Raw genomic sequence first — 128,911 nt, forward strand, 5'->3', positions numbered from 1 at the left:
ACATTCCAATGTTGTTTTTCGCAGAAATAAAACCACAAAAGACCCCAAATAGCCAAAGCAATCTTGAACTAAAAGAATAGAGTTGTATGCATCACACTTTCTGCTTTCAAAATTATAACAAAGCTATTGTAGTTGTTGCCCTAGGACTAAATGAAACATCAGAAATGATATATTCAATTGCATAAACAATAATTTCCATGACAGTATAGAAATAACAAATACATCATTAATTACAATTAGCCTAAGAATGTAACTATTGGCCAGCGCCACAGTTCACTTGGCTAATCCTCCTCCAGCAGCGCCGGCACCCCAGGTTCTAGTCCCGGTTGCCCCTCTTCCAGTCCAGCTCTCTGCTGTGGCCTGGGAAGGCAGTGGAGGATGGCCCAAGTGCTTGGGCCCTGCACCCGCATGAGAGACCAGGAGGAGGCACCTGGCTTCTGGCTTCAGATCGGCGCAGCGCCATTTGGGGGGTGAATCAACCGAAGAAGACCTTTCTCTCTCTGTCTCTGTCTCTCTCTCTCTCACTAACTCTGCCTGTCAAAAAAAAAAAAAAAAAAAAGAATGTGACTATTAAAGGGTATACTTTACTGCTAGTTCTGGACCAAGAAGTAGTGTAAAGAGGCATTAAACTATGGTAAAGTGTAAGAGAACTCCAAAGAGTACCCTAGCTGAGGGAGAATACCCAAGGGAGGATATATGTGAAAGGTGAAATCTCTCAGACTGGGATCCAGGCCTTACAGAAAGTGGGGCTATATAGCCTCATTGGATAATGGGGAATTCTGGTGTTGTCAAGACCACTCAGAGCTGAAAAAGCAGGAAATAACTGTTCTGAACACAGTTGAGTTGCAATGATAGAGCTGAAGTAGAGGCACAAGCCTTGGAAAATACAGTGTCTGCAATGAGAGGGCCATGGGAAATAAACCATTTTGAAAGTGGGGAGCCGTGGCTGGCAGTCAGGCACCTGAGGCAGGGGTGGTGGGGGTATTGGGAGCTGCTGTAGGTCCATGGATGATAGCTAACGCTGCTTGCCCCGGAACAGCACAGGAAAGCAGTCAGTTGGGTTTGGCTAAGCTGTAATCATGAAAGGACTCCATGTCTCAATACACAGCTGGGGCAGAACACCACAAAGTGTTCTCAAATTTCCACGTTGCTAAAAGACCATGCAGGAGGAGAAAGACAAACAAAAAGGTTCTACAAGCTAGAACCTGTAAGAGAAGCCTCCTTTCTCCCACAATGTTCCACCTTTGTCCTCTGTTGAAAAGCTTAAAGTATGCCTGCAAAAAAGGAGAAAATGTTTTGAAGTTAGTCTGTTACAGCAGAGCAGGTACTGCATTTGGCACTGTGAAACAGTAAGTGGCACAATAATGGGTAAATATCCTCCAGTTTGTTGAGAATCTTGGATGTGTTCTCTCATGTCTTCATCACATTTGGGAAGTTTTGGCAATACTTTTTTTTCTCTCTGTTCTTCATGCTAGACCATTTCAATAGCCTTATTTTCAGGTCGAGTTTTCTGCCTGTTTAAAATCACCATTGATCTCCTTTAAGTGAATTACTTATTTCAGCTCTTGTTATTTCCAGTGCCTGAATTTCCTTTTAAGTTATATCAGTGACGGTATGCTTTGTAATTTTCATTGTGATGTAGACATTTTAATATAATGTTGTTAATTCCGTAATTAGGTTTTTCCCCTTCATCAAGGATTGCTGCTTGATGCTTATTGAGAATTGAAGCCACCAATTGCATAGTGACTTTCTAAATTATTTTTACAAAGTATGTATTTCTTGTTGTGTGTGGTCACTGAAGTTTCTGTTCCATTATCTCTGAGAACAAGGTGAAATATTAAGGCTTCAATTCATTAAGTAGACATCACAATTATAAGGATAGGTACTACTATAGTCAGTTTGAGGTGTCATAACTGAATATGATAGATTGGGTGGTTTAACAACTGAAATTTATTTTCTAGCAATTCTGGAAGGTTGAACTCTGAGATAAGGGTGCCAGCATGTTTTGCTTCTCATGAGGGTTTTCCCCCTTGTATTGCAAATGGCCACCTTGTCACATTGTGTTCACACAACCACTTCTTTGTGTAAGGACAGAGAAGGGGCTGGGGAGGGGGGAAAAGGGAGGGAGAAAGAGTTTATGTCTTGTTTCATAAGGGCACTTATTTTATAAGGGCACCCATCATGACCTCACCTAACCCTAGTTACCTCCCACAGGCACCTTTCTCCAAACACCATCATACTGAGGAGTAGGGCTTCAACATATGAGTTTTGGTGAGACATAGTCCATAAAATTCATCTAACAATAGATCCCCAAAATATATAATGCAAAAAAATGACATTAAATGAGAAATACAGTTTTAGAAGAGTAGTTGGAGACTTCAATACACTTTCAACAATGAATATGACAATGAGGCAGAAAATCAATAATCAAAGGACTTAAAAAATTGTAAGCCAATGGGAGCTAACAGAAATATATACAGCACTATACCCAAAAACATCAGAATACCCATTTTTTCCCTCAGTCTACCTGGATTTTATATTAGGCCACAAAATTATCAATAAATTAAAAAAATGAAAACATACCAAGTATTTTTACAAATCACAATAGAATGAAATTAGAAATTAAAATAGAAAATCTGGGATTATTAATAAAACACATTAAATCAGTGATTGTAAATGTTCTCCATTTTTATCATGAAATAGTTTAAGTACACAGAAAGGTACAACACATAACAGCCAATTCATAAAAGCACAATCAGCTTCATCAAATGGTAAGAATTGCTTATATTTGCTTATTTTCTTTATGTATTAAAATTTTTATTTATTTGAAAGGCAAAGTGACAGAGAGGGAAGGAGAGAGAGATCTTTCATGTGCCAATTCACTCCCCAAATGTCTGCAAAGATTTGAGGTTGGGCCAGGCTGAATCCAGGAGCCAGGAACTCTATCCAGTCCTCCCACATGGGCAGTAGTAACCCAAGTTCTCAGGCATTATCTACTACTTCCCAGGTACATTAGTGGGAAATTAAATTGGAAGTTGAGTCAGAGTTCAGACTTGATCCCAGACAGTCAGATATGAAATGTGGCATCCCAAGCAGTGGCTTACCCTGCTGCATCATAACACCTGCCTATATCTGCTTATTTTTTTAGAATAAAAAAGTAAGCATATTTCCATTTGCACCCTTACCCTGATCTCATTTTGTTCCTCCCCAGAGGTCACCACTGTTCTTAATCTGCTAATTATTTCCATGAATGCTTTCAGATTTTTCCTATACAGTATTTAGCAATGGAAACTGTAGACATTGATAATGTTTCCAAATCTTACGTGGCACTCTATTATACAAAGTAATCTTTAAAGTTATTTTCATTTTTATTTGAAAGGCAGAGACAGAGAGAAAGAGAGAAAAATATCTTTCAGCCACTGGTTCACTCCCCAAATGCCCATAATAGTTAGGGTGGGCCAGTCCTGGTCTCCCACGTAGTTAGCAGGATCCCAAGTCCTGAGCCATCATCTGCTGCCCCTTCAGGGTGTGTAATAGCAGGAAGCTGGTTTAGAAAGAGTAGCTGAGACTTGAACCAGACATTCTGATATGGAACGTGGGCATCCCAGTGTCTTTACAACTGTACCAAATGCTCACCCCCAAATACTCTTTAGTTCAATCCTAATCATACTATTTTTGAGACTTATCCACACTGATAGTACTATCTCCATTCATTTTAATTTACATTTTGACTTTTCATTGTCATAATGTTGTGGTGAATCTTCATGCACATCTCCCTCAAACATGAAAGACTGTAAATACTTATGGATGGAATTGCTGGGTCAAAGAGAGTCACATCTTCCAACTTCACTAGATCTTGCCAAATTATTATAAATACAACTACTTTTAGTAGCACTGTATGAATGTTCCTATAGTTCTACATCTTTTTGGTAATTGGACACTGTGATGCTTTTTCCAATATGATGATTTGAAAGTTTTTCATTTCCCTTTATAATTACTTATTCTAATACTTTCAAATCCACCTTTTCTGATGTAAACTATCAGTATCACATGCAGAATTTCTCTAAGTATATTAGATTCGCTCATGTTTTTATTCTTCAGAATTTACACTTCACAGTGGGTAAGACCTTGATACAGCGGTTAAGACACCACTTGGAATGTCCACATCCCATTTTGGAGTGCCTAGATTTGAGTTCAGGCTCTGCTCCCGACTCCAGCTTCCTGCTTATGTGTACCTGGTGATGACTCAAATGCTTGGGCCCCACCATCCACATGGGAAAGCCAGAGGAAGCTCCTGGTTTCAGTCTGGCCCAATGCTGGCTGTTGTAGCTATCTGGGTAGTGAACCAGAGGTTGGAAGCTCTCTGTGTCTCTATAACTTTCTTTCTTTTCTTTCTTTCTTTCTTTCTTTCTTTCTTTCTTTCTTTCTTTCTTTCTTTCTTTCTTTCTTTCTTTCTTTCTTTTCTTTCTTTCTTTCTTTCTTTCTTTCTTTTTCTTTCTTTCTTTCTTTTCTTTCTTTTCTTTCTTTTTCTTTCTTTCTTTCTTTCTCTTTCTTTCTTTCTTTCTTTCTTCTTTTTCTTTTTCTTTCTCTCTCTCTCTCTTTCTTTCTTTCTTTCTTTCTTTCTTTCTTTCTTTCTTTCTTTCTCTTTCTTTCTCTTTCTTTCTTTCTTCTTTTTCACAGTGAAAAACGAGGATATCCAGGGCTTTATTTCGTAATGCAGAGGCCACATCATATAACACTTTGAATTTAAATAAATCTTTACAGGGTAAAAATGTATGTGTATTTTCCTCCCTCAACCTCCTTGGATTTTAAATTTGCAACCACTGAATAAATAACTTCGAAATTGTATATTTTTTCTATGCTATGGGAGAATTTATATGATTTCAAAATTACCCAGACTCGGCCGGCGCCGCGGCTCACTAGGCTAATCCTCCGCCTAGTGGCACCATCACACCGGGTTCTAGTCCCGGTCGGGGCGCCGGATTCTGTCCTGGTTGCCCCTCTTCCAGGCCAGCTCTCTGCTGTGGCCAGGGAGTGCAGTGGAGGATGGCCCAGGTGCTTGGGCCCTGCACCCGCATGGGAGACCAGGAAAAGCACCTGGCTCCTGGCTCCTGCCATCGGATCAGTGCGGTGCGCCGGCCATTGGAGGGTGAACCAACGGCAAAGGAAGACCTTTCTCTCTGTCTCTCTCTCTCACTGTCCACTCTGCCTGTCAAAAAAAAAAAAAAAAAATTACCCAGACTTGCCTTTACAATTACTCAGGTCTGGCACCTTTTAATGGGACTGAATGAATTTCTCTTTGTTTCCTTTAGTCTTGTGATCATTGCTATTCTTTGATCTAAATCTAAGTTCTGCATTCCTTCCAATGAACACAATTTTCTTTCTTCTTAAAAAATATTTATTTATTTATTTGTAAGGCAAAATGAGAGAAAGAGGGAGAGAGAGATCTTCCATCTGCTGGTTCATCCTGCAAATGGCCATACCACAACATCTGGGGCTAGACCAGGCCTAAGTCAGGAGCCTAAACTACATCCGGGTCTCCCATGTGGGCGGCAGGGATTCAAGTACTTGAGTCATCATCTTCTGCTTCTCAGGTGCATAAGCAGGGAGCTTGACCAGAAGTGGATTGAGTACTTGAACCAGCAATTCAAAACAGGATGTGGGCTTCCTAAGCAGTAGCTTAACTCACTGTGCCACATTACCCACCCCTTATTTTTATTTAAACTTAGTTTATCCACTCATTCTCTTTGGAAACTTCCTAAAAGTGGTTATAAGCTTTATATTTTTACAACTTTATATTTCTGCAACTATTCACCTGGAGTGCAAAGATTTCCACTTACATTCTGAAATTTTTAGGTTTTTCCAATTCTGATCTGGTGCTTCCCATGGATTATGTTTTATTCATAAAGGAATTTTGTTTTAGTTGTGAGGAATAAATGAGTTAATATGTACTGGGTATGCAGAACATTGCCTGGTTCATAATATGCACTCAGTGTATGTTTGCTATTATTATTTATTGAATATTTACTATTTCTGACAGACTACATGAAGTACTTTACATGCAAATTTCTCATTTAACATGTATCAATTTACAACAGACACTATTTCACTTAATACATTTCTACAATATTTCATTTATTATTCCCATGTTAAGAATTAAAACCCTGAGGTTTATGTAAGTCTAGCAGGTCAAAGTCACACAATGTCATGTAGTGGTAGAACTGTGTTTTTCCAGAATGTAAGCTCTTATTCCTGGAAGCCCCTAGTGCCCAGAGAATGAGTCTGGAATAAAATAAGGCTGAATGGTATGTAAACCTAGATAATAGAGAGCCTCATAGACAATTTTAAAGGCTGTAGATATCAGTCTGACAACAGCAAGCCAAAAAAAAAAAGTTCTAACTCAGAAGAGTGACATGTATATTCTTGCATTTTTAAAGGTCAGTTTGGGTGTGCTGTAGGAAACAGATTTAAGGATAGCAAAAATGGACACACGGAGACTTTTTAGAAAGCTCTAAAGTAATCTAGGCGAGAGGAATCTCAGGCCAGGGTGACAACATTAAAGAGTATAAATTCCAAAAATATTTAGGGGATAGATTTATAGAACTTGGTGATTTGCTGGATTGGGTGGTGGGAGTGACTCCCCAGTATGAATTCTCTGATGATGAGCGAGGTGTGCATGCTGCCTGAAGGTTTTCTTGCACTCCTTACATTCATAAGGTCTCTCTCCAGTATGAATTCTCTGATGTTGGGCAAGGGATCCACAGTAGCTAAACGCCTTTCCACAAACATTACATTCATAAGGTTTCTCTCCAGTATGAACTCTCTGATGTTGAGTAAGGGATGAGTCATTGCTAAAAGCCTTCCCACATTTTATACATTCATAGGGTTTCTCTCCAGTATGAACTCTTTGATGTTGAGCAAGATAGGCAATCTGGCTGAAGGCCTTCCTACACTCTTGACATTTATAAGGTTTTTCTCCAGTATGAATTCTTTGATGTTGAGCAAGGTGTGAATTCTGGCTGAAGGCTTTCCCACATTCCTTACATTCATAGGGTCTCTCTCCGGTATGTATTCTCTGATGGACAGTAAGGTATGCACGAAGGCTAAATGCTTTCCCACAGACATTACATTCATAAGGCTTCTCGCCAGTATGAACTCTCTGGTGTTGAGCAATGGATGATCTATTGCTAAAGGCTTTCCCACATTCAATACACTCATAGGGTTTCTCTCCAGTGTGAACTCTCTGATGTTGAGCTAGGTAGGCAAACTGGCTAAAAGCTTTCCTACATACCTTACATTCATAGGGTTTTTCTCCCGTGTGAACTCTCAGATGTTGAACCAGATGTGCGTTCTGACTGAAGGCTTTCCGACATTCCTTACATTCGTAGGGTTTTTCTCCAGTATGAATCCTGTGATGCTGAACAAGGTTTGATCTCTGACTGAAGGCTTTCCCACATTCTACACATTTATAGGGCTTTTCTCCAGTATGAATTCTTTGATGAAGAGTAAGGGATGAGCTCTGGCTGAAGACTTTTTCACAGTCATTACACTTCAAAAGTTTCTTCTCGGCATAGACAGTCTTGGGCTTAATGGTCATCACAGTCTTTTTAAAGCTTTTCTTATGCGTGTTATATTTACGTACTTTCTCCTCTTTGGGGATTATTTGTTGTGTACGAAGCAGTGTGTTTTGAGGGAAACTTTCCCAAGATTTTTTATATTCCTGTTGTCTTGCATCAACAAGACCTTCTTCATAAGTGATTGTCTCTTCCTTTAAACCTGCCTTCTGGTTTCCTGATTGCCTCTCAAAGTGGTCCTTACATTTCAATTCTTCTCTCAAACTGGAGTACTCAAAGCCATAACTTGGAAGTTTATCCGTTATCTTCCTGGATGATTGTTCATCAGAAAGACCCTGCTTTGGGATTAATTCTTCAATCTCACACATAGACTCCCAGCCTGAAAAGTAATAATAAGACAAAAAAAAAGTCTCCTCATTGTATACAAGAAAAGTACATTTATGAAAGTACATTTGTAAAGTGAAGTCTGTGAATTTATAGGAAAAAAAGAGCCATAAAAACAACAGTGTTTTAGTTCTTAATGTGCCAAAATAGAAACTTGAAATAGGTCACACAGAAAATTGAAGAGGAATGATTAGAATTTGAGACAATCAGTAAAAGGAGATACCAGGACAAGAATAAATTAAGGATATGATTGGACTTGGTTATAATTTTGTGTGTATTATTAATACATATGCTGAAATTATCTCCATTCTTATAGCTACTTCATTAAAAATTATACACTGAACAAATATTTTCCTTGTACTAGTCACTATTCTATATGCTTTCAATATCATAAACAAAGATTCTTACCTTCATGGACTTTATTTTCTTAGAGAGAACTAAATGATAAGTAAATTTTATTGTATGTTGGAAGTTACTAAGTGCCACAGCAAAGAAAAAAAAAGTAAGGCAAGTAATATTAGGAATGCTGGTGAAGTCCAAGGGAGGAATCATTAATAAGTTAACATTTAAATACAGATTTGAAGAAAGTCAAGAATGCAGTCAGAGTTCTGGGAAGAGAGCATCTGGGTAGAAGCTGCTTTAAAGGCCCCAAAGTAGAAGGCGTGTCTGGTATGTTTGAGGAATAGTAAGAACAGTGTGGCTGGGGAGGACTGAGTGACAGGCGATGAAGACAGGTGGTAAAGGGTAAGCAGAGGATGTTTGTGGGCCCTTTAAGGAATTTCACTTTTGTGCTCAGTGTGATGGAGAAATACTGAAGTGTTTTAAGTAGAGGAGTGAGATCTGGTTGAAAATACTGGAAGGTGACAGCAAGCAGAGACTTAAGGACACCTGTTATTATAGTAATCCAAGTGAGAGACAACAGTGGTTTAGACCAGGGAGATATCAGCAGAGGTATAGTGAGGTAGACAGATCCAAGGTGTATTTTACAGGTAGACCCAAGATAGACTGGATATGGAATATGAAAGGAAGAGATGAAGCAATTGTGCCTTCAAGGTTTATGGTCTGAGCCATGGAAGAACAGAACAGCCATCAACAATGATAGGGAGAGGCCGGCGCTGTGGCGTAGAGGGTAGGGCCACCACCTGCAATGCTGGTATCCCATATGGGCAGCAGTTCGAGTTCCAGCTGCTCCACTTCTGATCCAGCTCTCTGCTATGGCCTGGGAAAGCAGTGGAGGATGGCCCAGGTCCTTGGGCCTCTGCACCCGTGTGGGAGACCCAAAGGAAGCTCCTGGCTCCTGCCTTCAGATCGGCACAGCTCCGGCCATTGCGGTCAATTGGGGAGTGAACCAGCGGATGGAAGACCTCTCTTTCTCTCTCTCAGCCTCTCCTTTTCTCTCTATGTAACTCGGACTTTCAAATAAAATAAACAATTATTTTAAAAAATGATAGGGAATGCCATGGGTACAGCAGGTTTGGACAAGAAGGCATGGAAGATATAGTTCAATTTCGATCATATTAAATTTAAGGTGTCCTCTCAAAACGGAGTCATTAATTAGGCAGCTAGGAAAAAGACACTGGAGTTTAAGAGACAGGTCAGGACTAGAGATTTAAAATTGGGAGCTGCCAGCACATAATTGCTATTTAAAGAAACTGTATTACAAAGGGAATGAGTGTAGATAAACAGAAGTTAAAGGAGCAAGATTTGAATATTAGAGCACTCCTATATTTGAGATACCTGGCAAAAAAGAAGAAACCAGTGAAAGAGATCTCGGAGCAAAGGGAAACAAAAAATAAGTCAGGGCTGAGAACATTAACACTACCAGATATTAAAGGTTATAATAAAATCCAACTAGTTTCATGATTATTATGAAAAAAGTAAAATATATTACTATGAAAACATAAAATATTGAAATATAATAGGCAAGAATGTCACCAAAATACAGCAGAGAGCTGGACTGGAAGAGGAGCAACCGGGACAGAATCCGGCGCCCCGACCCGGTACTAGAACCCGGTGTGCCGGCGCCGCTAGGTGGAGGATTAGCCTAGTGAGCCGCAGCACTGGCCAAGAGCGCCTTCTGTCCTGACTTGGAGAAAAGTCTGGGTCCCCTATGTGGGCACAGAGGCAAAAAGGACCTAGACCATCCTCTACTGCTTTCCCAGGCCATAGCAGAGAGCTGATAGGAAGAGGAGCAGCCAGGACTTGAACTGGCACCCATATGGGATGCTGGCACTGCAGGCTGGGGCTTTAACCCATTGTGCCACAGCACCAGTCCCTTCATCATGACTTTTAAAAGAATTATGCATATATCAGAGATAAATGTTTTTACTTGTACTATAAAAAATGTAATTTTGCTGTTAAAAAAAAAAAGAACTATGCAATAGTTTGACAGCCTTTGTCCTTAGTTCCCAGGAGATAGCCTGCATACCCTGGAGTGTCTGTTTTTCATAGTGGGCTACTCAGGCCACGCCTGGTAACTTATACTAATGGGGGCCCTAGTGATAGGCCCCTATATAGTTTTTGCTGATGAGATGACTGAGCCAAGCTAGAAAAATCAACCAACTAATTGAGGGGCTCAGAGTCTGAGTCACTGTGATAACAGATCAATGCATGGGAAAGGAAGGCGTGCTAGAGAATGAGCCATGTGGCTAAGGAGCCAATCATTGCTATATAACGCAACCTCAATAAAACCTCTGGGCACTGAAGTTCGGGAGAATGACCCTGAACTACATTTCTTTAGGTATTTTTTTAAAAGATTTATTTTTATTTATTTGAAAGACAGAGTTACAGAGAGGTAGAGGTAGAGACAGAGAGAGTGAGGTCTTCCATCCACTGGTTCACTCCCCATATGGCTGCAATGGCCAGAACTGCGCCAATCCGAAGCCAGGAGCCAGGAGCTTCTTCCGGGTCTCCCATGTGGGTTCAGGGGCGCAAGCCCTTGGGCCATCTTCTACGGCTTTCCCAGGCCATGGCAGAGAGCTGGATCAGAAGAGGAGCAGCCGAGACTAGAACCAGCGCCCATATGGGATGCCGGCGTTTCAGGCTAGGGCTTTAACCTGCTGCACCACAGTGCCAGCCCCATTTCTTTAGGTATTAATAATTCTTTATGTATTCTGATGACCAGAAGGCCCCTGAGAATAACAGAAGCTTTGTGGTTGTGACCGTCCCAGGCTTAGCCCTCAGTGTCTTTCTTTTCACGTGATTTTTTTGCTATACTATATATATATATACTATATATATATATATATATAGTATAGCAAAAAAATAGTATGTGTATATATATATATATATAAATATAACGTAATATAGTGCTTCTGTGAGATTTAGAAGGCAGTAATTCTAGTGAATCACCAAATCTGAGGGTAGGAAGAAGTGATGGGCACTCTGGGGACCCCAAATTTGTGGCTGGTATCTGAAGAAAGTGATTTGTGGAACACTGCTCTCTCAAATTTCAGTTTGGCAAAGTCATTGTAAGAATTATTTTTTAAATCTTGAAGTATATTAAAAATAAAAATGTTTCCATAGATACTTGTTAGGCCATAGAGTAACTATATGTGAGTCCTCACAAACAAATATTTAAAGTTTAGAAAGTTTGAAATCACATAATTATATAATAAGTATCTTGTTTGACCATAGTGAAATGAAACTGAAAAATCCACAAATATAATTAAATTAAATAACATAGGACCAATGGATAAAATAAATCACAGGGGAGATTGGCATTGTAGCATAATGGTTTAAGCCACTGCCTGCAATATCAGCATCCCATAAGAGAACTAGTTGAAGCCCCATTTGCTCTGCTTCCAAACCAGCTCCCTGCTGATGCATCTGGGAAAACATTGGAAGATGGCCTGAGTGCTTAGGCCCCCTGCCACCAATGTGGGAGACATGCATGGAGTTGCAGACACCTGGCTTACTTCTGGTCTAGTCCTGGCCCAGCCCTGGCAGCCATTTGGTGAGTGGACCAACAGACAGAAGATCTCTCTATTTCTCTCTCTCTCTCTCTCTGTAATTCTGCCTTTCAAATAAATAAATATTCTTTTAAGAAGGGAAATTAGAAAATATGTTAAAGTGAATGAAAATAAAAACACATCATATAAAACTTATGGGTGAGGTTTTTTTTTTGGGGGGGGGTGTACTGTTTAGCCTACTGGCTAAGATGTAGTTAAGATGCCCATGTTGGCTGGCGCCATGGCTCACTTGGATAATCCTCCACCTGAGGCGCCGGCATCCCCTATGGGCGCTGGGTTCGAGTCCCAGTTGCTCCTCTTCTAGTCCAGCTCTCTGCCGTGGCCCAAGAGGACAGTGGAGGATGGCCCAAGTGCTTGGGCCCCTGCACCCGCATGGGAGACCAGGAGGAAGCATCTGGCTCCTGGCTTCAGATCGGTGCAGCGCCAGCCATTGCAGCCATTTGGGGAGTGAACCAGCGGAGGGAGGACCTTTCTCTGTCTCCCTCTCTCACTGTCTATAACTCTACCTGTCAAAAAAAAAAAAAAAAAAAAATGCTCATGTCACCCACAATGAAGTGCCTGGGTTTGATTCTTGGTTCCAGCTCCTGACCCCAACTTCCTATTAATGAAGACCCTGGGTGGCAGCAGTGATGGATAAAGTCAATGGGTTCTTGCCACCCAAGTGGGAGACCTGGATTGAGTTCCCAGCTCCCGACATTAGCGTGGCTGAATCCTTGCTGTTGTGGGCATTTGGGTAGTGGAACAGTGGGTAGGAGCATGCATTCTTTCTCTTTAACTCTCAAATAATTTTTTAAAACACTTATGGGATGTAAAGAAAATTTATATTAAAAATCTCAAAGCAGAGGCCGGTGCTGTGGTGCAGCGGGTTAAAGCCCTGCCCTGCAGCGCTGGCATTCCACATGGTCACCAGTTCTACTCCTGGCTGCACCTCTTCTGATCCAGCTCTCTGCTATGGCCTGGAAAAACAGCAATGGACCAAGTCCTCGGGCCCCTGCACCCAAATGGGAGACCCAGAGGAAGCTCCTGGCTCCTAGCTTCAGATCAGCCCAGCTTTGCCAGTTGTGGCCATTTGGGGATTGAACAAGTGAATGGGAAGACCTTTCTGTCTCTTCTTCTCTCTGTCTGTAACCCTATCTCTCAAACAAATAAATAATATCATAAAAGAAAAAAAAATTAACAGGGGGCTGGCGCTGTGGCATAGCAGATTAAGCCACCACCTGCTGTGCTGGCATTCCCATATAGGCACCGGTTCGAGTCCCAGCTACTCCACTTCCAATCCAGCTCTCTGCTGTGGCCTGGGAAAGCAGAAGATGGCCCAAGTCCTTGGGCCCCTGCACCTGCATGGGAGACTTGAAAGAAGCTCCTGGCTCCTGGCTTCGGAAGGGCTCAGCTCCAGCCGTTGCAGCCATTTGGGAAGAGAACCAGTGGATAGAGACCTCTCTCTCTCTCTCTCTCGCTCTCTCTCTCTGCCTCTTCCTCTTTGTAACTCTACCTTTCAAATAAATAAATAAATCTTTAAAAAAAATTAAGATGGGGAAAAATAAAGAAACAAGAAAACATTTTTAAAAAGTACAATTTATAAAGGAAATAAGAGGGTAGAAATAAACCCAACTCTGTAATTTAACTGGCCACCATTATTTATTTAAAAGATAAATATTGCCGGTGCTGTGGCTCAATAGGCTAATCCTTCGCCTTGTGGCGCTGGCACATCAGGTTCTAGTCCTGGTCACCCCTCTTCCAGGCCAGCTCTCTGCTGTGGCCCAGGAGTGCAGTGGAGGATGACCCAAGTGCTTGGGCCCTGCACCCGCATGGGAGACCAGGAGAAGCACCTGGCTCCTGCCTTTGGGTCAGCACGATGTGCCGGCCGCAGCGCGCTGGTCGCGGCGGCCATTGGAGGGTGAACCAATGGCAAAAGGAAGACCTTTCTCTCTGTCTCTCTCTCTCTGTCCACTCTGCCTGTCAAAAAAAAAAAAAAAAAAAAAAAAAAAGGTAAAGATAAATATTATGGGACAAGATTCTGGCCACAAATAATGTGTAGATTGTAATAGTGATTACAATGCCTGTACCCCATACCAGAGTGCCTGGGTTCACTGGTTCTAGCTCTTGACTCCAGCTTCCTGCTAACGCAGATCCTGGGGAGACAACAGTGATAGCTCCCAGTTTCAGCCTGGCCCAGTTCCTGGCTGTTGCAGGCTTTTGGGGGAGTGAACCAGAGAACAGGAGTGCTAGTTCTCCCCTGTCCCACACTCAATAAAAATAAAGACTGGACTAACAACTGTTTGCCTATACGGTGTTTTTTTTTTTTTTTTTTAAGATTTATTTTTTTATTTGAAAGGCAGAGTTACAGAGAGGTAGAGGCAGAGAGAGAGAAAGAGAGGGAAAGAGAGAGAGAGAGGGAGAACCTTCCATTCGTTGGTTCACTCCCCAGATGGCCACGATGGCCACAATGGCAGGAGCTGCACCAATCTGAAGCCAAGAGCCAGGAGCTTCTTTGGGTCTCTCATGCAGGTGCAGGGGCCCAAGCACTTAGGTCATCTTGTACTGCTTTTCCAGGCCATAGCAGAGAGCTGGATCGGAAGTGGAGCAGCCAGGAACCAGCGCCCATATGGGATGCTAGCACTGCAGGCAATGGCTTTACTTACTACGCCATAGTGCCAGCCTGCCTATATAGTGTTTATAAGAGAAATACGCAAAGGTTAAGACTAAATGGGGGGCTGGTGCTGTGGCACAGTGGGTAATGCCCCCAGCCACCTGCATCCAATAGGCACTGGTTCAAGTCCTAGCAGCTCCACTTCCAATCCAGTTCCCTGCTAATGCGCCTGGGAAAACAGTGGAAGATGACCTAAGTGCTTGGGCCCTTGCACCCATTTGGGAGATCCAGCTTCAGATCTGCCCAGCTCTGGCCATTGTGACCATTTAGGGAGTGAAACAGTAGATGGAATATCTATCTCTCTCCCTCTCTCTCCAGCTGTCTTTTTCTAACTCTTCCTTTCAAATAAATAGATAAATCTTTAAAAGAAGACTAAATGGGTAGAAAAAACTATACCAAGTAAATATTAACAAAAGGCTGATTTAGTTTAAGAAATATTAAGCAATATCAAATAATCACTGGATAAGGATAACAATGTAAGAATTCACCAGAAAGATAAAACAATTCTAAAAATATGTCAAAATAAAATATCTTCAAATTATAAAGAGGTAGCCGTCAAAATTACAAGAATAAAATGTACATATTTACCATCAGGGTAATTTTTCCTATGTCTCTCAGTAACTGATTGTTCAGAGATTTTTTAAAAAAAATCAATAAGAGTAAAAATTTGACTAGTACATCTACAGCTTAATCCAATGAGCATATATCAGATATTGTACTTAACAACCATAAAAAAAATTATTTTCTTTTTTTTTTTTAATTTTTTTTATTTTTGACAGGCAGAGTGGACAGAGAGAGAGAGACAGAGAGAAAGGTCTTCCTTTTGCCGTTGGTGCACCCTCCAATGGCTGCCGTGGCCGGCACGCTGCAGCCGGCGCATTGCGCTGATCCGAAGCCAGGAGCCAGGTGCTTTTCCTGGTCTCCCATGTGGGTGCAGGGCCCAAAGACTTGGGCCATCCTCCACTGCACTCCTGGGCCACAGCAGGGAGCTGGCCTGGAAGAGGGGCAACCGGGACAGAATCCGGTGCCCCGACTGGGACTAGAACCCGGTGTGCCGACGCCGCTAGGCAGAAGATTAGCCTATTGAGCCACGGCGCCGGCCCAAAAACATATTATTTTCAAGGACACTTAGAATATTTACCAAAATTAGCCCCAAGACATACATAAATAAAGTCTAAAAGGTTTCAAAGAATGTACATTAAACAGACCAAATTCTCTATCCACAATCCAACTAAACTGATACCAAACAAAAAATCTTAAATTTAGAACTTCCAAATAATTCACAGATCAAGAATAAATCAATGCAAATTAGAAAATGCTTAGATATGCACAAAAACAAAAATGTCATATAACAAAATACCTGGGATATATTACTAATATAGCTCTAAATCTCTATTATAGAAATGAGAAGTCTCAAAAGCAAGGAACTGTTTAACTTTGACAGTTAAAAAAAGAAAGATTACGATAAAGAAATGTAAGTAGAATAAAACAATAAAGTGGATGAATACATGAAATTTTTAAAAAGATAAATTATAGATTAATGAAGTGTAAATGTCTGAAAACACACACACACAAACCAGATAACCTCTTGGAAAGACTTTTTCAGGGATGAAAAGGTCACAATGACCTATACTACCAACTTTGTTACTTATTCACTGGAGAGGCAGAAAGATGCAAAACAGATCAAGAGAGACAGAGAGCTCCTACCCACTGGTTCATTCCCCAAATGTCCACAGCAGCCAGGACTGCGCCAGATCCAAGTTGGGAAATGGGAACTCAGTTTGAGTCTACTACATGGGTGGCAGGAACCCAATTACCCAATTACTCGAGTCACCACCTGCTGCCTCCTTGGAGTACAGCATTAGCAGGAAGCTGGAACTGGAAACAGAGCCAGGACTTGAACTCAGGCACTCCAATACAGAGTATGGGCATCTTAATGGGTGTCCTAACTGCTAGACAAAACACACTCATCCCCTCCCAACTTCAGATGAAAGAAAATGATGGACAATTTCATCCAATAAATTTGAATACTTACATCAAAACTAATACTAATGGAAAAATTTTGAAAACTAATTATATTATACATAAAACTTGAATCAAAAGTCAACATCTCTTTGTTATTTATTAATAGAAATTGACAAGTTGGCCCTACACTTTATTTAGACAGCCAAAAGGCAAAAGGGAAATTCTGAAGAACATAAACAAAGTGTAGGAATTTTCCTTAACAGATATTCAGTTTTAAAGCATTTTTATTAGACAATGTAGCTGGCGCCGCGGCTCACTAGGCTAATCCTCCGCCTGCAGCGTTGGCACACCGGGTTCTAGCCCCGACTGGGGCGGCAGATTCTGTCCCGGTTGCTCCTCTTCCAGTCCAGCTCTCTGTTGTGGCCCAGGTCCTTGGGCCCTGCACCCACATGGGAGACCAGGAGGAGGCACCTGGCTCCTGGCTTTGGATCGGGATCGGATTGGGGGTGAACCAACGGAAGGAAGACCTTTCTCTCTGTCTCTCTGTCTCTCTCTCACTTTCTAACTCCGCCTGTCAAAAAAAAATAAATAAATAAAAAAAGACAATGTGGTTCTGATATAAGGAAATAGAGATCAATAGAACAGAATAAAGCTCAAAAGCAGACCTATAGAGACTAAAAATTAAGATACTAGGGGGTAACATTCAGAACAACAGGTAAAGAGAGATAATTTATTCAAGAAATACGTTTGACATTTTGTTTTTTACCTAAGGCACAAATTAAATTCTTATACCAAATAATTTTCAAAAATCCATTCCAATTGGACCTAAATACAGAAGGGAAATGTTTAGAAAAGGCTTTTGATCTCAGAACAAAGAAGTCTCAAAATATCAAAAATATAAATTAAAAAATATATATATATAAAAGACAACTTCTCCCAAATGAGAAAGACTCAACCAGGCATGTCTCAAAAGAAAAACTACAAGTGGTCACTATAAATATGAAAAGAATCTCTAGAGTAATCAAGGAAAATAATATACTAAAGTATATGCATATAATATTTCCCACCCACCAAGATGGCAAAAAAATTTGGTAATTTTTCAATTCCAGATGTGGAGCAATGGGAACTCTCACATACAGCTGTTAGAAATATGAATTAGTATAAGCGCTTTGGAAGCTTAAATAGCCCTATCCAGTAAATTCCTTGGTAATTTTTCTAACCGAGCACCAGCATATATTGTCGCTCCCCCTCTTCGTGGAGGAACGACACAGGACCCTGCGCTGTTCTTTCGTCTGCTCGGCCCTCCCCGGGTTTGCTGCTGGTTCTTCCCGGGTTGGCTACTGTCCCTTCCACCTCCGTGGAAGGGCAGTTCCCCCTGGCCACATTCCCCACTTCCGCAGGGGAGCGGCACACCGCCGGCCGGTTCTCTCGGGGGCTGCACAGGTGTTCCTTCAGCTAGATGTTCCCCTTAGATGTTCCTGGTGCATGCCGTCTCTCTCCTCCTTTATAGTCCTCCTCTACCAATCCTAACTCGGCTGCCCACACGCCGAGTACGCTGCTCTCCTCCAATCAGGAGCAAGTCCTACAGTTTATTAGCTGAACTGGAGGCAGCTGTGCGGAAGCTGTTTACTTCTCTCCCAGCGCCATATTGTGGGAGAGCAGATGCATAGAATAAGTCTTAATTCCAGTAACTCAGTCCAGTCCGGGCTGCTCCCCACAATATATGAACCAGCAGTCATGTATAATAAGGTTCACAGTGAAGACGCTGAGGTGTAGCAGGTTATGTCACACTTGGGATGCCTGCATCCCATATCAGAGTGCCTGGGATCAAGTCTTAACTCCAGCTTCCAATTCAGCTTACTACTAATGTACCTGGGAGGCAGCAGCTGATGGCCCAAGTACTTGGGTCCCTGCTATGTGGGAGACCTGGATGGAGGCCTAAGCTCCCGGCTTCAGTCTGGCCCACCCCTGGCTAGTGTTGGCATTTGGGGAGTCAACCAGCAGATGGAGGATCTCTCTCTCTCCCTCTCTATTGCACTTTCAAATAAACAAATCTTTAAAAAAAAGAGAGAGAGAGAGAGAGAGAGATGAAAAGAAAAGCCACAGATTAGGAGAAAATATATAAAATATCAAGATTCATAGCAGTAATATTTATAACAGCATAAACCTTAATTCAAATGATCATCAAAGGATAAATTGTAGTTTATACAATGGAAGATATTATATTTCACCAGTGAACCAGAACTATAGAAATCAGCATGGATGAAATCTCACCAATATAATTTTGAGTTGGGAAGAAAGTCACAGGACTACACATGCAATATATTTCCATACGTAAAAAGTTGAGGATACATGTACAGAAAAAGAACAGCTAAGAAGTGATAAGCAAAACTTCAGGGTAACAGATACCCCAATGAAGGGAGAGGATGAGCCATGGCAGGGGCATCAGATGTCATTAGGCAGGGGCCCTCAAACATCTGAAATGACATGGACAATTTTCTGTATCTACATGAAATTTTGTTCTATTATTACTTAAACTACATATATACGCTAATATATATTGATGGATATGATTTATTTAATAATAAATAATATATAAAACTTCATAATATATCCTTTGACACTAAAGTTCCACATCAAATTTTTTTCTGTGAAATCTGAACAAAGACAAAAAAGATTGGGCAGAGGTGGTGGGGGTAAGCTGGGGAGTTGTGTTAACAGAAATACATACAATTATCGGGTATCAGGCCTTCATTTACCTTTTTTTTTTAAAGATTTTATTTTTGGGGCTGGCGCTACAGCATAGTGAATAAAGCCGCTGCCTGCAGTGCTGGTATCCCATATGGGCATTGGTTGGAGTCCTGGCTGCTCTGCTTCTGATCCAACTTTCTGCTGATGCGCCTTGTAAGACAGCGGAGGATGGCCCAAGTCCTTGGTTCCCTGCACCCATGTGGGAGACCTGGGTGAAGCTCCTGGCTCCTGGCTTTGCCCTGGCCCAGCTCTGACCACTGTGGCCACTTGGGGAGTGAACCAGCAGATGGAAGATTCTCTGTCTGCCTCTGCCTCTACCTCTCTGTAACTCTTTCAAATAAATAATAATAATAATAATCTTATTTTTTATTTATTTGAAAAGAGGAGAGAGAGATCTTCCATCCTCTGGTTCACTCCCCAAATGGCTGCAATGGCCAGGGCTGGGCCAGGCCGAATTTAGGAACCAGGAACTTTTCCTGGGAGTCCCACGAGTATGCAAGGGCCCAAGGACTTGGGCCACCTTCTACTGCTTTCCCAGGCACATTAGCAAGGAGCTGGACTGGAAGTGGAGCAGCTGGGCCTCAAACCAGTGCCCATATGGGATGCCGGCATCACAGGTGGAAACTTAACTTGCTACACCACAATGCTGGACCCCTTCCATTTACCTTAATGCTTCCTGTATCAATGTAAAAATCCTTCCCACATCAAAAAGCCACACTCTTAATCTCTTTTTCCTCAGATTTTTTGTAGCTGCTGTTTAAAGACCATCATCCTCCAAGAAATCCTGCCTCTTAGCTTTTCCTGTGAGCTTCTTTTACATCAGCTTTCTCTTCAGATATACCATAGTACAGCTATGTCATATCCCTACTATTAGCCTATCAACTGTCTGATTAACTGTAAACTGTATGTAAAATACCCCAGCACCTTGCAAGTACGATGTTTAAATGGCAAATTTAGTAATGCTGTTTAAAGGAACGAATAAACTTGACCTTTCAGAGAAATAATGTGGCTTTTGGAAGCTTACTGTTTCTATAATTGCTGCTGTTGCTTTTACTACTACTAGCAGCTAACAGCGAGAGAGTTCTTAGCATGAGATGAGATGAAATTATTTAAAACACTCAAAGTATAACCTCACTTTACAGTGACAACACAGAACCACAGGGAAGTTAAGTAACTTTTCTGAAAGTCACTGCATGTAAATATCAGGCAAGGTTTGAGCCTAGTTCTTCATTTACAGCCTTCTATAGAGCTCAAAAGCTCATCAGATTAGGAAAAGATTTTTTAAAATGGGAAGAGGCTTATGAAACTGAGAGGAAACACAACTCAGAGAATAGATAAATGAGCTATTAGAATGGAGAGGACAAAGTATGAAAACTGAGACAATTAAAAATAGCAAATAGGAAAAAAATCCTAAAAGGTCAAGTTATTATTAAAACCTAGAACATTTGAGCAGAAATTCCACTAATGAAGAGTGAAAGGGCAATACCTTTGAGTCAAGCTGAGCTGTCACCTGCAAAGGTTTTGGCCTGCCTAGTTCCTCTTCACTCACCTGAGCACAAGCCTTTCGTCAGCTCTCTCTTCACCATCCAGGGCTCTTTTCCTTGTTCCAACAATAATATCACACTTGGCTTAGAAAAGCAAAGTCCTGCACGTATGAAAAGAAACACAACTGGATCATGCTATGGCTATCGTAGAACACACAATCGACCTACTGATCATGCAGGGAGTAGGGGTGGGGAGCTTACACTAAGTCAAAGGAAAATTTATCAGGGACATGTATTAGAAGGATGGGAAAGCTAATGTGTTAGGCATAATTCAATAACAGAACTGTCCATTACCAACTCCATAGTTACTAACCCATCTACTGGGCACAGAGAGCACACATTCAGCCAGGCATTGCAGATACTATCAAAAAATTCACACTAGTGTAGCAAGGAGTCCCTTATGAGGAGAAATTCAATTTTGCAAGGGGAAGCTATCCTTACCCAGAGATACCAAGACGCTGTAGTTCTCCAGCATCACATTACTGTATAGGTGCCTTTGAGAAGAATCTAGACAGTCCCACTCCTCTTGGGAAAAGTCTACAGCCACATCTCCAAAGGTCACCAACTCCTGAAATAAAATAAATGAAATAACCTCTGCTCTTACCATCCCACCTCATTTAGTCTACCCCACTACACTGGTTTCTCCCTAATATCTGCAAATATGTCAACCATTTTCTCACTCAGGGCCTTTGTACTCCTCAGATCATTCCATATGAAAACAGCAATGTTCCTACTCCGTTTCATGATTCCACTAATCCTGTTTTATCTTTCTCCACAGCTTTTTAATTATTTTGCTTATTTATTGTCTGTCTCCCCCCACTCCCAGTGAAAATGTAGGTGTGATGAGGGCAGAATACATTTTTGCTTTGGTCCTGCTATATCCCCAATTAAATAGTAATTGGCATGATCAGAAATGCAAATACTTGTTGAATAAACTGAATTAATGAATGAATGGTTTGAAAATTTCAAGAAGCTATAAGAGGATCAAAAATGCACTGTAGGGGCCGGTGCTATGGCACAGCGGGTAGATCTGCCACCTGCAGTGCCGGCATCCCACATGGGCGCCGGTTCTAGTCCCAGCTGCTCCTCTTCCCATCCAGCTCTCTGCTATGGCCTGGGAAAGCAGTAGAAGATGGCCCAAGTACTTGGGCCCCTGCACCTGTGTGGGAGACACAGAAGGAGCTCCTGGCTCCTGGCTTCAGATGGGCGCAGTTCCAGCTGTTATGGCCAATCGGGGAGTGAACCAACGGATGGAAGACCTCTCTCTCTCAGCCTAACTCTGACTTTCAAATAAATAAACCTTTTTTTAAAAAAATGCACTGTACCCACTTTAAAATGAGCAAGCAGAACACATTAACCAAAAATTTAAAAAGGTATATAATAGGGTTATCAGTCCCACTGACACATGTTACAAATAAAAGCACTCCTTAATAATTGTAACTGCCCTCCCACCCTCTACCAATGACACCAGAAATTGCTTGCTATACCTCTGAAAATTGTGCTAGACTAGGCAGAGCAAATATTCAATTTCATTAAACTTCAAAAACTTTAACAGAGAGCTACAGTGGCTTCTAGGTGCAAAGATTCCTTCCTCTGAAGCCCGGTCATTGGGTGTCGGGGGGAGGGTTGGGGGGAAGTCTTATTTCCCAAAATGTTTGTACCACAGCACCTGGAAGTGAGAGGTGAGGCAGGTAACCTCTTTGCTCCTCCTATCTGTTTCCAGACCATTTCCTCCCCCAACCTCACTAAAAACAACTAATTTTAAATCTTACGAAATCAGAGGAAATTTCTCCTTAGTTTAGTTATCTACAGTTAATCAAAGACAGGAATTCTGTCATGGCTTGAACACTTCAGCACCAGGCTACTGCCACTGTCTCCAGTGCTATTCCTATCATAATCTGATCACTTCCATATCCATATAAGAAACACCCCAACAACCTGGCCTCTCAATTCTCCGACACCCACTCTCCTCCAATAATCTTGTCCTCCACTCCTCCACGGTTAGGACGCAGACCTGGTCACTACCAGTAAGTTCCAAATTCTCCATAATCCCAGTTATTTCCACCTTTTTTATTTCAATTTTCTCTCTGATACTCTCAATCAGGAAAATTTTTTTGACCTTACAAGAACATAACGATTCACTGGTTTCACTGTTCCTCGTGCCCACATACCTTCACTTCCTAGCACAACCATTTGTTGTAAGTACCCCCCGCGTATGCCTCCAACTTCCCCACCCCCTCTCTCACGTAACTATAACCACCTCATTAAACTAAAGCCCTCTTTTAGTTTATTTTGTGACTATACCCTAAGAAGCTGAACTTTGCTAGAGAAAATCATACCCACCATGCTAATTAGTTTAAGTTAATGATCCTTACCCTCACGTGGGCCAAAATGCCACCAACATTTCCCTAGCCCATTCTTTCCCACTCTGCTCAAACCTTCCATACCTCCTTCCAGTCTATCACTCTCATCTGATGATCTTACTTTCATTCAAAGAGAATCTCCTCAAACTCTCACCACAACATTTATACTCTTATCTGCATCTGAGCCCACACTCCTGTACGCAAACTTGCCTCATTACCAGGGAATTTGGGAAGCGGTCCAGGCTGTATACAATCAGTAACTGTTGGCAGGGCCGACGCTGTGGCGCAGCAGGTTAACGCCCTGGCCTGAAGTGCCAGATTCCCATATGGGCACCGGTTCGAGACCTGGCCACTCCACTTCCAATCCAGCTCTCTTTGGGCCCCTGCACCCACATGGGAGACCAGGAAGAAGCTCCAGGCTTCTGCCTTCGGATCAGCGCAGCTCTAGCCATTGCAGACAACTGGGGAGCGAACCAGTGGATGGAAGACCTCTCTCTGCCTCTCCTCTCTCTGTGTAACTCTTTCAAACAAATAAATAAATCTTTAAAAAAAAAAAAAAAGTAACTGTTGGCACGTAAATGGTATTTGAAGCCATGAGACAAAGTAGTGAGTATAAGAAAAGAGGCTCAGGGACTAAGCTTTGGGACACCCAAATTAATAGGTACTTAAGTAGCATGTGGTGAATGAATGACGTTTGGGACAGAACTAGAATGAAGACGTTGACCTGTTTCTGTATCTGAAGGAACAGTTTTTCAGGCTGAGGGAACAGCAAGTACAAGGAGCTGCAATAAGAACATTCTCAACTAGTTACAAGGAAGCTGCTGTGGCTGGAACGGGGGGCTTGAGTTGGAAGATCAGGAGAGAGAAATTAGATCAGGTCAGAGGGATAGGAATGGACCAGATGACACAGGGCCCTGCTGGCCAAGACTCCCACACTGACCTATCTGAGACAGGAATTCCACTGGAGGGTTTTCAGAAGTGGCAAGACTGGTTACCCAGAAACGTTTCAGCAAAAGGAAAGTTAATGTGTTCTTGGTTTGAAAAACTGGAAGGTATTTCAGGAAAGAGAGCAAACACCAACTCACCTGGTACATGGCTTTAAGCAGCCCCACAGCCATTCTTTCTTCCTAATGGCTCTTCTCTTGAGAAATGGCAGTGTCCTCAGATGACTGAAACGGGGAAGAAAATACAAGCAGCGCGGCTGGTGTTGCAGCATCCAGAATCACCAGTCTGGGCTCTTTGGGCTTCTCTTCCCTCCTGCTGTCAACTTTCCTCCAATAAAGAGAGCATAAAGGAGACCTAGGAATTTTTTTTGCATAGAATTTCAATCTGTGCCTAAATTATTTCCTAATTTTTATTTTAATAATAGATTTTCTAGGTTTTACAAAACAAGACTCCAAGAAACTTCATCACTTACATAAAGTCACAAAACCAATAAATAATCACATCAATCACAGCGGTTGAGACAACTGATACGCTGGTTGGAATGGCCCATTCCACAAGGGAATGACTGCGTTCCAGCTGCAACTCTTCCTGATTCCAGTTTCCCGCTAATGCACACCCCTGGAATTCAGCAGGTAATGGCTCAAGTACTTGGGTCCCTGACACGCATGGGAGACCCAGATGGAGTTCTTAGCTCCTGGCTTCAACCTGGCCCAGCGCTGGCTGTTTCAGGCATTGGGGTGAGTGAACCTGTGGATGGAATCTCTCCCCCCTCTTCAAATAAAACTGAAACAGTAAATAAAAATGTGAAAACATCAAATACAAGGCTGCCTGAATCCACAGGGCTACTCTCCAATCAATCAGTGATTCTGACACTTGGTGGCATAATGACATCACTTGGGTGGCTTTAGCAGATACTGGTGTCACCCAGTTATCACTCAGTACCCTCACATATCCAGTCTTAGAAACTACAGTGCCAGCTGCTTGCCCCAGACGCCATGGGCATGGGCAGTTTCACACGGACACCTTCCCCCAGACCCCAAATCTCAGACACTACGGTATCACAACCGACGGTGTCATTCACACACCCCAGTCACAAAGAGGCCGCGGGTACCGGCACAACCGAGGGCAAGGAATGCCCACGCTCCCGCACTCACAGCCTGACGCTCTAGGGCACCCATCATCGACCCACACCCGCAGTCGCACAGGTAAGACAGGCAAGTGTGGTGACTGTCTCACACGGAGAGTCACGGCAAGGGGCCTGGGGTCGGCGTCAGGGTGACCCACAGGCCACTCCTCAGCCCGCTCCCTACCTGCAGAACTGAACTGCGGAAAGAGCCCGTTTCCGCTTGGAAATCTCCGGAAATCTCCACTAGGGCCTTACGCCCCGTCTAAGAGTTACGGGGAACCCAAATACTGCCGGCCCGGAAAGAAGCGCCTCAGCAGCCTAGGCCTCCGGAGGACACAAAGGGACCGACGGCCCAGTTCCCGCGGGGGCCACTGGGAAATGTAGTCCGCAGCGGAGTCCGCGTACCTCGGCTCAGAGCCGCTCAGGGTTGCTAGTACCACCCCCTCGGCACCGCATCCTCGCACTCCCTCAGGCCCCGGTCTTCCAGAAAAGAGTCCGAAAGTCCGTTTTCCTTTCAGCTCCGAGCTTGGGCCGGGCACAGGTACTGCGCCGGGTGTCACAGGGGACGGTGCACAGGCACAGGGCTCGACCTATTTCCGTTACCAACACACAGCCACAACCTAACTGCAGGGGGAGAGGTTTGGGCGCGCACACTGCACTACTACACAAGAGTGGGTGACTTCCTAGAATCCTACTGGAATGCCGGAAAAAAAAAGTGGAGTGCCGGGAGATAGAGTGCGCAAGCGCGTTATGCTTCCTTCCGCCCGGTCCTGCTTCCCGCCGCCCGCGCTATTGCTTTGGAGGTGGTTACTTGAATGCAGCTCCACCCCTACATTTCCACTTGGCATTTCCTAGCCACCCTGCTGTGGCTCCGCCCCTGTGACAGGTGTCTGCCTGGACCCCAAGTTTGAAACATCCTTTGCATTCGAGGTGGAGGCCCCCATGGCTGCTCTCTGAGACTAATGCTGGCGTCTGCAGCTTTCCCGGGTTTGCCTGCCATATTCCTTGGTGCGTGCCTGACATGGCTGGCACCTTTAGTTTTCTGAGATTTCTTCTGAAGCTCCACGCTTATTAGCTTCATTTTTGTACCACTCCATGCAGGCCCCCCAGTCCTGCAGCACGACTCTTTTCTGGCTTCAGAGGCTTACCTTTGAAAACTTGGTAGAAGCCACCGTGACCATAACTCTTGCATTCTGCACACCTGCAAAACCCGCTTCACCTCGACGACACCAAGGTTTGCCACCAACAGGAGCCACTCCTGGACCCTGTCGAGTCAGGACTGCAGTGGCCTCTGAGAACTCTGCCAACTGGCCAGAATCCTGTCTCTGGGATTTCCGGAAGCAGTTCTGGCCGGTAATGGGAGGGGCATTTAAGATCCCCGGAATGCCCTCAGAGTCTTTCTCTAATCGTCTTGATCATAAACACTTGGTTTCCTTTTCCTTGCACTAACCCGTTTAGAAAATGGTTTCTCTAACTCAATTTCTTATCCTAAACAAGTTTTTCTTCCTTCCTTCCCTGGACAGGCTGAAATTTTTCATGCTCTGCTCCCACTTGCTCCTGATTCCCACTGCAAAACTTACTAGCAGTAACAATAACAAGTAACACGCAGGCTGCGGCCAGAACACTTGGCTGCCTTGAGATGTCCTCCACCAAACACGGGGTCCACCATCTTAAGTTCAACCTCCATGAAGTCACACTCCAGATTCTCTGCCCCATGTAGCATGGGTGATCTTTTTTGTTTAAAGATTTATTTATTTATTTGAAAGTCAGAGTTACACAGAGAGAAAAGGAGAGGCAGAGAGAGAGAGAGAGAGATCTTCCATCCGCTGGTTCACTCCCCAACTGGCTGCAACGGCTGGAGCTGTGACCATCCGGGGCCAGGAGTTTCTTCCAGGTCTCCCATGAGGGTGCAGGGGCCCAAGGACTTAGGCCATCTTCCACTGCTTTCAGCTGAGACTCAAACCGGCACCTGTATGGGATGCCGTCCCTGCAGGTGGTGGCTTACTCCTCACGCCACAGCACAAGCCCCAGCATGGGTGATCTTTAGTCCAGTTCCTAACAGAATATTTAGTTCCATCTGAAAAACTCATCAGCATGGCCTTTACTGTCCACATTTCTAGCAGCATTCCAGTCTTTTAAGCCTCATCAGAATCACCAATGGCACTGTTTGTAGCATTCTAGACTTTCTCTAGTCTGCTTCTTCAAATTCTTCCAACCTCCACATATTCAGGTATATCCCACTTCTTGATACCAGTTTTCTGTATTAGCTTTCATTAATTTTACTGAAACACCTTAGTTGAGCTTCTTGGGAAGGAAGAGGTTTGTTTCAACTCAACACTTTGGAGGTTCACAGTTCAAAATCAGGTAGCTCCATTAGTGGGCCATCTGATGGAGGCTAGCAATGATGCAGCATGTGCAGAGGGAAGCTCACATGGTAAACCAAGAAGCAGAGAGGAGCTAGGCCAAACTCCACTTAAAAAGCCAACCCTTTCAAGAGAATTACCTTCCAAGGGCAAGCCCCCAGTGATACTACTAAATGCCTCCCACCAGCCCCACCTCTCGTCTGCCATCATCAGATGAAGTGTCCACCCTAATCCATCAACCATTAGCATTAATCCATTAACTGTTAATGCAAGATTTTGGGGCTTAAATATCTACATGAATTTTGGGGAGCCAAGTACTGTTTAATCCATAACACTTTCTATGCTCTTTAGCACAATTGACAGCCATGGTTGACGATGACTAATTGCTGATTTCAGAATAGCTAGTGGGATTTTGAATGTTTCCAATGTAAAAAAAAAGATAAATGTTTGAGATGATGAATATGCCAGTTACCTGTCATTATACACTGCATACATGTATTGAAATACCATACAGTAACCCATAAATATGTATAACTATTATACATCTGGGCTGGGCACCAATTTTTAAAAATTATAGAATGCCACTAACGCAGTATTCAGGGGGCATATGTAACACTAAATACCTACATTAGAAAGAAGGAAGGTCTCAAATCAATGACTTCATCTTCTACTTTAAAGAAACTAGAAAGAGGGGCTGGCACTGTGGCATAGTAGGTTAAGCCTCCACCTGGAGCACTGGCATCCCATATGGGCACTGGTTCAAGTCCTGACTGCTCCAATTCCAATCCAGCTCCTTGGTAATGGCCTGGGAAAGCAGTTGAGGATGACCCAACTGCTTGGGACCCTGTGCCTACATGGGAGACCCAGAAGTTCCTGGCTCCCAACTTCAGTCTGGCCCAGCGCAGGCTGTTGTGGCCATTTGGGGAGTGAACCAGTGGATGAAAGATCTCTCTCTCTTTCTTTCTGCAATTCTACCTTTCAAATAAATAAAATAAGTCTTTTTAAAAAAATAAAAAACCAGATGAAAAATTTTTGTGAAGATGGAAATATTTACATCTTGACTGTATAAATATAAATCTACAGGTTGTTATATATTTATGATTTTATAAGAGTTGTATTGAGGGAAGTTGGATAAAAAGTTTCATGTGATCTCTCTCAGTAATTTCTTAAACTACATGTGAATCTAGAATTCCTTCAAAAAGGAAGAAAATAAATACTAAGATGGTAGACCAAAGCTAAACTATACTAAATGTTAACTTACTAAATACGGAAAATGAGTAATACTGTAAAAAAAAAAAACTGTTAGTAAAAATGGTGCAGACTTGTCTGTGGCACCATCTACACATGGACGCCATCTTAGGTTCTGGCCCCCATGGCCACCTTGCATAGTAAGCTTCGATCAATCGATCAATCAGTGGTAAGCCCCATGGCCCAACTACAGGTGTGAGCTCCACCTCCACCCTAATGGGATTCGCTTCTCCTACTTCCCTGCCCAGCTCCCTCCCACCCCTGCAAATGTATAACAGGACCTGCTTCCAGCACACGTACTGTCTCTCCTGATCCCTCTCTCTCTTACTCTCTCTGCCTTTCCCCAGGTCCATCGGGCTTCCCCCACCCGACAATAAACCTTTCTCTTAATTCCGGTGTTCGGTGTGTTTTGTAGAAGCCTTACAAAAACCAATGCTGTCTAATAAAAGTCACGCTTTAAAAATAAAATACAAAATATAAGCATTAGAGGGAAGCGTGGGCATTCAGTGCAGTGGCTAAGGCGAAGCTGCTTGATGCCTGCATTCCCTGTCAGAGTGCCTGGGTTCACGTCCCAGTTTTAGCTTCCTGCTCACGTGCACTCTGGTAGGCAGCAGGTGGTGACTTGTGTGCTTGTGTTCCTCTCATCCACAGGAGAAACCTGGATGGAGCTCCAGGCTCCCGGATTCAGCCTGGCTCAGCCCCCGCTATTGCTATTGCCGGCATTGGAGGAATGAGCCAGCACATGGCAGATCGCTGTCAGTCTATCTGTTTCTCTTTGCCTTTCAAATAAAGATGAAAGTATGTTGGTTTTGTATTGCTGTTATCAGTGGTTCCAGAAATCAAAATAATACCTTTCTCTTTTAAATCCCCTGGTGTATCATTCGCACTTACCACACTCTATTTAGGCAGTATTTGTGTATATTTTTTTCTCATACTGGGTTATAATAAACTTTAGAATAGGAAATGTACTTTGTCCTTGAAAACCTTTAAAATTTCTCACACAGGCCCTGGCCTTACTGAATTTCTGATGTTTGAGCCAGGAAATTCACTTTTATAAATTAGACTGGGAAATAATTACACATATGCTGAAAGACATGTGTACAAAGAAGTTCTTTAAGGCATGAATTATAATGACAAAAAAGATAAAAAAGGAAACCTTGAAACATCATTCAAATTAGGTTATATATTTAACATGTTGATTTTTTACTTACCACTAATGGAAATATGTTCAAAATTTGTTATTATGCATGAAATGTAGAAAAATATGCATAAGTGATTCTTTCTAAAATATGCACTAAAATGAAAATAAGCATGGCAAAATGTTAATAATAATTATTCCAGGTTATTAGATTATTTGGATATATTTATTTATAGTTTCTGATCATCTTTTTTGTGTTTTTTTTTGGGGGAACAGACATGTTTTGATATTACTTTTATAAAGACTAAACAATTTATTTTCACTTTTTTTTAAAAAAAAGATTTATTTGTGTTTATTTGAAAGGTAGAGAGAGACACGGACACACAGAGAGACAGCTCTCCTATTCTCTGGTTCACTCCCAAATGACTGAAATGGCCTTAGCTGGACAAGGTTGAAGCCAGGAGCCAGGAACTCCATTTGGGTCCCCTATTTTGGTGGCAGGGGCCCAAGCACTTGGACCATCTTCCACTGCTTTCCCCGAGGCCATTAGCAGGGAGGTGGATAGGAAGTGGAGCAGGTGGGACTCAAACTGACACCCATATGGGATGCCGGTGCCGCAGGTGGAAACAACCAACTATGCCACAGTGCTGGCCCCCAGATACTAATTTTCTAAAATGAATGTTCCCACATTTCACTCTAGCTCGTTAACTTATATGTCATTAGGAATCCTTAGGAGTAGACTACAAAATAAGATGGTGTAGAATAATTTCCAGAATGAATGTGGTGAACTTTTGATGGAGGGGTGGAATCAATAATGGAAGACATATTCCCTAGGTCCCCATCACACATCAGGTATAGAAAGAATAAGCAGAGTAAGTGTGTAGCCTAGTGGTTAAGATGCCCACGTCACACACTGAAATATTTGGGTTCGACTTCCAGCTTTAGCTCCTGATTCTAGTTTTCTGTCAATGCAGACCCTGGGAGGCAGCGGTGATGGTTTAAGTAGCTGAGTTCCTGCCACCCACGTGGGAGGCCTGGATTAAGTTCTTGACTCCAGCCCTGGCTCAGCCCTACCTGTCATGGGCATTTTGGGAATCTACCAGTGAATGAGTGTGCTCTCTTTTCCTCTGAAAAACAAATACAAAAACAAAACATAAAACAAGAAACAGATTCTTAGATGTTACTACATACTAAAAATTTGAAAAGTCCCAGAAGTGTTCCTACTCCTAAAACAAGTGGGAGTTTATGGTACTAATAAAAGAGGAGAAGGGGTGGACACTAACACGGTGTAATGCCTTTTTGTATCCTCCTGTGATTCCTCTCTTGCAAGAAAGGTATGAGTAGAGCTGAGAGAGGAAGTAGGAATTATGATACAGCCCTGCCTTGTAATTACAGACTAAGCTGGGTAGTCGGCTCCACATCCAACCACCTACATGTAAGAGAAAGATTAATAACAATTGCGTACCTTTTTATGAAACAGAGAAGTCGGGGTCTCCATTTTGTGGAGCTAGATTCCTCCCCAAATTCACAGTAGCATCCTGTTACTGAAGCCAGTGTAGGTTCTAAGGTGTATTTGATGTACATAGAAGTCCCAGTGGACGATCTGGGTTTCAGGGAAATGGGACATTGCTGATACTTGAAGCTCGCTTCCTCTCAAAGAGTCTACGTCGGCAGCTGACTGACTAAACTTCTGCTCAAGTGGGTCTAAAAATCATGGTCTCAAACTGTCACAGTAGCAGAAACTGAGCGTTACCAGAATTTAATTAGTTTGAGGCCACAAAGCTGGTTAATGGCCCTATGTGTTTAGAATCCAGGTAGTCCGGCCACATTTCCCTGCCTGTCAGTCACGCTCCCAATCCCAGGTCATCTAGTTCATTAATGCTGTCTCAGACACATTCAAGAAGTCCACCAACACACTGTCACTGACGAAACTGCAGGACCAGAACAGGAGAATGCACGATTCGCGAGCACGGTCACACACACACACCTGCAAATTCACAGGACCGCAAAAGCCACGGGACCGTAGAGTCTCCCAGTCCCATAAACCCCAAATCCTAAATCCATGGTCGAATTTCCACACACACACAGTCCCAGGACATCACTGCTTCCTCTTCTGACTCCTGCTAGGAGCTTGAGGCTCAGGCAGACTTGTGATCTTTCCTTTCCACCCCGATGTAGCCCAGCCCAGAGTGGAGCCGCGACCAGGCGAAACTAAAGAGACTGAGCGACGCCTCCTTCGCCAACCTGACGCTCCCCACAGCTGTAAGGAGGAAACGCCTTTTTGCAGAAAAATCGTCTTATGCCGTGAAGGCCTCTGGGAAATGTAGTTCGGGACCGCGAAGTCGCGGCCCCATTCCGATTCTTCGCAGTACCTGGTTGCACTCCCTGAGGAGATCAAGGGAGGCTGCTCTCGCCAGACCCCCGGCTGGTGCTCCTGCGCAGGGCTGCGCACCTTTCAATGCCGCCGTTGGTTTTCTCACTAATGGCAAACGGGCAGGTTAGTCCCACCCGGGTGAGCCGCGGGGGCGTCTGGGAAGCGTTGCCCTGCGTCTAGCGGACCGAAGCATTTTGTGGCTCTCAGTCGCCGCCAGCTGTGACCTCAGGGGCGCCCCTATCCTAACCCGCGCCGAGAGTGCGGCCTGGGGCGTGGACTCGGGGCCTGAGTCCGCGCGCGGGCTCGGGGGTGAGTCCTCGGGGACTCTGCGCAGGGAGGGAGCGGGGCCTGCGGGGCCGGGGCCGGCCGTTCCCTGAGGCCGTGGGTGTGGCGTGAAGTGCCTGGAATTTGCTGGACATTTGGCTGGCTGAGTGTGGCCTTGGGATCGTGCCTGCAAACGCTTTTTGGGGATGTGCTTTTCCGTTTTATGTTTCAGTATGAACATGGGCGCCACCGTCCGTGACAGGAACGAGAAACTCCGTGAATGAAGGTAGGGTTGGGTTGTGTGTGTAAATGTGTGACACTGCATCGCTGTAGGCCCAACACTGCAATACCTACTTTTAATTGTATATTCTTATGTTAACAATGTCGTTTTGTGTGCGTATTCAATTTTCTCTCCTTGCTCCCCAATCCCTTGCCCAAAATCGCAAAACACGGAAAAGTTCAGAGAACAAAAATCGTTCATACGTCTACCAGCCATGGAGGCACTGTCACAATTTACTCATCTTTATTTTCGAATCTATATGCATGTATTCGTATGTTCTTATATAGGTGCGTAATGACGTAAAGTTGTAAATGCACTATACATACAGTTCTGCAATCTTTTTTAAATTTTTATAAAGATTTATTTATTTATTTGAAAGAGTTACACAGAGAGAGGAGAGGCAGAGAGAAAGAGAGAGACAGGTCTTCCATCCGTTGGTTCACTCCCCAATTGGCCACCATGGCCGGAGCTGCACGAATCGGAAGTCAGGAGCCAGGAGCTTCTTCCGGGTCTCCCACATAGGTGCAGGAGCCCAAGGACTAGGGCCATCTTGTACTGCTTTCCCAGGCCATAGCAGAGAACTGGATCAGAAGTGGAGCAGCCAGGTCTCGAACTGGCGCCCATATGGGATGCCTGCGCTTCAGGCCAGGGCATTAACCCACTGCACCACAACGCTGGCTCCCAGGCATTCTTTCTTTTTAACAATGTGTGATTAATAAGTTTTCATTTGAAAAATTACACATCTGTGTCATGGTTTAAAAGTTTTTTTGTAGTGTACATTTTAATGCATTTGCTCCTATTGATGGTAATTTGGGTCTGCCAGATTTCTTGCATTTATAAATGGGGGTTTAGCAGCAACTATTTGGTACATGCTACAATGTACTCTTTTCTTAAAAAAAGATTTATTTACTTGTGAGGCAGAGCTACAGAGAGGAAGAGGGAGAGACAGAGAGAGGGGGATCTTCCACCCACTGGTTCACACCCCAAGTGCCTGCAACAGCTGGAGCTGGGCCTATACGAAGCCAGGAGCCAGGAGCTTCCTTTGGGTCTCCCAGGTGGGTGCAGGGGCCCAAGCAGTTGGGCCATCTTCTGCTTTCCCGGGCCATAGCAGAGAGCTGGATTGGAAGTGGAACAGCTGGGACTAGAACTGGTGCCCGTATGGGATGCCAGTTCAGCAGGCAGATACTTAACACACTATGCCACAGCTGAAAGGAGAAATCAGCAAAGGAAACTGGAAAGGACTAGTTAAAAAGATTGAGGACAACTAGATGAGGGTGGTATCCAGGAATCCAAGGGAAGAAGGTGTTTTAATGAGAACTGTCAGGTGCTATTGATAGGCCAAGTAAATGAGGCCTGAGAATTTAGTCATTGATGTTCCGGAAAGCAGTTTCATTGGAGTATGAGGCTAAAGAGAAAACTGAAGAACAAAAATTGGAAATATCAAGTCCAGATAACTTTTACCCCCAAGATTTATTTATTTGAGAGAAAGAGGGGCCGGTGCCGTGGCGCAGTAGGTTAATCCTCCGCCTGGAGCGCCAGCATCCCATAAGGGCGCCGGTTTTAGTCCCGGCTGCTCCTCTTCCAATCCAGCTCTCTGCTACAGCCTGGGAAAGCAGTAGAAGATGGCCCAAGTCCTTTGGCCCCTGCACCCATGTGGGAGACCCGGAAGAAGCTCCTGGCTCCTGGCTTTGGAGCAGTGCAGCTCCGACTGTTGCGGCCATCGGGGAGTGAACCAATGGATGTAAGACCTTTCTGTCTCTCCCTCTCACCGTCTGTAACTCTCTCAAATAAATAAAATAAAATAAAAATTAAAAAAAAGAGAGAGGGACATGCACACACATTCTCTCTCTCGCTCTCTCACTCTCGCTCTCTCGCTCTCTCTCTCTCCCATCTACTGATTCACTCCCCAGATGATCACAACAGCTAGGTCTGGAGCAGGCCAAAGCCAGGAACCAGGAGCTCCATCTGGTCTTCCACATGGGTGGCAGAGGCCCAAGTACTTGAGCCATGAGTTGCTGCCTTTCCCTGCATGTTAGCAGGAAGCTGGATTGAAAGCTGGGCAGCTGGAACTTGAACCAGTTCTGTAATACAGGGTTGGAAGCAGTAGCTTAATGCACTGTACCACAGTTTAGATAATTCCTGAAGTATTTTTTCTTAAATGGAAGAAGTGAAAGGAGTGATAGTTGGAGTTAAGAGCTATATGTTCACTCTTTATATGTTAATTAAAATGATCTGATAGACAAATTTGATGATACAGCAAAGAAAAGAGAGTAATACCATAAACGTGTCTTTAAGTAGCCAGAGCAAACAGGATCTAATAATAGAGTTTGCCTTAGTTTGGAGCATGACCGTAATAGCAGCAGGAGAGAAAGAAGTACCTGGCTCAGATACAGGTAGATGGACTGATGTGTTAGTGAGAGCTTATAACACTTCTCTTCTGATTGCTTCAATTTTATATTGAAGTAGGAAGCAAGAGACTTGGCTGAGAGTGAGGTTGGTAGAGGAAGGTTGAGGGTTTGAGGAATGAGAAAAAAAAATCGCTTAAGAGAGTGTAACAGAACACAGAGAAATATGATTTTCAAGGAAGTAGTGAAGAACCACTTAACGTTAGTATTCATGAATTTAGAGTGAGCCTATTCCACATAGCTGTGTGATTTCTTTTCTGCGGTGTTCATCTGTATAATTGTACCCACAGGGGAGAAGTTGGACTTAGTGCGTGTATTGGTTTCATAAAGCAAATTAGAAAAATGTCAAACAGAGGCGAAAGTCGTCTGAGTTAGCAAGATTTGATTATGTTGTTTGCCCATGGATTTAAGAATTGGTTATGTTGTTTGACTATGGATTTTAGGACAGATAACTAGAAAAGAGAGGATAGCAAGGGGTCAGGGACAGTGAAAAATTGGTAGATTCAAGGAACGGAAGTTCCTGATGGGGTTGAAGGACTACTGATGGAGAGATAGAAGGGTATTTTTCTCTTTGGTTGTCAAATATTTTAAAAATAGAACAGGTCTTGCTATTATGTTTTTAGGAAACATGGATAATTATTAGCTAGACCCATTGTTTCATTGGAGTTATAAAGTAGTTGTATTTGAATTCTGTCATTTCTTCTTCATTAATGAGCTGAAATATTTGTCTAAAGAAAAAAAATTCCCATAAGTGTTTTGTTACCCAACCAGGGTACAATTTGTACAAGAAAGACAGAATAAATAGATCACTGTCCTTTAGAAGTTTTTGGACTTTTGAATCGTTCTCAACATCTCCTGATGAGTTATTATTAACCTTATATATTTACATATATATGATTTTAACATAGTTGATGTGTTTTTGGCTGGCGCCATGGCTCAATAGGCTAATCCTCCGCCTTGCGGCGCCGGCACACCAGGTTCTAGTCCCGGTCGGGGCACCAGATTCTGTTCCGGTTGCCCCTCTTCCAGTCCAGCTCTCTGCTATGGCCCCGGAGTGCAGTGGAGGATGGCCCAGGTCCTTGGGCCCTGCACCCGAATGGGAGACCAGGAGGAGCACCTGGCTCCTGGCTTCGGATCAGTGCGATGTGCCGGCTGCAGCGTGCTGGCCGCGGCAGCCATTGGAGGGTGAACCAACGGCAAAAGGAAGACCTTTCTCTCTCTCTCTCTCTCTCTCTCACTGTCTACTCTGCCTGTCAAAAAAAAAAAAAAAAACAAAAACAAAAACAAAAACAAAAAAAAAAACACATAGTTGATGTGTTTTAAACCATTGCAATTACTTTTCTTTTGAAGCCCAAATGTTCCCATCTTTGGCCACCTTTTTTTTTTTTTGAAAGGTAGAGTTAGAGAGAGAGAGAGAGAAAGGTCTTCCATCTGCTGGTTCACTCCCCAGGTGGCTTTAATGGCCAGAGTTGTGCCAATCCAAAGCCAGGAGCCAAGAGGTTCTTTCAGGTCTGCCACACGGGTGCAGGGGCCCTAGCACTTGGGCTATCTTCTATTGCTTTCCCAGGCAGTAGCAGAGAGCTGGATGGGAAGTGGAGCAGCCATGTCTTGAACTGGTGCCCATTTGCGATGATGGTGCTGCAGGCAGTGGCTTAACCCACTATGCCACAGTGCTGGCCCCTTGGCCACCTTTTTAAAATGGTTTCTGAATCCTTTTATCACATCCCTAGTAGTTTTTAATGGCATCCTACATTTCTGGTCTTACAAGAACTCCAAGTACCATTTTTTTTTTTTTGACAGGCAGAGTGGACAGTGAGAGAGAGAGACAGAGAGAAAGGTCTTCCTTTGTCGTTGGTTTACTCTCCAATGGCCGCTGCAGCCAGCGCGCTGCAGCCGGCACACCGCGCTGATCCGATAGCAGGAGCCAGGTACTTATCCTGGTCTCCCATGGGGTTCAGGGCCCAAGGACTTGGGCCATCCTCCGCTGCACTCCCTGGCCACAGCAGAGAGCTGGCCTGGAAGAGGGGCAACCGGGACAGAATCCGGCGCCCCGACCAGGACTAGAACCTGGTGTGCGGCGCCGCAAGGCAGAGGATTAGCCTAGTGAGCCACGGCGCCAGCCCCAAATACCATTTTGTACATGCCCTTGGCATGAGATCTGTCCTTTCAGTATGATACCCTGATTCCTTTAAGTGGGAAATGATATTTTGAAACCATAATTACGGTGCTTGCTCTTATTGTGATCACTGTTTTATTGTTTCTATAGGGTATGTGTGTGTGTGTGTGTGTGCATAAAGAACTAGAAAATATTTTATTAACAGATTCACTAAGATTTAATTCATATACAATGCATTTAATCCACTTAAAGTATACAGTTCTGGGCCAGTGCTGTGGCACAGTGGGTTAAAACCCCAGCGTGCAGTGCCAGCATCCTATATGGGTGCAGGTTCAAGTCCCGGCTGCTCCTCTTCCGATCCAGCTCTCTGCTATGGCCTGGGAAAGCAATGAAAGATGGCTTTAAGTGCTTGGGCACTTAAATAATATGTAGGCTTTTTGTGTGTATGATTTTTTGAAAGATTTATTTATTTGAAAGGCAGAGTAGGGGGAGATGGGGGGGTCTTCCATCCACTGGTTCACTTCCCAAATGGCTGTAATGGCTGGAGAAACCAGGAGCCTAGAGTTTCTTTCGTGTCTCCCACATGAGTGGAGGGGCCCAAGGATTGGGGCCATCTTCTGCCACTTTCCCACGCACATTAGAAGGGAGCTGGATTGGAAGTGGAGCAGCTGGGGCTTGAACCAGAGCCCATATAGGATGCCAGCCCTGCAGGCATTGGTTTTACCTGCTACACCACAGTGCTGGCCTCAATATGTAGACTCTTAACTCACTTCTTTCACTTTGCATGTTTTCTTTTTCTTTTACTTTTTTTTTTTTTTTTTTTTTTTGACAGGCAGAGTGGACAGTGAAAGAGAGAGACAGAGAGAAAGGTCTTCCCTTTTGTCATTGGTTCACCCTCCAATGGCCGCCGTGGCCGGCACGCTGCGGCCGGTGCACCACAGCCGGCACACCATGCTGATCTGAAGGCAGGAGCCAGGTGCTTCTCCTGGTCTCCCATGGGGTGCAGGGCCCAAGCACTTGGGCCATCCTCCACTGCCTTCCTGGGCCACAGCAGAGAGCTGGCCTGGAAGAGGGGCAACCGGGACAGAACCCGGCACCCCAACTGGGACTAGAACCCGGTGTGCTGGCACCGCAAGGCGGAGGATTAGCCTAGTGAGCCGCGGCACTGGCTGCATGTTTTCAAGGTTAATTCATATTATAGTAGCAAATGCATTCTTAACAAAGTAGTAATCACGAGTTCATACTGCTATGTCCAAAGTTAAAAATGTGGAATTACAGGATTTTAATCTTTGTTTTTATTTTTGTATCTTTTATTTGCTCATCTATCCATCCATCTATGTATCTACACATAAATAAAATAGTTTCAAAGTAACATTCTCGGGGCTGCCACTGCAGTTCACTTGGTTAATCCTCCGCCTGCGGTGCCGGCATCCCATATGGGTGCCGGGTTCTAGTCCCAGTTGCTCCTCTTCCAGGCCAGCTCTCTGCTGTGGCCTGGGAGTGCAGCGGAGGATGGCCCAAGTGCTTGGGCCCTGCACCCCATGGGAGACCAGGAGGAAGCACCTGGCTCCTGGCTTCGGATCGGCATAGTTCCGGCCATAGCGGCCATTTTGGGGGGTGAACCAATGGAAGAAAGACCTTTCTCTCTGTCTCCCTCTCTTTCACTGTCTAACTCTATCTGTCAAATAAAAATAAATAAATAAATAAAATTTAAAAAAAATAACATTCTCAGTACTTACAATCTTTCTACTATAAATATTTTAACATTTCTTTATAAATGTATTTGTTGCTAGGATATAATCCTTCTAGGAAAGTAAGGTTAAAAAAATCATTGTGTTTTGAAGTAGCTAGAAGGAATTCTCTCAGTATGGTTAAACCAGAAAGTTGATATATGCTTAGGTTCATTTGTGTTATTTTGCTTTTGATTTTTAGGCAGAGCTTTTAATAATTAATTGAATTTTATAATTATGTGAAACATTTACCTGGTTGGAAAATCAAATACACAAAACAAAGTACAGCAAATTATATGCAGAAAATGTATATAAAACATAGAGAAATCTTGTTTTCATCCCGTCTGCAGATTGTTCTAAAATTGTTAGTTTTTTCACGTTTCTTTCCTTTTTTAATATATGCAAATATATATAACATAGTAGCTTACTATCCATGTTTACTTAAACAATAATGAGGGCAGGCATTGTAGTGCAGTAGGTGGGCTGCTTGGGACACCCACATCCCATATCAGAGTGACTGGTTTGAATCACGGCTTCTCTGTACCATCCATGTTCTTTTTCTTCTTCTTTTTTATTTGACAGAGTTATAGACAGTGAGAGAGAGAAAGAGAAAGAGAGAAACGTCTTCCTTCCGTTGGTTCACTCCCCAAATGGCCGCTACGGCTGGCGCTGCACCGGTCTGAAGCCAGGAGCCAGGTGCTTCCTCCTGGTCTCCCATGTGGGCGCAGGGACCCAAGCACTTGGGCCATCCTCCACTGCCTTCCCGGGCCACAGCAGAGAGCTGGACTGGAAGAGGAGCAACCGGGACTGGAACCCGGTGCCCAAATGGGATGCCGGCGCCACAGGCGGAGGATTAACCAAGTGAGCCACGGCGCTGGCCCCTATCCATGCTCTTTGATTTTTTTCATTTCATTCTTTCCAGGTCTTTCATTTTAACTAGATTTGAGCGTTAGCTTGAGAACCTTTCAAACCTTGTGATTGGAATTTTATTAATTTCATAGATAACTTTGAGAAAACTTGCATCTTTAATTTGCTAACTTTTCCGATTTTTAAGTGTGACATTAACTTAGGATTCCTTTTATTAACTTTAATAAGTTGAGCAGATTTTCTTGATTAGGGTCTTATACAGTTTTTATTGGAATTATTCTGTGTGTTTTAGAGTTTTTTCACTTTTGTGAATTTTGAATGCATTAGGTAAAATGTCACACAGATCACCTGTCTGGTTTAAGTCATCCTTCCCCTGGTTAAGCATTTGATTACATCTCAGAGTTCCTGTAAGATTGATTTTTTTTTTTTTTTGACAGGCAGAGTGGACAGTGAGAGAGAGACAGAGAGAGAAAGGTCTTCCTTTGCCGTTGGTTCACCCTCCAATGGCCGCCGCGGCCGGCGCACCGCGCTGATCCGATGGCAGGAGCCAGGAGCCAGGTGCTTTTCCTGGTCTCCCATGGGGTGCAGGGCCCAAGCACCTGGGCCATCCTCCACTGCCTTCCCTGGCCACAGCAGAGGGCTGGCCTGGAAGAGGGGCAACCGGGACAGAATCCGGCGCCCCGACCGGGACTAGAACCCGGTGTGCCGGCGCCGCTAGGCGGAGGATTAGCCTACTGAGCCGCGGCGCCGGCCTGATTTTTTTTTTTTTTTTGAAAGGCAGAGTGGACAGTGAGAGAGAGAGACAGAGAGAAAGGTCTTCCTTTGCCGTTGGTTCACCCTCCAATGGCCGCCGCGGCCAGCGCGCTGCGGCCGGCGCACCGCGCTGATCCGATGGCAGGAGCCAGGAGCCAGGTGCTTTTCCTGGTCTCCCATGGGGTGCAGAGCCCAAGCACCTGGGCCATCCTCCACTGCACTCCCTGGCCACAGCAGAGGGCTGGCCTGGAAGAGGGGCAACCGGGACAGAATCCGGCGCCCCAACCGGGACTAGAACCCGGTGTGCCGGCGCCGCTAGGCGGAGGATTAGCCTAGTGAGCCGCGGCGCCGGCCCCTGTAAGATTGATTTTAACACATTTTTTTTTTGTTTGTTTCTAAGAACAGATCTCTAGAGTTCATTTTTCTGTTTTCTCTGGTGTTATCCTCATTCCTTACTTTTAACCTGAGTGTTTATGATAAAGTGCATTTCTTGTAGATATATATATAATTAAATATACTTTTTAAAATCCATTCTGAGCACAGTAGTTTAATTGGTATGTTTAGACCATTTACTCTTATTTATAGATAAATTAATATCTACCATACCATTCTCCTAACAAATATTTGTTTCCTTTGATCTTTTTTTTTTTTTGCCTTTGTCTGATTTTCTGGTTTTCATTGAACATTTTATCATTTTTTATTATCTCCTCTTTTGCTGTATCATTTATATTTCTTTAATTTTAGGGTTACCTGAAAGTTTTCAACATATTTTTAAAATGTGTTTATTTTACTTGAGAATAAGTTACAGTGAGACAGAGAGACCCCTCGTCCCCAAATCCCTGCAGTAGCTACGGCTGTCTCAGGCTGAAGCCAAGAGCCATGAAATCAATCCAGGCCTCCCACATGGGTGGCAAGGACTCAACTGCTTGAACCATCATCAGCTGCCAGTCCTTAACAGAAAGCTGGAATAGAGAATGGAGCTGGGAAACAAAGTCAGGCAGTCCAGTATGGGATGTGGGCATCCTGAGCAGAGGTTTAACCACTGCCCCAAACACCTTTCTCTTGAATATAGTATTTTTAGTCTAAGTTGACTTTCAAAAAATGCTATACTGCTTCACATGGAATATAGGGACCTTACAGCAGAGTGTTCTTAATTTCTCCCTCTTATCCCCTAGGACATTTCTGGCATTCATTTTACTTTACTCATGTGTGGTAATCACCCAATACATTGTTATCATCATTGCTTTAATTTTTTATAAAAATATTTATTTGAAAGGTAGAGTGGGAGCCAGCTGTGGCATAGTGGGTAAGGCCAATGCCTGCAGTGCTGGCATCCCATATGGGCGCCGGCTGGAGTCCCGGCTGCTCCACTTCTGATCCAACTCTCTGCTATGGCCTGGGAAAGCAGTAGAAGATGGCCCAAGTCCTTGGGCCCCTGCACCCATATGGGAGACCTGAAAGAAACTCCTGGCTCCTGGCTTCAGATAGGTGCAGCTGCAGCCGTTGGGGCCAACTGGGGAGTGAACCAGCAGATGGAAGACCTCTCTTTCTTTCTCTCTCTCACTCTCACTCTCTCTGCCTCTCTGTCACTCTGCCTTTCAAATAAATAAGTAAAATCTTAAAAGAAAGGCAGAGTGACAGAGAAAGATAGAAAAATTCTTCCATCCGCTAGTTTGCTCCCCAAATGCTTGCAACAGCTAGGACTAGGCTAGGCCAAGGCCAGAAGCCTGAACTCTGTCCAGGTCTCCCCTGTGGGTAGCAGGAACCTAAGTACTTGGGCCATCGTCTGTTATCTTCCAGGAGTATTGACAGGCAGCTGAATTAGAAGTACAGAGAAGCCATGACTCAAACCAGTCACTCCAATATGGGATGAGGGCATCCTAAGCAGCCTACCTACTACAGTAGAATGCCTGCCCTCATTATTGTTGAAGTAAACATTCATCTTTTAGATCAGTTAAGAATAAAAGAACCAAAAGACTTTACTTTCATTAGTCCTGCTCTGATGCTTCTACTTTATTTTCCTTCCAAGTTTCTACCTGCATCATTTTTTTTTTTCTCCTTAAAGAACCTTTTGACATTTCTTGCAAGGTAGTTCTGCTGGCGATAAATTTCCTTCAGTTTCAGTATGATGTCCTTTTTTTTTTTTTTTTTTTTTTTTAAAGGATTTATTTGAAAGTGAGTTACAAAGAGAGAGAAGGAGAGGCAGAGAGAGAGGAAGAGAGGTCTTCCATCCACTGGTTCACTCCCCAGTTGGCCACAACAGCCACAGCTGCGCTGATCTGAAGCCAGGCACCAGGAGCTTCTTCCAGGTCTCCCATATGGGTGCAGGGGCCCAAGGAGTTGGGCCATCTTCTACTGCTTTCCCAGGCCATAGCAGAGAGTTGGATCAGAAGTAGAGCAGGCCGGCGCCGCGGCTCACTAGGCTAATCCTCCGCCTAGCGGCGCCGGCACACCGGGTTCTAGTCCCGGTTGGGGCGCCGGATTCTGTCCCGGTTGCCCCTCTTCCAGGCCAGCTCTCTGCTGTGGCCAGGGAGTGCAGTGGAGGATGGCCCAGGTGCTTGGGCCCTGCAGCCCATGGGAGACCAGGAAAAGCACCTGGCTCCTGGCTCCTGCCATCGGATCAGCGCAGTGCGCCGGCCGCGCTGCGGCCATTGGAGGGTGAACCAACGGCAAAGGAAGACCTTTCTCTCTGTCTCTCTCTCTCTCACTGTCCACTCTGCCTGTCAAAAAGAAAAAAAAAAAAAGTAGAGCAGCTGGGACTCAAACCAGTGCCCCTATGGGATGCTGGTGCTGCAGGCAGCAGCTTTACCTGCTACGCCACAGCGCTGGCCTCGACAGTATCACTTTAAAAAAATTTTTTATTAATATAAAGAGAACAGATTTCATGCATTCCATAGATAGTGTTAATAGTATCTCTTATACATTCCTGGCAAGAATACAAAATGGTATAGCCACTTTGGAAAACAGTTTGGGTTTTTTTTTAAAAGCCAAATATGCACTAACCGTATTACTTAGCAATCCCAATTCTAAGTATTTATTCAAGTAAAGTGAAGACTTACATTCACACATCAATCTTTCCGAGAATGTTTATAGCTGCTTTTTAAAAGGACAACCAAATGTCTTTCAAAAAGTAAAGGAATTAACTCTGGTACATCTACAAAATTGAATTCTACGCAGTAGTAAAAAGATATGAACTATTGATTCATACAACATAGATAAAGCTTAAATAGTAATTTAAAAATTTTATTATATGAGGGAAGCTAGACCTAAAGCCTATATTTTTTTATTTTTTAAAAAAGATTTTATTTATTTATTTGAGAGATAGAGTTACAGACAGTGAGAGGGAGAGACAGAGAGAGAGGTCTTCCATCTGTGGTTCATTCCCCAAATGGCTGCAACAGCTGGAGCTGACCTGATCCAAAGCTGGGAGCCAGGAGCTTCCTCCAGGTCTCCCACGTGGGTACAGGGGCCCAAGAGTCTGGGCCATCTTCTTCTGCTTTCCCAGGCCATAGCAGAGAGCGGCATCAGAAGTGGAACAACCAGATCTTGAACCGGTGCCCGTATGGGATGCTGGTTGTCGCAGGTGGAGGATTAACCTACTGAGCCACAGCGCCGGCCCCTAAAGCCTACATATTATATGATTCCATTCACACAACACCCTGGAAAAGGAAAAACTCAGAGGAAAGAAAACATACCAGTAGTTTCCAGGGATTGTGTGTGGGGAATGCATTAAGTATAAAGGAGAAACACCCTAGAGGTTTAGGAGTGATGGAGATGCAGTTGTTTGACATTGCATTTGTCAAAACCATAAAATATTCCAAAACAAACAGTGAATTTTACTGTATGCAAGCTTTTAATAATTCACGCCAGGTAGAGGTGGAACCAGGATGGAATGTAGAACATGACAGATTGTACATACAATTATATGATAACATCACTGAAGGTGGTAGGGAGAAAAGGGGATGACCTAAGTATTTTGTAAAACAGTGTTTTGTTTTGTTTTTCTTTTTCAAATAGAAGGTTTTTATTGTGTCTTTAAAATATTTAAAAGGCCTTAGGGATCATCTGCCATCTAGTTTCTTAGGGATCATCTGTCCAAAGGTGGACAACTTTTTAATCTTTTCTACCAGCTTTACCAGCTCGCTGAACCATTCCTTTATTAGAGCCATAGATACTATCCAAAATATCCTGATGCATTTGTTTTTAACGGTTGTAGGTTGCTGAATCAAAGCAGCTGAAGTTCAATGTCATTTCTTTCAATAATTAATCTTTCTGGGCTTGGGGTACTGAATAAGCAAGGCCTGGATTCACCTGAACCCTGAGGATATGTTTTTCACCCAATGAACTTCAGATTTCAGCAGAAACTCATTCTCTTAAACAATGATGTTGATGGAGAGATGAGTATATCTAGATCTCTTCTTGTAACAGAAGTCCAGTATAATACCCTTGATCACATTCTACATATGACTACAGCAGTGTGAACCATATCCAGTTCCTTTCTATGTACCCACCATTTGTCATTTGTCAACGTGGAGCTGCTTTTTCTTTTCAGGGAGGCTGAGTTCTATGTTGACATGATTGAAGTCCCTCCATGGGGTTCTTCTGGGCCCCTTCACGGTAACTGCTTGTCCCTTCAGAATTGATGTTAACATTTTCTGGAGTTTTGACAATCTGCTTGCTAAGAATAGGATTCATTCATAAACAAATATTGATTTGTGTTTTTACATGAGATAGTGTGCCCCTGGTTTTATTTAATTAATTTTTGTTTTATTTGTGAGACAGAGACTGATAGCTTCCACCCGCTGGATCACTTCCCAAACGCCTGCAACATCTATGGCTGGGCCAGGCTGAAGCTAGGGGCCTGTAACTCAATCTAGATGTCTCACATGAGCGGCCAGGACCTGAATACTTGAACCAGCATCACCTGCTCTCCCACAGGTACACATTAGCAGCAAGCTGGAATCAAAAGAGGAGACAGGACTTGAACCCAGTCCTCCTGATAGGAGATCCCAAGTGGCCCTAGTCCCCTCACAAAATGCCCACCCCTGTGCCCTAGTTTTAGAAGAGTAGTGAACTTGTTCAGAGTTGAGGTAAAGTGGAGGAAGGGAGATGGATGAGAAGAAAATTAAAGGATATTGCAGTATAGCATTGGTGGGATCAAGAACCAACCTGAGAAAATTCATGTATCTCCCCTGGAATATGAAAACATGTCACCTCACTTTATTACTTCTCCCTGTTGAAACATTCAAATTTTAACACCAAACCTGTCTTGTACTTAGAATTATTATTAGTTTTGGCTGAATCTAATTGTGGCTTAAACAACCAAAGCTTTTATTGTTTCACTTAACAAGAGGACTAAAAGTAGATTCCAGACTATTTCAGTGCTTCCCTGTCATCAAAATGTGGTGCTTTCTGTCTTTCGAACCATCATCTTTTTTTTTTTTAAGATTTATTTATTTATTTATGTGAAAGGTAGAGTTACAAAGAGAGAGAATGAGATCTTCCGTCTGCTGGTTCCCTCCCCAGGTGACCACAATGAAAGGAGCTGGGCTGATCTGAAGCCAGGAGCAGGAGCTTCATCTGGGTCTCCCACATGGGTGCAGGGGCCCAAGGACTTGGGGCATCTTCTGATGCTTTCCCAGGCACTTAGCAGGGAGCTGGATCACTGGTTTGGAAGTGGAGCAGCCGGGACTCAGACCCATGCCCATATGGGATGCTGGGATTGCAGGCAGTGGTTTTACCTGCTATGTGACAGTGCCAGGCTCCTTGATCCATCCTCTTTAACTAATCACTATTTATTCATATAATTGTCACCTCAGGTTACAAAGTCAGTTGCTAAATATCCAGGCATTGTAGCCATATCTAAGTCAAGAAGAAGAAATTGAGCTTTATTCTAATGCCTATCATTTATTTTTAAACCAGAGAACAGAAATTTTTTATAACCTTTCCCCATAGTAGACATCTTATTGACTCCTATTGACCAGTATTCTGTCACAAAATAACTCTTAGCTGCAAAGAATACTGAGAAAGAAGCTGGAAAAGAGAATGAGATTCTCTTTATTGACAATCACAATTCACCCCACTTTGATACAACAGAGGTATATTGCCACTTGGATACAATAGAGGTTTCATTTTCAGTGAATAAGGTGGAAACAGTGGCTGTTTTAGTGTCTAATTAATAGTGTCTGCCATATCTGGTCTCTCAAACATGCTGGTTCTGCATCCTTAGCAAGATGTAAAATTTTTCTAGCAATTTCACAGTACTGCAGCAGCTGCTTAGAAACCATCGTGTCTGGCGCCACGGCTCAATAGGGTAATCCTCTGCCTGCGGCGCCAGCACACTGGGTTCTAGTCCCGGTCAGGGCACCGGATTCTGTCCCGGTTGCCCCTCTTCCAGGCCAGCTCTCTGCTGTGGCCAGGGAGTGCAGTGGAGGATGGCCCAGGTGCTTGGGCCCTGCACCCCATGGGAGACCAGGAGAAGCACCTGGCTCCTGGCTTCAGATCAGCGCGGTGCCCCTGCCGCAGCGGCCATTGTGGGCTGAACCAACAGAAAAGGAAGACCTTTCTCTCTGTCTTTCTCTCTCTCACTGTCCACTCTGCCTGTCAAAAACAAACAAACAAACAAACAAAAAACATCGTATGCCGCTGTCCTCTTAAAGGTTGCTGATGGCTCTGAGAAAGCAGAACTCTGGGAGGGGAGACAGTGTTTATTAGTGGCAGAGGGAGGATTAGAAGGCAAATCTCTTTGCTCCTAGCAAATCTCTACTTTTTCTCACTATAATTCATGTAGCCTAAAGTTTATTGTTTTTAAAAGATTTATTTATTTGAAAGTCAGAGTTACACAGAGAGAGAAGGAGAGGCAGAGAGAGAGAGAGAGAGAGAGAGAGAGAGAGGTGTCTTCCATCCGTTGGTTCACTCCCCAGGTGGCCACACACAGCTGGAGCTGTGCTGATCCAAATCCAGGAGCCAGGAGTTTCTTCTGGGTCTCCCAAGAGGTGCAGGGGCCCAAGGACCTGGGCCATCTTCTACTGCTTTCCCAGGCCATAACAGAGAGCTGGATTGGAAGTGGAGCAGCCGGGATTCAAACCAGCATCCATATGGGGTGCCGGCACTGCAGGCGGCATCTTTACCCACTATGCCACAGCACAGGCCCCTAAAGTTTTCTTTAAAAGACTCTTTAGGAGGAAACTTTAATGAATGACAAAATCAATGAAATGAATAGCAGCAATAACAAAAGGAGCTGGACATAAAATAAGAGGAAAACTTTCCCGAATCAAATTAAATCTGCGAAATAGGTTGCATGAGGGGAGACATCTGTGTTTGTCCTTCTACATTGTAGTATTACTTGAACCTATTGCAAGTATATATTTTTTAATTGAATTTGTATTTTTTGGCAAAACTATTTGAATTTTTAAAAAACTACTTAATTATTTGAAAGGCAGAGTTACCGAGAGGCAGAGGCAGAAAGAGAGAGAGAGAGAGAAAGTCTTCCATGCGCTGGTTCACTCCCTCGGTGGCCACAATGGCCAGAGTTAAACCAAACGAAAGCCAGAAGCCAGGAGTTTCTTCTGGGTCTCCTACGTGGGTTCAGGGGCCCAAGCACTTGGGCCGTCTTCTAATGCTTTCCTAGGCCATAACAGAGAGCTAGACGGGAAGTGGAGCAGCTGGGATTCGAACCGGCACCCATATGGGATACTGGCACTGCAGGCAGCAGCTTTACCTGCTATACCACAGTGTTGGCCCCTCCAATTTTCTAATAATGTGCTTATCCTACCATGATTTAGTACTTTTCAGTTTTAGGGTTTTTTTCTATTAAAAATAAAGAGTTCACTCTTTTACCATCACTGTCTCTGATACATATTACTAAGCACATACCAACTTTTCATTCCTTCCTCAAAATCTAATTATCAGACTTTTTGTTAAATTCCTGTTTAATTCCTACTTAATTATTCCTTTTTTAAATGTCTTAGTACACTATCTTACGTATTTTGTCAGTTTCCTAACTTTCTTGGGTATATGTTTTCATGAAGCAGTACACGTGTGTTCTCTGATACAGAGCTATTAATAGTTATGGGGCATCTCCCACGTACATGCTCCTGTCCTATCTGCCCTGTGGCTAAGTTCTGCATGATCACATCAGTCCTCTTCGCACTTACGAGGCCTTCTATGATGTGAATATTTGGTTGTCATCTTTTCACCATTTTAACAAAATACCCAAAGCAGGCTAATTTATAAAAAAAAAAAAAAAAGAGGTTTATCTTGGCCCATAGTTCTGAAGGCCAGGATTTGTTTGTTCAGCAGGCCCTGTTTGTTCAGCCTCTGATGATGGATTCTTTCTGGCAGTATCCCTAGATAGCACAGGGCATCACATGGCAAGAGACAGGAACACACATATCTGACTATATCTTTACTGTGTCTCTTTTTTTAATATTTATTTTATTTATTTGAAAGGCAGAATTACAGAGAGGAGGGGAGAGACAGAGTGAGAGATCTTCCATTTGCTGGCTCAGTCCTCAAATGGTCTCAACAACCAGGGCTAAGCCAGGCCTAAGCCAGGAGCCAGGAGCTTCTTCTGGGTTTCCCGCATGGGTGCAGGGGCCCAAGCACCTGGGACATACTCTGCTGCTTTCCCAGGTGCTTTAACACAGAGCTGGATCAGAAGTGGAACAGCTGAGACTTGAACTGGTGCCCATATGGCATGCTGGCGCTGCAGGCAGCAGCTTAACCCACTACACCACAGCACCAGCCCCTGACTATAGCTTTTTAAAAACAATTGTATGTATGTATGTGTTTACTTATGAAGGCAGAGAGAGAAGGGCAGAGAGAGAGAGAGAGGGACACACACACACACACACACACTTCCATCTGTTCACTGCTCAAATGGTCACAAAAAGCCGGGGCTGGGCCAGGTTGAAGCTAGGAGATGAGAACTCCATCTGGGTCTCCCACATGAATAATGAGAACTCGGGTTCTTGATCCATCATCCACTGCTTCCCAGGTGTGTTAGCAGGGAGGTGGATTGGAAGTAGAGTAGCTAGGATTCAAACTAGCAGCTCTGATAGGGGATGTGGGCCTCCCAAGCAGCAATTTAACCTGCTGTACCACAATGCCTACCCCTTGACTATGTCCATTTCTGTATTTCTTATAAAGCCACTAGGATTCAGTCTTGGGGACTCCTTTCCAATGCCTATTCCAAATTAATCACTTCCCATGGGTCCCACCTCTAAACATTGTACTTGGACTTAGTGCCATTAACATGAAACTTTGGAGATAACTCTTGAGTTCAAGAGGATAAAAGTTCAAACTATAGTGGTATTGGTATTTTTGGCCTTTCAGATGGATCCAAGTAACATTTTGCCACAAAGTGACCTTTAATCTACCTGTTGGTGCAGATTTCTGAAACCTGAAACCACAAGACAAACCCTTTCTAATGACTCACTCTCTTCCCCAGCTCTACCTCCCCAGGCTCTGTACTTTCCTGGAAAGAAGAGGAAATGACTGAATCCCAGGTAAATATGAAATAGTCTTTGGTTCTTATCTTATTCTATTATGCAACTTCAGGGCACTGCCGTGATCCATACAGTAATTAGACAGGCAGAGGAAGTAGAATTGGAAGATTAAAAAGTAGGAAGGAGTTAAAATGTAGTTTATGAAATACATCCATTTGGAGAAACTAAAATTGGACTTCAAATTTGAATTTCATTTTTTATGTAAGAAATTTATAGTTTTCATTGTATTTCAGTTTAAAAATAAACATTTTCTATCAGGAATAAGCTTATCATTGGCATCTAAAACAATTGAAATATTACAATGTAACTTCTTATAATTGTAAACCTGGATTTTTTTGTTGATTTCTTTTCATTAAGGATAAAACAAAGACTATCTGTCGAAATAGCCTAACATTGGAAAGAATGCAAATTAACATCAATAGAAAATTATCCCTTTTTTTAAAAAAATAATTATTTGAAAGGCAATTACAGAGAGGTAGAGAGAGAGAGAGAGAGAGAGAGAGAGAGAGAGGTCTTCCACCCACTGGTTCATGCCCCAAATGGCTGCAAGGCCAAGGATGGGCCAAGCCTGGGTCAAGCCAAAGCCCTGAGCCCACAGCTTCTTCTGGCTCACCCACGTGGGTATGGCAGGGGCCCAAGCACTTGGGCCATCTTCTGCTGCTTTCCCAGTCACATTAACAGAGAGCTGTATAGGAAGTGGAGCAGCTAGGACATGAAATGGCACTCATATGGGATGCCAGCATTGCAGGTGGTGACTCTACCTGCTACACCACAACACTAGTCCTTGACACTTTGCTGTTGTCTTCTGGATATGCTTGTTTCAAATACCATGATCTTCAGTGAGAAAGAATTCTGAGTTCCCATCAGTACAACAGCTCTATCTTAATTCTTTTTTTTTTTTTTTTTTTGAGAGGCAGAGTGGACAGTGAGAGAGAGAGAGACAGAGAGAAAGGTCTTCCTTTGCCGTTGGTTCACCCTCCAATGGCCACCACGGCCGGTGCGCTGTGGCCGGCGCACCGCGCTGATCCGATGGCAGGAGCCAGGTACTTATCCTGGTCTCCCATGGGGTGCAGGGCCCAAGCACCTGGGCCATTCTATTCTCCACTGCACTCCCTGGCCACAGCAGAGAGCTGGCCTGGAAGAGGGGCAACCAGGACAGAATCCGGTGCCCCGACCGGGACTAGAACCCAGTGTGCCGGCGCCGCAAGGCGGAGGATTAGCCTAGTGAGCCGCAGCGCTGACGAATTCTTTTTCTTAATGAGTGTTTATCCTCTTAGGACAGGGATGGGGAAACTTTTTTTTATAAGCAGAGAGAGGGGCTGGCACTGTGGTGCAGCAGGTTAACACCCTGACCTGAAGCGCCAGCATCCCATATGGGCACCAGTTCGAGACCTGGCTGCTCCACTTCCGATCCAGCTCTCTGCTATGGCCTGGGAAAGCAGTAGAAGATGGCCCAAGTCCTTGGGCCCTTTCACCCACGTGGGAAACCTGGAAGAAGCTCCTGGCTCCTGACTTTGGATCAGCGCAGCTCCGGCCGTTGCGGCCAATTGGGGAGTGAACCATCGGATGGAAGACCTCTCTCTCTGCCTCTCCTCTCTCTGTGTAACTCTGACTTTCAAATAAATAAATAAATCTTTAAAAAAAAAAAGAAGCAGAGATTTGGATATTTATAACATAATTCATGGGCCATATAAAATTATCATCTTAAAAATTAGCCTGCTACCGATTTATTGAATTTTGAGTCCTGCCTTTGGTTGCCTTGGTAGGGCCAGACCAAATGATTTTGCAGGCTTTATATGGTCTGTGGGCCAGATGTTTTCCACCTGTTTTAGGACCTAAAAATAAATTTTTAAAAATATTAGCTCTGAGTTATCTCTTAGAATCCTTCTATCTCATCTAATCTTCAGTAGAAATTGCCTAAAAGGTAGGAATTATGAATTGCTCCCTTTTTTTTCTGTTTTGTTGAAATTTTTTTTTCTTGTGTTCATATTCTTTGGGCCATTTCAGTTTTGAACTAGGAAAGGTACATTAGATTTATGTATTCAGTTTACATGGCTCCTTTCAGAAACTCATCCTATAGCTTTCTTCATGTTATTTTTTCATAGTTGCAGTTATAATAATATTTCTGATCATTGAAAAATAAATCTTTTTATCAGGACATCTTTTCTATCTGTGGCCCTCATTTTTAAGTATACATAAGCTCCTCAAGCAGTCTGATCCCATTTTTCATGGCTGCCGGCACATATTATAAAGGTTAATCAGCAAATCTTTATTTTCAACAGATTGCTCTTGATCTCATGACTATGTGTCCAACTGCTAAATCAGTGAATATCTCCAACTGGGTGACCTACTATACCTCATTTCACCTTTTATTCTCTTCTTGTTTTGGCCTCCATCCAAATCCTTCTTCAAATTTTTCCTGCCTTTGAAATCTAATGAGGGGCTGGCGCCATGGCTCACTAGGGTAATCCTCCACCTTGCAGCGCCGGCACACCGGGTTCTAGTCCTGGTCGGGGTGCCGGATTCTGTCCCGGTTGCCCCTCTTCCAGGCCAGCTCTCTGCTGTGGCCAGGGAGTGCAGTGGAGGATGGCCCAAGTACTTGGGCCCTGCACCCCATGGGAGACCAGGATAAGTACCTGGCTCCTGCCATAGGATCAGCGCGGTGCGCTGGCCGCAGTGCACCGGCCGTGGTGGCCATTGGAGGGTGAACCAACGGCAAAGGAAGACCTTTCTCTCTGTCTCTCTCTCTCTCTGTCCACTCTGCCTGTCAAAATAAATAAATAAATAAATAAAAATAAAAAAATGAAATCTAATGAGGCTCCAAATCAATTAACTTGAATATAATTTTATTTTTCCATTTCTTTTACACTCAATATAAATTGATACCCAAGATCTTTTCTTTATTTCGTGATAGTTATTCAAGATATGTGCTTTCTGAATCAGTGAATGAACATAAACTGACAGGGTGTTGCTAATATGGGGGGGGGTTCTTTCAGAAAATAATAAAGCCAGGTAAAGTTATTTTTAATATCTCCCTCAAATTCTATCAGAACAAGGTTCAACACGTTGTGTCCACATCACCCAAAATGAATGGCTTCAGATTGAGTAGGAGTGTGTTGTTACAGGGAACAGTGACATTCAAAGATGTGGCTATTGACTTCACCCAGGAGGAATGGAAGCAGCTGGATCCCACTCAGAGGAATCTCTACCGGAACGTGATGCTAGAGAACTATAACAACTTAATCACAGTGGGTAAGAGTGGTTTACTGTGTAACTCGAACTCTGTGTATAAAGTATCTCCTCCCTCACCCAGTGTTCTCAAAGCAATGGCACTTTTAACCGTTAGAGTGAGCTTGGCTTTGAGAACCCTGTGTTTGTGTCTGTCCGTGCTGCAGCTTTCCGAGCGAAAGGCCATCCTTAACTGGGTTTCAGGAAGCAGCATTCCCAGAAGCCACGTCTTCTTGTCCTTCGGAAAGCCCAGCTTCCCTGGGCCGGCTCGTTTCTTGGCTGCTTCTTTGTTTTTAGTATCTATGCCCACACGGATGCCATTTCCTTTTGACAGGCTACCCATTCACCAAACCTGATGTGATTTTCAAGTTGGAACAAGAAGAAGAACCATGGGTGGTAGAGGAAGAGGCGCTAAGGAGACACTGTCCAGGTTAGTGAGGCGGGGTCAGTACCATGACAGTGGTTAATCAATGAAATGTTCTAAAAGCATATTTAAAAAAAGTTCTATAGACTATTTGATTGAACTCTTCATAAACCTAAGGTGTCATTTCTAAATACCATTCCTAACTTCCTCAGGACTTAGAGGTCTGTTTGGCCTTCTTACTTGTATGTTAGGTACCAACCTTTCTGAATTAACTTTCAACCTTACTTTGATTATTATTCTGGTACTAGCATCTTCAGTATCTTTGCTGATTTTTACATATATAAAATAATCCTTTTCTTTTGCATACAGAAGTTAACAGGTTTGCAGTTGTACAAATAAACCTGTTGACGTTATAGTCCTTTCATTCTCTTCTTCCTTCCATTCTAAACCACTTAGCATCATATCTATACCCATACTATACTTTCCACTGCATTTTTAGCTTTTCTTCACATACTTTAGTAATGATTACCACCCTTTTACTTAAAGTTTTAAAGTCGGTGCTGATTTTGTTAGCATCTATCTTCAGCTATATTTATTATGTATGTGTGCATAGACATATGTATATGCCTGTGATGTGTGTATATTACATATGATTATACATATACATATATGAGGGTACTTAAAATTCATGAAAATGGAATTACAAGATTTTTTAAAAAGACTTATTTATTATTTATTTTAAAGGCAGAGTTACAGTGAGAGGGAGGGAGAGATAGATAGAAAGAATCTTCCATCTGCTGGTTCACTCCCCAAATGGCTGCAACAGTTGGGGCTGTGTCATACTGAAGCTAGGAGCCTGGAGCTTCTTCTGGGTCTCCCAGAAAGGTGCAGAGGCTCAAACACTTGGGCCATCTTCCACCGCCTTCTCAGACACATTAGGAAGGAGCTGGATTGGAAGTAGAGCAGCTGGTCTCGAACTGGCACCCATGATGGCATCACTGGCAGCAGCTTAACCTGGTATGCCATGATACTGGCCCCAAGATGTTTATTTGTATGAATAAAAATTTTGAAATCCATGCTTAATTTTTTATATATGCATTTTCCATTTTGGAAGATGTCTTGTATACATGGTTTGTCCTACATTGGTATTACTTTCTTAGGAAGATGATTTGCATGTGTTTCTAGTAAGTACTAAGAGGCACTATCAATTGAGAGCCTTCTTTGAAGACTCTGGCATTTTGTGGGAGCTTCAGTTGAGTTTTTCTTATTACTGGCCCAAAGCTTATACTTCCATCAGCAGGGCTTTTGTTTGCCAGGACACTCACTTCAGACCCATCCTCCAGCTTATTTCTAACTGTCTCTCCTAAATCTAGTTTTAGCTAGTAGTATTTCTTTTGTTCATTTTCTTCTGTGAGATTTATGCTACTTCTCGCAGCCTAGTGATGCACCAGGATGTCTATTTTATCCATAATATTGTTTTACAATGTAAAGAAACTGTCCCAAAATTCTAATTGTAAAAATATTTTTGTTTTAGAAGTCTGCTTATATAGTATTGTTCATTTTAGTGGTAGTTTTATTTTTCCCTTCTAATTATTTGCTTGGCTTTACTGAGTAAGTTTTTTTTTTTTTTTTTTATCTCTTTCTGTTTTCTTGTTTCTTCCTCATGCATTTATATTTTGAGCTCTTGATTCACAGGTAATTTTTTCATTAAAATTTTTTTAACTTAAGGTAACACATTTAGTCAAGATTATCATCTATATTAAAAATTTTAGTTTGTATTTTTGTGTATCATGTTTCTTTTTCTTTTGTGATAGTTTTCTATAGATTTGATTGCAGCTCATTCTATTTTTGATCAATAATAGTTTTTCTTTGCCTACTACTACAAGAAAGATAATGTTGGAGAAGGAAAATGAGTGCTCTGATCTAGTACTGGGGTCAGCAAATTATGCCATAGAGGCCTGCCACTGGTTTTGTAAAGTTTTATTGGAACACAGCTACACTCAATCATTTCTGTCTTTTATATATAACTGCTTTTACATTATAATACCAAAGTTAAATAGTTTTGACAAAGACCATATGGCTCACAAATCCTAAAATATTTACTGATACTTTTAAGAAAAGTTTTTCAACCCTTAATTTATAGAAAGGCATCCCTACTTCATGCTGAAGTCCTGTATTCTTCATGTGTTTAAGTAAGTTTAGGCTTTATTTCCTGCAGCTACAAGTCTGAATCTTACATCCCCTCTAAGATAACTCAACTCTAAATCTTACACCCATACCCTAACAGACTTCTTAAAAACATAGTATGTCAGAATGTGTTCTTGTTGTCTTGGCTTCTTTGATGTATCTCGTCATGAATTTACACTCTCAAATCTCAATATTGTACTTACAACACTGATTGGTTTGTTACTTCTGACCTTCAAGATGTGGTATTTATTTTGACACTCAACTGCTTTTGTTGGTCCAGTATCAGCATGAACTGTCTTCTTGGAATCCTTCTTCCCCATTTCATTCTCCACTATATGTGTCAATACCAACCCATTTACTATAATTGGAGTTACACCTGCCTTCTTGGATCATACTCCTTACTTGTAGAGAGGAAAATGTACTAGCAACTTTTTGTATTGCACCATCTTGAAACAGGGAGCCTTTCCTATCATATTTGCATTTTGGTCTTGCCCTTGGAATTCTCTTCCTCTTCTGCTTGGATAATACCATGATGATCTTACCTTCTCCCTCAACATCTTTTGCTTAATTCTGCTTCCCGCTTCCCCGGTAACTGAGGTGACCTAAGAGCTTCACATTCTGCTTTCTTTTCTACATTTATAACCTGCAAACAAATTTCTGCCTTTACGGGACAACTTCACAACTTCACGGGACGTTTTCCCTCACTTCATTCTCCGTCTGGCAGATAGGGAGAAAACATCTCCGTTTGCCATAGGAGGTAAGCAGCACCAGAGGACGGTCTTTCCCTTCAGTATGTAGACTTTATTTTTCCTACCCTACATTTGATCTAGTTTCTTTTCTTTTTTTTTTGACCGGCAGAGTTAGACAGTGAGAGAGAGACAGAGAAAGAGGTCTTCCTTCTGTTGATTTCACCCCCTAAATGGTCGCTACGGCTGGCACGTTTCGCCGATCCGAAGCCAGGAGGCCAGGTGCTTCCTCCTGGTCTCCCATGCAGGTGCAGGGCCCAAGCACTTGGGCCATCCTCCACTGTCCTCCTGGGCCACAGCAGAGAGCTGGCCTGGAAGAGAGCAAATGGGACAGAATCATGCGCTCCAACTGGGACTAGAACCCGGGGTGCCAGCGCCACAGGTGGAGGATTAGCCAAGTGAGCTGCGGCGACAGCCGAGCTAGTTTCTTTTCATTGTACTTCTGCGACTGGTGTCCCTGAATGCAGAGCTTCTCCGTCTTCCTTTCTTTAGAAGCAGAGAATGGTATCCTATCCTCGCTAGGGTAGAGGAGTGATAGGCACCTCAGTGTACAATGCAGCCATCTGTTTGCCCTGTAGGTCCAATCAGTCCTCTTGTTGTTAGCCCCTCAATTCATGCCCATCTTTCATGGCATATGCTTTCTCTTATTCTTGAACCTTTCTTTAGTTATATTGTAGGAATTGATTTTACCCTTTGACCTCTTCTTCTGAGGCACCTGGGTTTCATCTTTCTAAATTCTTCTGTCAGGATACTCCTTTTTCTATTTGCTAAAATTATCTTTGTGTGTCATCCATTGTTCTCTCTTGTGGTCTTTGTTGATACCATTCTGTTTATCTCATTTTAGTGTGGCTTTGGGTAGAATCAAGGATATACTCATATATTTACTATACCATATTTAACCTCAATTTTCAGTTTTCCTTTTCTGCTCATTGTATTTCTCCCTATTCAATCAGCTTAGGTGGGGTCCTCCAGTTTTATGTGCCAATCCTTTCATCAAATAACTACCTTCCCATAGTTTGTTCTCATCATACTGATTAATACAGTGTCTAATACACTTTTATTTAACTTTATGAATATACAACACATGTTCATAGTACAAATATTTTAAAGTACAAAATGATACTGGAAAGTAATTCTTCTCATTTCCTCTTTACTCATATGGTGGTAACCCACAGAACCATTTCCTTTGAGGTATTACTTATATTTTCAAAAATGTATATTTAAAACACTCTTTAAAAATTTATGTATTGGGGCTGGTGCCATGGCTCGCTAGGCTAATCCTCCGCCTTGCAGTGCCAGCACACCGGGTTCTAGTCTCGGTCGGGGCGCCGGATTCTGTCCTGGTTGCCCCTCTTGCAGGCCAGCTCTCTGCTGTGGCCAGGGAGTGCAGTGGAGGATGGCCCAGGTGCTTGGGCCCTGCACCCCATGGGAGACCAGGACAATTACCTGGCTCCTGCCATCGGATCAGCGTGGTACGCCAGCCGCAGCAGTCACTGGAGGGTGAACCAACGGCAAAGGAAGATCTCTCTCTCTCTCTCTCTCTCTCTCTCTCTCTCTCCACTCTGCCTGTCAAAAAAAAAATTTTACTCTGAGATTCTTATAATAAATTTAACCCATTTTTTGTGGTTGTGGTTGGTGTGTTCTAATTTCAGTCACTCTCTTCTAAGGTTTTGGCTTACGTTTCATGGCTACTTTCAGTGCTCTCCCTTTTGCATGAGGAGTTACACTCTTGTTTCTGACTGATTTGTAACATCACACGCTGTCTTTAATTCTACCAGCTACTCTTGCACTGAAAAGCACTTGAACAGATATTTCTCTATTATCTCAGGTATTTACTCTGTCCTCTCATGTTTTTTCCTATTCTTTCTAGCACTACCCCTATATGTGAGAATATAGTCTGGAATAATTGAACAAAAACCACGTTATTTTTATCTTTAAAAGGTTGTTTTTAACAAAACAGGTTAAATTTTAATTTTTAACATTTGCAATGTCTTGTTTAAAAAAGATTTATTTATTTATTTGAGAGTCGGAGTTACACAGAGAAGAAGCAGAGGCAGGGAGAGAGAGGTCTTCCATCTGCTGGTTCGCTCCCCAGTTGGCCGCAACAGCCAGAGCTGTGCCAATCTGAAGCCAGGAGCCAAGAGCTTCTTACCAGTCTCCTGTCGCTGCCCCTCTTTGTGGAGGAACGACACAGGACCCTGCGCTGTTCTTTTGTCTGCTCGGCCCTCCCCGGGTTTGCTGCTGGTTCTTCCCGGGTTGGCTACCGTCCCTTCCACCTCTGTGGAAGGGCAGTTCCCCCTGCCACCTTCCCCACTTCCGCGGGGGAGCGGCACACCGCCGGCCGGCTCTCTCGGGGGCTGCACAGGTGCTCCTTCAGATAGATGTTCCTGGTGCATGTTGTCTCTCTCCTCCTTCATAGTCCTTTTCCGCCAATCCCAACTCTGCTACCCACACGCCGAGTACGCTGCTCTCCTCCAATCAGGAGCAGGTCCTACAGTTTATTGGTTGAACTGGAGGCAGCTGCGTAGAAGCTGTTTCTCCCTTCTCAGCGCCATATTGTGGGAGAGCAGATGCATAGAATAAGTCTTAATTCCAGTAACAGTCTAGTCCGAGTTGCTCCCCACAGTCTCCCATGCGGTGCAGTTTCTCAAGGGCTTGGGCCATCTTCTGCTTTCCCAGGCCACAGCAGAGGTGCTGGTTCCAGTCCCGGCTGCTCCACTGCCAATCCAGCTCTCTGCATGTTTCCATGTGGGAAACCCGGAGGAAGCTCCTATCTCCTGGCTTCGGATTGGAATAGCTCATTCTGTTGCGGCCAGTTGGGGAGTAAACCAGCAGATGGAAGACCTCTCTCTCTTTCTCTCTCTCTCTCTCCTTATCTTTCTATATAACTCTTTCAAATAAATAAATAAATCTTTAAAAAAAAAAAAAAGAGAGGAGCTGGATTGGAACCAGTGCCCGTATGGGAGGCCGGCACTGCAGGCAGCGGGTTTACTCAATACGCCACAGTGCCAGCCCCTACAGTGTCTTTATCTAGAGCAATTATCCAGGCTGGCACCGCGGCTCACCAGGCTAATCCTCCACCTAGCGGTGCCGGCACACCGGGTTCTAGTCCCGGTTGGGGCACCGGATTCTGTCCCAGTTGCCCCTCTTCCAGGCCAGCTCTCTGCTGTGGCCCGGGAGTGCAGTGGAGGATGGCCCAAGTGCTTGGGCCCTGCACCCCACGGGAGACCAGGAGAAGCACCTGGCTCCTGCCATCGGATCAGCGTGGTGCGCCAGCCGCAGTGGCCATTGGAGAGTGAACCAACGGCAAAGGAAGACCTTTATCTCTCTCTCTCTCTTTCTCTCTCACTCTCACTGTCCACTCTGCCTGTCAAAGAAAAAAAAAAGAGTAATTTTGCAGACTCTCTCTCTCTCTCTCTTTCTCTTTCTATCTCTGCCTCTCTGTAACTACGCCTTTCAAATAAATAAATAAATAAATAAATAAATATTTAAAAAGGAAAACAAAAAAACCAATATGTGATAGTCACAGAAAGAATTCTCTGGATCATGGGCTCTGAAGATTCTCCTGCTCAAAATACTATAGATGAAAAAACAAACAAAAAAGAAATACTATAGGCTTCTAAAAATTAATCAGAATCAAATATTTTGAATGAGCAGTGCATGGTAGAAGTCCTGATAATAAGTGTCAAAGTCAATTAATTATAGGAAGTAAGTCTGGATAATTACTCTATTTTTTTTCTTTGACAGGCAGAGTGGACAGTGAGAGAGAGAGAGAGAGAGGTCTTCCATCCACTGATTCACTCCCCAGATGGCCGCAACAGGCAGAGCTGAGCCGATCTGAAGCAAGGAACCAGGAGCTTCTTCTGTGCCTTCCACACGGGTGCAGGGGCCCAAGGACTTGGGCCATCTTCTACTGCTTTCCCAGGCCATAGCAGAGAGCTAGATCATAAGAGGAGCAGCTGGGACTAGAACCGGTGCCCATATGGGACACCGGTCCCTAAGGCCAGGGCGTTAACCCACTGGGCCACTGCGCTGGCCCCAATAATTCCTTTTTAAACACAGTAAGCTGGGGCTGGTGCTGTGGCTCTGGCGTAGTGAGTTAAAGCCTCCTCCTGCAGTGCTGGCATCCCATATGGGAGCCAGCTTGAGTCCCAGCTGCTCCACTTCCCATCCAGCTCTCTGCTATGGCCTGGGAAGGCAGTAGAAGATAGCCCAAGTCCTTGGGCCCCTGCACCTGCGTGGGAGACCAGGAAGAAGCTCTGGCTCCTGGCTTCGGATCGGCACACCTGTGGCTATGGGGGCCAGTTGAGGAGTGAACCAGCAGATCGAAGACCTCTGTCTCTCTTTCTCTCTCTGCCTCTCCTCTCTGTGTGTAATTCTGACTTTCAAATAAATAAACGAATCTTAAAAAAAAAAAAAAACAGTACGCTTATTTCAGTGCAAAAATTTCGAAAGTCACATGACTTTTTCATAAAATGCAGCTTCCACTATGTTTTTGAAGGTCTTTTGTGAATGTGTAGATATTGCCTCACATTAATTTTTTTAAAAAAAAGACTTATTTTATTTATTTGAAAGACAGAGTTAGAGAGATAGAGAAAGAGAGAGAGAGAAATGTCTTCCATCTGCTGATTCACTCCCCAAATGACCAAAATGGCCGGAGCTGTGCTGATTAGAAGCCAGAAGCCAAGAGCTTCTTCTGGGTCCCCCACGCAGGTGCAGAGGCCCAAGGACTTGGGCCATCTTCTACTGCTTTCCCAGGCCATGGCAGGGAGCTGGATTGGAAGCAGAACAGCCAGACTTGGCCAGCATCCATATGGGATGCCAACACCACAGGCCTGGGCTTTAAACCCACTGAGCCACAAGCCAGCCCCTCACATTTTTAAAAGTGCAGGTTTTACATGTCACAATATGTCAAAATTAGGGTCCATGTTGTGGCTTAATGGGTAAAGCTGCTGCCTGCTGTGCCGGTATCCCATGTGGGCTCCAGTTCCAGTCCCGGCTGCTCCACTTCCCATCCAGCTCTCTGCTAATGGCCTGGGAAAGCAGTGGAAGATGACCCAAGTGCTTGGGCCCCTGCACCCAAATGGGAGACCCAGAGGAGGCCCAGCTGCCATTGCAGCCATTTGGGGAGTGAACCAACGGACTGAAATTCTTGCTCTCTCTCTCTCTCGCTCGCTCTCTCTCTCTCTGCCTCTCTGTGACTCTGCCTTCCAAGTGAATTCAAGATTAAGCACTTTTGTTTTGTTTTGGCTGGAGGCACTCTATCACCAACAATGACAGAATACGGTTTGCTGGGCATCAGAGCAGAAAAGACACACAATTATTTCGAGCCCAGGGAGAACCCTGTGCCAAACAGGATTCACATCCGGCAACTGCTTTTGGCAAAGAAGCACCCAGAGCTGAGTGCCAGCTGCCCGTTGTCCACCTGTCCTCGGGGCTGGGAGCTTTCTCAGCCTGTCCTGAGTTTTCTGACCTTGCCACTCTAGGGGAGGCCTGGCCAGGGATGACCCAATGTCCCCTACACTGTGCTCTCTTTGGAGTTTGGACTAGGGTTGAGGAGTTTGGAAAGAAAACCAAAGAAATCAGGTCCCTTCTTGTCACCTGGCATCCAGGTGCATGACAGCTGTGGCTGACCACGGGTTATCACCAGAGGACTGTCCACATCTGTCAGGGAGGGGCAGTAGCTCCCCCTGCTGGAGCGGAGTCAGCCATTGACTACTTAGGGTCTCTCTCAGGAGTATTTTGTCTCTTCTCCATCCGTCTGCTTATGCAGTCATCTGTTTGTATCAGGATGCACTCACATGTGGGGTTTTATTCATGGTTATAACCTGATATTAAGTTACTCGTCTTGCTGCTCACCGGGTTCCAGATAAGAGCACAAGCAGCTGTCTCGGGCTCGCTTCTGCTAGCGTTTCCATGGACACCCTCGTCTTGTTGGAGCCAACACACTGTGCTCCTGCATCGGAGGCTGGGGGAGCTCTCTGGAGGGTCTAGGCAGAGCAGCACCGCCCCTTGGTGACCCGGCGTGTGGGCCTGTAGGGCTGCAGCCTCAGGGGCTGGAAGGGCTCGGGACAACTCAGTCTGGGGAGATGCCTCTCTCCCGATACCACCTGCTGGTGCTGATGGAGGCACAGGGCCCTTTAAACCGCCCAGGGGGTTCAAGGCTCAAGTTCAGAAAAAAAACTCCATTGCTGTGCTTACGCTGGTTTGCAGGTCATACTTGCTGCTTGTTATGTGAGTTTCCCAAGGCAATGAAAAGGTCGATCATCTTATCTCCTGCAACTTGGCTGCCATCAGACACCTAGAACAAGCCCCTATTCTACACCAAAAACTTCATATGGCAGAAAGCAACACAAAATCACTTTTCCCGGAGCTAACAATGAGCCAATGCAAACACCTAGTGCACTCTTGCAAGAATTGTGCCCCCTCGCCCCGTCAGCCCCACTGCTACAAGCAGGAGTGAACCCGCGAGGACTTGCTCCTAAGAAGCTCTGGCAAGTGGACTTCACCCACATGAACTCCTTGGGTCAACTTAAGTTTGTCCAAGTGGTGGGAGATACTTATTCAAAGGCTGTATTTGCAGCAGCCCAATCCGGAGAAAAGGCTAGAAATGTGATAAAGGCGGTTAAGTCAGCCCTGCTGGTCCTCGGTGTCCCCTGGACAATAAAGCCTGATAACGGGCCAGCGTATACACCACAGGAATTTAATTCCTTCCTGAGGTCCTGGAACATACAGTGTGACACAGGTATCCCATACCTGTGAGAGACATGCGGGGTCAAGCCAGAGATGCTGCAGCCACGGCCGCCCAGGTCTAGGGGAGAGCACAGAGGTGACACAGGCCCTCCAACCACGGCTGTTCCTATTGTGCTGATCTGTCCCAGAGGTCACGGGCACTCACAGCTGCTGCTCTCCCACCCTGACCCAGTTCCCACAGGGCACAGCTGAATCTCAGGCATTGCCTGCAGGGTCCTGAGTGGGTCTCTGCCTGGGGCTGGGGGCTGTGGAGCTGCCTACGCTCTCCAGGAACACGGGGAAGCTTGCTGCCGCTGGGCACCGGGGTCACAAACTGGAGCAAACTCCTTTCCATGGAACAATTTAATACAGGCTCAGCACCACCTGAGGGTGGCGGTGGGGGAGGGGGCGGGGAGGAGAGTACAGTGGCTCCTGGCACGGCTGTTGTCTTCCAGTGTCAGGGTGTCCTGGCCCCAGGAAGAGCCTGGGCGGTGGGGGCTCAACCAAGTGCATAGGATGCCGTGAAGACACACGGAAGGCTGCTGCCCAGCCTGGGCAGGACAGATGCTGGACTCGGCCTCTCTTCTAGGAGGCACCCATCATCCAGGTGCCCCACAGAATAAGAGGTAAGGAGGCCTCTGGCCAGGGAGGGCACGCGGGCCTTGTCTCCCATCCCAGGGCTGGCTCTGGCCGGCTCCAGCCCGTGACTGTCCCCAGAGTGCATGGGGCTGCCATGCCAGTAGGGGGGAGTCTTCAGCTGTGGCCCCCAGGCGGGGACAGCCTGCATGGGCCCTGGTTCTGGGGGCTCCGAGGCCCGTGGAGGAGCCCACATCCACAGGCCCTCCCGGCTGCCAGCGTCGGAGGAGTCGTCCTCCCTGTGCTCTGGCCCGCTCAGGTTAGGGAGACTGGCGCACTGGCACAGGCCTCCCCACCTCGAGCACTTTGGAGACTCCGTGGGGCTGGCCGCAGCTGGAGACTCTGCGGTCCCCACAGGGGAGCCCAGGCCGAGGGGCTCTGGGCTGCCTTCCCAGCTCTCCTCCTCCTCCATGCCTTCCCTCTTGGTGATGCGGAGGCCAAAGCTTCCTGGAGGACGGATCATCACTGCACGGGTAGCGGGACCCCTGGTCTGCTCCCACACTGCCACTGTGTCCTGAATGGTGATTTTGGCCTTCGGAGCAGTGGGGGCAGGAACGTGCATCTGGGAGACGCGTGCCTGCCCCAGGGGCCTGCTGCACTGTTCGATGGCCTTGGCTGGAAGAAGAAGAGACGCGGTTTGCTTCTCCACAGCCCCCGTCTGGCCTGCAGGGTGCCTGCCCCGACCTCATCCTGGGGTCCCCATCACCACGTGTGACGCTGAGGACTCTTCCAGGCTGCTGGCCCCAGAGGGGAGGGTGTGTGCAGCCCGGGCAAGGGGAGCCCTGGGACACCACCGGCTCCTCCTGCACAGCCCCACAGGGTGGATGGCCCTGAACTCCTTGCCTCACTCTCATCTCTGGGGACCCAGGCACCAACTCAGGACCCCGTCACCTACCCCACCTGACCTGCTGCGCCCTAACAGTGCATTGGCTGATTTCCCGCATCTGAGTCCCTCCTACATGGCTGGAAAGGAACTGAGCCTAAGATGATGGGGGTGAGAGCTGGGGCTGTGGGGCAGACATGGAGTCCGGTTCAGGACTTGGGGACAGGGAATGCAGTTTCTAAAGAGGTGGCAGGGGTGCCCTGTGTCCTCTGCCCCTGGGCCACTGTCTCTTTCCTGGTGAGACTGGGCTGTCACCACTACTGTCCCAGGAGCACCCAAGGAGGCAGCACCTGGAGGCACAGTGGGGCCTCCCCAGTGCCTGGACAGCCTGCACCTGGGCCCCCACTTAGAGCCTCTAGAGCTGGGACAAGCCCATCTCTGCTCTGCATGGGGACCCAGGCGCTCAGGTCCATGATGGCAGCAGCAGCAGGGGATGAGCACGGGGACCCCTCCCCACTAGAGCCCAGAAGCCAGCGATGCTCCGGGTCCCGCTGCCTTCTGTTGGCCCGAGGCTAGGGCTGCAGAGCCCACACTCTTGTTTTCTGCCGCGGGGCCCCCAGCCCTGCCTCTGTGCCCAGCCCTGCTTGCAGGAGTGCACTCGGCCCCCACAACTGGGCTCAGGGCACCTGGGCCTTCCAGGGGTTCTCAGATGGCTGAAGGGGATCCAGTGCCGGTAGCCTTTACATCACTGCACAGGGTCTCCCACAGCCCCACCTCCCTCTAGCCCTGCCCACATGCAGGTGGGAGCCCCGCCCACCCCTGTCCTAGGAGGGTCCTGTGTGCAGACAGCTGTGGTCATCGGGCCAGGAGCCTGTGTGGGGTCAGTTGGGGAGGGGCCCCCTGGGCAGGCAGGGCCACTTCTCATCTTGCTGGAGTGGGGGTCCAGCTGTGCTCCAGGCTCCTGGGGGCACTGAGCCAGGGCACCTGCTCCAGACCTGGGCAGGGTAGCTCAAGGCGGGGCCTCCAATCCACTCCAGAGTGGGGGTCAGCCGAGGAGCCAGAGCCACAAATGTCCTGAGGACAGCTCCACGGCCCGGCCCCAGAGTGGTGGGGGGAGAGCCGGCACCCACAGGAGGATTCTGGGAAGCTGCCCGAGGCCCTGCCAGGCCATGCTGACAGAGCTTCAGAAAGCAGAACTGCTGAGCCCAGGGAGGACAAGGAGGACCAGGAAGAGGTGAGGCCCTGGGCGGGGATGTCAGGGCCTGGCACTCCCACTACTGACTCCCCCAAGGGAGCATGGGATGGGGCCGTGTGCTGGACTCACCTTCGGGAGGCAGGAGGCACTGGAGCTTCCCCAGCTCACGCATGGAGGCCCGCAGCTGCCTGATGACCGCGTCCTCGCTCAGAGACCAGGCCTGCTTCAGGGTCACCTGCAGGAACTCCCGGAGGTGGTCCCGGGGCATCTTCAGCAGGCGCTCTAGACATGGGGGTGGGTGTCAGGCTGGGAGGGGCCCTAGGGATGGCGCAGCCACCATGGCTGCTCCAAGCCCTGTCCCAGCACCAGACATGGGCTGCAGACACCCTTGGACACCCTTGGGTGTCACGCCAAGCACTAGAGGGACTGCTCAGGGGCCAATTTCCAGTGCGATGACCCTGGCCACTTCTCCTTGTGGTCTGTGGGGGCCTGGGATTGGGGATGCAACAGGGGGATTCTCAGTGCCCTCCTGAAGGGAACCCAGGCCTCCCCAACCCCCTCATCCCTCCCTCAAGCCCTGCTCACGAGGGACAGGCAGGGGACCCCCAGCTCCTCCGTCCCCAGCACCCGGGCCTCTGTGGGCCCTGAGGACTCACTGTTATGGATCTTGAGGGCCGTGTATGCCATGGCCGGGAGCACGTGCTCGCCCTCCAGGATGTATATATCCCATATTCTCAGAGCCAGGGGGAACGGCACCTGGGGACAGAGGCATTGGAGGACCCGCCCATCAGGGCCTCAGCAGGGCCCACAGGGGTGGGTGTGCAGTGTCACTCCCCTAGGACAGAGGGAGACTCCAGGAGGCTGATCACACAAGAAGGCCAGAGCTCCTCCTGGGAGGGGAGGGGAGGCCATGCCTCATGGCCACATCCCTGCCCACTCAGCGAACCAGACCCACAGAGGATGACCATGTCCTGTCCTGGACCCTGGGGGTCTGCACACTTTGGAAGCCACACTGGAGATGCCAGACACCCCAGGGACCTGGGGAGGGCTCAGCCCTTGGGCTGTGCTGCCACCAGCCTCTGCCTCGGGGGGTCTATGGATCTCCTGCCTCTCACTGTAGGGCTCTGGCCTTTGCCAGGCTCTCAGGATGGGTCCTGGTGGGACCTGTCCCCTCCTTGCTGGCTCTGAGGCTCAGCCTCAGCTTGGACCACCCTTAGCAGGGCTGGACAGGGCCTGCCTGGTCTGCACAGCAGGCTCCCTCCTGTGTCTGCTGGGGCTGGGGGAGCTCAGAGTCACAGGCCACCAGCACCAGAGAACCAGGCACTGGGGCAGGAGCTTCCCTGGGCAAGGGGTCCCCGGGGCACTTACCCCATCCAGGAAGCACTGGATGTACCAGTGGGCGGTGGAGTCCTCCAGGCACACACCCTCCTTCTCCTAAGAAGAGGCAGAGGCAGAGGGGGCTCAGGGCCCAGGGCCCAGGGCCCAGGCCTGACTCCCTCTAATCTGAGCCCTGGGGCAGAGCCCCTGGGTGCAGGAAGCCCAGCAGCAGGGGCATCCCCCCTCCCAGCCATGCAGGTTCCTGAAGGGACACAGGTCCCTCCTTCCACTCTGCTCTGGGGACAGCATCTCCCTTCAATCTACGCCAACTCTGGGGGACCAAGTGCTGGACAACAAACCAACACCCAAGCTGCCGTGGACCCCCGTAACCAAGGAAAGTTTTGGTGAGGACGTGGCCTCCCCTGGCTCAGGAAGCAGTCCCATGAGCCCAGAGCCCCCAAGAGGAGAAAGGAGATGCTTAACTTACCAGGTGTTTCTCCAGGGAGGGGAGCACGCGATGCACAATGAGCCCCAGGTGTTGCTGGAATCGCTCCAGTTTGGGGGTGTTTGGTTTGTAGAAACCTGAGTAGAATCAGCCACACCCCCACGTGAGAGCCTCCTCCTAGGAAGGCTGGAGAGCCCCAGGCCTGGGTGGGGTGCTTCTGAGCACTGAGGGTCAGGGGAGGCTGGACCAGGGGCAGGTGGGGATGAACGTGGCCAGGGCAGAGGATCTGCTTGGGAGGTGGGTGCAGGTGGGTGACTGTGTGCAGCCCAGGCCTGGCTGCCCCCTGGAGCCCGCTGGGGTGGGTGCAAGTCAGACTGGGTGCCTCCTGACCATTCCAAGACTCAGGAGCGAGGAGGGGTGACCCTACAGGGGATGCTGCCTTCCACAAGTTCCCTGGGTGTGGCTCTGTGCTTGAGAGTTGTGTACAGACGTGTGAGGCAGAAGAGTCAGAATCGACCTGAGTCACTGGACAAGGACAGGACCCCTTGTTCTGAAGGTTCTCACACCCAGGATGGCCATGGCCAAGCTGCAGGGCCTTTGGGTGGTGGTAAAAGAAGGGGGCTGGCTCAGTCTGGGAGGCCTCTGCCAGCCCTGGCTTCCTGGGAGCCCCCCCCACACTGTGACACTGTCCTGCACATTCAGGAGCCAGTGAGGGCCGTGCACGGACTTGCATGCACTGGGCCCCACACGCCATCCACCTACCGTGCATCGCGTGCTTCCTGCTTTCCATGAGCTGCACCAGGGCCCAGAAAGCGTCCTCCTCGGGCATATACATGAGCAACAGTGCCACCACATGGCTCAGACCCTGGCTGTAGCCCACCTCCTGCAAGATCCCAGAATACCTTTAGGAGACCTCCCCTGGCAAGAATGATATCCTAGGATGGCCCACCTCTCAGGCAGATCAGGGTCACCCACTGAAGGGTCCAGGAAGATTTAGGCACAGGGAGCCCCTGTGCCTGAATCCTGCCACTTGGTGTCAGCTGCCCAAGAATTGGAGCCCAGAGAAGTTCTCCAAGTTCCTGGAGGGAATCCTGCAGGGCCTGAGCTTAGGCAGCACAGGGGGAGAGCTCAAGTATGGACACCTGTTACCCCCAAGATGTCAGCATGGGCCAGGTTGCTGTGGGAATCCAGATCCATGCCCATGGAAGCTTCTGGACCCCTGAGCTCTGCAGGTGAGCCGGTGGCCCTTTCTCACATGAGGAAGAAGTAAGCCAGGAAGTGCTACCAGGACCGGAACAGGAGGTGAGCCTCTGGCATGGGTGCAGGCCTGGGCTTCCTGAATGCCAGGCACCCCTGGGAACCAGGGCACCAGGCAGGGTTGGCCAGTGGCAGGTCAGGGGGGTGGGGATGTCCAGGCCTTGCTGGGTCACCCATGGAGCCCTGCGCCTGCTCCACTCATGGGAAAGTCTGAGTGGGTGGTTGTGGCAGTGGCGCTGTACAGAGTGGGATTCAGGCCCATGGGTCCAACCACAGGGCTGGTGGGTGTAATGGCATCAGTGGGACCCAGAGCAAAGTCGTACACCTGATCTGCCCTGCCTTCGCCCCCCGCCCCACTGCGTGGAATGCTAGTCCTGGGAGGGGCATCCCAACATGGCCAAGCTCCTGGGGTCTGGAGACCAGCCCAGGAGAAGGCTGCCTTTCTCCTCCCAGAACTTGAGGTTGGGTCCAAGAGGCTCAGAGCCTGGCCTCCACTGCTCTTCCTCAGAGCTGTGGATGAGCGAGGCCCCCTCAACCCAGGCTGGGATCTCTGTGACCAGGGGTGCCCTGCAGGGACTGCCGGGATAGCACCTGCGCTATGATCCCAGAATACTCACGGGATTGTAGACGGAATAGGCCATCAGTATGTGGAATAAGGCCTGTTGGCTGGAAGAGAGAGGACAGAGGCCGTGTGTCTTGTGCTGCCGAGGCTCTCAGTGCAGCTCTGCCTAACAGAGCCTGACAGCCACACGCAGGGCCCGTGACACTCTGCTCATGTGCAGTGACGTCGTCAGGGCACCTGCGTGTTGTCCACCATGTGGGTGAGCGCCGCCTGCAGGGACACGCACACCTCCCAGGGCGCAGTCACGTGCACTTTCATTTCCCAGGTGGGTGTTCAGGGCACAGGTGAGCGTCCCACTGTGGGAGTGCAGTCCCGTGGGTCCAAGCTGTGGAGAGTCAGCCTCCCATGCACGTTCAGCCTTGTAGGGAGCAGCACCCGGCGTCCTCAGTGGTTCTATTTCCCCCATTCCCACAGCTGTGCGCTGGTGCCCCTTTGTGGTGTAGGGAATAAGCGTGTGTTCATGCGCTGAGGAGGTGAATTGTGTGTGCGTTCATGAAGGGTCCCCCCCGAGCCTGTGTTCCCGGGGTACTGGGGGGCTGCCCACTGCTTCCTTGTGACTGAGTTGAAGGGCTCCTTGAATATTCTGGAAACAACACCTTTATTAGATAGATTGCTACTATTGTCTCCCCTGGTGTTTCTTTTCATTTCAGTCTCTCCACAGTGTCTTGGGAAAGTTTGTGTACTATAGAAAAGGCAAGTTTGTTTTCTGTGCTCAATGAACTGTTTTAGGCTTGCACCCAATCTTCCCTAGGGACCCCATGTGCCCCAGGACCCTTGCTCCTCCCACCCGCGGGTCCTCCCCAGCCCAGAGGCCTCACTTCATTCCGTAACGTTCCCGGAACATGAGGTGGTTTCTGAAAGTCCATGCGATGGCGGAGTCGATGTGATGGAAGTGAGTGGCGCCCAGCCTGGCCAGCTCTTTCATCTCCTGCAGGGCAGGGACAAGGGGGGGGCAGCCTCAAGAACTGCACAAGCCCCATTGCCACACAAGGACCTCAAGTCCACGTCAGCTCTTCTGGCTGACAGGGAGTTCCCTGCAAGCGCTCATTCCTTTCTGGGTCCCACCTTGAGGGAGGGTCATGGGCTCCCTAACTTGCCTCAGTGCCCACGTAACCCTGACGGTCAGCAGCAGACAGGGGCTCTGAAAGGTCCCTGTGCACTCCCCCTGCCTGCCTCAGCTCTCAGCACGACGTGGTCTGCCCCCAGCCAGGCTTCTGAGCCTCCTCACTGGCATCTCATGCCCTGCCCTCCAGGAGTCAGCCACAGCCTGACCACTGCTCCATGCTGCCCCCTGCTGGAGGGGCCCATCTCCATCTCGACATTGCAAGCCGCCCTTGGCTTGGAGCTGAGCCTGGGCAATGACTGTCTCCAGGCCCAGCTCCCAGGGCCAGCCCCAGACTGCAGACTTGGGGGAGGCAGGGTGGGCCACACAGCTGGGCCCTGCTCCCTGATGGCAGCCAGGGGCCATGAGAGCCAGCTGCAGCTGACAGCCCTCTGCCCACACCAGTCCTCACTCCCTCCTTTCCCAGAAGCATTGAGAGCTGTGTGACCATTGGAGCGGCCTCTCCAGGCAAGGGCAATGCCAGGGGCTGCAAGTCCATGTGAAGGCAGGGCCAGCTGTGGGCAGGCCTAGGTGAGGGCCGGCCAGCTGCGGGCAGGCCATGTTAGCACAGAGCCTGTGGGGCTCCCTACCTCACACCATTGTGATCTCATCCTGGGAGACCCCCGCCCATCAGGGACCAGCAAGTCCTCTCTTCTGGCCGTATGCCAAGCTGCCCAGGTGAGCTCAGCAGAGAGCAGGTTAAAGCCTCTGGCACAAAACACACCTGTCCAGTCCCAGCTGGGTCTGAGGAGACGTGGAGGAGGCACTGACTAGGATCTAGGGAGAGGAAGGCAGGATGGGGAGGAGGCTCCCGAGGGCTCAGTGAGGGACGGTCCTCCACGGAGACTCAGGCTCCTGAGCAGGCCCGAGCAGGCCGGGCCCCCTTGGGCTGAGTGCAGAGCCGTACCGCGTATTTGCCCGGGTTCTGGGCCTTCCTCTTGTCCACCTCCAGCATCACGGCCCACACCTTCCCGCGCACCTGGGCAGGGATGCCTTTGTAGATTCTGCGCTGAAACTACAGGAAAGAGGAGGCTCTGGTGAGTGCTGAATGTGGCCACTCGTGGAGGCAGCGCAGGGTGAGACAGCAGAGGGAGAAGCCAGGGGCTCCCTGTGTATTGGCAGAGGGAGGATCTGCCCAGATGGGGGCCTTATGACCCACAGTGACTGGAGGGCCAAGGGCTCAGGGGCACCGGCTCTGCCGTGTACGGAGTGGCCGCTACAGGGCTCCTGGAACCACGCCTGCCCTGCATCTGGGATTGTCTTCAGCAGTGACTTCAGATTTTCTACCAGGACAGTGTCCTGTGTGTATGGGGAGGTGTGCCCATGACCTGTGTCTCTAGGGACTGGACAGTTGCCCCTGGGCATCTGAGAGGCAGGCGGTGCCTGGCACAGGAATGGGCACTGCTCAAACCCCAATTCAGCTCTCAGTGTTCCCGAGGGGCCCTCATCGCCACGGTACCTTGTCACTGCCGCGGTATTTACTATGGTTCTTGATCATCTTTATCCACTTCTGGATCCTTCTTACCTCCTGTTTACGCTGGAAAACGAGACAGGATGGCGTGAGCCCAGCTTGGGGCTCTGAGAGGGGCCCTCGGATGCAGCTCAGGAGCTCTGTGGGCGCTCAAATGGAAGGAGCCAGAAAAGGCACAGACCGTGAGCCCCAGATCTTCTGTCTGGGGGAGCATCGGTGGCCTGGCCTCTGACCCGAGCTGCCCCTTCGTCAAGGAGAGCCCCTGAGCTCCAGCCAGGTCACTCCCAACCATGCCAATGAGTCAGGGCGGCCGACAGCAGACACCCCTGAGCTGCGGCTCACTTCTGGGACAGGTGAGTGTGGTAAGATGTCAGCAGGTGCCGTATAAGTACCGCATCGCGGGACCTTATGGCGCTCCCACTCACCACTGCCGAGCCCCACGTGCCCCCTCTGCCCAGCTCTGCTTCCAGATGACTGGCCCATGGCCAAGGACTTGTCCTTACCTTTGCCCCCGGGGTGCTGTCTTGGGGCAGCTTCTGCTCACTGGAAAGCAAGGGAGGCGGAGAGGTGAGGACAGGACCACAACAGGCACCGCGACCTCCCTAGTGGGCCAGGGAAGGACCAGCTTCATCCTCTCAGCCCAGGGGACTGAGATGGGGAGGGAGGGGCTGGTGACCATGAGCACAGGGAGCCTAGGGCCAGGCAGGGGCCCTTGCTGCCAGTGGGGGGCTCCAGGCCTGTCAGAGGTCCACCTTCGTGGGTGTGTGGCAGCCCCCCACAGCGGTTGGGGGGTGGCTGTCCTGAGCAGGGCCAGACTGCCCAGGGCTGAGGCAGCTATATCCCCACATCAGCTCTGCCCAGGACGTCACCCTGGAACTGACCGAGTCCGAGTGACCTGCCTGAGAGATGCTCAGTGCTGTGAGTGTGCACCTGGGGCTCGAGGCACCTGGGACCCCTACACCCCTCAGGGTCCCCCACTGCCCACCCTCCCCCCTGTGCCCTGGCCTCCTGAGGTCATGTGCCCCACCTCACCCCTCCTCTGTCAGCCCGGACCCTGGCCATCTCTCCACCACTCTGCTCCTGCTTATTCTCCAGGTTCTGGCACAACATGGAGGCAGAAGCCCTTATCCCCGTGCTAAGGTGGGCTGCTGAGTCATGCCAGAGATGGCCCGAGATGGCTCCATCCCTCCAGGTCACCGGAGCCCACCCTCCAGCAACGGGGCCTCTCTCCCCGACATCTGTGGGAACAGCCTCCACGTCCGACTCCTGCCCCCAAATGCTGACCAGTGCCTGCCTGTGACCACAGCTGGGCTCAAGGTCGGGGCCGGGGACAGGTGTGCCGCCTCATGTTGGGGTTTCTGACCCCAGTCCCGCCCTGGGGTGAGCTGGGGTGTGGAGGACTCACTGCAGGAACCCAAGCCTGTCTGGGACGAGGCAGCCGCCCTCATCGTCCTCTTCTTCGGGCACCAACAGTGCCGCTCCTCGGCGTCCCTGCAGCCGAGAGGGGACCCGGATGAGAAGTCACTGGGGAAATGTCCACCTGCCCCCTCCCCCGTGTCCCCAGGGAGGCGGGGTCTGGCTCTCACAGGCACAGTCCTTGAGGCAGGGCCCCACCTCCTCCCCCAGCACCCTGGCCAGTACCTGCTCATATTTATTGATGAGCTCTGCTCGCTCCTGGGCCCTCCGGGACCTCAGGGCGTTCATATCCAATCTGTAAGACACACACGCACATGGGAGCCAGTACTGGGGAGCCCACAGGAATGCTGCTTTGAGGGCTGTCCCCCTGGTCAGAGGTGGGGCAGCCACACAGCCAGGCAGGCGGGCACCTGGTGGCCGGGTCCTTGGATTATGACTTGTGCAGAGCTCATTGACTACGGACGGTTGGGGAAGGACAGCCCCCACCTTGCCTCCCCTGCCCTTGGAAAGGATGCTCCTCCCCCAGGCTGGCAGCCACGTGTCCTCCAGGGGGCCCAAGTCCCAAGTCTACGGGGCTCCCTGGCCTGCTCCCAGCTCCCGCATCTCTGGGGCTCTCAGAGCCGGCCTCCCTGCCCACCTGATACCAGCTGACCCGACACCTAGTCTTGAACCCGTGTCCAGACACAGACTCACACCCAGGCCCATTCAACACTGGTGACCAGCAGAGCGGGAGGAATGAGACGACTGTGTACACGCTCTGCACACAGGGGCAGCACTCAGAGCTCCACCACATTGCCCATGGAATCCGGTGTGGGAGACCAGGGCCGCCCCCCCTGGCGGGACCTTCCCCACGCCACAGCTCATTAGAGCAAGTGCCACTCACCTCCATCGGGAATCCATGTGATTCTCTGAAATGCGCCTGCTGCCTACACTACCAACTGGTCAGTTGGGCAGTAGACGCACTACTGGCCTCTGGTCGCCTCCCAGCCCAGAGTGCGCATCTCAGTGACTGTGACATCACAGAAGCCTGCCAGCCAATCCCTAGTGGCTCTGCTGTGGCAGGGCTCAGGGTCCTCAGGCCTGGCTTCATTAAAGGTCACCACAAGTGGGGCCTGTGTTCTCCCCAGGGCCCAGGTGAAGAGGGCAGGGCTCTGGCAGAACTGCCCCGGAACCAGGGGTGCCAGGGCCCTCTGCCACCTGCCGTCACGGTCCCAAGTCTCAGGCAACCGGCACCTCCCGCCCCTCCTTTCTGCCTCTGCAATTGTATTACAGCCCAACTGTGAAGGCCTCTTTCTTAGAACAGAAGGTCGCATAGGGAGTCCCACATAGACCTGTCCCCACACTCCGGGGCTGCCCTGCCATGACCTGAACTGAGACTCCCGGGGGAGCAGCCTCCTGTCCTACCACAGGCCCCACCCCAGCACTGCCACCCTCTGCTGCCCCTCCTGCTCTGTTCCAGCCCTTCTTCCCTGGAGTTGTAGGAGGTGGACACAGGGGTCCTCTGGGATGGAGGCAGGGGAGCCTCCCGCTGAGCACCTCAAGCCAGTGTGGCCCAGCCTGTCCAGAGTGGGAACCAGGGCCCTGTCCTGGACACGGGCCAGGGCTTCAGGCACAGAGCACTGAGAACTCCTGGGCACCAGCACCTGAGCCGCATGCTGGTAACACCGGGCTGCTGCTGACCATCAAAACAGGGACAGCACGCGTCAGGCCGCAGGCAGGAGTAGCCACAAGCCCGCAGCTCCCCAGGGTGCTGATCGCAAGGTTGCTCCCCCTGGGAAAGTGGCTCAGCCCTCCCCCAGCACCTCCTTGGTCCTGGGCCCCACACTGCCCCTAGGCTGCCACCTTGGGGCCACAGTCGGTTCTTTTCCCTTCAAGGGCCCACTGCTCTGCCTCCCTGCCCACTTCCCCTGCCCTGGCATGGAGACCACAGGGTGCAGGGCCCTGGTCACCCACACACCTGCTGGCCTCCTCTGTGGAGTGTGAATGAGTGCACCGCTGTGTCGTGTCCAGAGATGCTGTCCAGCAACACTTGGGTTTTAACTGATTCTTTTATTCCCCCTCCCCACTCAGCTTCTCAGCTTTAAATTGCATTGTAAACTCTTTGGAAGACTCACAAAGTGCTGTAAAATAACACAGCGAGTGCTGAATGGGGACCACTCAGCTTCAGCAGTGTAATGTTCCTAATTGGGTGGAAGACGCCCATTCGTTTTCCTTTCTCTGCCTGAGTTCAAACTCCAGATGCCTAGGCTTAGTGTTCTCCACATTGCATTTTCCTTCACTGGGGGGGAGGTTTGTTTCCCAGAGTCCGTGTGCAGGGAGCATGGGTGCATGGGCCCCAACCCAGCTCCTGCATGGACTGATGCTGGCCTCCTGGGGTGGCTTAGGGTGCACAGGGGTGAGTTCCCATTGTTGTTGCTACAAATGTTTCCTTATCATCAAGGTGTTGTTACATATGTTTAATTCATGGATCTTGGGGGGTGGTTGCTTCCATCCACTGTTCCCCTCAGCATAGGCCTGCAGTGGCCAGTGGCTGAGGCCTTAAAATAAATAAATCTTTAAACAATAAAAATTAAAGTTCAAAATAAAAGCAAGTTCCTCTACTTCTCTCCCTCTTTCTCTCTACATCTTTGACTCTACCCGCCTCTCCCTGCACCCCCATGGGATGTTGGCCACCATGTTGGATGCAGCACGAAGGCCCTCCAGAGACGTGAGCCAATCAGCTCGTGTGGCTTGGACATCGCCCCAGTCTGTGGGATTCTGTCACAGCAGCAGAGAGCTGACCGAGACACCTGGTGTCGCCTGTGTCCTCACTGCACATAGATTTGCATCTGTCAGACGGAGTCTGGTGGGACACAGCCCCAGGGTCCCAGAGGTGGGGTAATGAGGGGGTCTCTGCTCCCCAAGCCCTCCCGTCCCCTGGGCTCCCTTTCACTCCTGCAGAGGCAGGGGTCCCCCATTGCTCCTCTGTGGAGAGAGCTCAGTGAGCACAAAGAGCAGGTCTCCCCTGGGGTAAGTGCTTTAGACAGAGTTTGTGGCACCAAGAGGGGTGTGGGACCTTTAAGAGGTGGGCAGAGTAGGAGGTTGCTAGGTGAGATGGGGTGGGGCCCTGGGAAGGCATGAGTGCTGGGCTCCCAGAATCAGGGCTGGGCCAGCCAAAGGCAGGAAATGCATCTGGGTCTCCCTCCCTCCTGGGTGATGGAACCCCAGTGCTTGGACCACCACCTGCAGGTGCCACCTGAACCCCCGAGTGTGCATTAGTGGGGAGCTGGAATGGCAGCCAAGGAGCTGGGAGTAGAACCAGGCCCTCTGACTGGGGATGTGGGCACCCCAATCCGGGACTTCACCGCTGCCTGGAGCGCCCACCCCGACCTCTTCTCTCTGTGAAGCCAGCCCAGGTACAAGTGTGGGAGAAACAGGAAAAGAATCAGCCCACCCTGCCCCCCTCCAGCAAGCCACCGGTGACAGGAGCGGCCGCTGTCTGGGCCTCCCAGCAGCTCCTTGGTCACCAGGATGACACAGATGTTTCTCCCGAGACAGCCCTGTGCCGAGTGCCCTCAGTGAGTTGTGACAGAGCAGGGGGCAGGTGGCAGATCCAGGCCCAGAGGGCACAGACAGGCGTGTGGGGGGCCTGAGACAGGCGGCAGCATCATGACCACAGGGCTGAGCCACCGCAGACACCCAGACCCTGGGCCCACTGTGCGGGAGACCCCACGCGGGGTGTGTTTGCGGGGTCACAGCTGCGTCCACAGTTGGGGGTTGGCACTGGGACCAGCTGAGGCACGAGAGAGGATTTCTGGATCATGGCCAGGGCCGTTCATGCCCCTGACCTTTAGGTCCTTCTGTCTGGTCAGGGACCCCTTCCCACCCCTTATGTCCCTTGGGCCTGGAGGTGGGAGGTCTCATATCCATCTATAGGTGGGCACCACTGCCACCGTGCACGGCCACAAAATGAGCAGCCGAGCGGGTCTCCCTGCAGAGGGCGGGACAGCAGAGTGGCAGCTGCTGTGCAGTTGGGCACGCGCCCCGGCTCTGAGCCGCAGTGTGCTCACGGTGACGCTGGGACTCTCACTGCCGCTCTGAAGCTGGCTAGCCGGCTACGCCTGGTCAGTGAAGCGTGTGTCCTGCGGATCTCGGCCATGCCGACGGAGACCACACCCCCCCCACCCCGCCCCACACTGCACCCCTGCAGGAACAACACGGACAGCCCTGGATCCAGCCGCCACTGGCAGTCACGGCAGCCGGCCCCGCTGCACCGCCCGCCTCCCACACCCATGCCCGGTGTCTGGTCCAGCACTGAGCAGACTCTGTGCAATGCGGGCTTTTATTGTTGCCTCCTCCTTTGAGAGGCCGCCAGTGCGCGGGGCTGCACCTGCTGAGAATGTAGGCCCAGGGTGGCCCTGGGTCTTCTGGCCAGGAGGGCTCCCTTAACAAAGAGGATCTGAGAAGATTTTACTCTGCAAAGAGAAGTCGGGACACCTGGTGAGGCCGGGGCCTAGAGACACCTGCAGGGCACAGGCACAGGGCACTTCCTGGGGAGGAGCTGCAGCCTGGCACTGGATCTGGGCAGCTGAAGTCAGATCCTCTCCTACACCCTGGGTGCCTGAGAAGCTCTCCTAAAAATCCCTCCCTTGATGAGGAATGAGGGGGAGGTTCTCTGTGGGGGGTGCAGGCGAGGCTGGGACAGGCAGGGGCTACACAGAAGGCCTGGCAAGGTGGCAGTGGCACCGGGGGCCTCCAGGAACACACAGACCCCAGTCCGCTGGCCCCTTCTGTCTCTGGCACACTTGCAGCCTAGCAGTGCCCATCCCTGCCTGTGCTCCACCTGCAGTCAGGGTTTGGTCTGCTTTTTCCCCAGCTGTTGCCAGGCCCGGGAGGACAGGAAGGGCTGTTGGAGGTCTAATTCCAGGCTCCAGAGCCCCAGATGGCCGTTTGGGGTCCAGGGAGAAGGAAACATGAGGTCTGGGGGTGGAGGAGGGCACCTGAGGGGTCAGGGTGAGTTAGTGAGATTTGAAGGCAGACAGCACCCAGTGGTCACCGCTTGGAGAAGATTCGACTCGGGCGCTGGAGAGGCTGTGGCCAGGGAGGCCAGAGCTGAGATTTTACACAGAGGCAGGGCTGCCGTGGGGACAGCGGCCCTGGAGGGTCTTGGGCCTGCCTGGGGGAGCTGAACAGCCATGGAGCCCAGGGCTCCGGGTCCACACAGTCTCCCTCCCTGTCCTTTCCCGCACCGTGGGGGGGGGGGCGGCCCCCAACTCTGCATCCTCCTCTGGAGGTTCTTCCCACAGAGTCCCAGGCTGGGCTGTGGTGGGCACGAGCAGTGCCCCTCCCCAGGGCCCTGGAAGGAGCCGGTGTTGGGCCAGGCCCAGCTGGACTCACCACAGCACTGATCGCGTGCCCCTTCTCCTCTGCTGTCAGTTTCCCATCACGCACTGCTTCAGCGCCAGGGCGTTTTGCAGCACTAGCGGGTCACTTTGGTAATTTTGCACATAGGAAATATACGCATCGGAGGGTCCTGACAGAAATTCATAAACAGCTGTCTGCACAGCCGGCAGATGTCACAATCTGAAGAGAAATGGAAGGCATGGGTCATGGCAGGTGCGTCCCTTCACCCGCCCTGGGAGCCAGCACTGCCCTGGAAAGCTGGCCCCTGCCCCCAGAGCACCCCCAGCCCAGGCGTCCGTGGCTGGCACCCACTGGCAAGAGAGAACAGGAGCCAGGCAGCGCCGAGCAGCACCAGGCAAGCAGCAGGCTTCATGGTGCAGGGACAGCCGCTGCCATCGCGGGGCCCTTTATACCTGCTCTGTGTCCCCAGTGGGACAGGAGGGGCCTGTCCTCCCGGGGATGGGGGGCTCCACGCCCAACCCAGGCCACAGCTTGCATGACCTGCAGTTGCAGAGGGCGCACGTGTGTGTGTGTTGATACTGGCCAAGTCCAGCCCTGGATTAACACAGGGCTTAGCTCCTTCTCCCTCTCTCTTCCCAGGGACCTGACCATGGGCCCATGCCTGGGTGCAGGGAAGGCGCAGAACCAGTGGAAACCCTGCCTGGGCAAGGGGAGAAAGCACCACACAGGGCCTCTGGAGCCCTGGGCCAGCTCAGCCTCTCGCACCTTGGCTGGGACCCTGACGACTGGCTGCTGTGACTATGGGAACTGCAGGAGACCCAGTGCCAGTGTGGCGGGCAGGCCGGAGTACAGCTCCTCTGCTTCTCTCTTGCACTCATGGCCCTGAAGGCTAGGGGACACGGGGTAGACCAGTTGTCTCTAAACACCTACTTGGCATTTGACCACATTCTGTTCTTTGGGTGTCAAGGACCCTGACTGGGCTGGGAGAGACGCCCAGGTCCTTGTCTTCCCGTGGGGAGAACAGAACCAGGACACACAGAGAAGTGCAGCCTTGTCAAAAGGCAGGGGTCGTGCACGACTTCTCCATCTCTTCCCGCACCTGTGCTCCCCGAAAGACGCCCCAGGGGAGCCCAGCTCCCTTCTGTCCCTGGCTTCCCCGCACACACCCTCTCCCACCCTGCTGCCTCTGCCACCTCCTGCCCCAGTCTCCCTCCCTCCATGGCCTCCTTCCATTTTTTTTTTTTTTTAATTTATTTGAAAGCCACAGTTGCAGAGAAGCATTGACAGAGTCAGAGAACAAGAGGTCTTCCGCCCGCTGGTTCACTCCCCAGATGGCCACAACAGCCGGAGCTGCGTCGATCCGAAGCCAGGAGCTTCTTCAGGGTCTCGCATGTGGGTGCAGGGGCCCAAGGACCTGGGCCATCTTCTACTGCTCTCCCAGACCATAGCAGAGAGCTAGATCAGAAGAGGAATGCCTGGGACTGGAACCAGCACCCATATGGTGAGGGAAGTCTTGCAGCTGCAAGTTCACCTCCCCCACACAGGGGAGCACAGCTGGGGCTGGCCGGAAGCTGGCCAGGAAGCAGCAGTGGGACAGGACTCTAGGCGTTCTGACCTGTGATGCCCACATCCTAAGCAGCAGTGGAACCCGCTGTGCCCCAGCACCTGCCCTGCACGTGAGTTCTTGCTGTGGCAGGACTGGGCTGGTAGAGGGAAGCTTGTGCTAAGGCGAGTTCCGCTTCCTTGGCTTGCTCTGCTCTCGTCCACCTGCACACGCTTGCCTTCTGCTGTCCACTGTGGCCAGGAGCAGCAAGAGGGCCTGGTGGGGAGCGCTGATGTGCTTGGGGCTCCCCAGGGTGCAGCCCAGCAGGAGCTGGGAGGCCAGTAGGAGTGACAGCCAGGCTCAGCCCCAGTGCACACTCGCCCCTGCGCGCTTGGGCTCGCCCTCCCGTCTTCAGTTCTCCATGGTTTCCCTCCCTTGTGGAGGGACGGGAGCTCCAGGAACATGAGGGCTGTCAGAGGAGCTGAGGGCGTGGCCTGCTTCTCCGAAGTCTCTAAACAAGGACACGTTCACATGGGTAGGAGAGGACTTCAGTAAGTTCATGGATATTAGCATTTAAAGTGCACGGGCCAGGGTGGTGCTAACTTGCAATGATGGCATCCCATAGTGGAGAGCCGGTTCGAGTCCCAGCTGCTCAGCTTCGGATCCAGCTCTCTGCCAACAGGCCTGGGAAAGCAGTGGAAGACGGCCCCAATATGTGGGCCGCTGCTCCCGCATAGGAGTCACAGTTGGAATTCTGGTTCCTGACCTTCGCTTGGCATAGAACTGGACCTCAAGGACTTCTGGGGAATCAACCAGTAGATGAAGGATTTGTCTCTCTTTCACTGCCACTCTACATTTTGAATACATAATTCATTTTTTACATAATACATTTTTAAAATATTTATTTATTTATTTGAAAGTCAGAGTTACACAGAGAGAGGAGAGGCAAAGACAGAGAGAGAGGTCTTCCATCTGCTCGTTCACTCCCCAGATGGCCACAACCACCAGAGCTGTGCCGATCCAAAGCCAGGAGCCAGGAGTTTCTTCTGTGCCTGCAGGGTCCTGAGCGGGTCTCTGCCTGAGGATGGGGGCTGTGGAACCACCCATCTCCCCAGGAACACGGGGAAGCTTGCTGCCGCTGGGCACCGGGGTCACAAACTGGAGCAAACTCCTTTCCATGGGACAATTTAATACAGGCTCAGCACCACCTGAGGGTGGCGGTGGGGGAGGGGGGCGGGGAGGAGAGTACAGTGGCTCCTGGCATGGCTGTTGTCTTCCAGTGTCAGGGTGTCCTGGCCCCAGGAAGAGCCTGGGCGGTGGGGGCTCAACCAAGTGCATAGGATGCCGTGAAGACACACGGAAGGCTGCTGCCCAGCCTGGGCAGGACAGATGCTGGACTCGGCCTCTCTTCTAGGAGGCACCCATCATCCAGGTGCCCTGTGGAATAGGAGGTAAGGAGGCCTCTGGCCAGGGAGGGCACGCGGGCCTGGTCTCCCATCCCAGGGCTGGCTCTGGCCGGCTCCAGCCCGTGACTGTCCCCAGAGTGCGTGGGGCTGCCATGCCAGTAGGGGGAAGTCTTCAGCCGTGGCCCCCAGGCGGGGACAGCCTGCATGGGCCCTGGTTCTGGGGGCTCCGAGGCCCGTGGAGGAGCCCACATCCACAGGCCCTCCCGGCTGCCAGCGTCGGAGGAGTTGTCCTCCCTGTGCTCTGGCCTGCTCAGGTTAGGGAGACTGGCGCACTGGCACAGGCCTCCCCACCTCCTCGAGTACTCTGGAGACTCTGTGGGGCTGGCCGCAGCTGGAGACTCTGCGGTCCCCACAGGGGAGCCCAGGCCGAGGGGCTCTGGGCTGCCTTCCCAGCTCTCCTCCTCCTCCATGCCTTCCCTCTCGGCGATGCAGAGGCCAAAGCTTTCTGGAGGACGGATCATCACTGCACGAGTAGCGGGACCCCTGGTCTGCTCCCACACTGCCACTGTGTCCTGAATGGTGATTTTGGCCTTCGGAGCAGTGGGGGCAGGAACGTGCATCTGGGAGACGCGTGCCTGCCCCAGGGGCCTGCTGCACCGTTTTATAGCCTTGGCTGCAAGAAGAGACACGGTTTGTTTACCACAGCCCCGGTCTGGCCTGCTCGGTGCTTGCCCCGACAAAACCCTGGGGTCCCCATCACCACGTGTGACGCTGAGGACTCTTCCAGGCTGCTGGCCCCAGACGGGAGGGTGTGTGCAGCCCGGGCCAGGGGAGCCCTGGGACACCGCCGGCTCCTCCTGCACAGCCCCACAGGGTGGATGGCCCTGAGCTCCCCACCTCACTCTCATCTCTGGGGACTGAGGCACCAACTCAGGACCCCGTCACCTACCCCACCTGACCTGCTGCGCCCTAACAGTGCATTCGCTGAGTTACCCACATCTGAGTCCCTCCTACATGGCTGGAAAGGAACTGAGCCTAAGATGATGGGGGTGAGAGCTGGGGTTGTGGGGCAGACATGGAGATTGGTTTAGGCCCTTGGGAACAGGGAATGCAGTTTCTAAAGAGGTGGCAGGGGTGCCCTGTGTCCTCTGCCCCTGGGCCACTGTCTCTTTCCTGGTGAGACTGGGCTGTCACTGCTACTGTCCTACGAGCACCCAGGGGAGGCAGCACCTGGAGGCACAGTGGGGCCTCCCCAGTGCCTGGACAGCCTGCACCTGGGCCCCCACTTAGAGCCTCAGAGCTGGGACAAACCCATCTCTGCTCTGCATGGGGACCCAGGCGCTCAGGTCCTTGATGGCAGCAGCAGCAGGGGAGGAGCACGGGGACCCCTCCCCACCGCAGCCCAGAGGCCAGCGATGCTCCGGGTCCCGCTGCCTTCTGTTGGCCCGAGGCTAGGGCTGCAGAGTCCACACTCAGTTGCACTTGTGTTCTGCCGCGGGGGCCCCCAGCGCCTGCCTCTGTGCCCAGCCCTGCTCACAGGAGTGCACTCGGCCCCCACAACTGGGCTCAGGTTACCTGGGCCTTCCAGGGGTTCTCAGATGGCTGAAGGGGATTCTCTGCCGGCCTGTTTCCCCCTCACTGCACAGGGTCTCCCACAGCCCCACCTCCCTCTAGCCCTGCCCACATCCAGGTGGGAACCCACCCACCTGTCCTAGGAGGGTCCTGTGTGCAGACAGTTGTGGTCATCGGGCCAGTATGTCTTGGGTGTCAAGCCAAGCACTGGAGGGACTGCTCAGGGGCCAATTGACAGTGGGATGACCCTGGCCACTTCTCCTTGTGGTCTGTGGGGGCCTGGGATTGGGGATGCAACAGGGGGATTCTCAGTGCCCTCCTGAAGGGAACCCAGGCCTCCCCAACCCCCTCATCCCTCCCTCAAGCCCTACTCACGAGGGACAGGCAGGGGGACCCCCAGCTCCTCCGTCCCCAGCACCCGGGCCTCTGTGGGCCCTGAGGACTCACTGTGATGGATCTTGACGGCAGTGTATGCCATGGCTGGGAGCATGTGCTCGCCCTCCAGGATGTAGATGTCCCGCATCCTCAGAGCCAGGGGGAACGGCACCTGGGGACAGAGGCATTGGAGGAGCCGCCGTCAGGGCCTCAGCAGGGCCCACAGGGGTGGGTGTGCAGTGTCACTACAGGGGACAGGGGGAGACTGCAGGAGCAGTGACCCAGGATATTGAGGATCTCTGTCTCTCTGCCTTTCAAAGAAATAGCAAGATCAATAGGGGCCTGTGCTCTGTACAGTAGGCTAAGCCTCCACCTGCCACACCGGCATCCTGTATGTGGCCAGTTTGCGTCCCAGCTGCTCCTCTTCCAAGCCAGCTCTCTGCTTATGGCCTTGGGAAGCAGTAGGAGATAGCCCAGGTGCTTGGGCCCCTGCACCCCTGTGAGAGAGCTGGAAGAAGCTCCTGGCTTCTGACTTCTGATCAGCTCAGCTCCTGCCACTGCAACCATTTGGGGAGTGAACCAGCAGAGGAAGACCTTTCTCTATGTCTTTCTCTGTCTATAACTCTACCTCTCAAATAAATAAAATATTTTTATTGAAGGACGGGGTGGAGCCAAGATGGCGGAACAGTGAGGGCGCACACCGATAGTGCGGGAAAATTTAGTTTAATAAAAGTGGAGTTATGGTAGCCTCAGAAAAAGGATCAGGAAAAAACTGCAGAGGAAACTCTTCCGGATCTAGTGGCTGTGACTCGGAGGACCTACTGGGAGAACAAGGTCACCCACCGCGCGGAAGCCGAGCTGCGGGAGCTGCATGGTCTGTGTGCCGGTGCAGGAAGGGGAGTGGATGTCACACAGACACCAGCAGGGAGAGCAGGGACGCCCAGGGCTCTGAGTCCACACATCGGTGCTGGAAGGGGAGGTGAGCTCAGTAACCTGAGACATTGGCGGGGAAATGGTGGTCAGAATCTAGAGGGGAGCGGGAAAGTTCACCAGACTGACTACGGGAGAGAAGGAAAAAAGGTGTGTGGGGGGGTACTGGTACAGAGGAGTTTCTCTCTCTGCCAACCTTGCAAAGGCAAGCAAGAGACAAAGAGCAGGCCTTCACTCTGGATTTAGATAACAACTAGGGAGAGCTAAGGAACTGAGTCACTACAATTCAGTAGCCTAGGCAACCCAGTGGGAGTCCAGAGGAGAAACAGAGCCTGCACAGACTCTTTGGGTAGAAGCCAGAGATCTGAAGCTAAATACCATCAATTCTGCACAGCAGTGCGGTGCGATATTACTTACCTCCTAAATAAATAAATAAATAAAAAGGAGAGATTTACCACGCATAACCTGAGGGTGTCACCTTTGCACACCCGTAACCCAGAAGAACCAAGCAGAGCTCTCAGGCCACACCCATCTCAAGCCTCCAAGGCTCCTCCAACAGCAGGCAGTCCACTTAACACAGACATAGTATAAAAAAAAAAAAAGCGCAGTGACGAAAGAAGAATTAACTATGCCAAGCAACAAACACAGAAATCGAGGGAACAAGATCAACGATGACACTATGATGCCTCCAAATAAACAAAACACCCCAAGCCAAGATTATGAAGATGATGAGATAGAAGAAATGCAAGATATGGATTTCAAAAAATTTATGATAAGAACATTTAGAAGTTTTCACAACACAACATATCAAAACTTATGGGATACAGCAAAAGCAGTATTGAGAGGCAAGTTAATAGCAATAGGTGCCTATATCAAGAAATTGGAAAGGTACCAAATAAATGAGCTTTCAGCACGTCTCAAGGACCTAGAAAAACTGCAGCCAAACCAAACCCAAATCTAGTAGAAGAGAAATAATTAAAAGCAGAGAAGAAATTAACAGGATTGAATCCAAAAAAAAATTACAAAAAATCAGCCGAGTGAGAAGCTGGGTTTTTGAAAAAATAAACAAAATGGACACCCCATTGGCCCAACTAACTAAAAAAAAGAAAAGACCCAAATCAATAAAATCAGAGATGAAAAAGGAAACATAACAACAGACACCACAGAAATAAAAAGAATCATCAGAAATTACTACAAGGACTTGTATGCCAGCAAACAGGAAAATCTATCATAAATGGATAGATTCCTGGACACATGCAATCTACCAAAATTGAACCATGAAGACACAGAAAACCTAAATAGACCCATAACTGAAACAGAAATCGAAACAGTAATAAAGGCCCTCCCAACAAAGAAGAGCCCAGGACCAGATGGATTCACTGCTGAATTCTACCAGACATTTAAAGAAGAACTAATCCCATTTCTTCTCAAACTATTCAGAACAATTGAAAAAGAGGGAATCCTCCCAAATTCTTTCTATGAAGCCAGCATCACCTTAATCCCTAAGCCAGAGAAAGATGCAGCACTAAAAGAAAATTATAGACCAATATCCCTGATGAACATAGACGCAAAAATCCTCAATAAATTTCGCGCCAATAGAATACAACAACACATCAGAAAAATCATCCACCCAGACCAAGTGGGATTTATCCCTGGTATGCAGGGATGGTTCAACATTCGCAAATCAACCAATGTGATTCACCACATTAACAGACTGCAAAAGAAAAACCATATGATTATCTCAATTGATGCAGAGAAAGCATTCGATAAAATTCAACACCCTTTCATGATGAAAACTCTAAGCAAATTGGGTATAGAAGGAACATTCCTCAATATAATCAAAGCAATTCATGAAAAGCCCATGGCCAGCATCCTATTAAATGGGGACAAGTTGGAAGCATTTCCACTGAGATCTGGCACCAGGCAGGGATGACCACTCTCACCACTGCTATTTAACATAGTTCTGGGAGTTTTAGCCAGAGCCATCAGACAAGAAAAAGAAATTAAAGGAATACAAATTGAGAAGGAAGAAGTCAAACTATCCCTCTTTGCAGACAATATGATTCTTTACTTAGGGGATCCAAAGAACTCTACTAAGAGACTATTGGAACTCATAGAGGAGTTTGGCAAAGTGGCAGGATATAAAATCAATGCACAAAAATCAACAGCCTTTGTATACACAAGCAATGCCATGGCTGAGAAAGAACTGCTAAGATCAATCCCATTCACAATAGCTACAAAAACAATCAAATACCTTGGAATAAACTTAACCAAGGACGTTAAAGATCTCTACGATGAGAATTACAAAGTCTTAAAGAAAGAAATAGAAGAGGATACCAAAAAATGGAACAATCTTCCATGCTCATGGATTGCGAGAATCAACATCATCAAAATGTCCATTCTCCCAAAAGCAATTTATAGATTCAATGCAATTCCAATCAGGATACCAAAGACATTCTTCTCAGATCTAGAAAAAATGATGCTGAAATTCATATGGAGGCAAAAGAGACCTCGAATAGCTAAAGCAATCTTGTACAACAAAAACAAAGCTGGAGGCATCACAACACCAGATTTCAGGACACACTACAGGGCAGTTGTAATCAAAACAGCATGGTACTGGTACAGAAACAGATGGATAGACCAGTGGAACAGAATTGAAACACCAGAAATCAACCCAAACATCTACAGCCAACTTATATTTGATCAAGGATCTAAAACCAATTCCTGGAGCAAGGACAGTCTATTCACTAAATGGTGCTGGGAAAACTGGATTTCCATGTGCAGAAGCATGAAGCAAGACCCCTACCTTACACCTTACACAAAAATCCACTCAACATGGATTAAAGACCGAAATCTACGACCTGACACCATCAAGTTATTAGAGAACATTGGAGAAACCCTTCAAGATATTGGCACAAGCAAAGAGTTTCTGGGAAAGACCCGGGAGGCACAGGCAGTCAAAGCCAAAATCAACTACTGGGATTGCATCAAATTGAGAAGTTTCTGTACTGCAAAAGAAACAGTCAGGAGAGTGAAGAGACAACCGACAGAATGGGAAAAAATATTTGCAAACTATGCAACAGATAAAGGGTTAATAACCAGAATCTACAAAGAGATCAAGAAACTCCACAAAAACAAAACCAACAACCCACTTAAGAGATGGGCCAAGGACCTCAATAGACATTTTTCAAAAGAGGAAATCCAAATGGCCAACAGGCACATGAAAAAATGTTCAAGATCATTAGGACTCAGGGAAATGCAAATCAAAACCACAATGAGGTTTCACCTCACCCCGGTTAGAATGGCTCACATACAGAAATCTACCAACAACAGATGCTGGCGAGGATGTGGGGAAAAAGGGACACTAACCCACTGTTGGTGGGAATGCAAACTGGTCAAGCCACTATGGAAGTCAGTCTGGAGATTCCTCAGAAACCTGAAGATAACCCTACTGTTCGACCCAGCCATCCCACTCCTTGGAATTTACCCAAAGGAATTTAAATTGGCAAACACAAAAGCGGTCTGCACCCTAATGTTTATTGCAGCACAATTCACAATAGCCAAGACCTGGAACCAACCTAAATGCCCATCAACGGTAGACTGGATAAAGAAATTATGGGATATGTACTCTTTAGAATACTATACCACAGTAAGAAACAATGAAATCCAGTCATTTGCAACAAAATGGAGGAATCTGGAACACATCATGCTGAGTGAAATAAGCCAGTCCCAAAGGGACAAATATCATATGTTCTCCCTGATCAGTGACAACTGACTGAGCACCAAAATGGAAACCTGTTGAAGTGAAATGGACACTATGAGAAATGGTGACTTGATCAGCATAGCCCCGACTGTTAACAACTTAATACATTATCCCCGTTAGTATTTTTTTAATCTGTTCTACTTAATATGACTGGTTTAATTCTGTAATTAATACACAGTTATTCTTAAGTGTTGAAATTTAACTGAAATGTGATCCCTGTTAAACATAAGAGTGGGAATAAGAGAGGGAAGAGATGTACAATTTGGGACATGCTCAAGCTGACTTGCCCCAAATGGTAGAGTTAGAAACATACCAGGGGACTCCAATTCAATCCCATCAAGGTGGCATGTACCAATGCCATCTCACCAGTCCAAGTGATCAATTTCAGTTCACAATTGATCATAATGAAAGGACTAAGAGTCAAAGGAAGCACATAAACAAGTCTAGTACCTGCTAATACTAACCAATAGAATAAATAAAGGGGAGAGTGATCCAACATGGGAAGCGAGATACACAGCAGACTCATAGAATGGCAGATGTCCTAAACAGCACTCTGGCCTCAGAATCAGCCCTAAAGGCATTCGGATCTGGCTGAAAAGCCCACGAGAGTATTTCAGGCATGGAAAGCCAAGATACTCTGGCAGAAAAAAAAAAAAAAAAACTAAATGAAAGATCTCTGTGAGTGAGATCCCAGTGGAAAGAACAGGTCTTCAAAGAAGGAGGTACTTTTCTCTGAAGGGAGGAGAGAACCTCCACTTTGACTATGACCTTGTCTAAACAAGATAGGAGTTGGAGAACTCAAAAGGCTTCCATAGCCTTGGAAACTCATGACTGGAGCATAGGGAGATTACTGATGCCATAAACAGGAGTGTCAATTGGTAAAGTCAACAACAGGAGTCACTGTGCACTTACTCCTCATGTAGGATCTCTGTCCTTAATGTGCTGTACAGTGAGATTTAATGTTATAACGAGTACTCACACAGTATATTTCACTTTGTGTTTCTATGGGGGTGCAAACTGTTGAAATCTTTACTTAATGTATACTAAACTGATCTTCTGTAAAAAAAAAAGAGAAATTATCAATTCCGAACTTGACTCTCACTGGGATGAAACATGACAATAGGTCTGATCTGATTTCATCATCATTTAAAAAATCATCTATTATTTTTCACTTTATGTTTCTGTGTGGGAGCAAACTGTTGAAATCTTTACTTAATGTATGCTAAACTGATCTTCTGTACATAAAGAGGATCGAAAATGAATCTTGATGTGAATGGAAGGGGAGAGGGAGTGGGAAAGGGGAGGGTTCTGGGTGGGAGGGACGTTATGGGGGGAAGCCATTGTAATCCATAAGCTGTACTTTGGAAATTTATATTCATTAAATAAAAGTTAAAAAAATAAAATACTTTTTATTTTATTTTTTTTTTGACAAGCAGAGTAGGACAGTGAGAGTGAGAGTGAGAGTGAGAGTGAGAGCGAGAGAGTGAGAGAGTGAGAGTGTGAGAGAGAGAGAGAGAGAGAGAGAGAGAGAGAAAGGTCTTCCTTTTTCCATTGGTTCACCCCCCAAGGGGCTGCCACGGGCGGCGCGTTGAAGCCGGCGCACTGTTCCAATCCGAAGCCAGGAGCCAGGTGCCTCCTCCTGGTCTCCCATGCAGGTGCGGGGCCAAGCACTCAGGCCATCCTCCACTGTACTCCCAGGCCACAGCAGAGAGCTGGTCTGGAAGAGGAGCAACTGGGACAGAATCCGGCGCCCTGACTGGGACTAGAACCCGGGGTGCCGCCACTGCAGGCAGAGGATTAGCCTAGTGAGCCATGGGGCTGGCCAAGAAAATCTTTTTCAAAAATGATAAATAAAGGACTAGTGCTGTGGTTCAACGGGTTAGGGCCTAGGCCTGTGGTGCCAGCATCCCGCATCCCATGTGGGTGCTAGTTCGGATCTTGGCTGCTCCACTTCCAATCCAGCCCCATGCTATGACCTGGCAAGGCACTGGAGGATGGCCTGGGTCCTTGGGCCCCTGTGCCCATGTGGGAGGCCCAGGGAAGGTTCCTGGCTCCTGGCTTCAGGTCAACTCAGCTCTGGCCATTGCAGCTGGTTGGGCAGGGAAGCAGTAGATGAAAGACCTCTCTCTGTCTCTCCTTCTCTCTCTGACTTTCAAATAGATAAATAAATCTTTTTTAAAAAGATAATTAAAGTTTTAAAACTGTAGAAGGAATGATGGAAAAAGTGAACCTCACCGTAGCAAATTCAGAATGCCTGATAGGGCCTGGCGCTGTGGTGTTGCAGGTAAAGCTGCTGCCTGCAGTGCTGGCATGGCATACAGGTGCCAGTTCTAGTCCCAGCTGCCCCACTTCCGATCCAGCTCTCTGCTATGGCCTGGGAAAGCAGAAAATGGCCCAAGTCCCTGGGCTCCTGCACCTGTGTGTGAAACCCAGAGGAAGCTCCTGGCTCCTGGCTTTGGATCGGCGTAGCTCCAGCCGTCGCAGCCAGTTGGGGAGTGAACCAGTGGATGGCAGACCTCTCTCTCTCTCTGCCAGCACGCACAACCTCAGTCTGATCATGAGAACATCAGGCCAAGTCAAACTGAACGTTCCTCTGCAGCATAACTGACCAGGACTCTTCAGAAGCGTCCAGGCCATGAAGGAAGACTGAAGAACTGTCCCCGACTCTGGGAGACTAACCAGACAGGACACTGGAGGCAAGCTGGAGGCCTGGCTCAGACCCTGGACCAGAAAAAGGAAACCAGTGGGAACACTGCAACACTCCGGTGAGGGCCAAGGACACTTTAGTTAGTACACTATCTTGCTTTGTAAACCACACACAGGGCTCTTTCTGCATGACCAATCAAGCACACAATGCACACAACAGAGCATAGCTCTGGCCCTGCTCTGGGTGGGGATAAAGACCCCAGCTACTTCCTGTGACACACCCCTCTCCACACTGCTGCTTGCACCAACACAAACTCACATCCCAGGGCCCCAGTGAGGTGACCTGTGCTCACCTGTCTGCTGCAACATCAGTTACCTGTGACAAATCAAAACACAAGCTCCCTGGGGCAGCGATTCTGAGATCTCTGCGTCTCCACAGGCTGGCACAGAGAGGGATCAGTACATGTCGGCTAAGCCAACAGTGTAGGGGCAGCTGTGGGGAAGCGGCTGCTATGGTCCTCACTCTGCCCACTAGAGCACCCATTCGCCACCTCCCATTTGATCTCTATCAACTTAACCTTTCTACATCTCGCCTATGCTTTGGAAAGAAAATCATAGGACAAGGTATAGGCAGTAGAAAATCAGGAGAAACCAGTATTTAGAAGGAATAAAAATAAAATAAAAAGTCAAGATCAGAATAAAATATTTTACATTTCTCTTGTTTGGATCTATCACATATGCTACCACCATACTTCAAGAGTTATTTTAGTTTTTTAAATGTTTATTCATTTTTATTTATTTGAAAGGCAGAGCATCAGAGAGGGCAAGAGAGAGAGAGAAATCTTCTATCTACTGGTTCACTCTCCAAATGTCTCCAACAACTGGGCCTGGACCATGCCGAAACCAGGAGCCAGAAACTCCACTCAGGTCTCCCTCACAGGTGGCAGGTATTCAGGATTCCATCCACCATTTGCTGTCTCCTAGGGCATTAGCAGGAAGCTGTCCTGGAAGTGGGCAGCCAGGACTTACATCAGGTACTCCAGTATGGAACCAAAGGTGCCCCAAGCAGTGGCTTAATCGGCTGTATCACAAGATCCATTCCTTCCAAGAGTTGGTAAAAGATCAAATGGGGGGGGGCGTGCTGTTGTGCAGTGGGTTAAAGCCCCAGCCTGCAGTGCTGGCATCCCATATGGGCACTGGTTCGTGTCCTGGCTGCTCCTCTTCTGATCCAGTTCTATGCTATGGCCTGGGAAAGCAGTAGAGGATGGCCCAAGTCCTTGGGTCTCTGCACCCACGTGGAAGACCTGGAAGAAACTCTTGTCTCCTGGCTTTGGATCAGCTCAGCTCTGCCACTGCGGATTTTTGGTGAGTGAACCAATGGAAGGAATGGATTCGCTCTCTCGCTGACTCTACTTCTAACTCTTACCAAAAAAAAAAAAAAAAAAAAGATCAAATGAGGAAGTATATAGAGAACATTTACCCCACAGCCTGGACATAATCAATGTTCAAAAGTAGTAGTTATTTTTATTTTTACTAAGGTAGTATCTACACTACATCTAGATAATTACAGGGGGCAGGTGTTACGGGGTACCAGGTGGAGCCACCATCTGTGAAGCCACCATCCCATTATGGGCACCGGTTCATTTCCAGGCTGCTCTACTTCCAATCCAGCTCCCTGTTGATGGCCTAGGAAAAGCAGCAGAACGTAGCCCAAGTGCTTGGGCCACTGCTACCAACATGGGAGACCCAGATGGAGCTCCCAGATTCCACCTGGCCCAGAACCAGCCATTGTGGCCATCTGGGGGTAAGCCAGTAGATAGAAGATATTTCTCTCTCTCTCTCTCTCTGTAACTCTGACTTTCAAATAAAAAACTTACAAGGATAAAGTACAATATAGCAGTTCTAAAACTATTCACATAAAAAATACTTAATGAGCTTTTCTTTTTTAACAAATATTAGATTTCTAATAAGATAAAGTCAAATAACTGAAGAGAAATATCAATCTAAAATAACAGGTAAATCAGTCTCTCTGCACACACACACAATAAACACTAAAGATACCCAACTTTGCAAGTGAAAAAATGCAAGTTAAAACAAGAGATCATGTTCACCAGGCAAACAAGCAGAAATTAAAAAGCCTAGTAACAGGGCCGGTGCTGTGGTGCAGCAGGTAAAGCCACTGCCTGCAGTGCTGGCATCACATATGTGTGTCAGTTCAAGTCCCGGCTGCTCCTCTTCCAATCCAGCTCTCTGCTATGGTCTGGGAAAGCAGTAGAAGATGGCCCAAGTCCTTGGGCCCCTGCACCCATGTGGGAAGACCTGGGGGAAGCTCCTGGCTCCTGGCTTCGGATCGGCACAGCTCTGGCCATTGCAGCCAACTGGGGAGTGAACCAGCGGGTGGAAGACCTCTTTCTCTCTGCCTCTCCTCTGTGTAACTCCTTCAAGTAGATAAATAAAATCTTTTTTTTTTTTTTAAAAAGACTATTAATGAGGTTGCATAGGAAAAGAAACCCCAATAATGATAGTATAAATTGCTATAATCTTTCTGGAAGGATATCTGACAAATCTGTCAAAAACTGTAATACACATTAAGAAAACTATTCTTAATAACATGTGAGTGCAAAGGCATCACCTGCCAAAGATGACAATGAAAACCCAGTAAGAAAAGTTCCTCTTGGGGCCGGCACCATGGCGTGGCTGGTTAAGCTGCTGCCTGCAACGCCAGCATCCCAAATGGGTGCCCGTTTAAGTCCTGGCTGCTCCACTTCCAATCCAGTTAATGCTCCTGGGAAAGCAGTGGAAGATGGACCAAATCCTTGGGCCCTGCCACCCGTTTGGGAAACTAGATGGAGGTCCAGGCTCCGGGCTTCAGCCTGGCTCAGTCTCAACCATCACAGCCATCTAAGGAGGAAACCAGCAAATGGAAGATCTCTCCCCCTTTCTTTTCAACTCTTCAAGAAAAATCCTTGGAAATTAAAAAAAAAAAACTTACTCTTAAGTCCTCCACCTACCCCAGGGGTATCCTGAGGGTGGAAAAGACCCCAGAGTCCTGGAAAGGGGGTCAGTAGGAAGGGGGTGAGAAGGACAGGAAACGGGTTGCCCCAGGGGTAGCTGGGTAGCACAAGCTGCTGCCCAAACCACACCTGGATGGCCTGCAGCTGGCTGCTCTGCGAGAGGAACAGCACAGGGGCTGCAGAGCAGGATGCCAGAGAGCAGCCGAGCAGGACACACGGACCCAAGCAGAGACAAGCTGGCTTACTGGAGCATACTACTCTGAGGCTGGTCCCAAGAGTGATGCACTCACCTCCCAAGGGAACTGTGGTGATGGGCATGGTGGGGCGTGGAGCACAAGGTCTCCAAAGGGGCCACAGAGCAGAGGTAACTTCCGAGTTCAGGGCGCACAGTGCACCAGTACCAGCTTATGCAAATAGAGACAGGACTGGGCTGCTCCCTATACAGCCTTTCTTCTGTTAACACCACAGTCTGGGAAGTGAGAGACAGAGGAGCTCCAGGTGAGAGTGGCTGCCCCACAGACTACAGAAACAGAAATCCAGCCCTCAGTAGTGCTCCTTAAAGAGCAGAGATCACAGGCACACCGTGCAGAATACAGCCTGGTGCAGGGGCCCACTCTAGGGAACCATCACACAGTAACCACACACCAGGAAGAAGGAGCCGTGACAGGGATGTAAGTTACGTGGATGTACCCACATTCTTATGGGAACACACAGCACAAAATGGCTTGAAAATCTAGCTGGCTGTCAAGAAGAAACTGGTTAAATCCAATAACCACATCAGTCATAGTCACCCATGAAAAAGACTCAAAGTGGTTAGGAGAGGGATATGGATTGGCAAAGAACCTCCACAGCTACTCCTAAGCTAATTCTGCAAACAAGACAGCCTGTTCTCTTCCTAAGAAAGTCCATGCCCAGAGAGGTGTCTAACCTCATGGACAGAGGGTAGGATCCAGGCTCAAGGGGGTGTAAGTGCAGACAGAGGGCGGATCCAGGCTCACAGGGGTGTGTAAGTGCACCGACAGAGGGCGGGATCCAGGCTCAAGGGGGTGTAAGTGCACTAACAGAGGGCAGGATCCAGGCGCACAGGGGTGTGTAAGTGCACTGACAGAGGGCGAGATCCAGGCGCACAGGGGTGTGTAAGTGCACTGACAGAGGGCAGGACCCACGATCACATGGGTATGTAAGTGCACCAATGGAGGGTGGGAAGGTCACAGCCCACAGAGGCCTCCAGGAGGAAAGACGTGGGACAGAGGCAGGCATGTGGTCAACTTTTTTTTAATGCTCCAGCAGTTTTATTTCAAGAAAGCTTTTCTTTAGAATTACTCTACTACTTTTTATAAGTTGTTTTTTTAAGTCAAAAGGCACAGAGCTCAGGCCCGGGAGGGGGTGCCTGAGAATTCTACTCACAGCCAGTTTGACCAGCACCAACTCAGAGGCTGCCTCCTGCAGAACCCAGACCTTCAAAACCTGCTCGCGGGTAACTGATGGCACATAAATGCAGACACGAACTGAAGGCGTTTACTCATGATTCCTGTGACTTCAGAACCTGTACTTACACAATCTCGGCGCTGTCTTCACAGAAGTCAATGTGCAATGTAACAGGCTTCATGCAGTACAACCGGAACTTTTTGCTCTGTAGGGAAGCTGCATAAATGATTCCACTGCAACTCGGATGCTGACAAATGAAGCAGAGAGAGTTCCATTATAAAACACACAACACAGAACAGACTCCTTTATAGCTCACCTAGGTCAGTAACATGCTTGCCGTAAAACAAAGTAAAGGACATCCCTTTCTGATTCTAACACAGCCTCCAACAGATGCTTGGAGACATCTGGCCAAGGGGACAAAACTGCTTCTTGGAGGGTGGAAAAAATCTTTCTGTAAAAGCAGAGAGATCCTACATAGTGATTCAGTGTATCTGTGGCATCAAAATTTCATGGCACAGGGGCAGGAATTCAGGGAGAGTGTATCTGGTGAGGCTCCTCAGGTTAAGACACACTGTGCAGCTGGCACTGTGGCGCAGGTGAAGGCGCCACCCACGGCGCCAGTGTCCATGCGAGTGCCAGCTTGGGCCCAGATCCACTGCCGATCCAGCTCCTTGCTAATGCGCCTGGGACATCAGTGAAGACAATTCAAGTACTTGGGTCCCTGTGCCCACATGGGAAACTCAGATAGAGTTCTGGGTTCCTGGTTTCGGCTTGGCTGTGGTGGGTATTTGCAGGAGTAAACCAAAGGATGAAAGATACACTTCTCTTTCTTTCTCTCCTTTTCTGTCACTCTGCCTTTCATACCACAAATCAGAAGGAAGGGAGGGAAGGAGGGAGGAAGGGAGGGAAGGAGGGAAAGAAGGAACAGAAATACTGCACAGGGGCAGGCATGTGGCCTACCTGCTGGGATGCTGCTTGGGATGCCCTGATCTCGTGTCAGAACACCTGGGCTCCAGTTCTTGTTCCACACCCAATCAGCCTCCTGCTGGTGCAGGCCCTGGGAGGCAGCAGGTGGCTGGGTCTCTGCCACCCACAGGAGAGACCACATTGAGTTTCCAGTTCCTGGCTCCAGCATGGCCTACCCAGGGCTGTTGTAGGTATTTTAGAAGTGAAACAAGAAGGCACGCACGTTCTCGTGCGCGCACGCTCTCTCGTCTCTCTGTCTCTGTCTCTCTCTCTCTCATCTCTCTGCCTTTCAAATACATAAAAAGTGAAAAATAAAAGGAAACACTGAATAACAATGAATAAGCCTGTGAAATAAATTCCACTTACTACGTGACCAGAATTACTCCAACAGTGCTGTCTATGAACAGATGTTTTAATAATTAGTATTTGCCAACTTTGCACAAAACAGCTGATGGACGGCGAGGTGACAAGTAAGGCAAGCAACAGACATGTCAACATATTTCCTCACCATCAAGCAGCTCTCTTCCCTGAAGCCCTACCCTTTGTCTTAGACAGGTTAGAGCTCTACTTAATCGTTTGATTTTCTTGCCAAAAATAAACTCAAAACACCAAATACAAAAGGAAAAGCTCCCCAGATGGCTAAACACAGTAAGTACTTTAAAAAAAAAAGATTTATTTATTTGAAAGAGTTGCACAGAGGGAGAGGGGGAGGGAGAGGGGGAGGGGGAGGGGGAGGAGGAGAGGGAGGGGGAGAGAGGGAGAGAGGGAGAGAGAGAGAGAGAGAGAGAGAGAGAGAGAAGGAGGGAGGAAGGGAGGGAGGGAGGGAGAGGTCTTCCATCCACAGGTTCACTCTCCAATTGGTCACACTGGCTGGAGCTGTGCGGATCTGCAGCCAGGAGCCAGGAACTTCTTCCAGGTCCTCCTGCACACGGGTGCAGGGGCCCAAGGACTCGGCTTTCCCAGGCCATAGCAGAGAGCTGGGTCAGAAGTGAAGCAGCCTGGGCTTTTTAACCGGCACCTATATGGGATGCCGGCACTGCAGTTGGTGACTGTACTGCTATGCCACAGCGCTGACCCCAAGTACTTTTATAACAATTATGGTCACAGAGGTGCAGAATCTCAAGCTGGGGAGGCACCTACTTTTCCCTTGAGTATCTGCAAATCCTCCATGTCTGATGAGCCCTTCTGCCACGAAACTCCTCTACGTGAGAGACACCTCTTACTGCACCGAAGGCTAGCTGGCTCTGCTCTTTTTGCACTGGAATAAGAGTCCTTGTGTTTGCCTATTAAATGGACATCCTTTTACTCTGGGACAAACCATGGGACAATTATCACTAAACACCAACAGTGACTTGTGCTGGCTTTTTCTTAACATTTATTTATTTGAGAGGTAAAGTTATAGACAGAGAGAGGGAAAGACAGAGAGGTTGGTCTTCCATTCTCTGGCTCACTCCCCAAATAGCTACAATGGCCAGAGCTGGGCCAATCCGAAGCCAGGGGCTTCTTTGGGTCTCCCACGTGGGTGCAAGGGCCCAAGCACTTGGGTCATCTTCTGCTGTTCTCCAAGGCCATGAGTAGGGAGCTGGATTCAAAGTGGAGCAGCTGGGATCTGAACGGGTGCCCATATAGGATGCTGGCACGGCAGGCAGAGACTTAACCTACTATACCACAGCACCAGCCTCGTGTGCTGGCATGTTCCCTCCCCCCTCCCCACCCAGAAACCATTTATTAAAACTTCATGCATTTTACCAATACAACTTTAGGAACACAGTGATGTGCTAATGTTTTCTAGTGAGCTGTGACATGCAGTCCCACAGTCAATGAAGGTTACTGTCAGGACGAGCCTGAACTGTCTCCGCACCCTACGTGATAGCCACACCTTTACTCTGTGACGCAGAACAACCAGGAATACGCACTTGAGTATATAATCTGCTCTCTGCAACCTGAGGGTGGCCATCAATTTCCTCCTCCATGGAGACACGGAGAGTTTCTCTCTACCTCCTGGTGGTGAGGCAAACCGCACTGAAGGACCCACCCCATCTCACGTGCAAACTAAGAGGACAGGCCAGAGAGCAGCTGGCACAGGGCACCCAGGAGACGAGAAGGGAACAGCCTGAACCTGCCCTGCCCCACCCTAGGCAGGCAAGTGGAGAAAGGCCACAGTCACTCTCTCTGTCCTCATTAGGACCATTTGCTCCTCTAGTCATGGATGCAGAATGGAAACCTGCAGTCTTCCTTCATCATTTATCTGAAAGTCAGAGACAGAGAGACAAACAAAGATGCCTGTCCACTGGTTGATTCATTTCTCAAATGCGGCAACAGCCAGGCTGACACCAGAAGTCCAGAACTCAGTCTCCCGTGTGGGTGGCAGGGGTCAACTTGAGCCCTCATGTGCTGCCTCCCGGGGGTGCACTGGCAGAAAACCAGAGTGGAGAGTGGAGCTGAGATTTAAGTGCAGGCACTCTGATGTGATGCACAGGCATCCAAGTCGTGACTTCATCACCGCGTCAAATGCCTGTCCCAAGTTTTCATTTCTTAAGGCACAAAAATGCTCAATGTCTTCTTTTCACAAAAGGTAATCCCCTTACTTTAAAAACTGACATTCTCCTTTAAAATTCATCATTATCTCCTTAAAGAGAGTAAGGCAAACAGACATAAAACCACACATACGTACTTTTTAGATTTTACTGGAATGTACCTGGCGAAGTCTACAAGGAAACACTCTGCCAGGTAATGGTCTGCTGAAGACATGACTGACTTAATGACGGCCCTGCACCAGCACCGTAGCTCCGGACAATACACCACACAGACCTGCAAAACAGAAGGCAGGCTTTATTACGTTCAGCAGTAAAACCTCTAGTCACGTGATGACAGCCCTAAAGGCTCCTCTCAACATCGTCTCAGCCTGTACCCAACTTACAGGAGATGACACAGGTGTAGGAGGCTGCCCAAACTGAGCACTGTCTCCCAGGAAAAGGCCCCCCAGGAAACAGGGATCAGCTGAAAGGAAAGTGCTAAACGGGAAGAATTCCAGCTCACCAATACAGAAGGAGTGGGAGAAATCACCATATTGACAACTAATGGGCTGGCGCCGCGGCTCACTAGGCTAATCCTCCGCCTTGCAGCACCAGCACACCGGGTTCTAGTCCCGGTCAGGGCGCCGGAGTCTGTCCCGATTGCCCCTCTTCCAGGCCAGCTCTCTGCTATGGCCCGGGAAGGCAGTGGAGGATGGCCCAAGTGCTTGGGCCCTGCACCCCATGGGAGACCAGGAGAAGCACCTGGCTCCTGGCTTCGGATCAGTGCAATGCGCCAGCCACAGCGCAGTGGGAGCAGCGGCCACTGGAGGGTGAACCAACGGCAAGGAAGACCTTTCTCTCTGTCTCTCTCTCTCACACTATCCACTCTGCCTGTCAAAAAATAAAAAAAAAAAAAGAAAAAGAAAAGAAAACAAATGAGGGGCCCATGCTTTGGCATAGTAAAACCACTACCTGCAGTGCGGGCATCCTATATTGGTGCCGGTTCGAGCCCTGGCTGCTCCACTTCCAATCCAGCTCTCTGCTATGGCCTGGGAACACCGTAGAAGATCGGCCAAGTCCCTGGACCCCTGCACCTGGCGTGGGAGACCAGGAGGAAGCTCCTGGTTCCTGGCTTCGGATCGGCACAGCTCTGGTTGTCGCGGCCAACTGGGGAGTGTACCAGGGAGTAGAAGACCTCCTCTCTCTCTCTCTGCCTCTCCTCTCTGCGTAACTCTGACTTTCAAATAAATAAATCACTCTTTAAAAAAAAGAAAACAAATGAAAGTGGATTCGGGCAGTGACAGCCACTGAATGGAGAGAGCATGAAGTGAAACACTCACAGCAGTGCCACGAAGGAGGGGTCATCCTAGCATGGCTTGCAAGTGGCGCTCTCTCCCATGTTAAACCCACGTGAAGGTAACAGCACACCTGTTCTTCAAAACAAGTGACCCCGAATCTATTCACAGTGTCCTGTTTAACCACCTCTCCACAAAAGGACAGGGAGAAAGTGCTCACCTCCTGGGTAAATGCTCACTGTGAGGAGGCCATCATGCTTTCCCAAACAAGACTGCACTTAAAGGACCACTGACCCCGTTCCATCCCTCCAGTAAGTCACTGCTATGGAAAAATAACAAATTGGTTACTAAGGACATTTGTGGGCACGAGGGAAGGAATTCAGATGAGGTCTTGTCTCCCTCCTAACGAGTGTTCATGTCCTTCCCCTCCACGCTATTACCGAAGTTCACACTTGGAACATGGCTGACCCAAGAGAAAATCAGACCACAGCAATGGTGGCTGAGGCTGCACGAAAGCAAAGAAGCCCTGATGTGGAGCACAGAGCAGAAACAATCCCAAGTCAGTCAAATCCCAAGTCAGTCAAAGCCATGAGCAACCAAAGAGGGAGGCACTGGCCCAGAACCGAAAACCCCAGGTCCTCTTTGCCAAGGTCCGTATACCTGCCCTGGCTCCCACCGCCAGGAAGACGGCCCTAACACCTGGATCTGGATGGCATCTATCCCAAGGCCCCACTTGGACCTACACAAGCACCACCCCCTGCCACCATCAGCCTGAGTCTCATGCAACCCAAAAACCTAACACAAGGCAACAACCATGAACGTTAAAATACTCTAATCACATTCATCATTCTAAGCTCCTGAAATATTTTTAACAATTATCTGGTAGACAGAGCACTCCCACCCAATGATTCACTCCCCAAGGCCCACAACAGCTGGGGGGGAGAGGGTGAAGGCTATGAGCTAGGAACTCAATCCAGGTCTCTCAGGTGGGTAACAGGGACCTAATTACTGGAGCTATCTATCATCTGGTGCTTCCCAGGGTCTGTGTATTAGCAGGAAGCTAGAATCAGGAACCGAATGCAAACACTCTAACATGGTGGTGTTTCAACTACCTGGCCAAACACCCACCCCTACATCCTGATTAGTGTTTCAAGATAGGATAATTAAAGGCTGGTGCTGGTTCCAGTTCCGGCTGCTCCACTTCCAGTCTGGTTCCCTGCTAATGAGCCTGCGAAAGCAAAGCAAGATGGTCTGAGTCCTTGGGTCCCTGCACCCACGTGGGAGATCCTGATGGAACTCCTGACTCCTGGCTTCGGCCTGGCCAAGTCCTGGTCATTAAGGCCATTTGGGGATTGACCTAGAGGATGGAAGATCTATCTGTCCCTCTAACTTTGCCTTTCAACTAAATAAATCATTAAACAATAATAAAGATACAATAAATAAAGTGCATTCAGATACATACCTGTCCTTCTTCCAACATTAATGGTTTTATTTCTGTATCTTTACACATGCTGTTATAGAAGTCATTCATGGCGCTATTTAGTTTTTGATAGTCGACTTCATGATCCAAAAAGGGACTACATCCTTTTATAATAACCCAGAAGCAATCTGGATCTTCAACCTGCAGAATTTTTAGAAGATTATAAAATAATGCATGATTTCTTTTAAAACCAAATAAACCTCAGAACCATGTAACTTTCTAATTTAAGTGATCTATCATTTTTGACAACTACCTTTCTCTTAAATGGTCATACCAAAGAGCCAAAGATAAAATTTAAAACATGTAATCAATAATATGCAATTCTCAATTATGTAGTACAACTCAAAAAGCAATCAGTTCTATTTGGTCTCCTGTAGCTTAAAAATATAAATATTAAACATATTCTTCTTATTAAAATACCTATTAAAACATCCATATATACAAAAGGTTCAGAACATTTTTAGTATTCTTTTTGTGTAAGAAAAATAAGTATGAATATATATACAGCCTGCTCATATTTTTTTAAATGACAGCAGATGAACCAAAACAAATACAGATTACCTCCTACAGGAGAAAAGAATGGAGTGGAAAGAATAAGGATGAAACTTAGACTTCTCTGAATGGGTCTTATCTACTATTGTTATTAGAAACCAAGATTTTTATTGTTAGGGGAAAGAATTATAAAATGGAAAATTAAATTTTTTAAAAGATTTTATTTGTTTGAGAGGTAGAGTTACAGAGAGAGGGAGAGACAGAGAAAAAGGTCTTTCATCCGCTAGTTCGCTTCCAAAATGCCCACAATGGCCAGAGCTGGGCAGATCCAAGACCAGGAGCCAGGAGCTCCTTCTGGGACTCCCATGCAGGTGCAGGGGCCCAAATACTTGGGCCATGTTTTACTGCTTTTCCAGGCCATACAATAGAGCTGGATAGAAGAGGAGTAGCTAAGACATGAACTGGCGCCCATAAGGGATGCCGGCACCACAGGCAAAGGCTTAGCCTATTATTCCACAGCACCAGCCCCCCAAAATTAAGTTTGATTGACAACATCACTAAGAACTCATGATTTGGGGCCGATGCTGTGGTGCAGTGGGTTAAAGCCCTGGCCTGAAGCGCCAGCATTCCATATGGGTGCCGGTTCGAGTCCCGGCTGCTCCACTTCCGATCCAGCTCTCTGCTGTGGCCTGTCAAAAAAAAAAAAATCGTGAGTTTTTTTTTTTTAATTTAATTTTATTTATTTGAAAGAGTTACAGAGAGAGGTAGCAGTAGAAGATGGCCCAAGTCCTTGGGCCCCTGCACCCACGTGGGAGACCTGGAGGAAGCTCCTGGCTTCGGATTGGCACAGCTCCGGCCGTTGCAGCCATCTGGGGAATGAACCAGCAGATGGAAGATCTCTCTTTCTGTCTCTACCTCTCTCTGTAACTCTTTCAAATAAATAAAATTAAATTTTAAAAAAGAACTCACGATTTTTTTCTTTTGACAGGCAGAGTTAGTGATAGAGAAAGGTCTTCCTTCTGTTGGCTCACCCCCCAAATGGCCGCTACAGCCAGCATGCTGCACCAATCTGAAGCCAGGAGCCAGGTGCTTCCTCCTGGTCTCCCATGCAGGTGCAGGGCCCAAGGACATAGGCCATCCTCCACTGCCTTCCCGGGCCACAGCAGAGAGCTAGACTGGAAGAGGAGCAACCGGGACAGAATCCAGCGCCCCAACTGGGACTAGAACCTGGGGTGCCGGCGCCACAGGCGGAGGATTAGCTAAGTGAACCATGGCACCGGCCAGAACTCATGATTTTTCAGAGGTTTTTCCTAACTCTGTCTACTGAAAAGGTATGGAAGCAGAAACACCCAGAGATATGGAGTCTAAGTTACCAGTGGCAGGAATAGAAGAGTTCACCTTAGTAATCGTATTATTTTTCTGAATGTTTGACTATTCTGATAATAAATAACTGGAAAATGAATAGCAGTCATTCTGGCAAGGGCAAAATAGTGTATAAGTTACACACACAGCACAATTATGAACCCTGAAAAAACACAAAATAAATGAAGAGCTAGCAAAAGCAACAGACACTGGAGAGCTGACCCTCGAAAGAAGGAACTTCACTGGGCACTTCCCAGAACACCTCCCAGTTGTACAGAGTGGCAACAACGCAACACAAAGTCACACTGTGGCTCGGGGAATCAGAGCTGTCGGTGCCAGTGAGGATTAGGGGGAGAAATTCTGAAATAGAGCCATAGAGGGAGCCCTGATGTCTGCACATCAACACCCCTCCCACCCTTGCCAAGTCCTGAACGGCAATGGGGGAGACAGCAAGGAGTACTGAGTAAGTGAGCAGTGCAGGGCTCAGAGGAGCACGCAGTTACAGCTGCTGCCCCTAGAAACAGCACTCCGGGCATGTGGCTCCATTCAGTCCTTCGCACTCAGAGACAACCAGATTCCAGCTTCCAGCAGCACAAGGCCACAACCCTGGGATGACTGCAATTATTCATTAAAGTGCTCACTTGAGTGGTGAGCATGTGGCCTAACAGTCATGACACTCACTGAATCCCCCCGCCAGAGTGCTAAAGATTCAATATTCAGTTCCAGCTCCTGACTCCAGCTTCCTGCTAATGCAGAGCCTGGGAGGCAGCAGTGATGGCCCAACTGGGTTCCTGCTACCCATGCAGGAGACCTGGAATGGGTTCCCTACTGCCAGCTTTGGCTTCAGTCCAGTCCTGGCCATGGCAGGCGTTTGGGAAGTATATCAGTAGATAAGAGCTATTTCTCTCCCCCGCCCCCTGTTACTCTTAAATAAAATGGATAAATAAATAAGCAAGCCTGCCTGCCTGCCTGCCAGCCTGAGAAAGCTCCACAATGCCAGAAGAACTGACTGTTCAGGCTATCATCTGAGGCAGGCCCCAACCTTCCGTTCTTAGAGACTTCACTCAAAAAAGCTTACAAATCTGTAAGTGTGTCCCTGCTCAGTAGCCACTCCTATGAGGCCAGGGCCGCCATGCCAGTTTCTGCAAGAAGACAGCGTGCTAACTTCCATAACTTCCAGCTAGCACACACAGCTGGGATCACCGCATTTACCCTGAATGACCTCTTCTCACTCTTCCCTTGAGCTGTGCCAACCCCAGCCCTCCCTTTAAAACACCCAGGCACCTCCGCACCACTGGTAATGGAGCTCAGCTCTCCTCAGGAGGTACTGAATAAAATCTGTTTTCACTGCTTTAACTAGTCTCTGGCCAAGTCAAAACTGTGCTTCTTAGTGAAATAATAAAGAAAGGACATGGATTGTAAGATTGGAATGGAAAAGATAAAACGGTTTAGGTAAGCTGCAAAAGGTGTGTGGAAGTCTTAAATGCTTATAAAATTTTCTTGTTAGCTACAAAAGTTATCAATCTGTTTTTTTTTTTTGACGTAAGATTAAAATCTGATCCTCTGTAAAAGCAATGAGGTTGATGAAATACATAAGTGTTAATAGATATTTGGGAAAATAGTCTTTTTGTATCCTACTGAGATAATCTTTGTCTCATTAAGTTCTACTTGTTTAAAAACAGCTGAGTTTTAAAAGTTTTAAAGTTTTAAAAGTCTGTTTAAATATGGACTTGTTTTACATGTCAAGCATAGAAAGCCAAGACACTGTGGCAAAAAATGTTTTACATGAAGGATCTCCGTGAGGCCCCAGTGAAAAGAAGCAGCCATCAAAAGAGGATGTACTTTTCTCTAAAGGGAGGAGAGAACTTCCACTTTGCTTATGGCCTTGTCCAAATACTGAGAGTTGTGGACTCAAAAGGCTTCCTTAGTCTAGGCAGCTCATGTCAAGAGCCTCGGGGGGTCACTGACATCATAGATTTAAAAAAATTAACACTCTTAAGATTTCTTTATTTGAAAGTCAGAGTTAGAGAGAGAGGTCTTCCATCTGCTGGTTCACTCTCCAATTGGCCGCAATGGCTGGAGCTGTGCCAATCTGAAGCCAGGAGCCAGCGCCCATATGAGATGTCCGCACTTCAGGCCAGGGCGTTAACCCTTTGCACCACAGCTAGCCCCATTAATTTTTTTTTCCTCTTTTCTTTTTTTTTTCTTCCGACAGGCAGAGTGGACAGTGAGAGAGAGAGAGAGAGAGAGAGAGAAAGGTCTTCCTTTTTGCTGTTGGTTCAACCTCCAATGGCTGCTGTGGCTGGCGCACCGTGCTGATCCGATGGCAGGAGCCAGGTACTTATGTGCAGATTGTATGTCTATATAAAAATTATTAAAAACGGTTTTGATTGCTTATGGATAAAAAACACTCATATAATGCCGGCGCCGCGGCTCACTAGGCTAATCCTCCGCCTAGCGGCGCTGGCACACCGGGTTCTAGTCCCGGTTGGGGTGCCGGATTCTGTCCCGGTTGCCCCTCTTCCAGGACAGCTCTCTGCTGTGGCCAGGGAGTGCAGTGGAGGATGGCCCAGGTGCTTGGGCCCTGCACCCCATGGGAGACCAGGAAAAGCACCTGGCTCCTGGCTCCTGCCATCGGATCAGCGCGGTGCGCCGGCCGCAGCGCGCCGACCGCGGCGGCCGTTGGAGGGTGAACCAACGGCAAAGGAAGACCTTTCTCTCTGTCTCTCTCTCTCACTGTCCACTCTGCCTGTCAAAAAAAAAAAAAAACACTCATATAATACTGCTAAATTAACACAAATTACCTTTCTGGTGCACCTGACTTAAATAAATATGATAAATAGGCTGTTCTCAATTTGTTGGTACAGAAAAACTAAAAAAAAAATTTTTTTTTAAGTTATTGACATGTTTGCATTTGGGTCTGCTGGTCAAACAAGTTGCACTTGTGTTAGGTATTTGCAACCATAAAGGTATACTATTTATCTAAAAACAATATAGTTAGAGGTATAATACAGTGCTCATTGCTCCCTAAAGTCCAATTTAAAGTTGTTCTTTGGCAAATTAATAACAAAATTTATAGACAAATTAGGTAAATGATCTTCATGTTTTGATCGTACTTAAAGAACATAGCTCTCCTCATGGGCATTGCATTGTTTCAAAAAAAAAAAAAAAAACTGTCAAAACATGCCTGTGACTACAGACTTCTAGCTCAGCCACCAAAGATTAAGGACAGAACTCAACAACCCCTTAACTGACATCCTAGAGGATGCCTCTGTGGTCTGCTTTAGCAGGAGGAATGTAAAGATAGGTGTCAAGCCAACTAATAGCTACTTTACATAGTGTTCTGCCATCAAAGAGACCCAGTGAGGCCAGTCTACCCCAAATGGCATCAGGCTTCAATTTGGAAAGCCAGGAGATGGGGCAAACAGCCATCCTGAAAAAAAGCCAGCCTCTACCAAATTCTGTCAAGAGCTGGGTGAATGGAATTGCCTTGGGGCTGAAGGGATCCCAGGTTAGAACCACAGATCCTACTGGCTCCAAGCTCAAAGAGCCCTTTACTCTGCCAGCTTCCAAGATAACTACTGCCATTGAGGGCAAGGCCTCGGGTCAGGACAGGCAGGACTGCAATCTTCCTTTCAGAAGTGCCGCCTGTTCTGTACTACCCTCCTGTTCAAGCCAGCTCTTCTCCCAGGCCGCCTAGGTAATGGAGTCAACAGGGCGTCTTCCCTCATGAGGTTCACACCTTTCTTATGATGTCTCTTCCACTATCCCATGTAAAGACAGAGAGAGGTTGGGCCTCATACGTACCTGGCCAGGCCTACATGCCTCTCTCTGTGAGAAAACCTGCTCCTGGTTTAGAGAACACATTTCCTAGGTACTCTAATAATGATTCAATCTTTTTGTTTTAGATCCTGTTGTATCTAATTTGCTTGTTAGACCTGCAAATTCCAGACTTAGAAAGCCACAAAGTGGGGAAAAAGTCCTCTATTTTAAAAAAGACTTCTCGGGGCTGGCGCTATGGTGCAGCGGGTTAACACCCTGGCCTGAAGTGCTGGCATCCCAGATGGGCGCTGGTTCGAGTCCCAGCTGCTCCACTTCCGATCCAGCTCTCTGCTATGGCCTGGGAAAGCAATAGAAGATGGCCCAAGCCCTTGGGCCCCTGTACCCACGTGGGAGACCAGGAAGAAGCTCCTGGCTCCTGGCTTCGGATCGGCGTAGCTTTGGCCATTGTGGCAAATTGGGGAGTGAAACAACGGAAGGAATACCTTTATCTCTGTCTTTCCCTCTCACTGTCTAACTCTACCTCTCAAATAAATGAAATCTTTAAATCAAATAAAAAAGCCTTCAAACAGATAAAACAAATTCTTAGAAATAAACAGACCCTTGTTCCATCCACCCCTACTACAGTCAAAGTCCTCAAGATAGCTCCCTGGACCCACCACAACACAGACAGGCAGGTGGCCTGAAACTGGAGTGCAGCTCAAATCCAGCAATACTGTACAAGCTGAGCCTCTGACACAGGAGGGTCAGCCCTAAAGAGACCAGCAGGGCCGGTGGCTGCAGAGAAACTCCGGAAGTGGACTGACTTACCCAGGGCCGAAGCTTGAGGGAACAGCTGCCCAATAAAATAAATGCAGCGATCCTTTAGTTTTTGTCTCTTTAGATTGGTTTTAAAATTTTAAGCAACTTTTGTATACAAATAGGTGATGAGGACAAGATCATAAAAACAATTACTGATCAAACGAAAAAGGTCACCCTTGGGGCAGGGGTTGCCCATCCACCTCAGCAGAGGGCCCAACTGGACCCTCAGCACCATGGGCTATGCGCCTTGAGGGGTGGCTGACAGTAATGGAGGCTGTTCATGAGATGCTGCGCAGTGCTGGGGGTGGGATGCCCCCTAGCACCTGTGGGGGCCGTAATTAAGAAACGGCTGTTTTCCCCTGAAGTGCTCTAGAAACACAACGCAATTCCAACAGGTTTTACTGGTTGATTTTTGCAGGGAAGGGGTGGTTACAAATCAGCATGCTAATAATGAGCTCCTCCTTGGAAAGACAAAGGAATTAGGGGCTGGTGCTGTGGTGCAGCGGGTTAAAGCCACAGCCTGCAGCAATGGCAAACCATATAGGCATCAGTTTGAGTCCTGGCTGCTCCACTTCTGATCCAGCTCTCTGCTATGGCCTGGGAAAGCAGCAGAAGATGGCCCAAGTCCTTGGGGCCCGGCACCTGCGTGGGAGACCTGGAAGAAGCTCCTGGCTTCAGATCAGATAAGCTCTAGGCATTGCAGTCATTTGGGGAGTGAACCAGCAGAGGGAAGACCTCTCTCTCTGGCTCTACCTCTCTCTGTAACTCTCACTTTCAAATAAATAAAAATAAATCTTTGGTTAAATAAAATCAAAGGAATTCGAACAGCCTAAATAATCATGAGAAAGAAGAACACAACTGGAGGGCTCACTATCCGACCTCAAGTCCCAGTCTCAGCTGTGAGACTACAGCCATCAGGCGAGGGTGGCGCTGGAGAAAGCACAGGTGCTGAGCTCCATAGGACACACACACACAAAGGGACACACGCGAACATGGTCAGCTCCTGTTTGATAAAGGCACACAGGAATGCAATGTACACAGTATACTCTTTTCAACAAATGGTCCTGCAGCAATTAGATACCCACATGCAAATAAAACAAAACCTCCATCCATTCCTGACCCCAAACAAAAAAATTAAGTCAGATGGATCACATAGCTAAATGTGAAACTCCTAAAAGAATAGGAGGCAACCTTTGTGGCTAAATTAGACAAAGATAACACTACCAAAAGTGTAATTCATAGAAGCAAAGACTGATAAATTAAAGTCCATCCAAATTAAAACCTTCTGCTCCTTGAAAAACATAAGAGAAAGGAAACTGGGAGGAAGTATTCACACATCATACATCTAACAAAGAACTTTGTAATATATAAAGAACTTTAAGGAGTTCATAATTATTAGAAGAATGTACAAATCTTAACATATACCTCACCAAAGATGGCAAACAAGCTGGTGACAAGGAAATGCAAATTAGTACCACAATGAGATACCATTGCCCACCTACTAGAATGGCTACAATTTGGCATTTTGACTGTTGGGGTGATTTCACGATGCTATGCATTTTTCAAAATACAGAAGTCTACACAAAAAGGAATGAATTTTTCTGTAAATAAATTATACATCAATTAAAAAATAGGGGTGGGCTTTTGTCATAGCAGTGAATCCTCAGGCAGGGTCTGCGTTCCACATGGGAGTGCTTAGGTTTCCGTGCACGTTCTGATGCAGATTCCAGCTTGCTGCTAATCAGTGCACACTCTAGGAGGCCTCTTGACCATGGCTTGAGTGACTGGGTCCCTGTCCTCAGTGTGGGGGACTCAGGTTGAGTTCCCAGCTCCAAGCTTTGGCCTGGCCCCGCCTTGGCTACTGTGGGCATCTGGGGTGTGAACAAAGGGATGGGAGAGCTCTGTCTCTCCTTGTGTCTCTACCTTTCAAATAAATAAGAGTTTGGTGGGTGTCCCAATATTGATACTATTTTCCACACTTTTCTGCATCTCCAATGCATTTTCTAATAAAAAGTTAAAATTTTTAAATTAATCTGAATTTTTAAAAAAGATTTACTTATTTATTTCAAACGCAGAGTTAGAGAGGGAGGGAGGCAGAGAGGGGGGCAGAGAGAGATCTTCCACCCACCAATTCACTCACTCCCCAAATGGTTGCAATGACCAGGGCTGGACCAGGCTGAAGCCAAGAGCTTCATCTGGGTCTCCCACATGGGTGGCAGAGGCCCAAGCACTTGTGTCATCTTCTGTTGCTTTCCCAGGCACATTAGCAGGGAGCTAGATCTTAAGTGGAGCAGACGAGATTTGAACAGGTGCCCATATGGGGTCCTGACATCACAGGTGGTAGCTTACCTTGCTATACCACAATGCTGGCCCCAGCATCAATTTTTTTTTTAAAACATCTTGTCCTCTGACGTGGCATAACTTATGTAGCATTTTTACTAAAAATGTCTAACCTAAATATATTAATATAATTATAATTATTGAGGAATACTTTGCAAAGTGACTGCCCTTATTCTTCAGAAATTTCAGTATCATCAAAGATAGACCAATGTACTGCCTGCATGAACTCTACAAGGCCATGACAATTAAATGCATGTGTAGTTCTGGGTTCTTTATCAGAAAAAACAAGCTACAGTAGACCTTATGAGGACAAAGGGAGTACAGACTGTGTATCAGGTAACAGTGTTGCACCAACATTAAATTTCTCAAGTGTGATGATTACATTATAGTTCTATAAGAGGAAGTCTTTGTTCCTAGAAAAATCACTTAAGTGCTCTGAGTTCTAGACTCATTCTCAAATGGCTCAACCAAAAAAGAAAAAGTAATTTTTACATACACATATTTCTGAAGTGCAAACGCAGCAAAGCGTTACCAACCAGTTAGTGTGGGTGTAGTACACACAGGCATTCATGATGCTGTTTTGTGTTTGAAAATTTTCCAAAGAGTAATTTAGGAAAGACGTTTACAAATCATTCTTAGGGGTGGGCGTTTGGGGCAGCAGTCAGGTCACGGCTTGGGATACTCAGAGTGCCTGGTTCACATCAAGGCCACACAACCACCAATCCAGCTTCCTGCCAACATGCCTACTGGTCAGGCAGCAGATGATGGCTCAAGCACTGTGGCGCTGTCACCCACGTGGGAGACCAGGACTGAGCTCTAGGCTCCTAGCTTTGGCCTGGCCCAGCCCTGGCTGCTGTGGGCATTCTGGAGTAAACCAGCAGATGGAAGAACTCTGCTGACCTGTCTTCCCAATGAAAATACATAAATAATTTTTTTTATTGTTAAATGTTGAGGCTGCTAGAATTTTTTTTTTTTTAAATGAAATCTGCTCCTAAAACCTGTAAAATGCAAGCCAGGCCCAGTTTTTGCAGACAGCAACATACAGAGTTCTAGTTGCCAGTTCCTCCAGGAGCTTCCCAGGGAAGGCCGAGGACTACTGCTTTCTGCCACTCTCCAAGGCCACGTGCCCAGCCATCAGGGTGCTACGGCCTCCCAGATTTCAAACACAGAAGTGTGTGGCCCGGGCTGCTTTCCTCATATATGCTGTGTGTACTTATGTATTTGAAAAGCAGAGTGACAGAGAGAGACGGACAGCAAGAGCAAGGTGGGGGATGGGGAGAGAGCTCTTCCATCTGCTGGTTCACTCCCCAAATGCCCACAACAGCCAAGTCTGGGAGGAGGGAAGGAACTCCACTCTGACCTCCTACACAGGGGCAGGGGTCAAAGTCCTTGGGCCATCATACGCTGCCTTCCCATGTGAGCACACAGGAAGCTGGACCAGAAGCTGAGCGGTCAGATCTGAACAGGCACCCTGAGGTGCGATGCAGACATCACACGCGGCACCTAACCAGCTGGGGCGTGCGAGCCCTCCTCCCATTCCTGGCAGCCAACAGCTCTTCTCTGCCCTCCTTAGCCAGGAGAGGTCTCGGCCCCGCCAGATGTGGCAGAGTCTCCTGCAGGCCGGACTCTTCAGGAACAGCACAGCTGCCCTGCTACAGGGCTCCTGGTGATGCGGCTCTCCAGGTACAGCTCTCGCCTCTGTCTGCGTCACCCAGGGAGGCCGCTGTCTTCTGGGTCGCTGCTTCTCTTCTCTGCCGGGTTCCTGTCTCATGACCACCAAGAACCAGTTTGAGTCCCACCTGTTCCACTTCTGATCCAGCTCCCTGGGAATGTGCCTCGGGGTCCCAGTGCTTGGTCCCCTGCCACCCACATGATAGGCCCGGATGGAGCTCCTGGTTCCTGGCTTCAGACTCCCCCAGATCTGGCTGTTGCGGCCATTTGAGGAATGAACCAGTGGATGGAAGACCTCCCTCTCTGTTGGTCTCTGTCATTCTGTTCTTCAAATAAGTAAATCTTTTGAAAAAGTCGTGGCAAACTCCAGATAAAATTCATCCTTTTGGGCAATTTTAAGTGTACAGTTCAGTAGCATTACGTAGACTGGCACTGTTGTGCAACCATGAGCACCAGCCATCTCCAGAATTCCTCACCTTGCAAAACTGAATCTGCCCTGTACGCACAAACCCAACCTCTGGCAGCTGCCATTCAACTCGCCCACAGAATCATACAGCACGTGGGCCTTTCTGCTTGGCTCACCTCACTTCATATGACATCCTCATGTGTAAGAGGACACCTCAAAACTAAACAATGTGAAAGCTAAATAATTTCCCATCCTACATGCACACCACCCTGAGGGTACCCCATCACCTGTTGATGGGCACAGGGTGGGAGGGGGCACCGTATCCATGGAAATGCCACATCAATCTGGATCAGGACAGCCGGAACCTGGACCTCACTGGGGCACATACTCCTATAAGGGGCAGAAGATTTGCTCCAAGGGTGAGCCAGGTCGCAGTCATAAGTGGAGGCCGGGCAGAGCTGAGGGGGGACATAAGCTGGTTCCAGGGCCCAACACACACACGGGTTCCCAAGCAGGAGGGCACGAGTCCAGCACTTCTTGCCCAAGTCCTGCACCCACGGGCGTGCACGTGGCAGGATGGGTGAGAGCCCTTTCACAGGAAGGAATTGGGACTGACATATTTAGGACTGATGGAGAACATTGACTAGTGCAGAGGAGCCTCCCAGGGAGACCTGAAATCCCTTCAAAGTCTGAGAGCCGAGGCCGACGCCATGGCTCACTTGGTTCATCCTCTGCCTGGGGCGCCAGCGAACCATATGGGCGCCGGGTTCTAGTCCCAGTTGCTCCTCTTCTAGTCTAGCTCTCTGCTGTGGCCCGGGAGGGCAGTGGAGGATGGCCCAAGTGCTTGGGCCCTGCACCCGCATGGGAGACCAGGAGGAAGCACCTGGCTCCTGGTTTCTGATCAGCGCAGCACGCCGGCCGTGGCGGCCATTTGTGGGGGGGGGGTAGTGAACCAACGGAAGGAAGACCTTTCTGTCTGTCTGTCTGTGTCTCTCACTGTCTCTAACTCTGTGAAATAAATAAAACAAATTGAAAAGTCTGAGCCAGGCCTCCTTGCAAGGAGTCAGCGGCTTCGGGGGTGTGTGACGCTCTGGTCGGGTGAACCCACAGAACACAGACACCACCCATCCCCCTCCTTCGCGGCGCCCCTCCCCATCCCACACCCTGGCTCCGGTTTGTAAACTCCCTCCTCCAGCGCCTCCCCTCCGGCTTCCTCGGGAGCCCTCCCGGCACCTCAAGTCTCCAAGGTGGCGGCCCATGCCCGCCCCGGGGACCAGGACACCCGCGTGAGGAGAGGGCGGCGGGGGGGGGGGGGTCCCGGAAGCCGAGCCCCGAGGGCGGCGGGGGAAGGGCGGGAGCCAGGTCCACGGTTCCCCGCGAGGGCCCTAACCTAGGGCGGACGTGGGCTGGGGTGTGCGGGGCACCGACACACCTGCCAACGTGCCCGAGTCAGGAACGCACACCTAGTGCGAGACAGCTCGCAGCAACCGCCCTCCGGGGTCGTCGGGAACAGCGCACGCGCCCCCTTCTGAAGCGACCCCCACCCGCACTCCAGCCTCCCGCCTGCACCGACCCGGGCCCGACCGTCCCTGCGCGGGCCGCTTGCTCACCTGGAGCACCAGGACCTCGAGCATCTTCGCCGCGCCTCTGGCCCGCTTGCCCTGGACGACGCGCCCGGCGGCGAGCATGGCGGGCGTGGCGAGCCGCGCGGCCACCGCCGCCGCCCCGGGGGCGGCCCCTGCCGTCGCGCCGGAAGCCTCAGGCCTCTGCGGGGGCCGTGCCCACCAGCTCGACGGGGACTCCAGCTTCCTGCCCTGGACGCGCCCCCGCCTGCAGGCCGGCCGCCACGCCCCCCAGTGCCGCGCCTCGTCTTCCCACCCGACGCCGCCGCCGCGGGCGCGCTCTGGGCTCCTCGTCGGCTCCACCCCGCGCCCCCGGCCTCTCGTAATGGCGCCCGCCCCCGCGCCGGCCTCCAGGCGTCCAGAAGCCACGTGGGCGCCCAACGGCCCCGGACAACGGCCGGCCTTGCGCAGCGCCGCCGTGCGGTGGGGAGGGGCGTGGGGGCCCCGCGGTCCTGGGCGCGCGGCTCGCTTCCTGGGCCGCGGGGCGCCCGGGGGCTTGGGGACCTGGGCTGGCCTCCCCGCCGGGAGCGCGCGGGGCCTGCTGGGCTGTCCACCCCCAGCGTCCAGCAGGCCGCGCTCCCCAGGTCTCTGTGCGGGGCTTGCTTGTCTTAGCGGAAGTGTGCACGACCCCGTCCTCTGAGTGGGCCGGGGTCTGCAGCTCCTGTGACTGAAGCAGCCACCAGAGTTCTCACTTGGAAGGCTCTGTCCCCGCACCCAGAAGAAGCTCCTGGCTTCTGATTGGCCCAGCTCTGGCCATCTGCGGAGTGAACCAGCTGATGGAAGACCTTTCTCTCTGTCTTTCCCTCTCTCTCTAACTAGCACTCAAATAAATAAATAATATTTTTTTAAAAAATGAAAGAAACCTCGACACCCCCCCCCCAGGAAGCTTTTACAGCTGAATTCCTTAGTATTTCAATGGGGGGTGGGGGTGGGCGCAAGGTTTCTTAAGCTCTATGTGGAAATAACAAAATAGTGGAAGACCAGATTAGAGAGAGCATGGGAATTGTTAGGTTCTGTACTGGGAGAGCAAGATGTTCAGGTAAGCCTCCAGTTTTAAAAAAATAAGCTCGGCTCTCTCGGTAACTGACTTTCAAGTAAACCTTTAAAAAAAATAAAAATTCAAGGAAAAAAAAAAAGCTTGATTCTACAGGGCCCACAGGTGTGTGGTGTGCGCCTGCGAGTTAGGCAGGAAGCTGCTGATGGGGAGCATGGTGTTCACCTGGTGCTGGGGGGGGGGGCGAGGAAGCAGGCTACATACCTGGCAGGCCAGCACACCTGTCGACAGGTGAGACGTGGAAGGTCCCGAGCCTGAAAGGAGGTGGAGAACACGGGCAGGCGATGTGCCAGCGCGGTGGCTGGAGCCCCTGCGTGGGGTGTCCGTCTGCACTTGGGTTCAGTTTCCTGCGATGTGCATGAGAAGCAGCAGGGGAAGGCCCAGGTGCTTGGGTTCCTGCCACCCACGTGGGAGATGCAGCTGTATTTCCTGCTTTCAGCCCAACTCGGCCCTGCTACTGAGGGCACTTGGGGAATGAACCAGTGGATGAAAGATCTCTCTCTCCCTCCCTGCCTCCCTCCCTCCCTCCTTCCTGCTCTCTCTCTCTCTCTCATTTTGCATTTCAAATATATAAAATTTTTTTAATGAAGAATGCAAAGGACAACCTTTGTCTTTTTTTCTTTGATTAACTCATGCTGCAAAAGGTGATCCTGAAACATTGTCACAAACCTGCTTCCAGAAAGTGGAACTATTTGTACATCACAGTGGCCTTACCAAGCCCAGGATCTTTGGCTCACTTGCAGATAGAAATTGACAAGGGGCCAATATGCAACCCAGAAGGGTTTATGGGGCGCTCATGCTCCAACACACGGACAGCACAGCAGGGTGAGCTTCCATCAACTTGCTGTCCTATGGGAGCCGAACAGGTGCTTTCATGGGGGTGGGAAGGCGTGCCTGTTCCCCCAGTGCACACGGCACTTCAATCTGGCTCAAACCCCTGGGCACAGGACACCATGTTGCACCCAGCTAGGTGATCTGCACAGGCACCGCTGATTTGGCTTTCACTGTTTTTGCACACGACACACCACAGCAATGGTGCTTGATACCATCACCCCGGAAAGTTCACATGAGGCCATTTTGGGCATGCTTGAACGTTCAGGAGTCCCTACCAGGGCAGCAGGGGTCACTGCCGGTTAGGATCTGACACTCCTCGCTCCTGATTGGTTTGGAGCTAGAAATGGACACGTGTCCAGTTGTGAGGAGCTTGATATTTTTCTAAATGAGTCCTGTTTCTCTCCTGTTGCACTGGGATGGATACTCAAAATGAGGCTGCAGCCACCCAGTCTCTTAAGACTGCAGAGTTTCAGAATCTGTACCTGTAACCTGCTCCCCCCTCCCCCAACTCTGATGCTAATGGGAAGATTTTTTGTTTTTTAAAAGACCTTGCACCATTGTTTTGGACATTTGGTGCAGCAGTGAAGACACAGCTTGGTATGCTGGTAGCCCCTATCAGAGTGCCTGGATCTGAGTCCTGGCTCCACTTTGAATTCCAGCTTCCTGCTCGCCTACACCCTGGGAGGAAGTAAGTGATAGCCCAAATATTTGGATCCCTGTCACCCACACAGGAGACCCAAATTGAGTTTGGGGCTCCTGGCTTCAGCCTGGCCCAGCCCTGGCTGTTGCAGACATTTGGGGAATGGATCAGTGGCCAGGAGATCTCTGTCTCTCTGCCTTTCAAATAAACAAATGTAAATAAAAATTCTAAAACTTTACAACATAAAAAGGTAGAAAGAGAACAAGGTTGTGGAAAAAAGGAAGACTTAGTATGGTGCTGCCATATCGTCCCCATTGGGTGTCTGGGCCACTTTGGAGCAGAGCAGCTGGGGTTCAGGCTCTGTGGTCTGTAGGAACCCCAGAAGAGCCCAGGGAAGAGTTGGCCACGTTAAGTGGAAAAAGAAAGCAATGACTGATTACAATGACTTTGCATTTTGGGTCTGGATTTGCCACTCCTTTCCTGATGCGAAGACACCTAAAGCTTAAGAAAAACATTGGGGGCAGGCCCTTGGTGCAGTGGTAAAGCCGCTGCAGCCACGTCCTATATTAGAATACCTGAGTTCAGGCCGGCATCCTGGCTCACTAGGCTATTCCTCCGCCTTGCAGTGCTGGCACACCGGGTTCTAGTCCCTGTCGGGGCACCGGATTCTGTCCCGGTTGCCCCTCTGCCAGGCCAGCTCTCTGCTGTGGCCAGGGAGTGCAGTGGAGGATGGCCCAGGTGCTTGGGCCCTGCACCCCATGGGAGACCAGGACAATTACCTGGCTCCTGCCATCGGATCAGCGTGGTACGCCAGCCGCAGCAGTCACTGGAGGGTGAACCAACGGCAAAGGAAGATCTCTCTCTCTCTCTCTCTCTCTCTCTCTCTCTCTCCACTCTGCCTGTCAAAAAAAAAATTTTACTCTGAGATTCTTATAATAAATTTAACCCATTTTTTGTGGTTGTGGTTGGTGTGTTCTAATTTCAGTCACTCTCTTCTAAGGTTTTGGCTTACGTTTCATGGCTACTTTCAGTGCTCTCCCTTTTGCATGAGGAGTTACACTCTTGTTTCTGACTGATTTGTAACATCACACGCTGTCTTTAATTCTACCAGCTACTCTTGCACTGAAAAGCACTTGAACAGATATTTCTCTATTATCTCAGGTATTTACTCTGTCCTCTCATGTTTTTTCCTATTCTTTCTAGCACTACCCCTATATGTGAGAATATAGTCTGGAATAATTGAACAAAAACCACGTTATTTTTATCTTTAAAAGGTTGTTTTTAACAAAACAGGTTAAATTTTAATTTTTAACATTTGCAATGTCTTGTTTAAAAAAGATTTATTTATTTATTTGAGAGTCGGAGTTACACAGAGAAGAAGCAGAGGCAGGGAGAGAGAGGTCTTCCATCTGCTGGTTCGCTCCCCAGTTGGCCGCAACAGCCAGAGCTGTGCCAATCTGAAGCCAGGAGCCAAGAGCTTCTTACCAGTCTCCTGTCGCTGCCCCTCTTTGTGGAGGAACGACACAGGACCCTGCGCTGTTCTTTTGTCTGCTCGGCCCTCCCCGGGTTTGCTGCTGGTTCTTCCCGGGTTGGCTACCGTCCCTTCCACCTCTGTGGAAGGGCAGTTCCCCCTGCCACCTTCCCCACTTCCGCGGGGGAGCGGCACACCGCCGGCCGGCTCTCTCGGGGGCTGCACAGGTGCTCCTTCAGATAGATGTTCCTGGTGCATGTTGTCTCTCTCCTCCTTCATAGTCCTTTTCCGCCAATCCCAACTCTGCTACCCACACGCCGAGTACGCTGCTCTCCTCCAATCAGGAGCAGGTCCTACAGTTTATTGGTTGAACTGGAGGCAGCTGCGTAGAAGCTGTTTCTCCCTTCTCAGCGCCATATTGTGGGAGAGCAGATGCATAGAATAAGTCTTAATTCCAGTAACAGTCTAGTCCGAGTTGCTCCCCACAGTCTCCCATGCGGTGCAGTTTCTCAAGGGCTTGGGCCATCTTCTGCTTTCCCAGGCCACAGCAGAGGTGCTGGTTCCAGTCCCGGCTGCTCCACTGCCAATCCAGCTCTCTGCATGTTTCCATGTGGGAAACCCGGAGGAAGCTCCTATCTCCTGGCTTCGGATTGGAATAGCTCATTCTGTTGCGGCCAGTTGGGGAGTAAACCAGCAGATGGAAGACCTCTCTCTCTTTCTCTCTCTCTCTCTCCTTATCTTTCTATATAACTCTTTCAAATAAATAAATAAATCTTTAAAAAAAAAAAAAAGAGAGGAGCTGGATTGGAACCAGTGCCCGTATGGGAGGCCGGCACTGCAGGCAGCGGGTTTACTCAATACGCCACAGTGCCAGCCCCTACAGTGTCTTTATCTAGAGCAATTATCCAGGCTGGCACCGCGGCTCACCAGGCTAATCCTCCACCTAGCGGTGCCGGCACACCGGGTTCTAGTCCCGGTTGGGGCACCGGATTCTGTCCCAGTTGCCCCTCTTCCAGGCCAGCTCTCTGCTGTGGCCCGGGAGTGCAGTGGAGGATGGCCCAAGTGCTTGGGCCCTGCACCCCACGGGAGACCAGGAGAAGCACCTGGCTCCTGCCATCGGATCAGCGTGGTGCGCCAGCCGCAGTGGCCATTGGAGAGTGAACCAACGGCAAAGGAAGACCTTTATCTCTCTCTCTCTCTCTTTCTCTCTCACTCTCACTGTCCACTCTGCCTGTCAAAGAAAAAAAAAAGAGTAATTTTGCAGACTCTCTCTCTCTCTCTCTTTCTCTTTCTATCTCTGCCTCTCTGTAACTACGCCTTTCAAATAAATAAATAAATAAATAAATATTTAAAAAGGAAAACAAAAAAACCAATATGTGATAGTCACAGAAAGAATTCTCTGGATCATGGGCTCTGAAGATTCTCCTGCTCAAAATACTATAGATGAAAAAACAAACAAAAAAGAAATACTATAGGCTTCTAAAAATTAATCAGAATCAAATATTTTGAATGAGCAGTGCATGGTAGAAGTCCTGATAATAAGTGTCAAAGTCAATTAATTATAGGAAGTAAGTCTGGATAATTACTCTATTTTTTTTCTTTGACAGGCAGAGTGGACAGTGAGAGAGAGAGAGAGAGAGAGGTCTTCCATCCACTGATTCACTCCCCAGATGGCCGCAACAGGCAGAGCTGAGCCGATCTGAAGCAAGGAACCAGGAGCTTCTTCTGTGCCTTCCACACGGGTGCAGGGGCCCAAGGACTTGGGCCATCTTCTACTGCTTTCCCAGGCCATAGCAGAGAGCTAGATCATAAGAGGAGCAGCTGGGACTAGAACCGGTGCCCATATGGGACACCGGTCCCTAAGGCCAGGGCGTTAACCCACTGGGCCACTGCGCTGGCCCCAATAATTCCTTTTTAAACACAGTAAGCTGGGGCCGGTGCTGTGGCTGTGGCGTAGTGAGTTAAAGCCTCCTCCTGCAGTGCTGGCATCCCATATGGGAGCCAGCTTGAGTCCCAGCTGCTCCACTTCCCATCCAGCTCTCTGCTATGGCCTGGGAAGGCAGTAGAAGATAGCCCAAGTCCTTGGGCCCCTGCACCTGCGTGGGAGACCAGGAAGAAGCTCTGGCTCCTGGCTTCGGATCGGCACACCTGTGGCTATGGGGGCCAGTTGAGGAGTGAACCAGCAGATCGAAGACCTCTGTCTCTCTTTCTCTCTCTGCCTCTCCTCTCTGTGTGTAATTCTGACTTTCAAATAAATAAACGAATCTTAAAAAAAAAAAAAAAACAGTACGCTTATTTCAGTGCAAAAATTTCGAAAGTCACATGACTTTTTCATAAAATGCAGCTTCCACTACGTTTTTGAAGGTCTTTTGTGAATGTGTAGATATTGCCTCACATTAATTTTTTTAAAAAAAAGACTTATTTTATTTATTTGAAAGACAGAGTTAGAGAGATAGAGAAAGAGAGAGAGAGAAATGTCTTCCATCTGCTGATTCACTCCCCAAATGACCAAAATGGCCGGAGCTGTGCTGATTAGAAGCCAGAAGCCAAGAGCTTCTTCTGGGTCCCCCACGCAGGTGCAGAGGCCCAAGGACTTGGGCCATCTTCTACTGCTTTCCCAGGCCATGGCAGGGAGCTGGATTGGAAGCAGAACAGCCAGACTTGGCCAGCATCCATATGGGATGCCAACACCACAGGCCTGGGCTTTAAACCCACTGAGCCACAAGCCAGCCCCTCACATTTTTAAAAGTGCAGGTTTTACATGTCACAATATGTCAAAATTAGGGTCCATGTTGTGGCTTAATGGGTAAAGCTGCTGCCTGCTGTGCCGGTATCCCATGTGGGCTCCAGTTCCAGTCCCGGCTGCTCCACTTCCCATCCAGCTCTCTGCTAATGGCCTGGGAAAGCAGTGGAAGATGACCCAAGTGCTTGGGCCCCTGCACCCAAATGGGAGACCCAGAGGAGGCCCAGCTGCCATTGCAGCCATTTGGGGAGTGAACCAACGGACTGAAATTCTTGCTCTCTCTCTCTCTCGCTCGCTCTCTCTCTCTCTGCCTCTCTGTGACTCTGCCTTCCAAGTGAATTCAAGATTAAGCACTTTTGTTTTGTTTTGGCTGGAGGCACTCTATCACCAACAATGACAGAATACGGTTTGCTGGGCATCAGAGCAGAAAAGACACACAATTATTTCGAGCCCAGGGAGAACCCTGTGCCAAACAGGATTCACATCCGGCAACTGCTTTTGGCAAAGAAGCACCCAGAGCTGAGTGCCAGCTGCCCGTTGTCCACCTGTCCTCGGGGCTGGGAGCTTTCTCAGCCTGTCCTGGGTTTTCTGACCTTGCCACTCTAGGGGAGGCCTGGCCAGGGATGACCCAATGTCCCCTACACTGTGCTCTCTTTGGAGTTTGGACTAGGGTTGAGGAGTTTGGAAAGAAAACCAAAGAAATCAGGTCCCTTCTTGTCACCTGGCATCCAGGTGCATGACAGCTGTGGCTGACCACGGGTTATCACCAGAGGACTGTCCACATCTGTCAGGGAGGGGCAGTAGCTCCCCCTGCTGGAGCGGAGTCAGCCATTGACTACTTAGGGTCTCTCTCAGGAGTATTTGTCTCTTCTCCATCCGTCTGCTTATGCAGTCATCTGTTTGTATCAGGATGCACTCACATGTGGGGTTTTATTCATGGTTATAACCTGATATTAAGTTACTCGTCTTGCTGCTCACCGGGTTCCAGATAAGAGCACAAGCAGCTGTCTCGGGCTCGCTTCTGCTAGCGTTTCCATGGACACCCTCGTCTTGTTGGAGCCAACACACTGTGCTCCTGCATCGGAGGCTGGGGGAGCTCTCTGGAGGGTCTAGGCAGAGCAGCACCGCCCCTTGGTGACCCGGCGTGTGGGCCTGTAGGGCTGCAGCCTCAGGGGCTGGAAGGGCTCGGGACAACTCAGTCTGGGGAGATGCCTCTCTCCCGATACCACCTGCTGGTGCTGATGGAGGCACAGGGCCCTTTAAACCGCCCAGGGGGTTCAAGGCTCAAGTTCAGAAAAAAAACTCCATTGCTGTGCTTACGCTGGTTTGCAGGTCATACTTGCTGCTTGTTATGTGAGTTTCCCAAGGCAATGAAAAGGTCGATCATCTTATCTCCTGCAACTTGGCTGCCATCAGACACCTAGAACAAGCCCCTATTCTACACCAAAAACTTCACATGGCAGAAAGCAACACAAAATCACTTTTCCCGGAGCTAACAATGAGCCAATGCAAACACCTAGTGCACTCTTGCAAGAATTGTGCCCCCTCGCCCTGTCAGGCCCACTGCTACAAGCAGGAGTGAACCCGCGAGGACTTGCTCCTAAGAAGCTCTGGCAAGTGGACTTCACCCACATGAACTCCTTGGGTCAACTTAAGTTTGTCCAAGTGGTGGGAGATACTTATTCAAAGGCTGTATTTGCAGCAGCCCAATCCGGAGAAAAGGCTAGAAATGTGATAAAGGCGGTTAAGTCAGCCCTGCTGGTCCTCGGTGTCCCCTGGACAATAAAGCCTGATAACGGGCCAGCGTATACACCACAGGAATTTAATTCCTTCCTGAGGTCCTGGAACATACAGTGTGACACAGGTATCCCATACCTGTGAGAGACATGCGGGGTCAAGCCAGGGATGCTGCAGCCACGGCCGCCCAGGTCTAGGGGAGAGCACAGAGGTGACACAGGCCCTCCAACCACGGCTGTTCCTATTGTGCTGATCTGTCCCAGAGGTCACGGGCACTCACAGCTGCTGCTCTCCCACCCTGACCCAGTTCCCACAGGGCACAGCTGAATCTCAGGCATTGCCTGCAGGGTCCTGAGTGGGTCTCTGCCTGGGGCTGGGGGCTGTGGAGCTGCCTACGCTCTCCAGGAACACAGGGAAGCTTGCTGCCGCTGGGCACCGGGGTCACAAACTGGAGCAAACTCGTTTCCATGGAACAATTTAATACAGACTCAGCACCACCTGAGGGTGGCGGTGGGGGAGGGGGCGGGGAGGAGAGTACAGTGGCTCCTGGCACGGCTGTTGTCTTCCAGTGTCAGGGTGTCCTGGCCCCAGGAAGAGCCTGGGCGGTGGGGGCTCAACCGAGTGCATAGGATGCCGTGAAGACACACGGAAGGCTGCTGCCCAGCCTGGGCAGGACAGATGCTGGACTCGGCCTCTCTTCTAGGAGGCACCCATCATCCAGGTGCCCCACAGAATAAGAGGTAAGGAGGCCTCTGGCCAGGGAGGGCACGCGGGCCTGGTCTCCCATCCCAGGGCTGGCTCTGGCCGGCTCCAGCCCGTGACTGTCCCCAGAGTGCATGGGGCTGCCATGCCAGTAGGGGGGAGTCTTCAGCTGTGGCCCCCAGGCGGGGACAGCCTGCATGGGCCCTGGTTCTGGGGGCTCCGAGGCCCGTGGAGGAGCCCACATCCACAGGCCCTCCCGGCTGCCAGCGTCGGAGGAGTCGTCCTCCCTGTGCTCTGGCCCGCTCAGGTTAGGGAGACTGGCGCACTGGCACAGGCCTCCCCACCTCGAGCACTTTGGAGACTCCGTGGGGCTGGCCGCAGCTGGAGACTCTGCGGTCCCCACAGGGGAGCCCAGGCCGAGGGGCTCTGGGCTGCCTTCCCAGCTCTCCTCCTCCTCCATGCCTTCCCTCTTGGTGATGCGGAGGCCAAAGCTTCCTGGAGGACGGATCATCACTGCACGGGTAGCGGGACCCCTGGTCTGCTCCCACACTGCCACTGTGTCCTGAATGGTGATTTTGGCCTTCGGAGCAGTGGGGGCAGGAACGTGCATCTGGGGGACGCGTGCCTGCCCCAGGGGCCTGCTGCACTGTTCGATGGCCTTGGCTGGAAGAAGAAGAGACGCAGTTTGCTTCTCCACAGCCCCGGTCTGGCCTGCTCGGTGCCTGCCCCGACCTCATCCTGGGGTCCCCATCACCACGTGTGACGCTGAGGACTCTTCCAGGCTGCTGGCCCCAGAGGGGAGGGTGTGTGCAGCCCGGGCAAGGGGAGCCCTGGGACACCACCGGCTCCTCCTGCACAGCCCCACAGGGTGGATGGCCCTGAACTCCTTGCCTCACTCTCATCTCTGGGGACCCAGGCACCAACTCAGGACCCCGTCACCTACCCCACCTGACCTGCTGCGCCCTAACAGTGCATTGGCTGATTTCCCGCATCTGAGTCCCTCCTACATGGCTGGAAAGGAACTGAGCCTAAGATGATGGGGGTGAGAGCTGGGGCTGTGGGGCAGACATGGAGTCCGGTTCAGGACTTGGGGACAGGGAATGCAGTTTCTAAAGAGGTGGCAGGGGTGCCCTGTGTCCTCTGCCCCTGGGCCACTGTCTCTTTCCTGGTGAGACTGGGCTGTCACCACTACTGTCCCAGGAGCACCCAAGGAGGCAGCACCTGGAGGCACAGTGGGGCCTCCCCAGTGCCTGGACAGCCTGCACCTGGGCCCCCACTTAGAGCCTCTAGAGCTGGGACAAGCCCATCTCTGCTCTGCATGGGGACCCAGGCGCTCAGGTCCATGATGGCAGCAGCAGCAGGGGATGAGCACGGGGACCCCTCCCCACTAGAGCCCAGAAGCCAGCGATGCTCCGGGTCCCGCTGCCTTCTGTTGGCCCGAGGCTAGGGCTGCAGAGCCCACACTCTTGTTTTCTGCCGTGGGGCCCCCAGCCCTGCCTCTGTGCCCAGCCCTGCTTGCAGGAGTGCACTCGGCCCCCACAACTGGGCTCAGGGCACCTGGGCCTTCCAGGGGTTCTCAGATGGCTGAAGGGGATCCAGTGCCGGTAGCCTTTACATCACTGCACAGGGTCTCCCACAGCCCCACCTCCCTCTAGCCCTGCCCACATGCAGGTGGGAGCCCCGCCCACCCCTGTCCTAGGAGGGTCCTGTGTGCAGACAGCTGTGGTCATCGGGCCAGGAGCCTGTGTGGGGTCAGTTGGGGAGGGGCCCCCTGGGCAGGCAGGGCCACTTCTCATCTTGCTGGAGTGGGGGTCCAGCTGTGCTCCAGGCTCCTGGGGGCACTGAGCCAGGGCACCTGCTCCAGACCTGGGCAGGGTAGCTCAAGGCGGGGCCTCCAATCCACTCCAGAGTGGGGGTCAGCCGAGGAGCCAGAGCCACAAATGTCCTGAGGACAGCTCCACGGCCCGGCCCCAGAGTGGTGGGGGGAGAGCCGGCACCCACAGGAGGATTCTGGGAAGCTGCCCGAGGCCCTGCCAGGCCATGCTGACAGAGCTTCAGAAAGCAGAACTGCTGAGCCCAGGGAGGACAAGGAGGACCAGGAAGAGGTGAGGCCCTGGGCGGGGATGTCAGGGCCTGGCACTCCCACTACTGACTCCCCCAAGGGAGCATGGGATGGGGCCGTGTGCTGGACTCACCTTCGGGAGGCAGGAGGCACTGGAGCTTCCCCAGCTCACGCATGGAGGCCCGCAGCTGCCTGATGACCGCGTCCTCGCTCAGAGACCAGGCCTGCTTCAGGGTCACCTGCAGGAACTCCCGGAGGTGGTCCCGGGGCATCTTCAGCAGGCGCTCTAGACATGGGGGTGGGTGTCAGGCTGGGAGGGGCCCTAGGGATGGCGCAGCCACCATGGCTGCTCCAAGCCCTGTCCCAGCACCAGACATGGGCTGCAGACACCCTTGGACACCCTTGGGTGTCACGCCAAGCACTAGAGGGACTGCTCAGGGGCCAATTTCCAGTGCGATGACCCTGGCCACTTCTCCTTGTGGTCTGTGGGGGCCTGGGATTGGGGATGCAACAGGGGGATTCTCAGTGCCCTCCTGAAGGGAACCCAGGCCTCCCCAACCCCCTCATCCCTCCCTCAAGCCCTGCTCACGAGGGACAGGCAGGGGACCCCCAGCTCCTCCGTCCCCAGCACCCGGGCCTCTGTGGGCCCTGAGGACTCACTGTTATGGATCTTGAGGGCCGTGTATGCCATGGCCGGGAGCACGTGCTCGCCCTCCAGGATGTATATATCCCATATTCTCAGAGCCAGGGGGAACGGCACCTGGGGACAGAGGCATTGGAGGACCCGCCCATCAGGGCCTCAGCAGGGCCCACAGGGGTGGGTGTGCAGTGTCACTCCCCTAGGACAGAGGGAGACTCCAGGAGGCTGATCACACAAGAAGGCCAGAGCTCCTCCTGGGAGGGGAGGGGAGGCCATGCCTCATGGCCACATCCCTGCCCACTCAGCGAACCAGACCCACAGAGGATGACCATGTCCTGTCCTGGACCCTGGGGGTCTGCACACTTTGGAAGCCACACTGGAGATGCCAGACACCCCAGGGACCTGGGGAGGGCTCAGCCCTTGGGCTGTGCTGCCACCAGCCTCTGCCTCGGGGGGTCTATGGATCTCCTGCCTCTCACTGTAGGGCTCTGGCCTTTGCCAGGCTCTCAGGATGGGTCCTGGTGGGACCTGTCCCCTCCTTGCTGGCTCTGAGGCTCAGCCTCAGCTTGGACCACCCTTAGCAGGGCTGGACAGGGCCTGCCTGGTCTGCACAGCAGGCTCCCTCCTGTGTCTGCTGGGGCTGGGGGAGCTCAGAGTCACAGGCCACCAGCACCAGAGAACCAGGCACTGGGGCAGGAGCTTCCCTGGGCAAGGGGTCCCCGGGGCACTTACCCCATCCAGGAAGCACTGGATGTACCAGTGGGCGGTGGAGTCCTCCAGGCACACACCCTCCTTCTCCTAAGAAGAGGCAGAGGCAGAGGGGGCTCAGGGCCCAGGGCCCAGGGCCCAGGCCTGACTCCCTCTAATCTGAGCCCTGGGGCAGAGCCCCTGGGTGCAGGAAGCCCAGCAGCAGGGGCATCCCCCCTCCCAGCCATGCAGGTTCCTGAAGGGACACAGGTCCCTCCTTCCACTCTGCTCTGGGGACAGCATCTCCCTTCAATCTACGCCAACTCTGGGGGACCAAGTGCTGGACAACAAACCAACACCCAAGCTGCCGTGGACCCCCGTAACCAAGGAAAGTTTTGGTGAGGACGTGGCCTCCCCTGGCTCAGGAAGCAGTCCCATGAGCCCAGAGCCCCCAAGAGGAGAAAGGAGATGCTTAACTTACCAGGTGTTTCTCCAGGGAGGGGAGCACACGATGCACAATGAGCCCCAGGTGTTGCTGGAATCGCTCCAGTTTGGGGGTGTTTGGTTTGTAGAAACCTGAGTAGAATCAGCCACACCCCCACGTGAGAGCCTCCTCCTAGGAAGGCTGGAGAGCCCCAGGCCTGGGTGGGGTGCTTCTGAGCACTGAGGGTCAGGGGAGGCTGGACCAGGGGCAGGTGGGGATGAACGTGGCCAGGGCAGAGGATCTGCTTGGGAGGTGGGTGCAGGTGGGTGACTGTGTGCAGCCCAGGCCTGGCTGCCCCCTGGAGCCCGCTGGGGTGGGTGCAAGTCAGACTGGGTGCCTCCTGACCATTCCAAGACTCAGGAGCGAGGAGGGGTGACCCTACAGGGGATGCTGCCTTCCACAAGTTCCCTGGGTGTGGCTCTGTGCTTGAGAGTTGTGTACAGACGTGTGAGGCAGAAGAGTCAGAATCGACCTGAGTCACTGGACAAGGACAGGACCCCTTGTTCTGAAGGTTCTCACACCCAGGATGGCCATGGCCAAGCTGCAGGGCCTTTGGGTGGTGGTAAAAGAAGGGGGCTGGCTCAGTCTGGGAGGCCTCTGCCAGCCCTGGCTTCCTGGGAGCCCCCCCCACACTGTGACACTGTCCTGCACATTCAGGAGCCAGTGAGGGCCGTGCACGGACTTGCATGCACTGGGCCCCACACGCCATCCACCTACCGTGCATCGCGTGCTTCCTGCTTTCCATGAGCTGCACCAGGGCCCAGAAAGCGTCCTCCTCGGGCATATACATGAGCAACAGTGCCACCACATGGCTCAGACCCTGGCTGTAGCCCACCTCCTGCAAGATCCCAGAATACCTTTAGGAGACCTCCCCTGGCAAGAATGATATCCTAGGATGGCCCACCTCTCAGGCAGATCAGGGTCACCCACTGAAGGGTCCAGGAAGATTTAGGCACAGGGAGCCCCTGTGCCTGAATCCTGCCACTTGGTGTCAGCTGCCCAAGAATTGGAGCCCAGAGAAGTTCTCCAAGTTCCTGGAGGGAATCCTGCAGGGCCTGAGCTTAGGCAGCACAGGGGGAGAGCTCAAGTATGGACACCTGTTACCCCCAAGATGTCAGCATGGGCCAGGTTGCTGTGGGAATCCAGATCCATGCCCATGGAAGCTTCTGGACCCCTGAGCTCTGCAGGTGAGCCGGTGGCCCTTTCTCACATGAGGAAGAAGTAAGCCAGGAAGTGCTACCAGGA

The 128,911-nt window shown here is 49.0% G+C and overlaps 5 protein-coding genes across 14 annotated transcripts; 1 reads left to right on the plus strand and 4 right to left on the minus strand.

The window, feature by feature from the left end:
- Positions 1-5,995: 5,995 nt before the first annotated feature.
- On the minus strand, positions 5,996-26,616 carry LOC127482577 (uncharacterized). Of its 7 annotated transcripts, none has more exons than XM_089319260.1 (5): positions 26,422-26,616; positions 24,288-24,474; positions 21,281-21,407; positions 20,845-20,940; positions 5,996-7,953 (listed from the first exon to the last, which is right to left on the minus strand). In XM_089319260.1, the coding sequence occupies exons 2-5, from the start codon at positions 24,318-24,320 to the stop codon at positions 6,596-6,598; spliced, it is 1,614 nt and encodes a 537-aa protein (XP_089175386.1). In that variant the 5' UTR covers positions 24,321-24,474; positions 26,422-26,616; the 3' UTR covers positions 5,996-6,595. The 7 variants fall into 7 exon arrangements, with proteins under 7 accessions (XP_089175386.1, XP_069918407.1, XP_089175390.1 ...); XM_070062306.2 differs by having other exon boundaries at positions 24,288-24,501; XM_089319264.1 differs by having other exon boundaries at positions 24,288-24,469; positions 26,422-26,562.
- Positions 26,617-32,338: 5,722 nt separating this feature from the next.
- LOC149120810 (zinc finger protein 569-like) lies at positions 32,339-58,472 on the plus strand. 4 transcript variants are annotated; one of them, XM_089319317.1, is made up of 6 exons: positions 32,339-32,519; positions 32,893-32,946; positions 45,594-45,749; positions 50,263-50,320; positions 53,446-53,572; positions 53,883-58,472. In XM_089319317.1, exons 4-6 carry the CDS (start codon positions 50,306-50,308, stop codon positions 53,981-53,983), a joined length of 243 nt encoding a protein of 80 aa, XP_089175443.1. In that variant the 5' UTR covers positions 32,339-32,519; positions 32,893-32,946; positions 45,594-45,749; positions 50,263-50,305; the 3' UTR covers positions 53,984-58,472. The 4 variants fall into 4 exon arrangements, with proteins under 4 accessions (XP_089175443.1, XP_089175446.1, XP_089175444.1 ...); XM_089319318.1 differs by having other exon boundaries at positions 32,361-32,705; XM_089319320.1 differs by lacking the exon at positions 45,594-45,749.
- An 11,272-nt stretch (positions 58,473-69,744) lies between these two features.
- On the minus strand, positions 69,745-74,750 carry LOC138846467 (TBC1 domain family member 28-like). Its single transcript, XM_089319073.1, has 4 exons — positions 74,745-74,750; positions 71,882-71,989; positions 70,691-70,800; positions 69,745-69,916 (listed from the first exon to the last, which is right to left on the minus strand). The coding sequence occupies exons 1-4, from the start codon at positions 74,748-74,750 to the stop codon at positions 69,847-69,849; spliced, it is 294 nt and encodes a 97-aa protein (XP_089175199.1). The 3' UTR covers positions 69,745-69,846.
- Positions 74,751-81,158: 6,408 nt separating this feature from the next.
- Positions 81,159-84,036, minus strand: LOC149120811 (uncharacterized). The gene is made up of 3 exons (XM_089319074.1): positions 83,860-84,036; positions 82,169-82,826; positions 81,159-81,258 (listed from the first exon to the last, which is right to left on the minus strand). The coding sequence occupies exons 1-3, from the start codon at positions 83,897-83,899 to the stop codon at positions 81,159-81,161; spliced, it is 798 nt and encodes a 265-aa protein (XP_089175200.1). The 5' UTR covers positions 83,900-84,036.
- Positions 83,865-114,909, minus strand: LOC149120812 (putative ATP-dependent RNA helicase TDRD12). The gene is made up of 6 exons (XM_089319323.1): positions 114,601-114,909; positions 102,121-102,279; positions 99,522-99,658; positions 96,010-96,128; positions 84,173-84,272; positions 83,865-84,004 (listed from the first exon to the last, which is right to left on the minus strand). Exons 1-4 carry the CDS (start codon positions 114,676-114,678, stop codon positions 96,059-96,061), a joined length of 444 nt encoding a protein of 147 aa, XP_089175449.1. The 5' UTR covers positions 114,679-114,909; the 3' UTR covers positions 83,865-84,004; positions 84,173-84,272; positions 96,010-96,058.
- Positions 114,910-128,911: the final 14,002 nt, after the last annotated feature.

Source organism: Oryctolagus cuniculus, chromosome 18, assembly GCF_051225735.1.
Source record: "Oryctolagus cuniculus isolate XC-2025 breed Fujian yellow rabbit chromosome 18, ASM5122573v1, whole genome shotgun sequence".
NCBI classification, from domain to species: domain Eukaryota; kingdom Metazoa; phylum Chordata; class Mammalia; order Lagomorpha; family Leporidae; genus Oryctolagus; species Oryctolagus cuniculus.

Bases quoted from the DNA above. Each gene is read 5' to 3' on its own strand.
- LOC149120812 (XM_089319323.1), bottom strand. From the start codon at position 114,678: ATGCTCGCCGCCGGGCGCGTCGTCCAGGGCAAGCGGGCCAGAGGCGCG. The intron at 102,280-114,600 runs GTGAGCAAGCGG...AAAATTCTGCAG, and splicing joins TCGAGGTCCTGGTGCTCCAG to GTTGAAGATCCAGATTGCTT. The intron at 99,659-102,120 runs GTATGTATCTGA...TCTGTTTTGCAG, and splicing joins TAATGTTGGAAGAAGGACAG to GTCTGTGTGGTGTATTGTCC.
- LOC127482577 (XM_089319260.1), bottom strand. From the start codon at position 24,320: ATGGCTGTGGGGCTGCTTAAAGCCATGTACCAG. The intron at 20,941-21,280 runs GTAAGGATAGCT...TCATACGTGCAG, and splicing joins CAGCGTCTTGGTATCTCTGG to GACTTTGCTTTTCTAAGCCA. The intron at 7,954-20,844 runs GTGAGTGAAGAG...ATTACTTTTCAG, and splicing joins GACGAAAGGCTTGTGCTCAG to GCTGGGAGTCTATGTGTGAG.
- LOC138846467 (XM_089319073.1), bottom strand. The intron at 70,801-71,881 runs GTACGGCTCTGC...CCTGCCCTGCAG, and splicing joins AGAACCCGGGCAAATACGCG to GAGATGAAAGAGCTGGCCAG. The intron at 69,917-70,690 runs GTGAGGCCTCTG...TCTCTCTTCCAG, and splicing joins CGGGAACGTTACGGAATGAA to CCAACAGGCCTTATTCCACA.
- LOC149120811 (XM_089319074.1), bottom strand. From the start codon at position 83,899: ATGACCACAACTGTCTGCACACAGGACCCTCCTAGGACAG. The intron at 82,827-83,859 runs GTGGGTGGGTTC...CTCTTCTTGCAG, and splicing joins ACAGGACCCTCCTAGGACAG to CCAAGGCTATAAAACGGTGC. The intron at 81,259-82,168 runs GTGCCTCCTAGA...GTCCTTGTTTAG, and splicing joins ACAGGGCACCTGGATGATGG to AGACTTCGGAGAAGCAGGCC.
- LOC149120810 (XM_089319317.1), top strand. The intron at 53,573-53,882 runs GTAAGAGTGGTT...TCCTTTTGACAG, and splicing joins TAACAACTTAATCACAGTGG to GCTACCCATTCACCAAACCT.